The 144,179-nt window shown below is 40.0% G+C and overlaps 3 protein-coding genes across 9 annotated transcripts in view; 1 reads left to right on the forward strand and 2 right to left on the reverse strand.

Moving 5' to 3' along the window:
* Positions 1–5,060: 5,060 nt before the first annotated feature.
* On the forward strand, positions 5,061–105,738 carry PPP4R4 (protein phosphatase 4 regulatory subunit 4). 5 transcript variants are annotated; one of them, XM_043922081.1, is made up of 26 exons: positions 5,061–5,331; positions 6,830–6,903; positions 44,934–45,036; positions 55,045–55,137; positions 58,402–58,549; positions 59,043–59,116; positions 60,195–60,301; positions 61,391–61,498; positions 62,381–62,502; positions 64,994–65,116; positions 66,232–66,401; positions 66,714–66,833; positions 69,598–69,675; positions 70,517–70,600; positions 71,188–71,370; positions 75,744–75,849; positions 77,518–77,665; positions 82,299–82,443; positions 85,334–85,375; positions 85,476–85,550; positions 93,958–94,027; positions 94,600–94,683; positions 94,978–95,074; positions 96,187–96,257; positions 101,468–101,615; positions 104,625–105,738. In XM_043922081.1, exons 1-26 carry the CDS (start codon positions 5,209–5,211, stop codon positions 104,647–104,649), a joined length of 2,721 nt encoding a protein of 906 aa, XP_043778016.1. In that variant the 5' UTR covers positions 5,061–5,208; the 3' UTR covers positions 104,650–105,738. The 5 variants fall into 5 exon arrangements, with proteins under 5 accessions (XP_043778016.1, XP_043778017.1, XP_043778020.1 ...); XM_043922082.1 differs by lacking the exon at positions 55,045–55,137; XM_043922083.1 differs by lacking the exon at positions 5,061–5,331 and having other exon boundaries at positions 6,865–6,903; positions 55,034–55,137.
* A 3,407-nt stretch (positions 105,739–109,145) lies between these two features.
* On the reverse strand, positions 109,146–119,262 carry SERPINA10 (serpin family A member 10). Of its 2 annotated transcripts, none has more exons than XM_043922086.1 (5): positions 119,162–119,262; positions 115,906–116,660; positions 113,826–114,099; positions 111,434–111,584; positions 109,146–109,525 (listed from the first exon to the last, which is right to left on the reverse strand). In XM_043922086.1, exons 2-5 carry the CDS (start codon positions 116,621–116,623, stop codon positions 109,334–109,336), a joined length of 1,335 nt encoding a protein of 444 aa, XP_043778021.1. In that variant the 5' UTR covers positions 116,624–116,660; positions 119,162–119,262; the 3' UTR covers positions 109,146–109,333. The 2 variants fall into 2 exon arrangements, with proteins under 2 accessions (XP_043778021.1, XP_043778022.1); XM_043922087.1 differs by having other exon boundaries at positions 115,906–116,656; positions 119,162–119,215.
* Positions 119,263–127,059: 7,797 nt separating this feature from the next.
* Positions 127,060–144,179, reverse strand: part of SERPINA6 (serpin family A member 6) — a 21,364-nt gene continuing 4,244 nt past the window's right edge. For both annotated transcript variants that reach the window (XM_043921915.1, XM_043921916.1), the window contains exons 2-5: positions 140,081–140,708; positions 133,963–134,233; positions 129,007–129,154; positions 127,060–127,372 (exon numbers count right to left, since the gene is read on the reverse strand). In XM_043921915.1, coding sequence (XP_043777850.1) covers positions 127,187–127,372; positions 129,007–129,154; positions 133,963–134,233; positions 140,081–140,690 — 1,215 coding nt within the window. In that variant the 5' untranslated portion in view covers positions 140,691–140,708 and the 3' untranslated portion in view covers positions 127,060–127,186. The remainder of the gene's footprint in view (positions 127,373–129,006; positions 129,155–133,962; positions 134,234–140,080; positions 140,709–144,179) is intronic.

Consider the following 144,179-nt stretch of genomic DNA (forward strand, 5'->3'; position numbering starts at 1 on the left):
AATCTGCCTGCCAAGCAGGAGACATGGCTTCGATCCCTGGGTCGGGAAGATCCCCTGGAGAAGGAAATGGCGACCCACTCCAGTATTCTTGCCTGGGAAATCCCATGGAGGAGCCTGGCTGGCTACAGTCCATCGGGTCGCAGAGTTGTGCACAATTTAGCAACTAAACAACGGTCACATATTTAAAGTCCCTTTTGTTGTGTAAGGTAACACAGTCACACATTAGAGGATTAGGACATGGATATCTTTGGGACAGCCTTATTCTGCCTCCCACAATAATTGATTCAGCACAATGTATTTAATCTTTTCTGAACCTGGGAACAGAGGAACACTGATCTGGTGGTATAAACAATAATAATAGCAGATACTGAATGCTTGCTGTGTGCCAGAAATTTCTCTAAGGACTGTACGTATATTACCTCATTTAATTCCCACATGACTTTGTGCTAAGGGCCAGTACTATTATTTCTGTCTTTGGTTTCCCTGGTGGCTCAGCTGGTAAAGAATCCGCCTGCAATGTAGGAGACCTGGGTTCGATCCCTGGGTTGGGAAGAGCTCCTGGAGAAGGGAAAGGCTACCCACTCCAGTATTCTGGCCTGGAGAATTCCATGGACTATACAGTCCATGGAGTCTCAAAGAGTCGGTTATGACTGAGTGACTTTCAGTTTCATTATTTCTGTCTTATAGATGAGTGAAGTGAGGGACGAAATGATTAAGTACCTTGCCCACAGCTGGAAGTAGCAGAGCCAGGACTCAAACTCAGGCAGCTGGGATCCAAAGTTCATGCACCCAACCATCATGGTGTTGTTCAAGCAACAGAATTCATAAGTAAATCTAGCTCCCCTTAGCTGCTCAAGCCTGTCACAGAACTTCTCTGAGCCTCAGTTTCTTTATAAAATTGGAAAAGTAGTGCATCTCTTCTGTACCTCACACGGCTACTCTGAGGAAACATTGAGACCAGCTGTAACAAAACAGTTCAGATAAGGAAAAGAGTCATTCCACTGCATGTCACTAACAGATCCAGGACTGGGACTCAGGTTTCCTGGCAAGGTGGGCTATTTCCACCACACAGTGGTAACTATAGCAGGCATAACTCTTCAGCCTGAATGTTTTCACTTCACCAACCTCCTGTCCATGAAAACTGTGTTGGTGTATTCAATTGTTCATTAAGAATGGCCTCAAGTCTCAGAGGATGCTGTTACAAAATTCAAATAGGAGATAACATAACACTTCTTAACTGAAACAGGGTAAAGCTTACAAGTATTGTTTAGTAGCAGCTACAAATCAAGAGGAAAAGGAGAGTTTCAGAAACTCATAGAAGACGGAGGCTGCAAGGTATTAGCTAAGGAAAACCACCTTCATCGTGTCTTTGCTTTTTCTCCATCCTGATTCCATCAAGATCCACCCTTTTTCATTTTCCCTTGAATTCTCCCTAGTGGAGTAGGGATCAGGAAACCTGACTTGCAGCTTCGGGGTAACTCCTGACCATTTTTTGCTTTGACCTTCGAGGCAATATCTAAAAGAAAAAGAAAAGGGGCAAAGAGTGGGGGGATTCACTCTATTGGATATTAGGACATATATTAATAACAAGTCACAGCAATAATATCAGTGCAGCATTGGTATAAGGGCTGAGCTACGTCAATAGAAGAGCAAAGAGAGCCTAGAGACAGAGACAGGTGTCTAAAGGGACTTGGCTTACACCATAGATGCCATCACGTCTTGGTAGGGAAAAGATTGGTGGGTACTGCTGGGAAAGCCAGCTTAGCATGCGCAGAAAGTAATACTGAATTCCTATTTGCAGTACATAGGAGGTGAACTCCAGATGAATGTGTTATGTACAAGCATGAAGCAAAAGAGGGGAAAATGTAGGAGAATATTTTGCAACCATGAGTAGAAGATCCTCGAACAAGACCCCAAAAAGGTTTTCACAAAGCTGAAATGGCATGCATCTGAATACATCAAAATAGGGATTTCCCTACACTGTAAGAAAGCAAAGACCAAGCTAAAAGGATGCAAGAAAGACTGGGAGATACTGGCAATGTCCAAGGCTGACAAGGGGTTAATATTCAGAATATATAAGAAACTTACCTGCCTCCTGAGAAATTTGTATGCAGGTCAGGAAGCAACAGTTAGAACCAGAGATGGAACACTGGACTGGTTCCAAATTGGGAAAGGAGTACATCAAGGCTGTATATTGTCACCCTGCTTATTTAACTTATATGCACAGTACATCATGAGAAATGCCAGGGTGGATGAAGCACAAGCTGGAATGAAGATTGCTAGGGGAAATATCAATAACCTCAGATAAGCAGATGACACCACCCTTATGGCAGAAAACAAAAAGGAAATGAAGAGCCTCTTGATGAAAGTGAAAGAGGAGAGTGAAAACGTTGGCTTAAAACTCAACATTCAGAAAACTAAGGTCATGGCATCTGGTTCCATCAATTCATGGCAAATAGATGGGGAAACAATGGAAGCAGTGACAGACTTTATTTTCTTGGGTTCCCAAATCACTGCAGATGGTGATTGCAGCCATGAAATTAAAAGACACTTGCTCCTTGGAAGAAAGGCTATGACCAACCTAGACAGCATATTAAAAAGCAGAGACATTGCTTTGCAAACAAAGGTCCATCTAGTCAAAGCTACTGTTTTTCCAGTAGTCATGTATGGATGTGAGAGCTGGACCATAAAGAGAGCTGAGCGCTGAAGAATTGATGCTTTTGAACTGTGGTGTTGGAGAAGACTCTTGTGAGTCCCTTGGACTTCAAGGAGATCAAATCTGTCAATCCTAAAGGACATTAGTCCAGAACAGTCATTGGAAGGACTGATGCTAAAGCTGAAGCACCAATACTTTGGCCACCTGAAGCGAAGAACTGACTCCCTGGAAAAGACCCTGATGTTGGGAAAGATTTAAGGCAGGAGGAGAAGGGGATGACAGTGGATGAGATGGTTGGATGGCATCACCAACTCGATGGACATGAGTTTTAGCAAGCTCTGGGAGTTGGTGATGGACAGGGAAGCCTGGCATGCTGCCATGGGGTTGCAAAGAGTCAGATGACTGAGCAACTGAATTGAAGAAACTTTAAAAATTCATTCAGAAAAATAATAGGAAATCTAAGCAGAAAAATAGGCAAAAGATGTAAGCAGGTAGTTCACAGAAGGAAAAACATCTCTATAACTCTTAAATATATGGAAAAATACATATTTCACTAATCGTGAAAACTTGGCTTCCCTAGTGGCTCAGTGGTAAAGAATCTGCCTGCCAAGTAGGAGATGTGGGTTTGATCCCCAGGTCCAGAAGACCCCTTGGAGAAAGAAATGGCAACCCACTCTAGTATTCTTGCCTGGGAAATCCTATGGACAGAGGAGCCTGATGGGCTATAGTCCATGGTGTCTCAAAAGAGTCCAACACCACTTGGTGACTAAACAACAAATCAAGAAAATTAAAATGTGATTCTACTCCTGTAGGACTCTGTGCAACCCCATGGACTGTAGCCTCTGTCCAGAGAATTCTCCCAGCAAAAATACTGGAATGGGTTGCCATTTCCTTCCCCAAGGGATCTTTCCAACCCAAGGATGGATCCTGGGTCTCCTGCATTGCAGGCAGATTCTTTACCATCTGAGCCACCAGGGAAGCCCTTACCAATGCCAGATTAATACAAATTAGGACAGACAGGAACCTTCCTATCTTCATTGGTGGAGTGCAAAGCCATCCTAGAGAGTACCAGGGCAGACTGAAACCAAGCAGTGTAGATTCTATGACCAAGCAACGCCATTTTTTTTCTCTCAAGGTCCATAAGAGACACATGTAATACCCATTCCAGCACTTCTGTGATAACAAGGAACTGCTGGCAATCTAACTGTTTATTATTTAAAGAACTGATAAGTAAAATGTGCTAGACCCCCAATTCAAATACTTTTAAAGGACAGAATTAAGGAACTCCTGATATAATAAGCCCCACCGATAGCTCTCTAAGACATTAGGTTGAGGGGGAAAACGTACAGAATGAGTTCTTATCACAACAGCATTCATGTATATTAGAAATAGATACTTAAACCCCAAGCACTGTCTTCCGAAGATATATACATGTACTGGGACACATCAAGCGAGAAAGAATGCATACAGGAGGCGGGTAGAGAAACAGGACTGTGGAGAGGGAATGAGTGGAAAATAAAAAAAAAAAAGAGAGGTCTTGCTGACTCTCGGGCGCTGAAGAGTATGATCAACAAAACTCTTGTCTCTGAGGTCCCCCAAAATTGCCCCAACTTCTTTCATCGCTTCCTACTCGTAACAGAATCAAAATGCAAGCAACTCAACGTCGCTGCCCAGACCTGGGCTCTTCTCCATTAAGGACCTACCGAGTCTCTACCTTGTCAAGTTTCCCTGCACTCCGAGCTCTACCCTGCACTTCCTACAACCATACACACGTCCAGGCTTCAACCCGAAATCCGCTTACTCTTACTTTTCTTGGAAAAATCCTGTTTTAAGATTCAGTTTTAAGTGTCTTCAGGAGTCTTTTTTCTGACGGCTGCCCTCCCTACGTTAACTCCTTCCGGACTGTATTCCCAGATAACCGTCTCCAACAACCTAGCACACCCCAAGTTCTATCTGCTTATTTTGGGTACACACCCCTCCCCCAAGGAAGAGTTACCCGCTCCAAGGAGAGTTACCCAGCTCGTGCGCTGGGGTGGGCGGTCCCATGAATAACCGCACCACAATTCCGGCAAGTTAACCAAGATCCCAGCCCACCTTCCCCTTTGTTTCCCCCACTTATTGGTTCATCTCCGCCCCGGGTCTACCGACCCCAAAACCGACTCCACCGGCTGCAGTAGGTAGGAGGCTCTGCGCATGCGCTACGGCTAGGGGCGCGCTCTGTCGGGGGCGGGGCGAAGGGGCGAGGAGGGCGGTGAGGGGATGCGCGGCAGTTGCGTCCGGCCCGCCGGCAGCGGGCGCCCGGGAGGGGGCGGGGCCGAGGCGGGCACCTCCCCCGGCCCGGCCCCGCCCCCACAGCCCGCCCGCGCGCTTCGCCCCGCCCACTCGCCTTGGCCGCCCCGCCCCCTCGGCTGCCGCGCTTGTTCTCCCGCCGCCCGCTAGCCTCCCGCCGGCGGAGAGCGGGAGAAAGTGTTGCTGGTGGGCGGCCGCGGGGCTGCGAGCGTCCGGCATCCCAGGGCCGCTCCGGCCCGGGCGGCGAGGGGGCCTGGCGGTCCATGCATCCGCTGTCGCCCGCCGCCGCCGCCGCGATGGATTTCAGTCAGAACAGCCTGTTCGGCTACATGGAGGACCTGCAGGAGCTCACCATCATCGAGAGGCCGGTCCGCCGGAGCCTCAAGGTGCGCCCCGGGGAGGAGGAACTGCCCGCAGGGCGCCCGGCGGCTGGCCCCTGCCCCGACCCCCGCCCGTTCGCTCCACGAGGCTGCCCGGGACTCTCTCGGAGTCCTGCTGCCCGCCCCCGCCCCCCTCAGTCCCCGAGGGCCGTGTTACCCTAACCCGACCCCTCTCGGGCCCCCTTCTTCGACGTGGCTCGGCTTCTACCAGCCTGGACCCCCAGCCCTGAGGGACGGGCGCCCGGGGCTCGCCTGCGACCCCTCAGACGCCCTCGCTTTTCCACTTGCCCGACCCGGCCCGGCCCGCCCCGGGCCCTTTCCCTAACCCGGCCCCCTCAGGAACGGGCCGCCGAGCCCCTTCGGTTCGGGCCAGCCCGGCGTCCTCTCCCGCGCCGTCCCTCTCTCACGGCCCGGGGCCCCTCTGTGGCGGCCCCCCTCCCCCTTGGGCCCTGCGGGAGCTGCCCCTCACAGCCGCAGCCCGCTGCCTCCCGCGTCCTCTCCTTGGGGCTCCCCCTCCCCCCGCCTCAGCTCCCTGGTGCTGCTGCTGCCCGGGGTTGTGGACCTAGTCCCGGTCTTCAGTTAACACGGCCCCGACACTCTCCCCGCTAGCTTTTCCGGAGATACCTCAGATCCCATCCCCGCCCCCCGCCCCCCACCTCCGTCCTCATCAGCAAGCCCAGGGCCCCCACTTCACCTCCCAACCCACCAGCACCCATCCTGGAGTCGTCCTGCTCTCGGTCTTCAAAGCCCTCTCGACCCTTTGTCCCGATCCTGAGTCACCACGTGTCCCTTCCTTCAGCCCCTCCAAGACTCTCAGCAGGGACCCTGCTTCCCAGTCCCCTTAGGAGAGTCAGCCTTCACTAGGCTCCCCCCAACCTTCCACTAGCTCCCCCACCCCGCAGAGTCATCTTGCTTCCCTAGGCTCCAACCCTCACTGCTGCCAAACCTAGCTGACCTACCACCGCCCCCCGCAGTTGCTTCTTTAACTCTTTTCACTCCCACCTGCCGCAATATCTTTGATTTCCTTCCAGCCCCAGAGTTTATTCCCTTCCCTCCCCCAATCCAGATTTCGTCTTTCTCATTCTCCCTCGGCTGGCTGCAGTCTTCATCCACCCCCCCCCCCCCCTTTTAAGCATTTCCTGGGATGGAAATGCTGGCGAAACATTCTTAGATATTAGAGATGAAAACTACGTACATATTTTACATATGCACATACAATTGATTTCAGCAAGGCTTTGAAGCCACAGTGTGTTTCTCAGGCTTCAGTCTAGAACCTAGAAGAATAAACAAAAGAAAACAAAAAACCCCAGAGCCCCCCAAACTCCACCACCTAAACCCGACCATTAGAGATATCTGTGATTTTAGGGTGGCAGACCCCTTAATTAGTTTTCAAGGATAATGTTTAATTGCAAAACTTTTTCATTAGTCTGTACTCATATAGGGTCCCCGGAGGCAAGACTTGAGCTGCTGTTTGTGTGCATAATTTGTATTTTACACTTGACAGACACCAGAAGAAATAGAAAGATTGACAGTTGATGAAGACCTCAGTGATATTGAAAGGGCTGTTTATCTGCTCAGGTATTTCCCAAAGTCTTTTTGTGATAATTCCTTCTCTTTTCCTGTGGCAGCATCCACAAATGATTTCTGAAATGTCATGTTACGGTTATGTTCAGATTGACTTAACCACTTGAACAGAGTACTTTTGCCTGCGCAGCACTTAATTATGTCATAAATTAGATTTAGATGTGTTTATTAATTTCATAACTGAAATCAAGTAAGATACCTAGCTTATAGAATATTGCTTGAAGGAGGAACAGAACAACTCATGGTTTGAGTTAAATCTCTTTAAAAAAAAATCTTGCAGCTTTGGTTGTGTTCACATAAGAGCCGGTAAATTTAGATGAGACTTAAGAATATCCAGTGATTAATTTTAAGTTAATTGTAGAGTTTGAACTTTATATGGTATTTACAGAAAAAAAAATCCGCAAATTTGGTAGTTCCATTTTTTTCCTCAGGATAACCTGTTTATATTGCTTTTGCTATGTGCGCTTTGTAATTTTGCCTAAGAGATTTTTAAAATTTAATTGAGTCTACTCTCACTTAAGTTTCATCTCATAAGCTCTACAGACTTGCTTAAGCCAAATGGTTATGACAAATATATACAAGGTTTCTTTCAGCTATTTTAAAAATTGTGCTGTGGATTTAACTTTAAAAGCTAATGTGAGCATTTAATGAATTTATAAAAATACTTCAGAAATAGGAATTTTCCTAAGGTATTCTGTGTACATTGTTTTAACATTTTTCTTGCACAACATTTCTTTTTCCCCTTTTGGCAACTGAGTTTTTGCTTTTGTTTTTTGGAATCAGATTTTGAAAACTGGTACTATTGACCTCCTTGGAATATTTGTTATCCTTGTTTCCTTAGCTCAGGTCTGCTTTGCCAGTTTCAGGTGCTGGCAAGTTTCTTGTTCTTTTCTTGTTTTATAGATCATGTTTCTAGTCCCATGATATTCTTTGAATGACTGGTTTTGTTTTTTTTTTCCCTTTTAAAAAAAAGCAAACCTCTCCTTGACTTCCATTTTCTTATCCTAACATCTTGGGTTCTGTTTTTATTTAAGTCAGAATTTTAGCATGCTTATAATTTAGATCAATCTCTTCAATAATTCTGTTACTTTAAAATGTTACCGGATCTTAGACTTTATGTCAATGTTGTTTCCTTTCCTCTTTTGGTGATTTATAGTAGCCTGCTCTCATCATTTCTATTTATTTTATTATTTAAAAACATTTTTGTATTGGAGTATGCTGCTGTTGCTATTTTGCTTCAGTTGTGTCCAACTCTTTGTGACCCTGTAGCCTGCCAGGCTCCTCTGTCTGATTCTCTGATTCTTCACCCCAGAATACTAGAATGGGTTGCCGTGCCCTCCTCCAGCGGATCTTCCTGACCCAGGGATCAAACCAACATCTCCTGCATTGGCAGGCAGGTTCTTTACAACTTGTGCCACCTGGGAAGCCACTTATTGGAGTTTAGTTGATTTACAGTGTTGCATTAGTTTCTGGTGTTATCTACCTATTTGTTTTAAAATAAAATGGTTTTATTTATGTATGAATTAGCAGTATGTGTTTTTGATGTTTTATAGAGAATGCTCCATTTAACCTGTTTTGATAATTGTGTAATATTTGAAGTACTTTGTTCCTTAATGATGAACATATCCAATATGGTGAACAGAAGTTGTAAGCATCTGCCTTTTCCCACAATTCTCTTGTTTGGAGTAGGCAGACAATTGGTGAAAATTGGGTAAGCTTCTTTTAGCATACAGCAGTTGATGATGTGAAGTCACTGCCTACTTACTCCTACTGAATCTTCTCCAGATAAACGCTGGCTTACAGTTAGGAAATAGAGAGTCTTGCTCTACTTACTTGTGACAGCGGATACCTCATTCTAGGTATCTGTGACAAGGCTTCTTTTTGAGGATAGCTTATTTTCTGTTTTGCTTTTATTGTTAGCGAACCAGGTCGTCTAAGTTGTTGGTGGCTCTCGGACACAGGACATGAGTTTCACCCAATTCTAGAACTTACAAAGCCCTTACAGAGACAGATGGGGCCTCTCCTTCTTAGGCAAGAGAGTTTGGAAAGAAATCTGATACCTCCTTTAGTTTCTTGTGGCTCATCTACCTTGAAGGAGGTTTGCAAGGTGACTCCAAAGGCAAACACTAGTTTGGTTGTGCATGGGTCCTCCAGCCAAGTTCTTCTTTTGTATTCCTGCCCTCTCACCCGCTCCTGGGAGAAAGTGGAGTTTCACCTTTAGGACAGCTTCTGAAGAGAGAACACAAGGGCTGCCTGAAAGGTTCTTTCTTCCCTGAGATTCAGGGGAAGGGTGTGGGATTGTCTTGTGGACGTGTTCCAAACTTTGCCTCTGTTAAAGCTGTTAAAGCCTCTTGTCTCATGTATTGAGCCTTCTATTTTAAATATAATGTATTCCTTTTTTTCCTATTTGTACTTCCCAATGCTGTAAAATCTAATACTGAGTTCTTTTTTTCCCTATGATTTTCAGGTTTATTTTTGAGTACTTTACCTTTTCCTCTGTTTTAGATATTCTCTATCCAGAATTTTCCTCCTTGCTTTTGAATGTCAGATTTGTTTTTTTAGCTCTCTTATTTTTGTGTATTACATCTATTTTGGAGATTATGCTACCTTAGAATTCAGAGTCAAATGTGTAAATATCAGTAGGAATTGCTTTATATTAGTGGGGGTTCTGATAGCATTTAAACTGAACGTAGTGTCTAAAAAGGCATTATATTGGACTGCTGTCCAATGAAAACCAAATTACACTGTTCATTATCCTACCCTAAAATATGACAGATCAATTATTAACGTTGTTTTCATAATTAAGTTTAGAACATTACACTGTTTGAAGATTTGACACAGATGATTTTGTGGTTTTGCATAAATGGGATGCTGCTGTACCCGTCTGTGGCGTTTAGCTGTGAAGCAAAACAGCTTTCCTAATAGTCACAGCTTGTGGCTTAGTCAAAATCATATCACATCTTCTAATTCTCTCCCTTCTTTGTGAGTTTGGTGTATATTTTAGAAGTGTACTTAAAGCAGCTGAATGGATTTGTTAGAGAAGGGTCCTAAGTTTGCATACTCTATTTTCATTAGGTAAACCTTTACTCACATATGTAATTGCCTGACAGATAAATTTCAGATCCTTAATTTGGCATAAGTGACTCCATCTTAGCTGTGCAATGGGATGTCCCATTAGGCCTTCAGTTTTTCTTTTTAAAAGTTTGATGAGATGTAGTTCATATGCCATTTTTAGTTGAATGGTTTTGTGTTTTCATACAGTTGTGGGTTGGTTACCACAGTCAGTTTTAGAACATTTTCATCATGTCCAAGAGAAAGCCTCTACTTATTAGCAGTCACTTCCCTGTTGTTTTGGTACCTTTGCCCAGTCTTCCCAGCCTTTGGGAACCAGAAGTCTACTTTCTCTATGGATTTGTCTTTTCTGGGCATTTTATGTAAATGAAATTATACAATATGTGGCCTTTTTGACTTTTTTCCCCAAGGTTTTTCCTTATTGTAGCGTGTGTCAGTACTTTTTTTCTTTTTATTGCTGGGTAGTATTCCACCATAGGGGTATATCATGTTTTGTTTGTTCATTCATCAGTTGATGGACACGTGAGTTGTTTCCACTCAGTCTTTCCTTCTTGAAGCAGTCCGGTTGCCCTGTTCACTGTTACTCAAATGCATCACATTCATCCTTCACTGCTCTTCCCTTTCCCTGGAATACCTTTCATTATATTGACACCTCTCCAGCATCTTCCATTGCCAGGATCCAGCTGTAGTCTTGAATCTTCCATGAGACCTTGGTCTGCTGAAACCACATGGATCTCAGGCCTCTCTGAGCTCCCATATCAGTTAGTGGCTGCATACCTTGGTATTCCTTAACGTAAAAGTGTGCATAGATATTCTTCAATAGACTAGGCTCTTGGAGGGCAAGCTGTGTTTTGTTGTTGTTGCTGTTTTGGTTCTTTCTTATTCTTTGCTGTGATATAAATATATACCTCTTAATGGCATAAAGTGTATTTATTTACTTATTTTAAGATGACCAAAGAATTCCTAGTGAATTCAGCAACTTTTGATTTTGTTGTTTTGTAGGCCATAGAATCAGATTTAGGGTGTTTACTATTCTACCATTTACTGCCTGTGACCATGGGCAAGTGACTTATGGTTGTTATGTCCTAGTTTTTTTCATCTGTTAAGTGGAAAATAGTAATTCTTGTTTCAGAGTGTTGTTGTATTCTGTGTAGAGCCCCAGACACCAAACGGGAACCCAATTAATATGAATTTCCTTCTGTTTCCTTTACCATGTCCCTAATTCCTTACTACCTACCTGCTCAAGGTATATTTCAGACTTGTAAAAGAGGATAGCAGTATTAATTTTGCCTTCCAATAATCAGATAAAGTAACAGGCAAGTAAAGTATATTAACAGGTTTGTAATAGATATCTATTAGCTTCCTTTGCTAATAGTATATTTAGATACATTATATTTTTAATAATTAATTAATTTATTTATTTTTGGTTGCCCTGGGTCTTTGTTGCTGCTCATGGGCTGTTTCTAGTTGCGTCAAATGGGACCCACTGTTTGTTGTTGTGCGGGGGCTTCTCGTTGCAGTGCTTCTCTTGTTGCAGAGCACGGGCTCTACCCCACAGGCTTCAGTAGTTACAGCACGCAGGCTCAGTAGTTCTGGCTCACAGGCTCTAGAGTGTGGGCTCAGTACTGGTGCACAGGCTCAGTTGCTCCGCAGCATGTGGGATCTTCTTGGACCAGGGATCGAACCCATGTCCATTGGCAGGTTTACCTCTTTACCAGTGAGTCACCAAGGAAGTCCCCTTTGCTAATAGTATTTACCAGAATCTTCACATATTATAATTGTTTTAAACTGATGATAAGATCAGCCTGTTTAAGCAATATTTGCTATTTGTATTATGCATTAAATGTGTTGATTTGTTAACGTATCTAACTTTTATGTTGCTTTCTTTTACAGTCACTTTAAAACCATCTGTCACTTTGCACTGTGAATTTTAAAACATTTTGCACTTTGCCTTTTAGGGATAGTCACATAAAGTACATCTTTAATTAGGAACTTTTTCCCTTCTGCACTCCCCCCGCCCCCCCACCACTGCCTGCCTTTTAATTAAGAAAATAGTAAGTGCTCCCCCTAGTGAAAGCACAGACTGAGAATTCTGCCAAATCTGAAAATAAAAACCTATAAACTGTGGCTATTCCTAATTACATCCTAGGAACTCTTGCACTCAAGACTTGCCCAAGGCAGCAAATGAGGTCATGAGGAAGAAAGAACTCCAGTAATTAGCTTTGCTACTGGCTTGCTTTTCGTTGTTTTATCTTTAAAAAGTACTTATCCCATTTGCCAGGCAAATGGGAAATGTGTGAAAACCTCCTTTGTATGCTCTTATTTCTAAGATCTTCTATACCTTCACACTTCTTTTGCCTTTACTATTGTCTCGATTTCTTTTCATTTTTGATGCCTTCTGCCATTTAGTACTATTTTGGTGAGGTGGGGTGCTTATGGTGTGTGTATTTGTGGGTGTGTGTGTGAGTGTGATGAGGGTGAAGGTGGGTCTTGAGTAGCCAGGATTGCTTACCAATTTTCTCCACTGTTGTACATGAGAGACACAATACAACTTTTAATACCTCACAATTGAGATGAATAGTTGGTAATTCCTGGAGTTGGTTAATGTGGGGAATCATAAAATTGATAAATACTTAAAGTATTTCATTTTAGTGTAAAAAATACATTTGTTTGCCAGAGATTTGTTGTAGATCCATTGCCTTTTGAGTCAGGATCTGCTTAGCACAGTTCATAATCCTTTTTCTTGCATAAATACTTCCATAATACATTTACAGTGTCAAGGTCTGCTGCTGCTGCTAAGTCGCTTCAGTCGTGTCCAACTCTGTGCGACCCCATAGACGGCAGCCCACCAGGCTCCTCTGTCCCTGGGATTCTCCAGGCAAGAATACTGGAGTGGGTTGCCATTTCCTTCTCCACAGTGTCAAGGTCAGGTCTCTTTAAAGTTGAGAATTTAAAGATACTTTTGAAGCAGTCTGAAAGCCTGTTTTAAATTTTTATGATCTTTTTTGCTCATCTTTTGCAAGTTGTCTTGTTCTTCCTAATTCAATAACAGTTTTATTTGGCAACTTATCTTTGAGTTTTTCTAAAACTTTCAATTTAGTTGTCATAGAAACGACTCTTCACATTCATATGTTTATGTAATATTTAATTAAATTATGTAATTGCAGTATCAAGTAAATTGGGATAAACTGGTCTGAGAACAAACACAGCTGACTCTTGGTTACAGCTCACCTGGCTAAAACAGAAGCGTGTGGGTATTTCAGAGAGCAGAGCCTATTAGCTCTAAGCTCTCAGCTTGCCTTTGCCAGGGAGGTGGAGAGTGTTGCTTAGCTGAGAGTCTTCTAACACCTTATTGGGAGATACACGATCCCTTTTCAGAGCATGTGCTGTGATGGCCTTGCTTTATCCTTGGATACTCATAATATTCCTCTCTTGTCTCTGTATTGAGTTTCATGTATGGTCTGGTCTGTTCTTCTTTAACTGTTCTGTTCTAAAAAACAGAAAATAATGGATTAAGAATCTCAGTTAAAGAGGTACTGTCATACACACATAGTTTTTTAAAACAAACTTTTGGAGCATATGCAGAAATGAGCTCATATCATAAAATACACAGTTTGTTATGTTTTTACAAGTTCAAAAACACCCATATAACCAGCATCCAGGTTAAGAAACAGGACGTAACCTATTGTCTAGTTGTGTTAGCCTAGTAGCCTGTCTTGTACCCTTGCCCAATTTCCCCCATTCCCTGCAAAGGGTATCGACTATCCTAACGTCTAACAGCATAGATTAATTTGCCTGAGTTTGGACTCAATATAGTAAGAACCATGGAATATACAATTTTTTAAAAGTTTTTCTCAACCTTTTAGAAAAGAGATTTGTTCGTATTGTTGCGTGGAGAAATACATTGTTCATCCTCATGGCTGTGTGATATTCTATTATATGAACATACCATATTTATTCTTGGTGGACATTTGTTTTCAGATTTTGGCTGTTATGAATAACGCTGCTACAGACATTCTTGTATAAGTCTTTTGGTGAAGATACACATGCATTTCTTTTAGTTATGTTCATAGACATTGAACTCCTGGTCACAGCATATGCATATGTCCCACTTAGAAGATACTGCTAAACCATCTTCCCAAGTGCTTGCACAGTTTATGCTGCTTCCAGCATTGCATGAGGGGTCTCACCCTGTTTTTTTAGGAAACAAAAGTGACAAACTTTCTAGTACAGAAATTTCTAGTATATCAATAATGAACTATCTACGTAATAGCCCATATAATTTTCTGTTACTCTGTGTCTGATTTACTTATGTCATCCAACTTTTTCTTTCCGTGTAAGAGAGTTTCCATGAATTTTTATAGCTAGTTTTTATTGTGCTAGATGACTTGGCTAGGAGACTCTTGGTTATTAGAAGGTCTTCTTTCAAGGGTGCCACCTCTAGTTGCTGTGCTTTTTAATGATTCCAAGGGTCCTATTTTTTAAAAAATCATCCAAGTTATCCAGTGTGAAAGTGATGCACAGATTTCTTGCCTTTGTGCACAGAAATTGGAGGCATCTTCATTTTCGCATCCTAGGATAAGCAGGATCACTGTTTCACATATTCAGAGGCGTACATAATGGATTCCAGCTGTATGTCTTGCATCATCGCTGAGGCCTTATTACTTAAGTCCTTGGCAAACCCTGAACTCCCTGTTTTGGAAAAGTACTAGGTCTCTGAATCTAAGGGGTTTGGAGATTATTTCCCATCTCTTTTTGCTTATCCTTTGCTATGAGAACAACGATGGGAGGCATCTGTTTCTTTTTTTTTCCTATTTACTGAAGCTTCTGAAGGCTCTCTGTGACATCAGTGGAAAGTCGAATGCTCTCGTGGGATCTGCAAGAAAAGCTTAAAAATAAAGAGTAAACTATTTTCATCAATGTAAAGGTGACCCATATAATGTCATTGGGAAGACCTAGAACTTAATAACAGGATGCAATTGTGAGAGATTTGAGCAGTTTTCATCTTGTTAATACAGGTGTTTTTTATACCCTATTTAAAATACCTACATGTGGGCCTTCCCTGGTGGTCCAGTAGCTGAGACTCTGTGTTCCCAATGGAGGGGGCCTGGGTTCAATCCCTGGTCAGGGAGCTAAATCCCGCATGCCTCAACTAAAGAGTTCAGATGCCAAAATGAAGACCGAAGATCCCATGTGCTGTAAGACCCAGGACAGCCAAATAAATAAATATGAAAAAATAAATATAAATAAATAAATACCTACAGGTTTCTATGAGAAAACATACTATAAAGTAATGCTAAAACAAATGCTTGTATGAAGATTCAAATAAAATGCAGGTTAAGTTCTGTAACTGCAATGTACCTATATTATGGCAATATATGTGTGTATGTTATAAATGTATATATATATTTGTGTGTGTATGTATTTATTTTCACAAACAATTAGTTCATACTGACACTTGAGATGTAGCTAAGTGAGGCACAAGGAGACTGAATTTTGTCCTCAAACTTATCTAATTAGTTCCCAGTAAAAATTTGGGGTTTTATTGTTTGGCTCCCAATTTTGTTGTATAGTGGTTTCTTAGTAGTCACATTATTATTTAAAGTGTTGACTCAAGGTGGTAAAAATCATAACTCTTAGAATTAGGGTCACATGAAGGGAATTAAGGGCTTCCCCAGTGGCTCAGTGGTAATGAGGAGTGCAATGCAGGAGGCCCAGGTTCCATCTCTGGGTCGGGAAGATCCCCTGGGGGAGGGCATGGCAACCCACTCCAGTATTCTTGCCTGGAGAATCCCATGGATGGAGAAGCCTGGTGGGCTACAGTCCGTAGGATCGCAGAGTTGGACACAACTGAAGCAACTGAGCATGCACGCGTGAGTGTTTCAGTGATCTTTAAATTTATACCTCTTTCAACATAGATATTTTGCTTTTTGCAATATCTTCTGCTGACCATTGTTGGCCACCAGGTGTGAGAGGCAGGAAGAAAGTGTTCATTCTTAGTTCTTCACAGTCACTACCTTTTTGACTTTATAATATTGGTATGTAGTAATGATGTCAGAAATAATAGCAAAATCTATTATATCCTTATATGCAGATGGGTCTTAACAGTGTAATTCCCCCTCCAAATCAGAGATGCTAATAATGGAGAAGATTTATAATGCAACTAGCAATTACTTTAGAATGAATTTTATGAATTTAGGTGGTGGTTGTTGTTCAATTCTAAGTTGTGTCCAACTCTGCGACCCCATGGACGACTGCAGCACGCCAAGCTCCCCTGTCCACCACTATCTCCCCGAGTTTGCTCAAATTCATGTCCATTGAGTTGATGATGCTTTATAGCCATCTCATCGTCTGCCTCTCCCATGTCCTTTTACCTTCAGTCTTTCCCGATATCAAGGTCTTTTCCCATGAGTTGGCTTTTTGCTTCAGTCCGCCAAATTATTGGAGTTTCAGCTTCACATCAGTCCTTCCAATGATATTCAGGGTTGACTTCTTTTAGGACTGACTGGTTTGATCTCCTGGCTGTCCTAGGGACTCTCAAGAATCTTCTCTAGCACCACAGTTTGACAGCATCAGTTCTTCAACCCTCAGCCTTCTTTATGGTCCACCTCTCACATCTGTACATGACTTATGGAAAATCCATAGCTTTGACCATACGGAGCTTTGTCAGCAAAGTGATGTCTCTGCTTTTTAATATGCTGTTTAGGTTTGTCATAGCTTTTCTTCCAGGGAGCAACTGTCATTTTTTTTCCCATGACACTCTCAAAAGATTTGTATTTCATTCAAAGAGCACAACAGCAAACTGGGAATTCAAATTAAAATACAAGATATATCATCAGGGTATGGATAGAAATTTTAATATCATGGCTGCACTCAGCATCTGCAGTGATTTTGGAGCCTAAGAAAATAAAATCTTTCATTGCTTCCAGTGATCCCCTATTTGCCATGAAGTGATAGGACCGGATGCCCTAATCTTTTTTTTTTTTTTTAATTAATTTAGCTTAAGACACACAAAATATTTATTGAGTACTTACTTTGTATTAGGCGTCTCCTGGGGAATGAGTGGCATTGTACCAGCAAATACTTGTGTTCAAGGAAGTATTAATACTTGTTTAAGGAAGCAAACACACTTTTCTTAAATTTTAGCAGAATAGAAGTCATCTCTAGTTAATAAGTATGTTGGGTATTGAGAAGGCAGTATGTAGTGTCAGAAATACTTTATATAAAGACAGACCAGATTTATTCTCCGAGGCCGAGACTTGCTCATTTATCTATTGAGAAACCTAGGCTAAGTTTCTTACTTGGGCCCAAGCCTCCTAATCTAAACTGGGAATAATAAAACCTACATTGTAGGATTGTTAAGAAGATTTGGGAATGTATGCAGAGGGCACAATGCTTGGTGTAGAGTCATGTTCAGTAAAGAATAATTGTTCTTGGTCTTTTAAATAAACTGCTGGCAATTCAGAACATCCTTTACTTTGGATGTATAGGAAAATTCCTATCCAGAGAATTCATGTAGTTATAAAATCTTGTCTCCCAGATGGTGCCCCTTTGCAGTTAATTCTTCACCCTGAGCCTGGGCAACAGATGATCTGCTTTTTGTCAGTATACTTCAGTGGCAAATTCTCCTGTTCTAGAACATAGGCATATGTTTTCCTATCTCTTGGCTAATGCCTGAGAATGGAATGCTGGTCATAGGACGAGTATATATTTTTTCATTCAGTTCTATTGAGGTATAATTGATGTCAAATAATCTGCACATACTTAAACCATACAATTCGATGCATTTTGACATACACACACACACACACACGCACACGCACACACACACACAAGGTTTCCCTTGTGGCTCAGCTGGTATAGAGTCTGCCTGCAATGTGGGAGACCTGGGTTCAATCCCTGGGTTGGGAAGATCCCCTGGAGAAGGAAAGGCTACCCACTCCAATATTCTGGCCTGGAGAATTCCATGGACTGTATAGTCCATGGGGTTGCAAAGAGTCGGACATGACTGAGCGACTTTCACTATATAAATATATATGTATGTATATATATATATATAACCCATAAAATCATCATCACCATTAAGATAATGAACACAGCCGTCACTCCTCAGTATAGTTTTGTGCTCCTTTATAATGTTCTTTCCCTTCCTTCTGATTCCTTCCCCCACTCCAGGCAACCACTGATCTGTCTTCTGACACTATTGATAAGTTTTCAATTTATAGAATTTTATAGAAATGAATCATATAGTAGATACTTTTTCATTGGGCTTCTTTTACTCAACATAATTTTTTCAAGTTCATTCATCATGTTGCATGTATCAATGTTTCATTCCTTTTTATTTTTGATAATTCATTTTAAAGATATAGTCCATTTTGTTTATGCATTCATCAGTTGATGGACATTTGGATCATTTCTAGGTTGGGGGTATTACGAACTAAGTGGCTGTAAACATTCATTTATGGATATTTGGGTGGCCATGTGCTTTCTTTCCTCTGGTGAACAGCTGGAGAGTGGAATGGCTGGGTCATATAGTAGGTGTATGCTTCCATTTTTAAGAAACTGCTGAACTGTTTCCAAGTCATTGTACACTTTTACATTTCCACCAGCAGTGTATGAGAGTTTGGACTGCTCCATATTTATACTTACTGACACTTGGTATGAGCAGTCTTTTTGGTTTTAGGCATTCTGGTGGTATTAGTGGTCTAGAGTAGTGGTATTTCATTGTATTTATAATTTGAATTTCCCAAATGACCAGTGGACATTGAGCATCTTTACATGTATTTATGAGTCAGACACATGTATCTTGTTTGGTAAAGGTATATTTAAATCTTTTGCCTATTTGTTGGATACAAGTGCATGCCAATTTGCTTCTGTCATGGACAGAGTCTGTCATGGAAGAGTCTGTCATGGACTCTCTGTCCATGAGAGTCTCCAGGCCAGAACACTGGAGTGGATTGCCATGACCTTCTCCAGGGGATTTTCCCGACCCAGGGATCGAACTTGTATCTGTTAGTTTCCTGCATTGGTAGGTGGGTTCTTTGCCACCAGTGCCACCTGGGAACTCCGTTTAGTTGGGTATGTGCTTTGCAAATATTTTCTGCCAGTCTGTGGCTTATTTTTTAATTTTTCTAAGTGTACCTATCTTTTAGAGAGCAAAGTTTCTTTGCTTTGCTGTGGTCTAATTTTGATGAGGTCTAATTTAGTGATTTTTTTCATTATAGTTAGTGCTTTTTGTATTATATTTAGGAAATCTTTGCCAAATCTGGGTCATTTAAATTTTTTCCTATGCTTTCTTTCAGAAATTTTGTGGTTTTAGCTCTTGATTTTAGGTCTATGATTCATTTCCACTTCAATTTTGTTTGTGGTATAAGGTAAGTGTTGAGGTTAATTATTTTCTCCCCACATAGCTATAGCATGTAGTAGAAAAAGGGCCAGAATCATGGGACCTGGTGTCTCTGCAGTCACATTCAAGTCACTTAAGTTCTTTAAACACTGTTTCCTCTTCTCCAGGTGATATGATGAGTTGTTGTTGTTCAATCGCTAAGTCATGTCCAGCTCTTTGCCACCACATGGACTGCATCATGGTAGGCTTCCCTGTCCTTCACTGTCTCTCTGAGTTTGCTCAAAAGGGTCCATCTTGCTTTAGCAGGTGTCTTCAGTTCTAAGAAGATAAGGAAAAGATGTTGAACCCTGGCTTATTTCCTCCACTAGGCGGTGCTAATGAACATTTATATAAGGGATCTTCACCTTGGATAGGTGAACAGTTTCAGAGCTCTTTTTAAAAGGTCATCTCTGAAGAAGATATTCATAATTCAGGAAAGTGCCTATGTTTCATTAAGGAGTAGACATAGTAGTATTATAATGAAGCTGAAAATACCGTTTTTTACCAAAAACTATCAGAGTAGAACAATATTTTCTTTAAAGAGGTCTGTAGATTTGGTTTGAATATGTTTTGGGTAGAATGAAAGTTATATGGCTAGCATAAAACTATTTACATATTCAGTTTGAAAAATCAGGCTGAGGAGTCTGATGGGTTTAGAATAGTCATGAAAATTCTCTTGGTAACAAGCTTCCAAGCTGCATTTGCTTGGAAATACTTTTCGTAATAAACATATGAACTATATTTCCTTGCGTAATGGACATTCTTGAAGGGGGAAAGGACTCACAAAAGTCCAGCCTGGGAATGTGGAGGAGAAGGCATCTTCCCTTGTATCTCTGATGATGGTGGGGATAGAGAGAGACGATTTACACCTGTGGTTGGTATGGATGCATATCTTGCATAATTTTCCAGTTGTTTGTGGGATTTTTCCACATACCTTCCTGTTTCTAGTCTAATTCTGTAATGGTCACAGACGACACTTTGCTTGATGTCATTTCTTTTAAATATACTGAAGTTTGTTTTTTGACCAGAGCATGGGTCAGTCTTGGTAATTATTCCATGTGTATGAATATGTATTCTCCTGTTGTTGAGTGTAATATTCTATCAATGTCAGTTGGTCAAGTTGGTTGATATTTTTCAGATCTTCTATATCTCTAAGAATATTTTCTATTTGTTCTACTAACTAAAAGAGTAGAATATTGAAGTCTGTAACAGATCTGTCTACTCCTTCTTTCACATATAGCATTTTTACCAGTAGTTCATGTATTTTGCGGAGCAGGCAATGGCAACCCACTCCAGTACTCTTGCCTGGAGAATCCCAGGGACGGGGGAGCCTGGTGGGCTGCTGTCTGTGGGGTCACACAGAGTTGGACACGACTGAAGCGACTTAGCAGCAGCAGCAGCTTGTATTTTTATTTTTGTAATTAGTGTATATACAGCTAAGGTTGTTACGTTTTTCAGTGAAGTAATCTCTCATAGCTATGTAATGTTTGTCTTTATCCCTAGAAATAATCCTTGTTTGTAGTCTATTTTATCTGGTATTAATATACTCATTCTAGCTTTCCGTTGGTTAGTGTTTATACAGTATATCTTTTTCTACCCTTTTACTTTTTTAAAAAGAGTTTTTTAAATTTTGGAATTATTTTAGATTTCCAGAGAAGTTACAAAGATAGAGAGTGACTGTATGCCTAGTAACAGTTTCCCCTAAAACTAACATCTTTACATAGCCATGGTATATTTGTCAAAATTGAGAAATTAACATTGGTACAACACTGCTAGACTTTGTTTGGATTTCACCAGTTTTTTCACTAATGTCCTTTTTTCCCGTTTCAGGATCCAGCCCAGGATATTGCATTTAGTTGTCATAGCTCCTTAGTCTTCTCTTGGCTGTTACATATTCTTAGCTTTTTCCTTGCTTTTCGTGATCTTGATAGTTTTGAAGAGTACTAGTCAGGTATGTTATACAATGCCCTTCAACTTGTGTTTGTCTGATGTTTTTCTCATTGTTAGAATGGAGTTATAGACTTTTAGAGAGAGTATCATAGAGGCATAGACATGCCTCTCTCATCCTGTCATTTCAGGGGTACATGACATCAGTATGACTTATCACTGGTGATGTTAATCCTTATCACTTGGGTTAAAGTTGTATCTGCCAGATTCCTCCACTGTTTCAGTGGTGAGAGAGGACCTTTCAGCCTTGCTCCTGATCTTAGGGTGAAAACATTCAATCTCTCATCACTAGGTAAGATGTTGGCTATAAGTCTCTAATACTTGTGTGCCCTGTCTTGTCCAGCTTTTTTTGATACTATGGACTGTAGCCTACCAGGCTCCTCTTTCCATGGGATTTTTCAGGCAGAAATACTGGAGTGGGTTGCCATTTCCTCCTCCAAGGGATCTTCCCGACCCAGGGACTGAACCCATGTCTCCTGCGTCTCCTGCTTGGCAGGCAGATTCTTTACCACTGAGCAACCTGGAAAGCCTCTAATATCATTAAGTTAAGGAAGTTTTTTCTACTCCTTCCTAATTTGCTGAGAGTTTTTATCATGAATGGGTATTAAATTTTGTTGAATTTTTTTTTCTAAATCTATTGATAACATACATGATTTTTCTTATTGAGTCCCTTAATATGGTGAATTACACTGATCAGTTTTCAAATGATGAACCAGCCTTGCATTCTTGGGATGAAATCTACTTGTTGAATTTTTCTTTTTGTTTCTGGACTCTACTTGCTACAATGTTTTTGAGGATTTTTACATCTATTTTAATGAGAGATAACTGGTTTGCACTTTTCTTATAATATCTTTGCCTAGTTTTTGGTTTTAGAGGAATGCTCATGAAATGACTTGGGAGGTGGTTTTCTGTTTTTCTGGAAGAGTTTATCTAGAATTGGTATTATTTCTTCCTTAAATGTTGAGTAGAATTCACCCATTAAGCCTTCTGGGCCTGGAATTTTATTTTTGAAAGGTTTTAAACTAAAAATTCTATTTATTTAATAGATATAGGGCTGTTGGGCTCATTTCTTCTTGAGTGAGTTTTGATAGTTTTGGATACTTAACTCTATTTCATCTGCATTATTTTTTTAAATTTTTTTATTTTATTTTTTTATCATCTGCATTATTGAATTTATGGGCATCAAATTATGCTATGCTAATATTCCCTTTTAATGTTTGTGGGGCCAGTAGTGATGTCCTACCTATCTTTTATTCTTGATCTTGCTAATTTGTGTCTTCTTGCTTTTCTTCTTGTTTAACATGGCTAGGGGTGTAACATGTGTGTGTGTGGATCTTTTCTAAGAATCAGCTTTTGGTTTCATTATTATTATTATCAATGTTTTCCTGTTTTCCGTTTCATTGATTTTATTCTAATGTTTATTATTTCCTTCATTCTCCTTGCTTTACAGTTAATTTTATCATCTTTCTCTAGTTTCTTAAGAGGAAGCTCAGATTATTGATTTTTAGAATGTTCTTCTATTCTAATGTGTGCATTTTTAATGCTGTAAATTTCCCTTCAGCTGCATCTTACAAATTTTGATATGTTGTATCTTCATTATCATTTAGTTGAAAAAAATTTTAATTTATCTCAAGATTTCTTCTTTGACTCATGAAACTCATGAGTCATTTAGAAGTGCGTTATTTCATTTCCAAATGTTTGGAGATTTTCTGCATACTTTTTTGTTAGTGATTTCCAATTTAGTTCCATTATGGTTTGAGCATGTACTTGGCCTGACTTCTGTGACCTCTGCTATTTCCCCATTACAGCTCTGACTTCATTTCTTACTATTCTCTTCTTTGCTTGCTGTGTATTCCAGCCATCCTTGCTGTTCATTAATATACCAAGTACACATTACCTCAGCGGTTTTGCACTTGCTGTTCCTTCTGCTTTAATGTTTTCTCAGATATCTGCATCGCTAGCTCTATCATTTCCATCAGTTCTTTCCTGATTTGGGTTGCCTACTTATCTCAGATAAGTGGCACCAGCATCAATACTTACTGTCGCAGGTTTAAAAACCTGGGAGTATCCCTGTTCCTCATCTCTGCTATTTAAGCTGATTAAATCTTTCATTTACAAAATAGGAACATTCACACAGCTTATTGTAGTTTACTGATAGACACATTAGTAAGAAAACATTTGTTTAGTCAAAATGGTTTTCACATATTGGATTAGCAGAGACTTGCTGGAGGGTCAAAAATCCCAGCATTTTACTCATTTCTTGTGGTATGCAGGTGTGAAAGTAGATGTGGCTTCCTTTTTTTTTCCTTCAAGAAAAATATTTCTTCATGTTCTAGAATGACATATATTTTATTGTTTGGCTCTATATGTAAATATGGGCTTACTTGGTGGCTCAGACGGTAGAGAATCTGCCTGCAATGTGGGAGACCTGGGTTTGATCCATGGGTTGGGAAGAGTCTCCTGGAGGAGGGCTTGGCAACCCACTCCAGTATTCTTGGCTGGAGAATCCCCATGCACAGAGGAGCCTGGCGGGCTACAGTCCATGGGGTCACAAAGAGTCAGACACGACTGAAGCGACTCAGCACAGCACATACATGTATATAAAATCAGGCTTCCCAGGTGGCACCGTGATAAAGAACTTGCCTGCCAATGCAGGAGACATGGGTTCCATCTCTGGGTCTGGAAGATCCCCTGGAGAAGGAAAGGGCAACCCACTCCAGTATTCTTGCCTGAAAATATCCTGTAGAGAGAGGGACCTGGTGGGCTATAGTTTATCGGGTCACAAAAGAGTCAGACGTGACTTAATGACTCAGCAGCAATGTGTACTAGTCTCTAGACTAATTTTATGTTTCTTTTTATTCGGCAGTGAAAGCTATGTGCAGCAACTTGAGTTTTTCTTTTAATCTCTGTTGCTAAGGAACAGAGCACAGCCACTAACCAGCTGTGTGACCTTAGGAGCATCATTTAACCCCTCTGAACTCTGTCAGTGAAGCGAGGGGGCTGGACTGATGCTGCTGCTGAGACTCCTCCTTGCTCTGTGACTCTATAAACTTAACTCTGTGCTCACCCTGGTTATCAGCTTTCCTCATGTGGTTAGTACATCTATTTCTCTGCTCCTTCAAAAGAAGAAAATATATGTGTGAAATTAGGTTATTATTAAGGAATCCATGAGCGACCTTAGTTTCATTTTTTTATTTGAATTAGATTCTTGCTTTGTAGAGGTAGTATCCTGACTGTGGCAATAACTAGCTGGTTAACCTTGAACTCTAGCTAGCTGGCTGACCTTGTGGTGCTGGCAGAGACCCTTGAGAGTCCCTTGGACAGCAGGGAGATGAAACCAGTCAGTCCTAAAGGAAACCAACCCTGAGTATTCATTGGAAGGACTGGTGCTGAGGCTCCAATACATTGGCTACCTGATGAGAAGAGACTGTTCGTTGGAAAAGACCCTGATGCTGAGAAAGATTGAGGGCAAGAGGAGAAGTGGGCAGCAGAGGATGAGATGGTTAGATAGCATCACTGACTCAGTGGACATGAATTTGAGCAAACTCTGGAAAGATGGTAAAGGACAGGGGAGCCTGGCATGCTGCAGTCTGTGGGATCGCAGAGTCGGAAACGACTTGGTGACTGAGCAACAACAAACCTCGAACTACTTCCATAGTCTCTGTGGATGCTGGTTTATTCATTGTCGCAGTGTGAGGGAGTGAATTAATATGTATAGGCCTTCTTCAGCACCATTCCATCATATTCTATCATTAACGTCATAGAAAAGGATTCACTATTTCACACAGCTTTTGCAGATTGCTTTTGGGTTGACCAATGAGCTTTTACATTTTACAATGATTTGTTTGTATTTCTTCTGATTTGGTGCCCAGTTTACAGTAGCATCAGTCAGCTGAGCAGACAAGATCCATGTATATTGTGTTAGGGAACTCTCCTTCTACTAAGTCTAGAAGTGTCATGTTCTCCATCTCCAGACTTAGTATCTCTCTGACAGAATTTCGAAACTGGTGGCTATAGGTTGGGCTTTTCTCCCTGACATTGGGCCAGCATGTTTGCCAGGTGCCACCACCACCACCATGTCTCTACCAGAATGCCTTGCTGGCTTTTCAGACTCAACATGCCCGAAACAGAATTCTTTACTTTTTACCTAAATATGCCTGTACTTGTCACTGGAGCCTGACCATCCTTTTAAATTGTGCTGGAGCGAGACCTGGGAATAATTTTATACTCTTCCTTTTTCTGTCAGTCATTAGTTTTATATTAAGTCCTATTGATTTTATTTCTGCAAGAAGACGTTTCTTCCTTGCAACTCTAATTCAGATACACAGAATCAGAGTGCTTTGCTTTTATTGTTTTCTATTTCCAGAGCACAGTGACTGGCAAATACTGAGAGTTCAGTAAGCCTTTATGAAATGATTGAACAAATCCCATCAGCCTGGAACCTTGGAACACGCTGTTCCTTCTACTCTCTCAGTTGTCACTGATTCCTGCTCATCATTCAGGGCTTGACTTTTCAGGGAAAGCCTCCTTGACCTCCATACCAAAAGTGTTCTTGATGGTACTGTGGACTGTTCCTTAATGGGTCTTTGTATACTTAGCATGATTTCATTGATTTTTTTTTTAACCTGTTCTTCTCTGACTATGAAGCTCTAACAGGGCAGGGCTTGTGTCTGTCTGACTATTACCATGTTCCTGTCAGGGCTTACCTCGGAGTCCAATATGTAGTAAGCTCTCAGTTCCATATTTGTTGTCTGATACTTTCTCTGGCCCAGCATTTCTCATGATGTACTCTGCATATAAGTTAAATAAGCAGGGTGACAATATATACTCCTGACGTACTCCTTTTCCTATTTGGAACCACCCATTGTTCCATGTCCAGTTATAACTGTTGCTTCCTGACCTACATATAGGTTTCTCAAGAGGCAGGTCAGGTGGTCTGGTATTCCCATCTCTTTCAGAATTTTCCACAGTTTGTTGTGGTCCACACAGTCAAAGGCTTTGGCATAGTCAATAAAGCAGAAATAGGTGTTTTTCTGGAACTCTCTTGCTTTTTCGATGATCCAGTGGATGTTGGCAATTTGATCTCCGGTTCCTCTGCCTTTTCTAAAACCAGCTTGAACATCTGGAAGTTCCCGGTTCACGTATTGCTGAAGCCTGACTTGGAGAATTTTGAGCATTACTTTACTAGCATGTGAGATGAGTGCAATTGTGTGGTAGTTTGAGCATTCTTTGACATTGCCTTTCTTTGGGATTAGAATGAAAACTGACCTTTTCCAGTCCTGTGGCCACTGCTGAGTTTTCCATATTTGCTGGCATAATGAGTGCAGCACTTTCACAGCATCATCTTTCAGGATTTGAAATAGCTCAACTGGAATTCCATCACCTCCACTAGCTTTGTTTGTAGTGATGCTTTCTAAGACCCACTTGACTTCACTTTCCACTACTCCATTTCTTCGAAGAAACGCTGGGCTGGAAGAAGCACAAGCTGGAATAAAGATTCCTGGGAGAAGCATCAATAACCTCAGATATGCAGATGATACCACCCTTATGGCAGAAAGTGAAGAGGAACTAAAAATCCTCTTGATGAAAGTGAAAGAGGAGAGTGAAAAAGTTGGCTTAAAGCTAAACATTCAGAAAACTAAGATCATGGCATCTAGTCCCATCACTTCATGGGAAATAGATGGGGAAACAGTGTCAGACTTTATTTTTTGGGGCTCCAAAATCACTGCAGATGGTGATTGCAGCCATGAAATTAAAAGACGCTTACTCCTTAGAAGGAAAGTTATGACCAACCTAGATAGCATATTAAAGAGCAGAGACATTACTTTGCCAACAAAGGTCCTTCTAGTCAAGGCTATGGTTTTTCCAGTGGTCATGTATGGATGTGAGAGTTGGACTGTGATGAAAGCTGAGCGCCGAAGAATTGATGCTTTTTAACTGTGGTGTTGGAGAAGACTCGAGAGTCCCTTGGACTGCAAGGAGATCCAACCAGTCCATCCTAAGGGAGATCAGTCCTGGGTGTTCATTGGAAGGACTGATGCTGAAGCTGAAACTCCAATACTTTGGCCACCTCATTCGAAGAGTTGACTCATTGAAAAGACCCTGATGCTGGGAGGGATTGGGGGCAGGAGGAGAAGGGGATGACAGAGGATGAGATGGCTGGATGGCATCACCAACTTGATGGACATGAGTTTGGGTGGACTCCGGGAGTTTGTGATGGACAGGGAGGCCTGGTGTGCCACGATTGATGGGGTTGCAAAGTGTCGGACACAGCTGAGTGACTGAACTGAACTGAACTGAGCTGACTTTCTCTGGCTAGATGTAAAGCATCTTTAGATTGTGCTGGAGACTCCAAAATGAGTGCTTGGTCCCCAGCAGCTCTTGAATAAACACTTACTGAATTATTGAACATATCAGCCCACCCATCTTCTATAGGTTAAGTAATCGGGTCTCCTCCCCTCCTTACGATAGCTCTTTGTCATCCTTTCTTTCTGCAGGTGCCAGAGATTTGGCCTTATTTTCTCTCTCTCTCTCTCTTTAAAAATAGCTGTCAGTTACTATTCTGTTTTCCTCCTGGGTTCTTAGCTTCCTGGATTGGCTGATATGTAAACCCAGTTCTCTTAGCTAGTCCCTTTCCATTGCTATGTCATATATCTGTATATTTTTTTAAAGTATTTTAAATGGATTTTTTACTGCTGTTTGTTAATGGGGACATTAAGAAGAATAAAGGGAGATATTACAATGTTTCCAGGAATCTTCCAGGTTTATAAAGTTATTCTTGAACTCGTGTTTTATGTACCTTTCAATATTCCTGTTATAGCTCAATATTTAGGGCAGATGATAATCTTCTCTTTTACTCTTTGCAAAACACTGTAGAACAGTGATTTTCAAAAAAATCTTTTTTACCATGATTCACAAGTAAGGAATACATTTAAAAATTGTAACCTAGTGTATACATATATGTGCTTGTGTGTGGGAATTAGTATATATAATTGAAACTAAATTTTAACAATTATTATCCTTCTATATATATTAAATTAAAAACATATCAAAGTTAACATGCAATATTATCCTGTTAATACTGAAATATAATATGGAAAAAACCCCGAATAAAGAATACATAAACAAAAATAAGGAAAAATTTATTAATGCAGCAGGTGTGTTTGCTCCTTGATAAGTTCATTCTACCCTAGAACACGTGAGGAAAACACTCATCTTGTATACTGTTGTGAGACTTGATGTGGGCTGTCAGGGAGAGAGGAAAGGTTAGAGTAATTCTAAGACATGTCCACGGAGAAGCAGAGGGCAGTTTATACCTCCGTAGGTAAAAAGAGGAAGGGGAGTCATGAGCTCAGGTTTTCATATGTGAAATTGAAGAACCATTCAAAATGAAATGCTCTCTTTATAAGTTGTGGTACTTCTGTAGTCAGAAGATTGTCTCCTCTTCACAATGCGTGATACTTTCTGCTTACTATATTGACATGGCTTTGGGATAGTAAAAGATGGATAGTGGAAATAATCAGTAAAAGAATTAATTATAATGTGAATATTGCTAAATAATTTGTGTGCACATTTTTCTCTTGCAAAAAAAAAAAAAACAAACCATGAGGTTGCCCAAGTTCATGTCCATTGGACTGCAAAGAGATCAAACCAGTCCATCCTAAAGGAAATCAATCCTGAATATTCATTAGAAGGACTGATGCTGAAGCTCCAATACTATGGCCACCTGATAAGAATAGCCAACTCGTTAGAAAAGACCCAGATGCTGAGAAAGATTGAAGGCAGGAGGAGAAGGGAACTATAGAGGACGAGACCGTTGGATGGCATCGCTGACTCAATGGGCATGAGTTTGAGCAAGCTCCGGGACATGGTGAAGGACAGGGAAGCCTGGCGTGCTGCAGTCCGTGGAGTCGCAAAGAGTTGGACACGACTGAGAGACTAAACAACAAATGTTCATGGCATCGGTGATGCCGTCCAGCCATCTCATCCTCTGATGCTCTCTTCTCCTTCTGCCCTCAATCTTTCCCAGCATCAGGGACTTTTCCAATGAGTTGTCTGTTCACATCGGATGACCAGAATCCTGGAGCTTCAGCATCAGTCCTTCCAGTGAATATTCAGGGCTTATATTCCTTAAGATTGACTGGTTTGATTTCCTTGCTGTCCAAGGGACTTTCAGGAGTCTTCTCTAGCTCCGCAGTTCTAAGGCATTAATTCTCTGGCGCTCTGCCTTCTTTGTGGTCCAGCTCTCACAACCATACGTGACCTCTGGGAAGACTACAGCCTTGACTATACCAACCTTTGTCGGCAGAGTAGTGTCTCTGCTTTTCAACACACTGTCTAGGTTTGTCATCACTTTCCTGCCAAGAAGCAGTTGTCTTCTGACTTCATGGCTGCAGTCACCATCTGCAGTGATTTTGGAGCCCAAGAAGAGGAAATCTGTCACTGCTTCTACCTTTCCCCCTTCTGTTAGCCATGCAGTAATGGAGCCGGATGCCATGATCTTAGTTTTTTTAATATGTGGTCTTAAGCCGACTCTTTTACTTGCCTCCTTTACCTGCATCAAGGGCTCTTTAGTGATTATTTAGTGATTAATATCACTAAATTTAGTGATTATTTAGTGATTAATATCACTAAATAGTTTGTGTGCACATTTTTCTCTTGCAAAATTACCAACTTGAAGACATTTTTAGGCTGCCAGTCCAACCACTTATACTGGATGAACGATGATCATAAGTGGTATAATAGCTTGAGAGTATGGTGGAAGTCTTTCTCTAATCTTTAGTAGGATGAATTTGGGGAAGTCACATTTTTTTTCCCTTGGGACTCGGTTTCCTCAACTTTCAAGTAAAAAGGGAACCTTCTTGCACTGTTGGTGGGAATGTAAATTGTTATAAATACTGTGGAAAACAGTATGCAGATTCCTTAAAAAACTAAAATTAAAATCTACCATATGGCCCAGAAATCCCACTGCTGGGCATATACCCCTGAGAAAATCATAATTAAAAAAGACACATGCACCCCCAATAGTCATTGCAGCTTATTTACAATAGCCAGGAGATGAAAGCAACCTGGCTGTCCATTGTCAGGTGAAAGAATATAGAAGATGTGGTAGATATATTTAATATACAAAGGAATATTACTCAGTCATGAAAAAGAATGACATTGGGTGATTCGCAGTGATGTTTATAAACCTAGAATCTGTCATACAGAGTGAAGTCAGTCAGAAAGAGGAAAACAAATATTGTATATTAAGGCATATATATGGAAGCTAGAAAAAATGGTATGGATGAACCTATTTGCAGGGCAAAAATAGAAATGCCGTTGGAGAGAATGGACTTGTGGACACAGTGGGGAAAGGAGAGGGTGGGACAAGTTGAGGGTACAGTTGACATATGTACAGTACCATGTGTAAAATAGTTAGTGGGAAGCTGCTGTTTGCCATTGGGAGCTCAGCTTAGCGCTCTGTGATGACCTCTAGGGGTGGGATGGAGGGTAGGAGGGAGGCTTACGAGGGAGGGAAGATATGTATACATATAGCTGATTCACGTGTTGTACAGTAGAACTACTACAACGTTGTAAAGCATTTTTACTCCAATTAAAAAATCATACTAAATAAATATATTGTATATATAGTATCAAGAATAGCATGATAGTATATATAAAGCGTCTTGCCTGACACATAGACCCTCAAATGTTTTCTTTTGCCTTCCTCTGGTGCTATTAAAAATATAATTCGTTTCTCTGTGATTCTAAGTATGATGACTGTAAACAGAGTTGAATGGTTCTCTAACTTTGCAAGCTCTTTTACCTGATGTTTTGAAGATGTAACATTATTAAGGATTCAGTTTTATAGTACAACATGAAAATACACATTTGAAAAATTCTTGATGTTGTGGATTGATACTTGATATCTTCTGCTTTAGATTCAGTCATCTTTGTCTTCAAGGGAAGTTTTGTCTTTCTTGGATGTTCTCTAAGCTAATCATTTTAAAAATTTTGTTCTTTGCATTGAAACAAACTTTAATTATTTTGGGTAAGGAAATGAATATCGACTATGTCCAGTTTAGTTTTCTTTGGGAACTCAAAACATGGCCTGGGTGACATCTGTTTCATTGTTACAAATCCAAACACAGTAGTAGCTGCTTATATTTTGTATTTGGGGTTTTGAAATGAGAACTGCAGTGAACCTAATCTAGATGGCGAGCTCTGTATGTACAAATCATCTAGGATCCTACACATAGTCAAACAGTTACCAGAGTTACAGTTCTCAGGTTAATTTAGTAGAGACTGTGTCATGTGGTCACCTTTGGATAGCATCTGCTCCCTCCCCTTCTTCGTTTTCACATTGGTTTAGGATTCGGTAAACAGTGCAGGTTGTCTAGCTCATTCTTGCCATATGATTAGAATTTTTAGCATGTGAATCTGTATTCCTCTTTAGATTTTGAGCTTTGACAAGGTTGAAACAAGGAATAAGAATAGAGAAAGACAATATTGTCAGTATCTAGGTCTGTTCTAACATGCAGCTTATTCTTTGTGGGCAAGGGCATGGGTTTCATGAACTAGCACAGACAAGCCTCATTTTTGGAGACCTAAAATAATGTTTCTGAAAGTGCTTTAGGCAAATATGATATACTAAGAATTTCTGGTCCTTTTCTTGATCTCCCACAAATTGGTTAGCATTTTGTTTGCTTCTCACATCATTGAGGACTGGCCTTTTTTTTTTTTTTTCCGAAATCGTATGTTTTTTAAAAGTACCATTGTGCAGTTTTATCTTTTAGTGCTACATAGCTTGTGAGCAGGAGTGGGATAGAAGAAAACAGATGGATGCGTTTGGTATTAACTGAGTGCACAGATTGGAAGAGAGGCAGTGTGTGTGATGATCAGTGCATTGCTTTTGGAGTTGTACAGTCTGGGTAATGTTGGGCAAGTACTTTCATCATTCTAAGCCCTGATTTCCTCATCTCTGGGATGGAGCTAGTGAAAGGGAAAGTGAAAGTCGCTCAGTCGTGTCTGACTCTTTGCGACCCCATGGACTATATAGTCCATGGAATTCTCTAGGCCAGAATACTAGAGTGGGTAGCTGTTCCTTTCTCTAGGGCATCTTCCCAACCCAGGGATCAAACCCAGGTCTCCCGCATTGCAGGTGGCTTCTTTACCAGCTGAACCACCAGGGAAGCCCAAGAATACTGAAGTGGGTAGCCTATCCCTTCTCCAGTGGACCTTCCCAACCTAGGAACTGAACTGGGGTTTCCTGCATTGCAGGCGGATTCTTTACCAGCTGAGCTGTGAGGGAAGCCCATATACTTCTAATAATACATCTCAAGTAAGATGTTTATTAGCATAATGCCTAGCATATAATATATTAGATACTATTTTTATTGTTGTAATTAGGAGAAGAATTGAAGAAGTAAGATTATTGGTGAGAGTGTAATTGAAGTAATAGGGAGGATCAGACTGCCAAGGAAGAAAGTGACACTAGGAGGAATGTTAGAAACTGGAGAATAAGTAGGAAGTGAAGGGATTAGAAATGTGATGAGGGTAAAAGATGGATTTAGTAATAGAAAATTAGATAAGAGGTTATGGGCAACAAAGGAGATCACGGAATTTGAGATTGTAGAGATGGAGCATTTCTGGGTAATGCTGTGATCCAGCCTTTGACAATGGTTGCTGATGTGGAGACAAATTCACTTTAAATCAACAGGTATTTTTGGAGCCCTTACTGTGTGCTAGATACTGTGCTAAGCATTGGGGAAATGTAAAATCTGAGCCAAATCTCATTGTATTAGGGGGGGCCAAAACTAGCTGTTTCTCATTCAGCTGAATGAAGTTGCCCATGACAGTGGCAGGACTGGGATGACAACGAAGACTGAGAAACCTTCTATTTTACCGAAAAATGCTTGAGTGGATTGACTTATTTTTCATTGGTTTAACATATTACTATAAAAGGCTCTCTGAAATAGGTGCATTCCCTCAATGGGAATAAAATAATTAGTAGCATTAATTTAAAAGATAACTGTCCTAAATTTATTTATTTCACTAGGTCTTTTTTTCCCCTCCCTATCTTTCCTTTATAGCCACTAGTGTACAGCTTAGATGATTGACCCAGTTCTTTTTAGTTTTAGAGGAGTGGTTTGCAGAGTGAGTGGGATTGTGTCCTTCTTGTTTCTGAATAGGTATCCTAGAAAAGGAACATGCCCCAAAGAATAACACAGTTAGCACAGAAAAGAGGAGCTCATGTTGTAGCCAGGAGGATTGTTCCCTGTGCCTTTCAGTTGGAAGTTGTAGGCTTTGAAGTGTAGGAAGCTTATTTTATAAAAAAAAACAAAAGTCTAGTATTAATCAGCATTTATTTTAAAATTACATATCCCATATCACATAGCAATAAACTGAATTTTATATTGTTGACTTAAACTTATGCTGGTTATTTCTGGGTTCCTTCCATTTGGTGATGGTAGCATGCATGCATGCTTAGTCATGTCCGACTCCTTGCAACTGCATGGACTGTAGTCTGCCAGGCTCCTCTGTCCATGGGATTTCCCAGGCAAGAATACTGGAGTGGGTTGCCATTTCCTCCTCCAGGTGATCTTCCCCACCCAGGGGTCGAACCGATATCTCCTACATTGGCAGGCAGATACTTTACCACTGATCCGTCTGGAAATCCTGATGGTAGCATAGATCCATATGTGTTTGATAGAGATTATGATAATTATAATTTAAGTGTGCTTTTTCTATTTTTTCATGTTCTATTTATAGTAAGCAGTGTCACTACAGGTTATCATGTGCTTTTCTAATATCTTACAGCTGTCAAAGCTGAATGACAGACTGTGTGTTCTTTCTATTACTGAGTAACATGCTCAATTTCCTTGGAAGCCCAAAGGGTTTTTTTTTTAAGTTCTGTAACATGTCTCAGTGTTGGTTATGCTGGTTTTTCTCAGGTATATGGTGTGCTCTTTTGAATCTTTTTTTCAAGTAATTTTTTTTTGTTTTTGATCGTTTCCTTGCTTTGCTTCTTTAGGGACTCCTATTAAAAGTATGTTGGATCTCTTATATGTTGAGTTGGCCAAAAAGTTCTTTTGGGTATTCCATATGCTATTATGGAAAAACCAGACTGAACCCAATATATGACTTTCTCTCAAGTCTTTTAAATCTTTTTTAATTTAAAATTTTTATTCTTTTTTAAAAAAGTAATTTATGTATTTCCAAAAAATTTGGAAAACTCAGCAGTGGCCACAGGACTGGAAAAGGTCAGTTTTCATTCCAGTCCCAAAGAAAGGCAATGCCAAAGAATGTTCAAACTACCGCACGATTGCACTTAGCTCACACACTAGTAAAGTAATGCTCAAAATTCTCCAAGCCAGGATTCAACAGTACATGAACCATGAACTTCCAGATGTTCAAGCTGGATTTAGAAAAGGCAGAGGAACCAGAGATCAAATTGCCGGCATCTGTTGGATCATAGACAAAGCAAGAGAGTTCCAGAAAAACATCTACTTCTGCTTTATTGACTATGTTAACGCCTTTGACTGTGTGAATCACAACGATCCGTGGAAAATTCTGAAGGAGATGGGAATACCAGACCATCTTTCCTGCCTACTGAGAAATCTGTATGCAGGTCAAGAAGCAACAATTAGATTGGACATGGAACTACAGACTGGTTCCAAATTGGCATAGGAGTATGTCAAGACTATATATTGTCACCCTGCTTATTTAACTTATATGTAGAGTATATCGTGTGAAATGCTGGGCTGGAATCAAGACTGCAGGGATTAGAAATATCAATAACCTCAGATATGCAGATAACACCACCGTTATGTCAGAAAGCGAAGAACTGAAGAGCCTTTTGAGGAAAGTGAAAGAGGAGAGTGAAAAAGCTGGCTTAAAACTCAGCAATCAAAAAATGTGATCCCATCACTTCATGGCAAATAGATGAGGAAACAATGGAAACAGTGACAGACTTTATTTTCTTGGGCTCCCAAATCTTTGCAGATGGTGACTGCAGCCATGAAATTAAAAGATACTTGCTCCTTGGAAGAAAAGCTATGACCAAGCTAGATAGCATATTAAAAAGCAGAGATGTTACTTTGCTGACAGAGGTCTGTCTAGTCAAAGCTTTGGTTTTTCCTGTAGTCATGTATGGTTGTGAGAGTGGACTATAAAGACAGCTCAGTGCCAAAGAATTGATGCTTTTGAACTGGGTGTTGGAGAATACTCTTGAGAGTCCCTTGAACAGCAAGGAGATCAAATCAGTCAATCCTAAAGGAAATCAATCCTGAATATTCATTGGAAGGACTGATGCTGAACCTGAAACTCCAATACTTTTGCTACCTGATGCGAAGAACTGACTCTGGAAAAGACCCTGGTGCTGGGAAAGACTGAAGGCAAGAGGAGAAGGGGATGACAGAGGATGAGATGGTTGGATGGCATCACCGACTCAATGGACATGAGTTTGAGTAAGCTCCAGGAGTTGATGATGGACAGGGAAGCCTGGTGTACTGCAGTCCATGGGGTTGAAAGAGTCGCACTGAGCCTCTGAACTGAACTGATCAATAGTGTATATGTGTCATCCCAATCTCCCAATTCCCCCTCCTGTTTATGATTTTTCTTTTCTTTTTTTTTTTCATTTATTTAAGTTGCAGGATATAAAATTAACACACAGAAATCACTTGCATTCCTATACACTAACAATGAGAAAACAGAAAGAGAAATTAAGGAAACAATACCATTCACCATTGCAACAAAAAGAATAAAATACTTAGGAGTATATCTACCTAAAGAAACAAAAGACCTATACAAAGAAAACTGTAAAACACTGATGAAAGAAATCAAAGAGGACACAAACAGATGGAGAAATATACCGTGTTCATGGATTGGAAGAATCAATATTGTCAAAATGGCTATACTACCCAAAGCAATCTATAGATTCAATGCAATCCCTATCAAGCTACCAACGGTATTTTTCACAGAACTAGAACAAATAATTTCACAATTTGTATGGAAATACAAAAAACCTTGAATAGCCAAAGTAATCTTGAGAAAGAAGAACGGAACTGGAGGAATCAAGCTGCCTGACTTCAGGCTCTATTACAAAGCCACAGTCATCAAGACAGTATGGTACTGGCACAAAGACAGAAATATAGATCAATGGAACAGAATAGAAAGCCCAGAGATAAATCCACGTACCTATGGATACCTTATCTCCGACAAAGGAGGCAAGGATATACAATGGAAAAAAGACAACCTCTTTAACAAGTGGTTCTGGGAAAACTGGTCAACCACTTGTAAAAGAATGAAACTAGAACACTTTCTAACACCATACACAAAAATAAACTCAAAATGGATTAAAGATCTAAATGTAAGACCAAAAACTATAAAACTCCTAGAGGGGAACATAGGCAAAACACTCTCCGACATGAATCACAGCAGGATCCTCTATGACCCACCTCCCAGAATATTGGAAATAAAAGCAAAAATAAACAAATGATTTTTCTTTTCTAGTATATGGAAATATAGTTGACTTGTATATTGACCTTGTATCCTGCCACACTGCTAGACTCATTATTAGTTCTACTAGCTATTTTGTACATTACAGTTTCACCTCTTCCTTTCCAATCTATAAGCTTTTTGTTTCTTTTTATTGCCTATTGTGCTGACTCAAACCTTTAACACAATGTTGAACTTTAGAAGCAGTAGATTTGAACATTCTTACCTTGTTCATGATTAGTGAGAAAACATACATTCTTACATGGTTAAGTATGATGTTAGCGATAAGTTTTTCGTTGATACCCTTTATCTGGTTAAAGAAGTTCCCTTCTATTTCTAATTTGTTGGTAGTATTTTTTCTTAATTGGAGTATAGTTGCTTTACAATGTTGTGTTGATTTCTGCTGTACAACAAAGTGGATCACTTATACATTCATACATATCCACTCTTTTTTAGATTTCCTTCCTGTTTAGGTCACCACAGATCACTGAGTTCCCTGTGTTACACAGTAGTTCTAATTAGATATCTGTTTTATATATGGTAGTGTATATATGTCAATCCCAATCTCCCAATTCATCCCACCTGTGATAGTTTTAAATCATGAATGAATGTTGTATTTGTCAGATTTCTACATCTGTTGAGGTGTTCATATGTGTTTTTAAAAAAGCGTTGTCACATTGACCTTTAAAACATTTGCTTTTTATTTTGAGATAATTATAGATTCAGAGACAGTTGTAAGAAATAATAGAGTTAGCCAGGTCTGCTTCATCCATATGGCTGTTCTCTTGTTCTTTGTACATCCCCTGCCCTACCAGTCCCTGCTTCACCTATACCCTGCTCTCCCGACTGTGCTTCCGCCTGCTGCAGCCAGTGATTGTTCTAATCCATAAGCCAAAATGGCTCCACGCCCTAGTTTTATTCAAGGGAGACATCTGCCCTTGTGATGGTGGTTAACTGAGGGGCTGTGAGGGAAATGCCCCAGCTGCTGCTTTCCCTGGTAACTGAGGAGCCAGTCTGCTGTCAGTTCCCCCTCTTACTGGTAGCCCCTTTCCAGGAAAAAGCAAAAATTGCTACCATGCCCTGCCTGCCATCTGCTGTAAATGGTGGAGTATTGCTCCAGGACCCTTGGTTTCAGCCGTGAAAGATCCCCTATCCAGTAAATGTCTCTGCCCCTGTCTCTGGGCTTTTTCTTCTGTCTTGAGGCTGGGCAACTTCAAGGTTTGTTGGTCTGTGGGGTGCTGCCCAACACTTCTGTGTTAGTATTTGAAAAGCTGTAGTATGGTACACAACCAGGATATTGACATCAATACAATCAAGACAGGTAGGCTTTCCACCACCCAGAATCCCGCATGTTACACTTTAGTAGTCACGTCTTTTTCCTCCTGCCCCCGCCGCAACTCTGGAAATCACCTAATCTTTTCTCCATTTGTATAATTTTGCTGTTTCAAGAATGTTGTATAAATAGGATTATGCAGTATGTAACTTTCTGGGGTTGACTAGTGTTTCATTTGCATAATTTTCCGGAGATTCATCAGGTTGTTGCATCTGTCAATATTTTTTGTTCCTTTTTATTTCTGGGTAGCATTGTGTAGGTATGGATGGACTACAGTGTGTTTAACCACTCACTCATTTAAGGATATATAGGTTGTTGACATTTTTTTGGAGCCGCTCAAAACATTCATCCACAAGTTTTTGTATGAACGTAAGTTTTCATTTCTTTGGGATAAATGTTGAAGAGTACAATTGCTGGTTGCATGTTTCATTTTCTAAGAACCTGCCAGTTTTTTCCTAGAGTGGCTGTACCAGTTTGTGTTTCCACCATCAATGAATGAGTGAATTAGTGTAGTGATATTTCATTATGGGTTTACTTTACCTTATAGTTAACAATATTGAACTTTTTCATGTGCTTATTTACAGTCTGTATATCATCTTCATTAAAAAGTCTCTTCATTCTTTTTTCCCATTGTCTAACTGGATTGTGTGCTTTTTTTTTTTTTTTTACTGTTGAGTTTGAGAGTTCTTTTTATATTCTAGATATTATTCTTTTGTCAGACATGTAGTTTACAAATATTTCTCCTCCTCTATGGCATGTCTTTTAACTCTTAACAAAGTCTTTCACAGTGCAAAAGTTTTCAATTGCAATAAAGTCCAATTTATCAATTTTTCCTTTTATAGATTCTGCTTTCGATGTCAAATTTAAGAGCTCTTTGCCTAATCCTAGATTTAGAGGATTTTCTCCTGGGTTTTTAAAAAGTTCTTATAGCTTTACATTTTATAGATTCATTTTACTGTGGTCAAGGCATTTTGGTTTTATTTTTATTGGAGTTTGGGGTTTTTTTTGTTTGTTTTCTGGCTTACGGGTGTCTTCTTGCTGCTCTAGCATGATTTGTTGAAAAGGCTGTATATCCTTCTTTCCTTCACTGAATTGCCTTTGCACCTCTGTCAAAAATCAGCTGTGCATGTTTGTGGAGTGTGTATATATATGGAGGTTGTTTCTGGGTTTTCTCTTCTGTTTCATTGATTTATATGTCTATTCCCCTGCCAATACCATGCCATCTTGGTTACTGTAGCAATATAATGTCTTAAAATTGAGTAGACAGATTCTTCCCACATTATTCTTTTTCAAAATTGTTTTAGCTATTCTAGTTTTGTTGCCTTTCCATATACATTTTAGAAAAATATTGTTTACATCCCAAAAATCTTGTTGGGATTTTGATGGTAACTGTATTAACCCTATACAGCAATTTGGGAGAATTGACATCTTATTTTGCTGAATTTCTCAATCTATGAACATAGATTGTTTTTCTAATTACTTAGGTCTGCTTTGATTTTTTTTAACATTGTGTTTTCAGCATACAAGTCCTGTGATTTTGTTAGTGTTTCATTTTTGAGGGATTGTAAATGGTATTTTGTTTGTAATTTCAGTGTTCTTGTGTTGAATTTTGTCAAATATTCCTTCTGCATTGATACTTTTGATATTTTTCTCCTTTAACCTGTTAATATGATGGGTTACACTGATTTTGAATATTGAACTAGCCTTGCATTCTTGCAGTAGATCCCATTTGATCATGGTGTATAATTCTTCTTTTAATGTATTACTATGTTTTATTTCTTAATATTCCGTTAAGGATTTTTGCATCTATATTCATGAAGGATATTGTTCTCTCTGTATTGGTATTTTAATCTTCCTAGGTTTTGTTATCAGTATAGTAAGAGCTTCTTAAAGTGCTTTCAGAAAGTGTTCTTTCCCCTTCTGTTTTCTGGAAGAGAATGTGTAGAATGGTATTAACTCTTTGTTAAATGTTTGGTAGAATTCTCTAGTGAAACTATGCGAACCTTGAGATTTTTTCTAGGAGTTTTAAAATATGAATTCAACTTCCTTAATAGTTGTAGAACTATTCAAATAATGTATTTTGTATTGGATAAATTGTGGAAGTTTGAGTTTTTTGACGGATTGGTCTATTTTGTCTAAGTTTTAGGTTTTATGTGTGTAGAATCACTTATAGCATTCTCATATTATCCTTTTTGATATGTACAGGGACTATGGCAATATCTCCTGTTTTAATTGTGACATTGGTAATTTGTGTCTTCTCTCATTTTTACTTTGACAGTCTTGCTAAAAGTTAATCAGCATTATTGATCCTTTAAAAGAACCAAGTCTTTGTTTCATTTATTTTTTCTATTGTTTTCTGTTTTTATTCCTTTGCTTGCATTGTGACTATTTTGTACTCAAGATGAAAAATTAGATTACTAATTTGAGATTTTTCCCTCTTTTCCTCTTTCCTTTCATAAATGTATACATTTATTATTATAAATATCTCTCTCTGTAGTGCTTCAACTGTGTCCCATAAAATTTTATATCTTGTATTTCATTTTCACTCAATTCAGTGTATTTTTAAAAATTGTCCTCTTGGACACAGTTATGTAGAAGTGTGTTGTTTCATTTCCAAGAATTTGGAGAGCTTTCTGTTACCTGTTTATTGTTGATTTCTAGTTTGATTCCATTGTGGTCAGAGAGAACTCTTTGTATGAGTTCAGTTTTTAGAAGTTCTCTTTTATGGCCCAGGATGTGGTTTTTCATGGTGTATGTTCTTTGAGCACTTGAAAAGAATGTGTATTCTACTGTTGTTGGCTGGAGAGTGTTCTATAAATGTTAATTAGATCTTGTTGGTTGTTGTTGAGTTCTATGTCCTTGATGATTTTCAAGTTCCATCAGTTGTTAGGAGAGGAGTATGAAAGTCTCCATCTAGCTGTGTATTTGTCTAGACAACTTCTCCTTTTAGTGTAGTTTTTGTTTCAGATTATTTTGCAATTATGTTTGATGTATACACATTTAGAATTGCTATGTCTTCTTGGTAGATTTCCTCTTTTATCATTTTATCATCAAGGTCCCTGTCTATCTTTGGTGATTTTCTTTACAAGGGCGTTGACTTTATCTGACCTTAATTTGGCCACCACCGCTTTACTTTGGTCTATATTTCTGTGTTATATCATTTTCTGTCCTTTACTTTCAACTTGCTGATATTGTTATATTTGAAATTAGTTTCTTATGGCTGCATTTAGTTGAGTCAGGTCCTTTAATCCATTCTGCCAAACCCTGTCTTTTAACTGGTATAGTTAAATCATTTACCTTTAATGTAACTATTTAGGGTCTTAAATCTATCATTTAATTTTTTTTCTCTGCTTTTATTTCCATGAAATATTTTGTCTTCCTATCTGTGAGATATTAGTGATCATATATTTTCCTAATTGCAAAGTAAGTAAATAAAATTTACTGAATGTTCGCATTAAATATTTGTGACATCAGTTCATGCAATGAGTTATCCATTCATCCATCCTTTTAAGAGATTTTTGCTAAGCCTCTACTTTGGGCCAGGCATTGTCAGATGAAACATTACTTTTTCAGATATTTCTCTTCTCTTTTAGTTCTTTAGTGGTCTATTTGTTTCTTATCATGCTGTGGTAAATCATCACAAACTGGATGGCTTAAAACAACAGAAATGTATTCTCTCACAGTTCTGGAGGCTAAAAGTAGCAAGTACTTTTGTAGCAACTAGTAGTTGCTAAAAATAGCAACTGAGTCTGAAATCAGTAGCCACTGAATCAAAAATCAAGGTGTCAGGCAGGGCTGTGGGGAAGAATCTGTGTCTTGTCTGTCCCAGCTTCTGGTGGTTGTCAGCACTCTCTGGCTTGTGGCAACATCACTCCAGTCTCTGCTTTGTGGTCAGATTGCCTCCTATTCTGTCTTCTCTGAATATCTCTTTTAAGGACACTTGTTATTTGGTTTATAGTCTACTGGATAATCCATGACCAGCTCTTTATCTCAAGATCCCTTTTCAAATTAAGATAACATCACAGTTTCCAGGATTATGGTATAGATATATTTTATGGGGGTGGGGGGCACCATTCAACCTGGGCTTCCTAGGTGGCTCAGTGGTAAATAATCTGCCTACCAGTTCAAGGCTGTATATTGTCACCCTGATTACTTAATTTATATGCAGAAGTACATCATGAGAAACTCTGGGCTGGAAGAAGCACAAGCTGGAATCAAGATTGCCAGGAGAAATATCAATAACCTCAGATAGGCAGATGACACCACTCTTATGGCAGAAAGTGAAGAAGAACTAAAGAGCCTCTTGATGAAAGTGAAAGAGGAGAGTGAAAAAGTTGGCTTAAAGCTCAACATTCAGAAAACTAAGATCATGGCATCTGGTCCTATCACTTCATGGCAAATAGATGGGGAAACGGTGGAAATAGTGGCTGACTTTATTTTCTTGGGCTCCAAAATCACTGCAGATGGTGATTGCAGCCATGAAATTAAAAGACGCTTACTCCTTGGAAGGAAAGTTATGACCAACCTAGACAGCACATTAAAAAGCAGAGACATTACTTTTCCAGCAAAGGTCTGTCTAGTCAAGGCTATGGTTTTTCCAGTAGTCATGTATGGATGTGAGAGTTGGACTATAAAGAAAACTGAGCACCAGAGAATTGATGCTTTTGAACTGTGGGGTTGGAGAAGACTCTTCAGAGTCCCTTGGGCTGCAAGGAGATCCAACCAGTCCATCCTAAAGGAGATCAGTCCTGGATGTTCATTGGAAGGACTGATGTTGAAGGTGAAACTCCAGTCCTTTCACCACCTGATGTGAAGAGCTGACTCTTTTGAAAAGACCCTGATGCTGGGAAAGATTGAGGGCAGGAGGAGAAGGAGACGACAGAGGATGAGATGGTTGGATAGCATCACCAACTCAATGGACATGGGTTTGGGTAAACTCCAGGAGTTGATGGTAGACAGGGAGGCCTGGTGTGCTGCAGTTCATGGGGTCACAAAGAGTCAGACACGACTGAGCGACTGAACTGAACTGAACTGAACCAGTTAAGGATACACTGGAGACTAGAGTTCGATCCCTGGGTTGGGAAGATCCCCTGGAGTAGGAAATGGCAACCCACCCCAGTATTCTTGCTTGCAAAATTCCATGGACTGAGGAGTCTGACAGGCTACAGTCCACGGGGTTGCAAAGCGTCAGACATGACTGAGTGACTGAGCACACACACGCATGCATGACATTCAACCAGCTGCAAGCAGTACTTTTATATGCAATTTTATTTTCCCTTTTTTGATCTTCTCCTCACCTTGGCATGGCTCTCCTTTTCCCCTCCCTTCTCTTTCCTTCTTGAATTTTGTCTCTTAAGGTATTCACTTAGAGAGTGATGAGAATAGTGGAAAGATTGTACTGGCCTACATTTTGCAGCCTACCATACTGCAACAGTGGCCCAGTGGAAAAGCATCTGCCCACAATGCATGAGACATCAGAGATGCGGGTTCAATCCCTAAATTGGGAAGATCCCCTGGAGGAGGAAATGGCAACCCACTCCAGTATTCTTGCCTGAAAAATCCCATGGACAGAGGAGCCTGGTGGGCTACCGTCTATGCGGGTCGCAAAGAGTCAGACATGACTGAGTGACTAAACAGAGATACTGCAACAGGGAAAAGACTTTTTTCCACAGCAGGGCAGCTCCATTTAGTCAGAATATGCTGCTTATTAGCAGAATTTACAAAGCACTGAAGGAAATAAATATAATACTTGAAAACACTCTTTAAAAAATCCATATTAAGGTCTTTTTTTCGGCTGTGCCATGCGGTACATGAGATCTTTGTTCCCCAACCAGGGACTGAGCTCATGAGCTCTGCGGCTGAAGCATGGAGTCTTGACCTTTGGACCACCAGGGAAGTCCCCTTGTTAAGGCCTTACATACGTGTACTAACAAATAATTCCATTTGGAGGGTTAATTAAAATCATTTTTACTTAAATAAATATTATGGTATCAGTAATTAACATTCAAATTGGCATCAGTTAAGGATAGGTGGAATTTCTTTCTGAGGTGGCACCACATTTAATGACATCTGTTATAGCTATGTTTCAAGTACTTGCACAACTTATGTTGCTTAGCTTATATTTTAAAAACAAGTAAGTTTTTGCATGAAAATGGTTTTTCAGAAGAATTTGAAGTATTTAGGCCGCTAGAGTATCACAGATTGTTTTGGTAACGCCTTAGTGACCTAATGAATGCTGTATCAAAAAGGTACCATGTAAATACACCCTACTGACTTTTAAGAATATAGAATATATATATTAAGTTTCTGGCAATTCGGAGTCAGTGGAGTGCAACAGATAGTTTCATTGTACTAGAAGAAAGTTGTATGATTCTGCTGTAGCTAATTTTGTTGCTGTCCCTGCTATTGTTATGATTATTAGTATTTTACCAAAATGAAATTTACCAAATCTGTTTTTATAAAGTATAGCAAACTGGCAGGTCACAGGGAAAAATGAGGTTGAATTTTAAAGTAAGTATTTAATAATGGTCTCAATATTTTTTCAGTAAGACGTGTGTAGATAGAGAATCATGTTTTAGCATAAACATAATTAATATCTCCATGTATTTGTTGTAAGATTTACCTAATGAAATTTCAGCTCTGGCTTAATTTTTATATCTAATTGATGCATTTAAAGTTTAAAATTGTCAGAAGTTTGGTGTTCATGATTAAAAGCAGTTGTTTTCAAGTTAATCCCTGCTTTTTACAATGTAAATTATAATCACAAATTTATAGTTACAAATCTTAAATTTGTGTTTTCTTTGTAAGTGCTGGTCAGGATATCCAGGGAACAAGCGTGATTGCAAATCTTCCACTTCTGATGCGACAGAACCCTGCTGAGACACTTCGGAGAGTCTTGCCAAAAGTTCGAGTAAGTTGCTGTGAAATAAGATTTGAATTCATCATGTTTTCCCGGTAGTACGTTGTCATTGCCAGGAGAACATTTCAGAGCTTTGGATGGCTGATCTTTTGTATCTAGCCACTGAGTGGAGGAAGTATTATAAATATTTTGAATTATTTTGAAAATATTTAGGGAACTTAGCTGATGGAAATGGAGAAATCTAGATCTTAAACTACAAAGTTTTCTCTAATCATTTTCTCAGTAGAAACATTATGTTTTCAGCAGCTAAAAAAAAAAACTTAGTCTTATAAAATCATAGCAATCTTATTTGGTATTCTGTTGACATAAATATATTATTAATAATATTTCTAGAACATTGATAATACGATTTAACTGATAGTCTTAATAGTCACCTTTTGGTGACTGCTCAAGAATCATCAACTAGAGATTCGATTATGGCCACTGCAGTTTTAGTTTTATATTTAATTGCTTTTTAAATTCCTTCAGATTAGTTTTCCTGTTACTAATAAAATGTTTGATCTACTAGAACTTTCTTTCCTTTATTTAATATTGATTATTAATATACAATATTAAATATTTGATGCATGCTATTTATTATTTATTTCTACCATATGCAAAGTGTTCTGTAACAGAACTTGAATGAACACAACAGATAATGCCTTTTGGATCCTTAGGGAGCTTACCTACTAATGAGGTCAAGGAGGTTACATAGTACTAGGGATTCTGTTTGCGGATAGTGAGTTTTATAGACTTTGCTTTGGCTTTCTGTTTGGATTAACTTTTTAAAAAAATAATTTTAAATTAACTTATATGTTGTTTAAAATACTGTTATGTGCCCTTGGGTTTTATTTTTAGGCATATACAGCATTCTTCCAGTGATGAAGATCAGGGATATGACATGTTATTTTTATAAGTTGCCCACATTGCAGGCAGTATGGATATATTGTGTATATATATATATATATTTTAACTTAGAGATGTGAATGGAGAAAATGCTTTTTTTAGTAGTGCGTGTGATTCAAAAGCACATGAAGCTTTTTCATGTCTGTTTTTCCCAGATCATTCTGTAATTTCAGTGGAATTAAGTCTACACAGTCTAGGTTTAATTTCTCATTCAACTGAAGTGATATTAACTGACCTAAGTGTGTTAGTGTCACCTGGGAATACCAGTTAAACACTTGTAGAAGGGAACAGGTATAGATCCTCTTGACCAAGGAGTTATTATGCATAAGCAAATTAGATTTATAGCTCAAAATATTGAGCACACTACACTTTGCGTTGAGCAGGCTGAATCGGGCCAAGAGAGCATGTTGCAAGTTATAAGTTTCGTAAAGCAAGAATGAAAGGTGAAGGATAGACAGTGGTGAGCTTTAGAGGTCTCTGAATTATTTTGAAAAAAAATTGTTTGCCGAAGAGTTCACACTAAAGTTAATTAGATACTAATGTCTAAAAAAAATTTAATTTCATAGAAGTGTATAAAGAATATTATATAAAGCATATTTATACAAAGAATCAAATGTTTCTGATGAAACTATATAACTGAGTTATAGAGGATAAGATTTTAGTAAGTTTCTAAAGATATTCAGTTTAATTTATAATACAGAAGATTAACTGAATAAATGCATATAAGGAAAATGTAAACTAATGACTGTATTATACTAAGAAAATCTTTATTGCTGAATGATTTCATTCATTTCTTTAATCAACAAGCAGCCATTTATTTAGGACGCTCATCTATCTTACCCTTTACTATAAAAGGTAGAAAACAGTCCCTGATTAGATTCTGTATCAGGAAGACATAGAAACTATGGAAAACAATGAAAGAATAAGCGTAGGGGATTATTTAATGTGTGATTCTGACTTTACGTAAAAATGCTGATGAATTAAGCAAATGGGAAAGACTTTTTAATGGGGGCAATAATACTGACTTTAATAGAGGGTTTAATGTAAAATGTAGGCAGCTGAACATTTAAGCAACTGCAACTCAAATAATAAAACCTATGTTTATGAGCAAATCATTTAAAATCATAATGTTCAGATATTAAGATTTATTGGTACTCATAACACCTTCTTTAATTTTGTCTTGCTTCTGTGAGTGGTGACTTCCAGGTGATACAAGTATGACAAAAATCACACAGAGCTGCTTTATTCACTTTTGCATGGCCATACTCTCTTAGATAATTTTATAAAAAAGCAATCTTGTGTCTCAAAGTGAGCATTTAATAATAATGACTTCGTAAATATTTACTGAGTACCTCCCACTGTTCTAAGCTCTGAGAAGACAGAGGTAAACAGAACAAGAACTTACCCTCAAGGAAGTTTTTTAGGGGGCAGGAAACAGACATTAAAATAGTGGGTGAGCAGAAAAGACAGAGTAAAGTTGGGGGGATGTGGGGGAGTTGGGAGTGTGAGGGCACTAACTGAGCATTGGGAGGTCAAAGAAGCATCTCTGAGGAACTGAAAGCTGAAGGGATGGGATAGGAGGGATAGCCATTTGAGGAGGTGAGAACAAGTGGTCCAGGCAGAGAGAGCAGAAGAGGAGTTGGGGGAATTCAAAGTGGTCTTAAGTGTGGTGGAGTCCACTGGGTAAGGGTAGGTCGTGACTTGAAGAGGTTAGAGAGATGGTCAGTGACAGAGCATGCAAGAGTCATTCTTTCTTTGAACAGTGGAAGGCCTTGAAGACTTGAAGCTGGGCAGGACTTTGAGAAGGACGTATCCTGTTGACATTTTGCAGTGATCATTTTGCTAACTGTGTGGAGAGTGGATTGGAGTGGGAGGAAGTTGCAGTTCTAGTCCTTGTAGTATGTGAAGCTGGCTTGGCGCAGGAGAGCAAATTAGGACAACAGAGAACGGTGGATATATCTGAGATGTATTTATTGAGATAGAATGAACTTAATGATGGACCTAATGTGGGAAAAAGAGGAATGACTTCCAGATTTCTGGGTTGTTTCTGCTGGTTTTGAGTGTCTTGATTGATAGTTTATTACATCAACAGGGAAAAATAATTTGAATACTTACTAATGGTAATCTTCTTTGATTGATTTACTTTTAGAGAATTTAAAGACATGAATAATAAGTATTTTGTGTAAGAAGTTAATCATTCTCTAGATTCTTTTCACATTTATAACAGTAGTATAAGCAGCTTTTTAGAACTCACGCTGTACCTTATCTTTACCTTGAAGAACATCAGATAAAGTGATGCAGATTTTTCTGGCTTTATGTATTATAAAATTTCACCAAACAAAATATTTTTAATTCTGTTTTTGTTTTGTTGTATAGCATTTGCATTTCATCTTTATAATAATGTATTAACTTAAAAATGGCTTTTAAAACAGGTTGCTATTTTCACTGTTTTAGAGATGAAGGAATTTGAGGTTAAAAATAAAATGGCAGAAAGAGAGGCAGGATTAGAATTGAACTAAGCGTAGTATTCTGCAATTTGCTTTCTAAATTCTATCCAAAGTGGATGATGAATGATAGTGCAATTAGATCACTCATCTCAAGGTTAATTTAAATAAGAATCCAGAAAGGAAACATTTTGACCTCCAATTTAAATTCTCTGTCTAATTCTAGATATGAGGCACTTCTGAATGTACAGTTGACCTTTAAACAGCATGGGTTTGAACTGCTTGGGCCCATCTTTACTTGAACTTTTTCAGTAAATGTGTACCACAGTCCTTCACGATCAGATTTTGGTTGAATATGTGGTTACCGAATCTGGGAAACAGTGAGGGTCCACTGTAAAGTTTTATTTGGATTTCCCACCAAGTGAAAGGTTGGCACCCCTAAACCATGTTATTCAAGGGTCTACTGTAATTACTTGTATCTATTTTTAATCCTAGGATATCTTTTAAAAAAGAAAACAGGTTTTTTTCCCCTGTGGTCTTTGTTGATTAAGTTTGAATTCTCCCAGTGACATATTAAGTTGAGTTAATTTTGGATATTTGGATATTTGACTTGAACTTCTGGTTGTCTGAAAATGAAAGAATTTGTTTTACCAGCATACATTTCTAAAATACTGTGGTCCTTTATAAAATTTAAAACAGTGATATCATTAACCATGTGATATCAGTGCCTTCTTTATAAATCAAGTGCAAAAAAAAGTCTCTGCTTGTTGAGTTATTGGATCCTGTTATTGTTTTTTCACTTATTTTGGGAACCAAAAGATATGGTGTAAAACCAATGTGCAATGTCAGGAAAAGATAAAATAAAGATAGCTAGCATTTGTTGAGGTCTTAAGATGTGTCAAGCACTTTGTCAAACATTTTACAACTCTTTGTTGAATCTTTATCTCCTTGAATGCCCATGGCAGTTCTATACGGGTCATAACTTAGGTCAGTTAACTTTCCCAAAGTCACAAAACTGGCAAGTGGTGTGATGGGGTTTGAATAAGGAGTCTGACACCCAGGTTCTTCCTCTTAACTGCTATACCACTGTCTCATTACCCGATCATGATGTCAACAAATATGTAATATGTCATTTTAGTTCCTAAGCCTTAGTCATCTCTCCTTTGATTACTGTAGTAGCCTCTTCACTGGACCTGTTGCTCCCTTTGCTCTCTGGAGCCCATTCGGCCAGAGGGATCTTTCATTTATTTATTTGTTTAGGAACAAATAAACTTTGACAAAGAAAACTGTGTATATTCAAAGTGTACAAAGTGATGATTTAATATATATTATACATTGTGAAATGCTCACCCCTATCAAATGAATTAATACATTCATCATCTCACATAGTTAATTTTTATCTTCAGAGAGATCTTTTAAAGATCTTTCAGAGAGATCAATCATCTTTTCTTCTTTAATGAAAACTACAGAAGTGGCGTGGTAGTCAGAACAGTTCCTATCACATCCCAGAACTGTACATGTCACTTTCTTTAGAAAAAGAGCTTTTATAAATGTGGGTACGGATCTTGACTGAGGGAGATTACCCTGGATTATCGGGGTGGGCCCTAAATGCCAGCACATGCGTCCTTAGAAGAGGAACGCAGAGGGAGGTTGGACCCAGACCTGGAGGAGGAGGCAGCATGAAGACAGAGGCAGGGCCTGCAGTGATGTGGCCGCCAGCCGAAGAAGGCCAACGACTACGTTGGTTGCCTCTACCAGAAGCTGGAAGAGGCAAGTACCTGATCCTGCCTAGGAGGGAGTGTGGCCTTGCCAACAATTTGATTTTGGCTGAGTGATACTGATTAGGACTGATGGCCTCCAGAACAGAGGGAATACATTTCTGTTGTTCTAAACCTTTCAGTTTGTGCTAATTTATCATACCAACCACAGAAAAGTGGCTCCGTGGTAAAGAATCCACCTACCGATTGTAGGAGATGCAGAAGGCATGGATTTGATCCCTGGGTCAGGACAGTTCCTTGGAGTACGAGATGGCAGCCCAGTATTCTTGCCTGAACAATCCCATGGACAGAGGAACCTGGCAGCCTATAGTCCATGGGGTTGCAAGGAGTTGAACACAACTGAGCAATTGAGCATGCACACAGAGGAAAGTAATACAAGTAACTTCTCATTTCAGGTAGAATAAGACTCCTTACCATGCTCTAAAATGACCCTACTAGCTTTCTACCTCACCTACCATTCTTTTCTGTTTCTTCCATCAGGACAGAAGTCTTGTCAATCTGATTTATCACTCTGTCCCCTGAATCTAGAACAGTACTTGGCAAAAATAGGAACTCAAAAATAATTTTAAAATGAGCATTGATTGAGCTTAATATTCTAAGACAGTAAGCGTCTACCTGAAAGATCAATGACACATTGGCCTGAACCACTAATGGCATTCTTGGATGAGAAGTAAAAACAGTCTATCAGTGGAGTGATACGGTGCTGACTTAGTTTCTAGGGAGACCTTTTTTGCAGGGAGGAGTGGGAGAAAGATACATATTAGGGAAGAGATAAAGGAGACTTAATCATATGAAACTTGATTATTTAAGATCAGTATATGTGGTCCCCGCATCTTTTGATTCTGAAAAGATTTATCAGTTCTCCTTTCTTATAAGTTTCTCCCAATGTGATTATTTGAGTATATCTACTGAATAAAAGTAGATTTAAAAGATTTTATTAAAAAATTTTTATAGACAGCCTTTACTATGTAAATAAATACAGAAAATGTGGATAACCAAGATAATAAAGTGAAGAACCCACCCTGTGGGCCAAGCTTTGTGCTCAGTGGTTTAGACACATCCTCTTAAACTTCTTAATTCCATGCCATATATTTATTCTCATTTGACAGTTGAGAAAATATAGGCTGAAAAAATTCCATTTGACTATAATATTTTGTTTAAGCATGCAATGATATAATTTATTCTTACAATACACCAAGAAAAAAAAGAAATAGTCTTAACTAAAGGAGTTAAAGAGCACAAAGAGATGATACAAATTGCCTTTTCCTTTGGTTTGTACTTCAAAAATAAAAGTACCTGTCTTCCTCACTGCAGGTGATGTTTTCTGAGATAAGTTAAAAGTTAAGTTCTTGAAAAAAGAAGGGTTTTGTAAAGGCAACACAGTTCTACATAATAAGCAGAGCATGATGTTCCAGACTCCCTGCAGGTCATAAAAAGCCCGCAATAGAGTAGGTCTCTACTGACAGGCTAAGCATTTAAGGACACTCTGATGTGAAGTAAGGTGAAGAAGAAAGTGAAGTTATTCCTGTAATGTCAGATTGATGGAGAAAAATCATCAGGGTCAGAATTGATCTTATGAGGAGTTTTTACAGGAAAGGAAGCATAAAATTGTGTAACTTATTCTTCCAGTTCACTAAGAAAAAAAAAGAAGTAGCATTAACCAAAGGATTTAGAGAACATAGACAGATGGTATAAAATGACTCTTCTCTGGTTTAGCTCAAAAATAAAAGTACACTGACCACAAAGCATTCTGAAAATAATATCTGTGTTGTTTCTTTTTATGTATATCCATAAAGACAAAGTAGAGTAACATCATTAATTCTCTGATGATAGTAGTAAATTCAATGAAAACATTGACTGTAAATATAGTTGTTTTATGGGCATATATAAAAATTACACAAGCTAGTATTCTTAATAGATCTAAAAATACTGCCTTTCAGTATGATAAATTCTAGTGGAGACCAGTGTTCTTACTTGAATTTCTTAGTCATTCAATCATTTGTTATTTTTATCCTGCCTACAGTAAAAATGAGCTGGAACTTCAGAATCTCTTAATTAGAAAATCTTTTATTTTTGTGATAATGGGACCACCATTATTACTTGAATATGGTTTCTGACTTTAGGCATTTAGATGATACACAGGGTAATTTATGGATATGTTTATCTACAATCCTTGCAAAATTATAAAACTAAGAAGATATTCACATATTGCACCGTAATAAAGGTCTGTGTTTGATTTAAAACTGTATGGATTTACTAGCCTTTTGGCAGTGTGTTGAGGCAGATATCCTAGAAAATGTTCCCATATCAGAACATCTTGACTCTCTAGATGAGGTCTCACAAGCATTTTTTTTAAACGTACGGTTAAACTTGTAAGAGAGTATGGAATATTCAGTCCTCAGAAACAAAACAGTCCCATCCACTTCTACTTAGGTATGTGCAGAAAAGCATCATTCCTATTCTAACAATGATGGCTTGTGTTCACAAAATTCACATGATCGTAACTTTTCTTGAGCTCATCGAAAGTGGTCACAAAGAAATGAACTCTATTCAGAAGAGCTCTCTGAAGAGCAATGGGACATAAGGATGCTGACTTTTGACAAGAGTTTCAGAGGAAGAAGTGGCCACCAGATAAAATTGTTAGGAAAAATCAGCTAAACTGTTAGGAAGTTTTTAAAGATTGCTATCCATTTGGAATAGCTCAGAGCTCCAGACACAAGGGAACTTGGTACTCACTTGTGGGCTTTTTGCCACATGCTCCCTTAGGCAGGGTAGGAGGCTGGAGAGAACCTCCTTTGGTGATGCAGGTGTGATTGTTTGTTGATTCTTACTGGGGAACAGGGAACCACCCACTTCTCCACAGTGATGTGCATGGACATACAGGGAATTTCAGCAGAAAGAATCGAAGAGAATGTGTACTTACAGGATGACCAGATACATTGCTAGCCCTGCTCTGTGCTATATCTTTAGCTCCTTGGCTGTAACTAGATGGATATTTTTCAATATTGGAATGTGTATCATCAATAGAAGTCCCTCAAAGGTAGGGAACCATGTCTTTGACTTTTCTCCAGTTTCTCAGAATACTTAGTATGATGTTGGTATTTAATAAATAGGAGTCCCCTGGTAGCTTAGTGGTGAAGAATCCTCCTGCTTAGCAGGAAATGCAGGTTCGATCCCTGGGTGGGGAAGATCCCCTGGAAAAGGAAATGGCAACCTGCTCCAGTATTCTTGCCTGGAGAATCCCATAGACAGAGGAGCCTGGTGCACTGCCATCATGGGGTCGCAAAGAATCGGACACCACTGAGCAACTAAATAGCAACAGCAGCTTAATAAATAGCTATGACTGAAATTAAAATTATGTTATCAAAATTAGACTTTCATTGGCTTAGAGAGAGATTAGAATAGAAGGGGAAAGTGACTGACTAGAGAGAAAAGAAGGCATTACTTGTTTATAGAAATGTGTCACACTTTCCAGTGCCATCTCCCCCTGTAAACAGTTTGTAATTTGTTTTTTCAAAAAAATGTTTAATAAACTGGAACATTTGATATGGTTATTTATAGCTCTTGTGTCCGTTAGTTATTTCTTTGAAATGGGCACATCCTTTTTTTGCAGTGTTTTAAATTTTTATTTACAGTTCAAGTGTAAATCATGAAATTACTGATGAATCTGATTTATTATGTGTGAAAAATGACAGAGTCGTTCCAGCTCAAAGTTCAGTTTCAGAACCATGGTCTTCAAATGTACTGATCTTTTTGGGTGTCCTGGTGATTATGCATGGCTGGATACTTCATTCCATGTTTGCAGTCATCAAGTGATAGTTTCCATTGGTACTGGTGTTTCCTTTTTAGGAAAGATATCTTCCAATATTTTTATGTGTACCTCCTCATGAACCTTGCTGATCACTGAAACAGATTAAAAGAAGGGTAAAACACACCCTTTTTATTCCTGTCTGCCTCCTCCTCTTTATTTTCCCCTCTCAGAATTTTTCTTTTTATGCTCTCAGCTAGTTCTCCCCATCCTTCATGTACGTGTGGAACATGGCAGTCAGTGATCAGGGAATGAATGAGATACTGTAGTTAAATTGCTAAAGATATTTCAGGATTGGTGTTCCCATTATTCATATTTAAATCAGTTGTAAAGTCTTTTATAAATAGCATAATTATATAGTAAAAAGAGTTGTTCACTATTACTGTTAAATACTAAAAATTCCCACACTGTGACTCTCAGAACTCCAGACATTTTATATGTTGTAGGTTTATATTTTAATATAAAATATAAATATAGGTTAGTATTTTAATATCTGCCCCAGGTTAGTATTTTCATTTTTAACTCATATTATTTAATTTCTAAATAGTCAGTGATGTTATCTCTAAAAATATACAAAGATACTTCGTAATTTTAGGATTCCTTTAACAGCAGTCTTTATAGTAGTTATGTTTATCAGTTTTATTTTAAAAGTTTAGTTTCCAAATATGTGGACCCAAAATATTTGCTCTTTCGGAATAAGCCAATTATTTATGCTTCTCTGTGTTGTGTATTGTAAAGAGAAAGGTCTTCTGGATGCATATGATGTGGGTTTATTGGAAGCAGCAGTTTCCTTCTCTGCAAGGACTGTATTACGTTGTCTACAAAATGCTTTCTTGCAGCATTCATGCTAACTAAAGACTGAATTTAAACACAGAAGTGTCTAGTACATTTTCCTTCCTTGAGTGGGACTCGTTTTTTTTAAATTTGGAAGTGTACCATTCACTCATTTATAAAATGTCTTATTTCATTTTTGAGGAATTTGAGTTGGAATGCCAGCCACATGATAGTATGTAAGAGGAACAGTAACTGGCATTAAGGCATGCACTTAAGCAATAGAGGAATTTACTTTTCAGTGTCTTCCAAGGTCCATGAGGATGCACACTTATTTACCCAGAGAGTATGGATCTCACTATGTTTGTCCAGAGGGTGTGACTCTGTGGAGGAGAAACAGGAACTGGTAAGTATCATGTTCTTATTGTATTATGTTTCAGAAAAATATGTTTAGAAATCAGTTGAATTTTAGCAGTGATGAAGTCTCTTAGTCTGTGCTGGTTTCTTAACAGTGGACAGTCCCAGATGTTGAAGTCAGCACAACAAGAGAAAAACCCAAATCCTGATAAGACTTGAGGATTTTTCGAAAATTAAATGCAAAATAGTTGGGGCATATGTTGCTGCGGGAGTCAAGACTAAGTAATACAGTAAGAAGATGCGAAGCTGGAGAACTCCTCCTGTTCCTCCTTTGCATAAAGTTTGCACACGTCCAAAAACCCAGGACCTTAATGACTTTAAGAGAGGCAGAATCACATCTCTTGGAACGTAAAACAGCAGACTCATGTGAACTGGAATGCACACTGTGGCCCTCACAATTTATTTAAATATTTCTTTGCAAAATGCTGTCTGTTTCTAAATAAAAACTGTGCCTTCTGAAACCTGTAAGTGATGTATCCTGGCCACATCAGATCTTCTATAAGTGTTTTCCAAATCCAAAATTCTTAGTTTGGAGCAAATGGTTTTTTTTGGAAACAGTATGGGAGGGGGATGTAGGAGGGTTATTTCGGAGACCAGTTGCTACTCTGCTTTACGCCTTATCATTGCTTCTCTTTTTCTTTTCAGCCTGGACCTCTTAAGATACATAATTGAAAAAAATTTGTTAAATGACGTGTGTGTGTATGTGTGTGTGTGTGTGGTACAAAAGTTTAAAACAAAATGCAACAGAAATCAGCCACCCTAATATGTGATCAGATTTCTGGGAATGAACCCCACCATGTAAGCATCTGCCAAGTCTCTGACACTACCACCTACAGACTCAGGGTTGATGTAAGCCATTCCTTAGTAAATGGTGACGAGGAGTACAGAGTCTGCGAGCAAGAATTCAATCCTTGGCTTTGGCATTACGCCAACAAATCTTAAGTCTTAGAGTTGCCGATGACAAGCATGCTGGCCTTGAGCCAGACGCTTAACAGCTCTGCGTCTTTCCCTGCTGCTGCAGAATGACATATGTTATCTCCTAGTCTGATGACTGGCAGTGGTCCCGCCATGCTGAATGAAGGACTCTGGGTATATGGTCTAAATCACAGTTACAGAGACATTGGGGTAGGAGAAATGGCAGGAACATCTCCATACTGACATGATAGAGAATTGAGAATGCATTTCTATATGATCCATTTTTGCTTTGCCTTATATCTAATTCTCCCAATCCCTAATCTTTAGGACTCACTTCAAAATCTCTTGAAGCCATCTTTTAGGAGATGTGGACAAAGTGTGTGAAGGGAGAGAGCCACAAGAGCAGGAAGTTTAGGTGAAAGGGTAAGAGATATTCAGTCATCCAGCAATTACTCACTGAATGCCTGCTGTGTGCTGTAGGAGTTGGGGATACAGTAGTGAATCAGACAAAATCAGACCAAAAATTCTGCAGTCATGATGCTTGTATTCTAGATGTGGGAGATAGACTGTAAACAAATGACTGTGTTGTATGTTGGATAATGGTGATGATCAACCCAGTTGGGTCATGGTGAGGGCTGGGGCAGAGGGGTGGCTTTCAGTTTAAAATAGGATCATCAAATAAATAAATAAATAAAAATAAAAAATAAATTAGGATCATCAGGGAATGGCTCACTGAAAAGGTGATGAGAGTAGAGGCTTGAGGGAGTTCAGAGAGCCAACCATGTGGAAATCTGGGAAAAGAGGAAATTGGGAGCAGATCTCTGTAAGTCATTGAAAAGGTTTTGACTTTTCCTCTGAGTGGATGGAAAACCACTGGAGAGTTTTGAATGGAAAAGTGACATGATTTGACTTTAGAAGACTCTGGCTGCTGTATAGAATGGATAATAGAGAGGCAGTGATAGAATCAGACACTGATTAGCAGGTTACTGGAGTCATTCAGGCTGGAGATGATGGTGGCTTGGACCAGCATGGTAGTGATAAAGGTGATTGATGGTCAGATTTGGGGCAGGATTGACTGCTCATTTGATTATGGGAAGTAAGCAACTGAGAGGAGTTAAGGATAACTCCAGAGTTTTAGGGGTGAAAGTTGGAAGGACAGAGTTACCATGTATTGTTTACTGAGTTGGAGAAGATAGGGGGAGGAACAGGTTTTGGGGAGAGATGGGTTCAGGTGATGAGACTCCTACCAGATAGCCAAGGATGGTGTAGAAGAGACAGTTGGATATACAGAGGTCATTATGTAAATGCTCAGTTTGTACAAGGTGGCAAGTCATAAAACTTCTGTGTAAATGATGTAAATCAAATCTCTAAGAAAATGAAGCCATATCTATGTTTTATATATTAGGAAATATACAGAAAGACTACTTTTCCTAAGATCACAGATATGAAACTTTGTTTTATGGATGCGAGTTCCACATTGTTCTACCAAGTTTGTTAGTTATAGAAATAGGCATACAGGGGAAGTTCCAGTAGTTACTGTAATTGATTAAACAAAGTAATGCTTTTAGCTATATATATGTTATGCACACCTACATAGTCTTCTAGAGAAATACAGGTGAGACCTTGGTGAGGTTTATATGAAAGGTAGGTTTTCTTTTGTTTTATTCTTCGATGTGTTAAACTATTCTAATGTAGACTTTGACTTTAAAAGGTGAGTGGAGATGGTTATGAATATAACTTGAATTTTTTTAAAACTATGAATTTTTAAAAACATTCTTATATTAAGCAAAATTCCTTTTTTAAAAGTTTACTTCATAGTAATTTGTGTTCTTGTCACTTGTTTAAAGGGGAAAATACATTTTCACAATCATAAATGTATTCCTTTTTTATAGTAAAATGCATAATATTTATTTTTTGAAGCAGAAATATAAGTAATAAAAACACATACAATTGTCTTAAGTTTTGGCATGATTGTTTTCGGTGGGGTGGCAAACTGTACAATACAAATAGGAAAACAGAAACTGAGATCTGTTAAAAATGCCAATTCTATTATCTAAAGGTATATGTACTTTTTATGATTTTTATGCAGTAAAGCAATGGAGTGTTATAAATTATCTAAGACATTTAAAACTTTATGTGGTCTAATGAGTTAAACAATCAGGAGCAGATTAATGTAGTTTTCTTAAATAAAGTATTAAGAAGAAATATCTATCCTTAAAGGTCACATATAGTTATTTTGTAGACTATGACTGTTTGGTTTCTATGACCTTGGATTTTTAAAAAATTATAACTTCTGATATCTCATCTATGTAATAGCAAACTCTTTCTGATTGTACAGGATGCCCTGCATGTTGCAGGGGTGGAGATGCAGTTAACGGCTGCAGTATCGTTTTTGACCATCCTGCAGGACGAGTCGGTGTCGGTTCATACGTATGCCCACTCCTTCCTCCAAGTCATCCTGCTGCACCTGGAGCACAGGGACGCAGGTCAGGGGCCTGGCGTGCTTCATCCTACATGTACTCACTGTTTCTCGTATGTGGCTGTGATGTTTGAGTCATGGTCGTCTGATGCCCGTAATTGAGTGAGGCTGTTCTCCCTGAGAGTTAGTTGGTCAGTGGTGTGACTAAAATTCATGATGTCTCTTTTTGGACAAACCTACACAATTAAGTGACATTTAGAGCCTGAAGACCCATCTGTTCATCTTATAATTTATACTTTCTTCTTAGATTTGCTTCTTACACAACACATAGTATTATAGTATAAGAAAAAAGTACACTTTGGGTTACCCCTTGATATTATTTTTAAAAATATCAATGTTTTCCAGATATTGGCTAAGACAAGAAAAACAGAGAAACTTCTTACAGAAGCAATAAAGATAATTATTGCTATTTTACAATTAAAGTCAGTTGTAAATATTAATGGCTAAGTTGGAACTGAATTTGTGAGATAGTTAACTTATGTTTTGTCTTTGTCATTCAGGTGTCAGCAATGCATGGCTGGAAACTCTTCTGTCTGTGATAGAAGTATTGCCCAAAGATACCCTAAGGCATGAGGTAAAACTTTTTTTATGTAAATTTTAATATTTAAGTTACTCTAAGTTTTTTGTTTTTTGATAAAAATGGTATTTCAAAAAGAATAGAGTTATTTCCTACTCTGAAAGCAGCACATATTCATTATAGAAATCTTTAGTAGAGAATATAGAAGGAAGAAAAATGATTCTGTACTTTGCTACTTTTAGCATTCTGATATATTTTCATTTCAGAATTTTTTCCCTGTATATGGTGCTATTTGGCATGTTAGTGATCATATTGAATTTATACATGTTTTTCATTTAGCATTATTTTCTTTATTATTTCCTTATATCACTCATTTGATAGTAGCTACAAATATTTTACCTATTTATGAAATGCTTAAGCCTGTTTTCAGTGTTTTATTATCAAAGTAAGGCAATAGTGAACGTCTCCCTAGAGCTTTTCCTGTTTTTCGGACAATTTCCTTAACTGTAACTTCCATAACATGGAATTATTGGGTTAGAAGGCATTAATATTCTTAAAACTTTTGACTAGTAATATAAGAAAATGCATGTTTGTCTGGACTTTGATCAGCAATAGCATTTCAGTTAAGTTTATTTATTTATTTGGCTGTGCTGGGTTTTGGTTGTGGCACGTGGGATCTAATTCCCCCCTTGCATTAGGAGCACAGAGTCTTAACCTCTGGGCCACCAGGGAAGTCCCTGAAGTTAGTGTTTCGTTTACCTTAGGACAAATATAAAAATTAACCTGTATGGAACAAAAACAAATTTCACAGTATCTGACAATTAACTTGCTTTTTTCTTTTGAAAAATGAATGTTTTGCACCTGTATGTACATACAGATCATTAGAGAATTCACCATAAGCTTTAATTCAATTTTTTGTTTGCCTGATTATTTTTGATTGCATGATTTATCATCATTCTTAATAATCAGAAAGTGTAGTGATCCAGGTGATGAACAACTATGGACCTCAAAACGTAACTGAGGTTCTGTAAAAAATATTTAGGATATTAAAATGTTCTTTGAAGTAAACAGCTGACATTAATGTCAAGAATATATAAAGTTTTGTAAATTTGTTCTCTAAATCTTTTCTCTTTAGATTTTGAATCCACTCGTTTCCAAGGCACAACTTTCCCAAACAGTGCAGTCTCGTTTAGTTAGTTGTAAAATTTTAGGAAAATTGACCAACAAATTTGATGCCCTTGCGTGAGTATTTGTACATAATTTTTTGTCTACTTTATTAAATTGATTTAAAATGTTTAATGACTATATGTTTAGTAATTATATTTATACTACTCCATACTGTGTACAGTTTAACTGATTCAAATTTATAGAATATAGAAATCTCTGAAGTCTACTATTCAGATGTATTTCTTCTTGATTTGGCTTTTCAAAATCAGCAAGGGTAACTTTTTTCTTATTTCCTGTATTAGTCATTTCCATCATGTACATAGTGTAGTTTTGAGGATAGCATGATATTATCTTATAGTCTTTAAAAATTGATAAACATGACGTAAAGATAGATTTCTGCTCTTTTCCATTATTGCTATGAATTCATTATGTTGAATAATTTATCTTTCTTTGAGGTTTTATGGAGATTGTTTATAATTTATTCGCTACTCTCTGCATAGATGATAAATACCAAGTGGAAAGAATGGAATGTTATGTAATTATGACGCAAGAGTGAGATATAAAATTGAAGAATATTTTGGTTGATGGTTGCTAGAATCAGATAATCCACTTGCCCATAGCCTTTTATCTAGCTAAGATGTTTTAGCTGCCAATTCCAAATTAACCCTTATTTTTAAAAGATTCTGTAATCATTAAAAGTAGCTGTTAACATGCAAATGTAATTACATATATAAATATACATTATAAACTGTTGTTGTTCAGTTGATCACTCATGTCCGACTCTGTGAGCCCATACACTGTAGCCCGCCAGGCTTCCCTGTCCTTCAGTTTCTCCTGGAGTTTGCTTAAACTCATGTCCATTGAGTCAATGATGCCATCCAACCATCTCGTCCTCTGTTGCCCTCTTTTCCTCTTGTTCTCAATCTTTCCTAGCATCAGGGTCTTTCGCTCTTGGCATCAGGTGGCCAAAGTACTGAAGCTTTAGCTTTAGTATCGGTCCTTCCAGTGAATATTCAGAGTTGATTTCCTTTAGGATTGACTGGTTTGTAAACTATAAAGCTCTATATTAAAGTATGTTGTTTTTAAGCTAAGATTTTCAGGATAATTTTTTGAAAATATTACTCTAAAATACTTATTTGCATGTTTCTTTCTTCCCTCTCTTAGCATTAAAAGAGAAATACTTCCCTTGGTAAAATCACTCTGTCAAGATGTAGAATATGAAGTTCGATCTTGTATGTGTCGGCAATTAGAAAATATAGCTCAGGGCATTGGGTAAGTATACTTTCAATTTCTTGTTACATTTTTGTTCCTGGATTGTCAGCCATGCATAGTCTGTTCTATATTCCATGAAAACAGGCACTTATTTGAAGAACTAAACTTTTTATGATCTTTAAAAATGATAAGTACCTTCTGATGTGTTTGTATTAAGAGAGATAAAAGTGAAGCTTGCTTATTTCATTTACCTTTTTGTTCCTATATTTTACCCCCTTTGGACATCATGACAGGGTTAGATTGTAATTACCAGCATCTAGACTGGTAAATATGGACTCCTACAAAGGTAATAGGATCAGGCTGTCCTTAGACTTCTATTCCGTATACTTCTGGCTGTGAGACAAGAGAATGATAGTCTCATAAATTGACTAGTTTGGGCAGTATACACCTTGCATCTACTTCCTGAAAAAATTCCTCACCTATAATCCAGTATGCTGAGAAGAACTAATGAAGAGGGAAAATGTTTTCATCATACACGTAGGTCCACAATGATGCCTTATTTCCATTGAACTTTTATGGAACAGCAAATGAGCAAACAAAATGAATATTATGCTTCATAAAGAAGAAATACAAGTGGTTAATACACATATATTCAGCCTCATTGTTCAACCATGTTAGTTGTCACAGAAATATATTCACTTAGTGAGTATATATTGAGCAGCTACTATAAGCTGTATAAGTAATGATGCTATTACCATGGATATTTCTTATATTTAAACCGTCATTCTTTTCTAGTCAGATTGCAAGGTTCCAGAGAGCAGGAGCCATATCCTCATGATTTTTCCTATTTTATGCAGCATGCAGCTCAGCAACTGATCCTAATCACATTCTTACCAAGAATTTATTGATTTGATTTGTTTTCTTCTGTTGCTTATTGTGCAGGACAGAACTTACCAAAAGTGTGGTGCTCCCTGAATTAATAGAACTTTCTAGGGATGAAGGCAGCAGTGTGCGGCTGGCAGCCTTTGAAACTTTGGTTAATCTGCTCGACATATTTGATACAGGTGAGTCTCCATAGCTTTGCTTCTGATAGCATTTTGTCTTCCTGTTCCGTGTCACTAGTAGAGGAGGAAGCTGGCTGCAGTGTAGTCAGTCTTCCTGATGAGAGTGAGGTGTCCCTTTCCTTCTCTCTCACTGTAGTCCTTCCTCTCTGAGGGCTTTCTCCGCTGCCGCTTTCCCCCTCCTGGCACGAGGTGGTGGTGTATATTCCCTACCCCTCTCTCTCCTCTCATCAGCATGTAACTGACTAGTGTGGAGAGCTAATGAGAATTTGGGTTGGTGGATTAGCTTTTAACTTGCTCAACTGACCCTAAGACAGATCTTGACTGAAGCAATATCAATATTAGTTTCCTCTATTTTATATTTTAATACTAGAAATCTCCTGGTTGCAAGAAGAGAAGCCTGAGCGGGCTATTTGGGTGGGAATCGGTAAGGAGGTGTTTCTTTGTGTTACGCAGATCAAATCAGTGAGATGATTAGTTGCTCTTGTGAGTGTGACTAGATTTTTAATGAATGTTGGACATTAGTTTTATCCATGCAAATTGGCTATTTTGGTAGGGTGTAATTTGAAAGAATAGATGTCAAGTACTCAGGTGCAAAACACTTGTGTAATTGTAGGATTAACAATGTTTTAACTGAGCTAGGAGAATCTCTTAAAAATTATTGCAATGTGGACAAACTATGTTGTGTGGATGTTACAGAATAATAATTTAGGCCATGTGGTGCACCAGAGGACTAAAAACAGCAGTACCTGAGAAGTGAATGAGTGACTGTCCGTGTCCTAATAATGGGGGGCCCCTAGGCATCCAAGCTAGAGCCAGAGATCATCTCTGATCTGGGACCTTTCCTGCCACACACTCGGCTGTCACAGATCTGTCTTAACATGTGTTCTGGCTGTATTTCCTGCCATTCTTTCCTGCTTCCCTTGGCTCTGGTGCTCCAGCCCCACTTGCTGTTTTCTTGGCATACCAGATTCTTTCCACCTCTAGGCTTTCCATGTTCTCTTTTGTCACTCTTCCCTCTATTTTTCTCCTAGCCAGTCGCTTCTCCTTTAGTGCCCAGTTCAGATCCAGACAACTTCTAAATCCCTTTATACCAGGGGTTGGCAAACTATGGCCTGTGGGTCAAATCCCATTGCCACCTGTTTTGTAAATAGAGCTTACTGGAATGCAGCCACGCTCATTTGTTTACATACTGTCTCTAGCTATTTTGTGCCAAAGTGACTGAGTTGAGTACTTGTGACAGATAAACTACAAAACCTAGAATATTTGCAAAAATAGTTGCAGACTTCTGCCTTATACTAACTATTTAAACAATGATCACATTGTCTTATGATATTTTGGGGGCTTGATTTCTTCGCTGGTCTGAAGTTCAGAAACCATTTATCATTCACTTTTCTATTTCTGTTAATGTTTGTTCTCTAAGAAATTCAGTATGTGTTGGATGAGTGTTATTTAGTAAAAACAATAGATATGGTGCTGAAATGTGATGATAATAATAGCAATAGCAATAGTAATAATACTGATAATCCTGTTACAAAATTTTACTTAGTGTTGTCAGACCCTTAATTTTGTTGTTGTTCAGTCGCTAAGTCATGTCTGACTCTTTGCCATGCCATGGACTGCAGCATACCAGTCTCTTCTGTCCTTCACTATCTTCCGAAGTTTGTTCAAATTCATGTTCTTTGAGTCGGTGATGCTATCTAACCATCTCATCTTCTGCTGGCACCTTCTTCTCTTGCTTTTGATCTTTCCCAGCATCAGGGTCTTTTCCTTTGAGTCAGCTGTTCACATAAGGTGGCCAAAGTATTGGAGCTTCAGCATCAGTCCTTCCAATGAATATTCAGGGTTGATTTCCTTTAGGATTGACTGGTTTGACCCTAATAAAGTAGTGATTCTTTTCTGAAATTTTAAGAGAACTGTGGGAAATACAGGGAGTATTTGAAATCAAAACTGAAATATTGTTAATATCAGAAACTTACGAGTAAGCAAACACTCAAAGAATCAAATCAGTTTTTTAAAAAGAGTCACATAAGAAGTAAAAGTGAAGACATTCATTATACAGAATGTAATATGAACTAACTTTTAAAATATATCAAAAATAAAATGATAAAATGCAGCGTGGTATGAGTCTACATGACTATAAGAATGCTAACACTAGGCAAGAATACTGGAGTGGGTTGCCATTACCTTCTCCAGGGGATCTTTCCAACCCGGGGATCAAACCCGCAACTCCCACATTGACAGGCAGGTTCTTTACCCTGAACCACAAGGGGAGCCCACAAACCCTTTAGCCTGTCTAAAGTTCTTGATGATTTCCACTCACTTCTCACTTCCTCTTTATATCATACCTCCATCGTCATTGTTGTCAGATATTTTCTGTTACTCTGAGACTAACATAGTAATTTTTCTTTCTGAAATTTGTATGTATACAGTAATTTGCACATTTGCAGTGTGGGCAACTGGATCTAAACTGTGTTTTATTCTTGTCTTTCAGATGACAGAAGTCAAACTATACTTCCCGTAGTGAAATCATTTTGTGAAAAATCTTTCAAAGCAGATGAATCAATTCTTATTTCTTTATCTTTCCATTTAGGAAAACTATGCCATGGATTATATGGTATGATATGTGCTAAGAATGTCAAGATTGCAGAGAATTTTTCCTTTTTCTTTTACCTTAGCCCCTAAACTGCAGTTCTTCAGTTGCAAAGCCTACCCTATAAGTGTGTAACATCTTAATGACTTTTTCACTGATAGAACCTATGTGAAAGAACAATGGCAGTGAAATAGGCACAGCCCTTTAAATTTCTGAATATCTTATCTTTTATATTAGTTGGCATTTGATCATAGAAGTTTAGGTATATTAACTATTGGTACATAGTAAGTATACCCTTATTAATTTTTTTTGAATGATTAATATATCACACAAGCAGTTCAAATTAGAATGTAGAATAATACCTGTAACTCTTGGCATTTTAAATGTATTACTCAGTTCTCTCTTATTAAAATAATGTAAGCATTAATTGTAACAATCTAGCATAGCAAAAATATTTTTATGTGGCTTATAGGCTTTCAATAGACTGTTGAAAAAAGTATTGCAATATTTGTTGAGTTACTAGCTCTTTAAGATAGTATATGAATATGGAACCAATCATTCATCAAAGTATTTTGGGTTTATTTTGCTGTCTTTCATATTTGGGGTTTTTTTTTTTTTTTTGCTATGCCACACAGCTCCTGGGATCTTAGTTCCCCACAAAGGATCAAACTCAGGTCCCTGGCAGTCAAAGTGCCAAGTCTTAACCACTTGACCACCAGAGAATTCCCTCAGATCCCATTTTTAAGTTCCTTCTCTGCAGGCATATGTGCATGTCTTTTCTGTAGGCAACTTTAAAATATTTACCAGAAATAAATAGCAATAATGGCTGCTATATTATTATTCTAACTATTTGTTAGTGGTATATACTGTGGTACATGCTGCAGAAATTAATGCAGGTATAATTCCTGCACCGCATAGTTTATACTATCAAAATTAAAATAAAAATATTATTAAAATTAACATAAGGTAAAGACCCACTAGATTTCTTCACAGTAGTTACTCTTTTCTCATTATTACTTTTACTCATGATTTCCAACCATTTGTTTAAATATGTGATTCTAATTACTGCACTTTGCTTTTCTCTCTTTAATTTTTGTTTTCAATTAAAATGTTGATCAAAGGTTTTACATGTGTTTTAGGAATTTTTACTCCAGATCAACACTTGAGATTTTTGGAGTTTTATAAGAAACTTTGTACATTGGGTTTGCAACAGGAAAATGGGCACAATGAAAACCAGATACCACCCCAAATTTTAGAGCAGGAGAAGAAATATATTTCAGTACGGAAGAACTGTGCTTATAACTTTCCGGTAATACATTATACATTTGTAGTGGCTACACATTTTAATTATAACTTAAAATATGTGAATAGATGATACTGAAAACTATTGCCATATTTGACACTTATTAGTTAGCATTATGTCTGGTATATATTGGTGTAATTTATACTTGTCTCTATGTATATATGTTAGAATTGTATGCGTGTATTTGGATCTTCCAAATATGATTTCTAACTAAATTGTGATTCAGAGAACATGATTTCAATTTAAGTGAAATGATTATGATATTGTTATTGATGCATGTTTTTCTCTTCAAAACTCATCTTCTTCCACCTCCACCAGGCCATGATTGTTTTTGTTGATCCCAAAAACTTCCACATGGAACTCTATTCTACATTCTTCTGCCTTTGTCATGACCCCGAAGTACCAGTCAGATACACTATTGCTATTTGCTTTTATGAAGTAAGTCTGAAAAAGTGATAACCACTTTATATTTGTTGTTTTTTACTTACATGTACTAGGTGATTTTCTGATGTGTTGTACACTTTTGTTTTCAGATTTAAGATATTGGCTCCATATCTCTTTCATATTCTAATCCTAAATTTGGAAAAATTCTCATAATTCTGTTTAGAGAGTTTACATAATTCATTTACATATAGATTTACATTCATTTATCATGTATTAATCCATTCATTCAGTATATCTTGTCTTAAATTATACTGTCTCTTACTTTAAGCCAGACATTGTGGTATGAATATGGCTGTAGATCTGGAAGTAAAATCAGTTTTATAATGCTTTATAATGTTTGTATTTAGCATTAAACTCAAGAACTTGAGAACAAATGGCAAATTGAGAGAGTATTTGTTTAAATTTGTGGCTTTTACCATACATGGTTCATATTTTGTGAGCACAGTTTATATATTCAGCTGTTATGACAACTCTTCATAGTGTCAGAGCAAAAGTGAATTTTTTTTTACCTTGCCGAGGGACATGTGGGAATCTTAGTTCCCCAACCAGGGAATGAACTCATGCCCCCTGAAGTGGAAGTAGAGTCTTAACCACTGGATCACCAGGGAAGTCCCACAAAAGTGAATTTAAATTTTATGTTAAATGTAATGAACCCTTGAGGCTGAAATCTAGGGCATGTTTCTTGAGTGACTGTAGGAAGTACATGCATGCCATCATTGCCATAAACATGTATAAGTTATCATTTGTCGACTTCAAGACTGTCACATAAAAACATCTGAGTGGCTTGGGACTTCCTTAGTGATCCAGTGGGTAAGACTTCATGCTGCTGATGCAGGGGGCATGGGTTCGTTTCCCAGTTGGGGAGCTAAGATCTCACATGCCTTGAGGTGCAGCAAAAAAATAAAATTTTAAAAAAGAAATTAAAAAAATCTGAGTGGCTGAATAAAATATTTATTGCCTTTATAGTAATATTCTTATTCTCAGTGAGAATATTGTATTTCCTTCCTTGAACTGTGTTCAAAGCATTGTTAGGTTAGCTAAAACTATGTAGGATATCCATAGCAGCATTAGAAATGTTCCTTTAGACTCTTGACTGTTGAATGATAGTCATTGCTTGTTTTTTTCTGGTGTGAGTTAAATGAATGTTCTATGTGCAAAGTCCAAGAAAGATTCCTTTTAAATGGTATAATTAATTAAAATAATTCATTGTTGAACAGTTAAGTCATCTTTATAAATACACATATAGGAATATTCTTGGAGGAGGAGAAATGGCAGAGGGCTCTAGCTGGCTGAATTAACTACTTATCTCCTATGTGTATTAAGGCATTTATGCTTGGTTGCTGCCCTGCATACTTGTATTTGTCTAGATCAGTTCATGAGATGGTTGCATGAGATTAGAGTCTGAGAAAGCAGCGTTTATGCAATGTGAGAGTTTCTACTTAAGTTTATTTTTATCTCATGCCTTTACTATTTTATTGTTATTTATGTTTTATAGTGGACATAATGTGTTTGCACCATAGAAATAGGAATATTGAAATATATATACAAGAATATTTCACTGATACAAGTGAGTTTGGAAATCATTGGTTTAGCTATTTGCTGGGGGGCTAGTTTCTGTATTCACCCAGTCATACCATGGTGGTGGGTTAAGATGATACTTGACTCCATAAATGAATGTTTAGTGTAGGTTTGTCCTTTTAAATAATGAAAATCCACTGGTGGATTTAAATTTTCCTGACAATGTTATTACCGGATTCTGATTATTACTCTAGTATGGTCCAAGTTTATTCTTGTTTTTGAGAAAGATAGGATTTTCAAAATACTTTGAAATCAAAAACAACCTTGTAGAGCAAAGATTTTTGAAATACCTTCTTTATCAGGAGCTCCCTTTTCAATTAAAACTTACTCAAACCTAGTATGTTAAAAAAGTACTTAAAGGTAAAGTTAGAATCTGGTGAATCTACCATTGTAGATTTTTACCATTGCTTGTCTGGAGGGGGGAAAAAGTGGTTCATAAAGGAGCTGGATTAGTTTAGACTTAAGATTATGTTTTCCCAGCATCAGGGAAAGATTGGGGGCAGGAGAAGGGGGCAAAAGGATGAGATGGTTGGATGATATCACCGACTCAGTGGACATGAGTTTGAGCAAACTCTGGGAGACCGCGAAGGACAGAGGAACCTGGCCTGCTGCATGCAGTCCATGGGGTCGCAAAGAGTTGGACACAAGTTAGAGACTGAACAGCAACTCCCAACTCCTCTCTTGCTGATTGAAGTCTTTGATTGGAAAAGTCTTTGAAGATTTTCTGGCTTAGGAATTTGCTCTGTCCCTTGTGTGACTGCTGGCTTTCAGCAGAACTTGTGCCCTCTGGGAGCCCTAAACCAGGATAAGTTCTCCCCTGGCTTCACTCTCTTGAAAGACCCTGTTGTCTGCTCTAAGACTAGAATATGGACTGCAGGCATCCATGGGCTCATTACTGCTTGTGATAGGAGAATTACAATTGATAAATCCATTCTTCTACACCTCCCACCCCTAACTGTGCACTTCCGTACCCTCATGTGTCCATACACTCCAGCATGTTAGGATGCAGACTGAAAAGCTTATTAGGTGTGCAAGTAATTTTTTCTAGAAAGCTAATATTTATGTTGTAACCAGGTCTCATTTTGGAAGTAAATCTGACAGGGATTATTTTTTTTTAATTGTTATAACCTTTATATATCTAGTAATCTCAAATCTGAGAGACTTTATTGCTACATTTTAGGTGTCTAAACTTCTGAATTCTGGAGTATATTTAATACATAAAGAACTAATAACATTGTTGCAAGATGAATCATTGGAGGTAATATCTTCTTACTGTTTGTTTTTTACTTTTATATCAGGTTTGAGTATATCAATGCCCTTTTTATTTTCCTGCTTCTTGGAAATTCATGAATTCTAATAACTGACTAGTCCTGGAAGCTTGTAATTGATGAGAGACTATGTCATAGACTAGAGATTGGAAAGGTCTTTTATAAAAAAATATTAAGTTTTAAAATATATATATGTATATTTATTTGTTATGTTATGGAAAACTTTGGAAATGTCAAAAAGTAGACAGACAAAAGAGTACTTTTAGTTCTAATCACTATTTCTATTTAATATTTTCTTGTATGTTTTCATTTTCTGTTTTTTCTGTATAAAGGTTTTTTAAGTTTTATACAATTGTGATCATATGCTGTATCAGTCACATTTTATATCTTTTTATTTCCCTTAGCACTGTGGAGCCTATGAAACACTTAATTTTGATACTTTATCTAGAGTTTCCTATTCACCCAAACAGCTGCTGGCTTGCCAAAGCTCAGCTACTCAACGTGAGACATCTCTGAGGGTGTCATCCAACTTAAACTTTTTTAAAAGTTGGGAGGCAGTTTTAAGGATGTTGTTAGGCTGCCTTGCATCGAGACTGTTTGAATAATATCAAGAGGCAGACATACTAACCTCTTTTCAACATAGTTTGACCAAGGTAGTTGATTATGTTTCTAAGACTTTGTAGCAAAAAGATGACAGCAGGAGACTAGAAACCCCCCAAATGCTGTTTGGTAATTTCCCACTATTTCTGTGTAGAAGTTGGCATGTTAATTAATCTAAGATTAGAAAAACACAGCCATCACAAGAAGGGTAATCAGTATCTCTGTTAACAGGTACTAGATGCTCTCATAGATCATCTTCCAGAGATTCTGGAACTGATGTCTACTGGTGGGGAGAGCAGTGTTCAAGAAAATAAGGTGAATCCCATGGATCAAAAGAGCTTCTGAATCTTGTATGGGTGACCTTACTCTGCAGAGATGTTGAGAGGAATCAATGAAAGAATATATGAAAAACACTTAACCTAGTGCTGGCCACCTAGAAGCGCTCAGTAAACGTCTTTTGGAGTTACGACAGCTTGAATTTCCTCTACCTTTCTTACCACAATCTTTATTTACAGTCCTTGGGGTTTACTTTCATATTTTCAGTTTTTATTAGCATTAATTATTAGTGCAAGAATAAGAACTAGGGGACAAAGGGTAGGATTTAGCATATCAAAGTTTGCTGATGGTGAAATAGAATACATTTTACTTTAACTGGATGAGCTATGAATCTGTCTCTTTCCAAATTTTGTTGCCAGGAATCGTAAATTTTACGTATAGATTTTTAAAAAATATTTTATTTTACTGAATAATTACCTCCCTGTGACAACTGCAATGCCTCCTAGTTTGGAGATGATTAAGAGTATTCCCTTCCCCGGTGTATTGTGAGACTGAATAATTTGGCTGAATGCTGCAGCTGATGTATTTAATTATCTTTGATTCTCTTGATGTGTTTTCTTCTTCAGTTATCATCTCTGCCTGACTTGGTTCCAGCTCTCACAGCTGCTGAGCAGCGAGCTGCAGCCTCTTTAAAGTGGAGAACTCATGAGAAGCTGCTCCAGAAATACGCCTGTCTGCCACAAGTCATATCAAGTGATCAGATCTATTACCGTTTCTTACAAAGAATGTTCACAATCATGATGACAAATGTGAGCCCAATGCCTCTAATCTGATTTTTTCTTGAACTGGCGCACATTTTGGAATTAACCAAATTCTCCACATTCTTGAAATCAACAGCAGGCTCCGTTCACGCCCTTCTGCCTGGAGGGGTGTTGTTCCCTTTGCTTCCTCACTGGGTTCTCCTTTTGAACCCAGCTGAAGAGAGGGCTGCACAGGGGAGGGTGTCCACACGCTGGCTTCAAGCCTGACCCAGTGCTCCAGGGAGAGGCTGGCAGGGGTCTCACTGCACAGTGACTTCTGCTCTGATGGGCACCTTCCGTGTGTCATGGCCTCAGCTGTGCTCTCTCAGGCCTTAAACCCCTGAATATTAGTTTGCTTTTTCTCTCTTTTACCTTGTAACAGATACAGTTTATAGAAAAAACATGGATGCCCTGCTATGGATAACCTCAAAATGAGAGTCAAAAGCAGGGGGAAAGAAAGGCTTGTACTCAAATTTCCACATAGAGTACATTGTCTGCCTTTTTTCCTTAAAATTCCCAGAGGATCATTTAAGTTTGATTACATGTTGACTATGACATCCTACTATCATTCTTTTCAAGTATACAAAAGTTCCACATAATGTGTATGTGTTAGAAACTATTTTTTTAAAGAGTACTTTGAATTCTCATTGTTCTCAAAAAAAAAGGGGGGGGGGGGATAATGAAATTTAGTAGCCATCTCGAAAACCCCAAATCAGTTTTAGCTTCAAAGATTAAAAAGAGGGAAAAAATGACATTACTGATGTCATTTTATAACTTAACTAAAAAATGATAGGCGTGTATCTTATGCTAACACCTCTGCTTAAAGTTTGTTCCGTGTATCGCCTAGCGGTTGAAGGTGGTTTTATAGGTGTGGTCATCTTAAAAAGTGATACTGGCAAAAATAACTTCTTATCAGAGGATAATGCATGAATGCACCACATAGAAAATCTCACATAAAGTCAAGCAGAATTTATTGATGACTTTATTCAGCAATCAGCTTCTGTTTGCTGTGTTTCACGCACTGTTTTGAAGCTGGGGATCTGGGTGTGAACAAGACAGATTCCTGCTCTAATGGACCTTGAGTTCTAAAGAGGTGATGGTATGGGAAGTGATAAATAGTAAAATAAAATGTATTAACAGGAGGTGATAAGTCCTATGAAGCTTGATCTTAACTGTTTGTCTCAACCTAATTACTAAGTAGTCATCTTTGTGTTTATAAAGCTAATAAGTATAGAAAATTATTTCATATTTTTAGCCTCTCATATCAGGAAAGAGAAATAATTTACACCATAGTGTGAACAAAATACTTTCAAGTCTGAGGAGTTTGCTTTGTTTTCTTTTGCAAGGAGGTAATTCTACACTTAAAAGAGATATCTGATTTACTATAGCACATTTTCCATGATCAAATAAAGACACTTATATTTCGTTTCAGTGTCTTCTGGAAAAGAAGGTTTATATTTTTAGTTCCATATCTAATGGTCATAATATTCATTCATTCACTTAATAAAATTTATTGAGCACTTACAATGTGCCGTGTACTGTTAGTGACTGAAAAGATAAAGGATCTGTTCTCACAGAACTTTTAAGTTCTATTGGAGACAGACAACACACACATATTGGGTTGGCAAAAATTTCATTCAGGTTTCTGTTTAAGATGTTGCAAAAAAACCCGAATAAATGTTTTGGCCAACCCAGTGCGTTGGACACCAGGGATGAAAAGTACAAGGAAGAACTAAAACGCAGGGTAGAGGGGAAGAAAGTGATGGAGGGTGTTGTGGATGTAGTGGTCAGGAAAAAGCCCTCTCTGATCAGGAGGTGTGGACCAAGAACGGGAGTGGCCATGTGGAGGTCTGAAGCACAGGTGGTCCCGACAGAGGGAAGAGTAAATGCAAAGATGTGATTCAGGGTGTGCGTGGTTTTATGAGAGTCAGCAAGGAAGCCAGTGTGGCGGTTTAGAGATGAGCGTGGAGAGGTCTTTGGGCCCACAGCACACAGGCGCTCGAAAGCCGTGATATAGAACAGAGATTATATTCTGTTATGCAGGGGAAGGCTTTGGAAGGTTTTGGAGTAAAGGAATGACATCAACTAACTTTTTTTCCTACTTCTGTGATGGAAAAAATTTAAAGATGCATGAAGGCAGAGGAAATACTACAATGAACTCTCACATACCCATCACCCTGATTTAACAGTTGTTAACATTTTGCCATATTTGCCTTTTCCATTTCATTGTGCTAAAAAGTTTAAATTATAGATGTCATATTTTCTCTCTAAACATTTCAGTATTCATCTCTAGAAAAGGACATTGTCCTATATAATCATGTTACCATTATTACATTTGACAAAATGAACAAATATCTTTAATATCATTTAAAATTCATATCAAAGTTTACCAATTATCCCCCAAATGGGTGTGATAGTTGTTTTATTCCATATAGGATCCAAGTAAGATCTATACATAGCCTCAGGTGGTTACATTTCTAAATTTGCTTTTAATCCAGAACAGATTCCCTCTTTTCCCTCCCCCCACTTTTTCATGACATTGAATTGTGGAAGAGACTTAGTCAGTTGTCCTGTAGAAGTCTTCATGGATTTACTTGTTTATCTCTTCTCCATATTTGTTTTAAGCTGGAGGTTTGATAAGGGCTGAGGCTTAGATCAAATGTTTTTGGCAAGAATCCTTCATCAGCGCTGATGTGTGTTTTACGCTGTGTCGCGTCTGGACGTCTGTCCCTTTGTAAATGAGCTCGGAGTGCTTGTGCAAGCAGGGACTCCCTTGTGATCTGTGTCATAATCTAAAGCTGACACTTCAACACTTAATACCCAGTTTCCCAGTAACCTTTTACCCTTCAGTTTTAGCAGCCACTGATGATCCTTGCCTGAATCAGTTATTTCATTAGAACTTACAAAAGAGTGGCTTTTAAAATTCTCTTTTCTTCTACATTGTTGATGGCATTCTTCTTAGGATTAATGCTTTTTTTATTTTCCCTAAAATATATTTCCTAATGTAAAGAGAGGATAAATGCTTATTTATTTCCCTCTACCAATTTTCAGAGTTAACCCAGTGATAATGAATGAATTTTGTTTTTGTTTTTATCCTTTCATTTAGACTCATCTTTTATACTGAACAATGTGTTAATCGATTTCAGTCATTATTCACATGCTCAGGTGGTCGCAGTTTCTTTAAACTGACTTTTGTTTGTTTCGATATAATTACCTTTGTCTTCGATTTCTTGCCCCAAAGATATTACCTTATACTGTGAGGTATAAAATATACATATTTTATATTATTTCTGTTTCAAATAATTAGTGTTTATGCATTTGGAATTCTATTAGTATATACAAAATGAAAGAAAAGAGTAACATCCTTTTATTTAAGTTCATTTAGCTAACATTCATTTTCCTTAATTCCACTGATGTTTCTGTTTTGTACATTTCTTAAATTTTCTGTTCTAATTTATGGTGAATATTCCTTTTTACCTCCAACAGGTTAAAAACGCTGCACGAAATGGTACTAGATAGAATGGTAATAGCTTGTATAAAATATGAGAGGAGGTAATAGGCCATATTCTCTGAGCAATGTATATTTTTTTTACTTGAATTTCAAGCATCCCTATCATGATAGTCTGAATCTTCAAGAACTGAATGTTATAATATATAAATATATGTAAGTCAAGATAGTGAATGTGAATTTATACTGGATACAGTATACCTGCTTGAGAGATTTTTCTTTAATGCATAGTTTGAAGCCATAGTAAAGATGGATGGTTGAATTTACTTAGAATTAAGGTTCTGCCCAGTTGATGTGACACAAATCCAAAGGATCAAAGAGTTTAAAACACTAGTAAGAATAATTGGCATGTGTCCCTTGGATTCTAAACTTTATCTGTGTCATGGACCAGGGATCTTAAGGAATAGTATTGAGGTGGAGAGGAGGCAGATCTAAGAGAGAGGAATCTGATGTATACCTGGTCATAGGATCTCTGGATTTGAGAAGTGGCACATTTTTGGCGAGGTACTTGACACAGAGTGTGTACTAGCAAATGTTTGTTGAATAAATGAGTAACATGGTCTAGAAATGGCTGAGGTGTATTTGGGGAGAATATCACTTAAGATGAGGTGGCAAGGAGATGTGAGTCAAATATAAATCAAATCTGGATGATTTGGAAGTGAGTCTGCCAAATTACTTGAACTTTTGCAGTGTGATAGATGAGTTGATTTGCCTGACTGATAACATTAAATTATGAAGACACTTCCACACTGATTTCAGAGGCAGACAGCACTGCTTTTACTTTTAGTCGATAACTTAAAATTGATGTGTAGGGTCAAATTATTTAGAGTGTATACCATTAGACTTGTTTAATTGTCTTTCTTATTTCTTTAAGAACGTCTTACCTGTCCAAAAGGCGGCTTCACGAACTCTATGCATTTTTCTACGTTATAATCGTAAACAGGAACAGAGACATGAGGTCATTCAAAAATTAATCGAACGTAAGTAATCACTCTCTCTCATTCGGAGAACAGAAAGTAAATAAACTGGTTGGCCTTAGTTAGATCTGGCTTATATTATCATATTGCTATGAATAATTAGGCCAATATTGCTAAATATTTCTATTTGAGCTTTATAGGCTAATTTCTTTTTGTTTATTTTAGAAATTTTTTATAGGATCAGATCTTTGATGAATGAAAAATTCAGCTACTCCAGGCTACCTTTAATGAATTTTTACACTTGAGAAGTTAAAATACGTATACTTATCATTGAAAGCTCAGTTTCTATTCCGATGAATACAATTTGAAAATAAAATACAAGTAGGCTATCCATGAATCTACTAATTTGTTTTGTGTTCCTATATTAAATATTACAGAATGTGGGTTTTGTTCTCTTGAATAGACTTGATAGTACACTCAAATGTGAATCTAATGAGCCGAGGAGGTTTATAATGTCTTTAAAAATTGTCAGTTAACAAAGGCAAATTTATTTTAATTTGCTGTGGGCTAAAATCAAGACAAAACCTTTTGTTAAAGAATTAATTCTTGAAGTAGTGATAGACACCTATATATACTCAGTGAATTTGTTAATTATTGTGTACTTACTTTGACCATAGTGCCTTAATGCTTTTATTAAACTATTTATTATCCAGCATAGTCAGGTAATGGGATTTTCTGGTTATTATAGTTTACCATTTTAAGTATGGATCACCACTTTAAAAAAAAAAAATTAGAGCACATAAAATTCTGTTTAAGAAAAATTTTGCTCAATATATTTTAATGTTTCTTTCTTTCTTTTTTTTTTTTTTACTGTATTTTAATTCAATTTTCAGTTTTTAGTGGTAGGACCTGACCTTCAGAATGTTTTATTTTGAATGGAGATTATATTTGTTTTTAAACATTAAGAATTTTGCTTTTGAACATATGTGTAATGAGGGAGAAAAGAATTATCCTTTAAATATTGACCTGAATTATTTTTAGTGATAATTCCGTTTATGTATGATTTTATTTCAAAGCATTTTAAGAAAACAAGAGGAAGACAGCAGTTAACTTCGTTGGTCAAAAGATTTTGAAGTTATACAGACCTGCATTTGAATCCTAGCTCTGTTCCTTTAACCTCTATGACTCTCGGCACCCTTATTGTTTAGGAGGAAGAAATATATGCCCATCCTGTTGGGCTTTCAGGATTTAATGTGATAATATGTATCAGTACTTGGCACACAGAGGGTAATCAAAAAATAGTAGATATGTTCCTTTAATATTTAATAAATGCTTATGGCTCAGACGGTAAAACGTCTGCCTACAATGCGAGAGACCCAGGTTCGATTCCTGGGTCGGGAATATCCTCTGGAGAAGGAAATGGCGACCCACTCCAGTACTCTTGCCTGGAAAATCCCGTGGATGGAGGAGCCTGGTAGGCTACAGTCCATGGGGTTGCAAAGAGTCGGACATGACTGAGCAACTTGACTTTCACTTATGGAATTGAATGTAATATTTAATAAACTTGTTTCTGTTTTTTATGCTTTCATTAATTCAGGGGTATATAATATGATTTTTTCCCCTTATCTCTTGTTTTTGCTAAGCAAACTGTCATGGGCTTTGTCATTTTTTTCCACAGGAAATTTTATGTAGGAAAAATTAAAACGCAAAACTTTTTGTTGTTGTTTCTAGAACTGGGCCAAGGAAAAAGTTATTGGAACAGACTCCGATTTTTGGATACCTGTGAATTTATTATAGAGATCTTTTCCAAATCATTTTTCTGTAAATATTTCTTTCTACCTGCTATTGAACTGACACATGATCCAGTAGCAAATGTAAGGTATGGTACTAATCCAAGAATATATTTGAAAAAATTGTGTTTTTTTAATGTATCTACTGTAATGAATATTCAGAAGTGTTTTCTTGGTCTTGAAAATAATCAAGAACTTGTACTCGTTTTGAGATTCTTGGTAGTCTTAACTGAGCCTCAGTAGGACTTGAAAGTGTGATCTTTTAACACTGTCTCAGGCCTTTAGTTTATAGGGTTGACAGCTGTAATCACAGCCAGACTGGCAGGCTTCTCCAGCCACATGAATACACACACTGACATCAGGAGAAGATTGAGTAGATATGATTAACTTATCTATCTTTTAAGCCTAGAGAAAAAAATGGTTCAAAGTTGGCTTGGAGAAGATCTGTCCATTTTCATAAGCCCATTTATTCAGCGAAGCAGGGCTGTTTCCAAGTCTTTTTCTTTTCTTTTTCCTTTGTTCAGCTCTCTCACAGTTTTGAAATCCCGTAAATGGTAAGTGGATTTGATTAATTAACTGTGAAGTTAAATGAAACAGGCCTTAAAATGGCTTGCTTGGAAATTGAAAAAAATGAATAAATTGTATTTTGCTTTTTTTCCTCCCCAAATAAGCATATTACTTTTTTAAAGTAGTGGTAAAACATACATAGCATAAAATTTACCATTTTAACCATTTTGTACAATTCAGTGGCATTAAACACACACACTCAGTGTTTTGAGTTATTTGTACATTGCATACTGATTTAAAGAGACTTTTAAACTGTCAGCCTTGAGGTTTCTGTGTTTGTGCTCTATGTCGGTGTTCTGTGTTTGAGGAACTCACATTCGTAGGAGACACAGTCAGAGTCAAGACTTCCTGAACAGGACTACAAAGCTCCCTGCTGAGTATTCACATGCCAGCCACGCTTCATGCTCGTTTCATGCTGTGTGACATATGTGCATCTTTTATAAACAACTGATGTGCATTGTAGGCAACATGTAATCATTTAATATTTTTTAACAGGAAGAATTGGCCAGGCAGTAAGCACAGTCTAATAGCATGGATGTTGAGAAAGAAATATACCAAGAAGATTTGTCAAAAAATGTTGAAGAGTTCAGCCTGAGAATGTTATGAGCATTATTTAGGAGGAACAAATCTAGATATTGGTTTTGTTTTGTAGAGAAAATACAGAAAACATACAATATTGGCTTTAGTATTTTGTGCATCTTCCCTGTGCTGTATAAACGAGAGCTAAGGTTTTCTTGACTTGAGATTTAAATTAAAGTGATTTTAAGTAGATTGAAAGACCCTGGTGACAGTTCTTTAGAATTTCAGTTCAGTCGCTCAGTCGTGTCCGACTCTTTGCAACCCCATGAATCGCAGCCCGCCAGGCCTCCCTGTCCATCACCAACTCCCGGAGTTTACTCAAACTCATGTCCATCAAGTTGGTGATGCCATCCAGCCATCTCATCCTCTGTCGTCCCCTTCTCCTCCTGCCCCCAATCCCTCCAAGCATCAGGGTCTTTTCCAATGAGTCAACTCTTCGCATGAGGTGGCCAAAGTATTGGAGTTTCAGCTTCAGCATCAGTCCTTCCAATGAACACCCAGGACTGATCTCCTTCAGGATGGACTGGTTGGATCTCCTTGCAGTTCAAGTGACTCTCAGGAGTCTTCTCCAGCACCACAGTTCAAAAGCATCAATTTTTCAATGCTCAGCTTTAGAATTTATCTCTTGGTAAATAGCTAATGGATCCAACCACATTGTAAACCTTTTGCAAATTGAAGGTGTGATTCTAGAAAAGCAGCTTCCAATGTGATGAATTATCCCTTATCAGACAAAATTTCTTGAAAGGAAATTTCAAAAATTATTTGAAAGGGAATGAAATCATCTCTACTCAAGTCAGTGTGACTAGCAAAATTTTTTGAAAGGGAATTTCAAAAATTATTTGAAAGGGAATGAAATCATCTCTACTCAAGTCAGTGTGACTAGCAGCATAGCATTGACTCTAAGAGAAAGCAACCTATCAATTCAAAAACCAAATGAAGATGAATATTGCTCTGTGAGTCCTGGTGGTTTTGTTGAGTAAGAGATCATCATATAGCCATGTGTCTTGGTTCTGACTCTCCTGCCTGGGCAGCTGTCAGCCAAGAAAATGGGTCCAGTAACACCACGTACTCTTGGATGCAAAAGCCTTCACCCAGCTCTGTAGAGATGGGCGGATAGAATGGGAGCCGCCACAGGCAAGAGTGGCAGGGTCGTGCAGGTTAGGAGGAGAGTGGCTGGAGCCACACTCCCTGACCTCTACACCAGCTGCGTGTCTGGGCAACTTACAGAACCTCTCTGTGCCTCAGCTTCCTTGGTGCTTAATTTGTGTGGGTGTTCTGAGGAATAAATACCTGAGATAGTGTACATGCATAATTTAGCTTACCTTAAAAGTGTGGTCCTTAATTTTGAAATCTTCATAATCTCCTGGGCTCAGGATTCTCATCGAGATAAATAATTGCTAAGGCTTGGGAAGCTTCTGTTGAATGTAGGTTTTCTAGATGTGCCTTGGGTTATAAAGAATGAAGTGTGCGTGGACTGCTGATTGTTTCTGTTTTTCCTTAAGTGAATGTTTAAAATTTAAATTCACTGAGTCTGGACAATATCAAGGCTAGAAAAAGACTATTGGTATTCAGAGGAGCCTTCTCTTCAGCTGCCAGAAATGAAAACAATTCTCTTTGGGGTAATTGGGACCTCTTAACTGAAGAAAGCATCACCACCATGCTTAGCAGTATCTGTGGTGAGTCCTGAATAAGTTTGAGACTATTATTGCTATGTACAGAGATGAAAATTCTGGAGAAGAAACGTCTTTTGCCTTTTTGGTTAAATAAAAAGCAAACTTTCTTGTATATGAGGAGTCCTCGACTGAAGCTCAGCTGAGAAAGGGTCCTGAGAACTCCAGGAGTGGGATTTAGTTGTCTCAAGCTTTGGCATAGAAATAAAAAAACCAGTATCTGGAGAGTGCTGAGACAAATGAATGAATGAATACAGCAGCCACAAATTAGACAACAGCCCTGGCAAATAGAATCTTAGCTTAGTAAATAGAACATTTCCTGTACCACCTTTTCCTAGGAAGTTTTTCTGTTTGTTTGGTTGGTAGGTGTTTTTTTTGTTTGTTTGTTTTTTTTTTTTGGTACTCTCCTGGATTTCTTCTTACCTCTCTGGAGTTCTTCAGTTTGCTTACTGGTTCCTTATCAGCCCATCTGGACCATGGTGGTGCCATAGAAACTCTCCTTTTATCTCTCCTTCTCAACCTGCACTTGCTGCCTGGGTAATTCTCCGGGCTCCTGGGTCATGTAGCATCTATGTTCTGAAGATTCCTGATGGCACATCTCCAGCATGGGCATCCACCCTGGACAGAAGACTCATCAAGCCAACTGCTCACTGTATTTCCATCAACTATCTAACAGGCTTCTCAGAGTTAATCTGTCCAGTTAAGCCCCACCTTCCTCATCCACACTTGCTCTTTCTGCCGTCTTCTCAATCTCAGTAAATAACCATTTTGTTTTGCCACTTGCTCGGGTCAGAGCCTTGACCTCCTTTCTGTCATTCCACCTCCAGGCCCTCAGCACATCCTGCTGCTTGTATAAAATATTCAGAAGCAAGCCACTTCCCACTTCTCACTGCTGCTTCTCTGGTTCAAGAACCAGTGTGATGGTGGGGCCACCATCACCTTACTGGATTACTGAATTACTGGATTCTGGCCTGGATTACTGAAAGAGCCTCCCCTATCCTATCCCTTCTGTCCTTGTCCACCTACAGTCTAATCTCAACACAGTAACCAGATGATACTTCCCAAATGTTAAGTTGAATCTTTTTACCCCACTGTGCAGAACCCTCCATGGCTTCTCATTTCTTTCAAAATAAAACCAGTTTCCAATCTGTAGTCGCAAGGCCCTGGGTGATCTGACCTCCTGTTTCCTCACCGAGGCCTCTAGCTAAATTTGTTTTTGCTCTGTTCTCACCACTCTAGCCAGTTTGGGCCAATTTGTTAATTTGGGGCAACTCCTAAGGCAAGCTCCCCTGATAGGGCATTTGCTCTTACTAAAACATTCTCCTCTAGGTATTCACATGGGTTAGTCCCCAATTTATTGTAAGTCTTTGCTTAAATGTCATTTTTTTCAGTGAAAGCTTGACAGAAACCCTCTCTGACCACCTGTTTGAAACTTGTAAACCCCCCTCTGGTACTCCTTCACCTTCTTTCCTTGCTTTATTTTTTTTCTGCAGCACTTACCACTGTTTGATGGACATTTTACTCATTCATTGGAGAAGGAAATGACAACCCACTTCATTATTCTTGCCTGGAAAATCCCATGGGTAGAGGAGCCTGACAGGCTACAGTCGGTGGGGTCTCAGAGAGTCAACCACGACTGAGTGACTAACACTTATTCATTTGTTTATCCTCACTCCCTACCTGTGGACTAGAATGAAAGCTCTGTGAGAGAGCAGAGAATTGTGTTGATTTTATTCACTGCCATATCTCAGCACCCAGAATAATGAATGCTTGACTCATCATGGGCCCTCCATATATATTTAAACTCTCAAGCTAGCTAAAGCTTGAATTTTCTTTCAAATTCATGTTACTATTATTCCAGGTTATTAAATTCACTCACAGGCTAATGCTTTTTAATTTTTTATAGAATGAAACTTTGCTACTTGTTGCCCAAAGTGAAATCTACTCTGAAGATTCCTGCAGATAAGCATCTACTTCAGCAGTTGGAAATGTGTGTGAGAAAACTCCTCTGTCAAGAAAAAGATAAAGATGTTCTGGCTATTGTAAAAAGAGTAAGTATCCCTCTTGCCATGGCACTTGTCTTTCTTGGGTTAAGATGGTCTTAATCATAGCTTCACTATTCTTGATGGGAACTTGATGGGCTAACAGTAGTATGTTAAAATATTTAAATCATTGCTAGAGTAGTAGGATTTGGTGGATGTGTGCTCTAACTGGAGAGGGAAGTTCCTTCTAGAAAGCACTTATCTGGTGACTCAGCTGATAAAGAATCCGCCTGCAATGTGGGAGACCTGGGTTCGATCCTTGGCTTGGGAAGATCCCCTGGAGAAGGGCATGTCAACCCATTCCAGTATTCTTGCCTGGAGAATCCCCATGGACAGAGGAGCCTGGTGGGCTGTAGTCCATGGGATCGGAAAGAGTCAGACAGGACTGAGTGACTAAGCACAGCGGGCCCTGAAGCATGAAGCTTTTATTATTGGTAATACAAGCTCTATGAGAGAGCTTGCATTATAGGTACTCTATAAATACTTTAAAGCTAGTCATGGATGTTTCACTCACCAGACTACTTATAAGTGATTATAATTGGTAAGACTTTGTTGGTAAAGTCACGTTTGATAGAAACTTAGCCCTGGGACTTCCCTGGTGGTCCAGTGGCCAAGAACCCACGCTCCCAATGCAGGGGCCTGGGTTCATTCCCTGTCAGGGAAATACCCACAGGCCACAACTGAGACCCAGCATAGCCAGCTAGCTAGAAACTTAGCCATGAAAGGGTTCGAAGGGCCTTCAGTGATCTGTTTGACTTTGCAGAACCTCTGGACCTGGAAATGTTAGGTATCACCTTAGGATCTTATTAGTAAGTGGCAGCTCTAGGGCTGGAATAGAGACCCCTTACCCCTTTTCAATTATGTAACATTGTGTTTTATGGCTTTTTTGTTAGTTTTTTTTAAGCCTATGATCTTATATGGATTGTTTGGCAGGGTTTAACACTGAAACAGTAAACATTTGGGTTAGTGAAGTCAAACTTGAAAATGCTTTAGTCTTCAAAACCTCTTTCGCCAAACATTTAACTAATGTTTTTATGAGATTAAGTCAAGTCGTTATTTCTATGAATCTGAATGTGAAATTCACGATACATAGTTTTTGAGCCTTTATCTGTAGTTGAGAGGAATGAATTTATTAATGTCATAAACAACTTGGTGTCAATGATGAGGGGAGAAAAAAGAGAATACTTTGATTTTTTTTTTTCTTTTTTCTAGGGATCCTTGCGATGTTGCATAAGAAGCTTTTTAAAAAAGTGATTTGATAACTTAGTATTAATGAGTATAATTTTATTTTACTGAAATGTAAATTTTCCTTTCATTAACTGAAATAATCAGAAATACTCAGAATTTGGACTTGCATCTAAATCTAAAAACATAGATATACATACTTTTGTTTCTACCAGATATTTCTGTCTTTACCATTTAATTACAGAAGTATAGGAGATGGTGTTAACTTTCAAAATAGTAAACATGAAACAGTTACTTTTTAAAATAGTTAATTTGGCTGCATCGGTCTTAGTTGCCCCATGTAAGATCTCCCTTGTGGAGTGTGGGCTTAGTTGCCCAGCAGCATGTGGGATCTTAGTTTCCTGACCAGAGATTGAACTTGTGTCCTCTGCATCCAAAGGTGGATTTTTAACCCCTACCCTACCAGGGAAGTTCCAGTTAGTTACTTTTTTGAGAGTATTTATAAACTGAAGAGATAACTCAAGCTGACCCCGTTAAATAGGGCAAAATGCTATAATTAAATAGATAGATTACTGAATGGATTATTCAGGAGTACAGTTCTTATTTTAAGAACATTGCACATGAGGAAGTCATTCTATCTCATAAAAATTCTGTACTGTAATGTTTATCAAACTGACGTATTGGTGTGGGAAGCCCTCAAGAAGCTATTTAAAGCCTTGCGATAAAAATGAAATAGCTTAGTTTATTAAGATGAAAAGTAATTTCATTTAAAAGGGATATTTCATGGCATGAATTATAACATTTTCTTAAATTTCAGCATAAAAATAAAACCAAATAAATACTATCTTTGCAATCGATAACTTTGGGCATATGAATAAATGTACTTGTACTTGACCATCAGAGTTATTCCTGTAAAGAAGTACTGTCTTCTGTCAGAGATAGAACCCTGGATTAGATGGGCCAGTGTTTGATTGAAATAATTTATTTCAGACAGTGTATTCTGAAAGACATAAATTAAGAGAATGCTTTTAGAGCAAAATTTTTTCTATTCATTAAAATGCCATAAGGATCAAAAGTTTCTGTGGAAAGGAACCAAGAATATTAAACCAAATGATAGCCAGCTTCTTATGTATTTAGCTAAAAGATTTTTTTAATTTCAAAAATTATATTTCTGAACATTCAGGAAAGAGTGGCACAGGGAGTTATTAGAAATTAGTTAAATTGCATGTATTTAGTATTTAAAAGAATCCTCTAGATCTGCTTTTCTTAAGGTTAAAAACTTTTAAAGTTCAAATTGATCCTGGTATTACTGTATGAAGTGAAGTGAATCGCTCAGTCGTGTCTGACTCTGCGGCCCCATGGACTGTAGCCTACCAGGCTCCTCCATCCATGAGATTTTCCAGGCAAGAGTACTGGAGTGGGTTGCCATTTCCTTCTCCAGGGGATCTTCCCAACCCAGGGATTGAAGCCGGGTCTCTTGCATTGTAGGCAGACGCTTTACCATCTGAGCCACCAGGGAAGTCTTGGTATTAATGTATAGTGGCTGATTAAAAATCAGCACAGAGTTAGGAAGAACTTTAGAGGTTTTTTACTTTAGCCTTTCACATAGTGGAGGAATCTCTTCTTTGAACCTCTCTCTAGAAAAGGAGTCTTTTTGAGAAATGAATAGTTGATTTAATTGCTATTGAATTATTTTAAAACATTTTCTTTACAGACCGTGTTAGAGTTGGACAGAATGGAAATGTCCATGGATGCTGTAAGTATACTCCCTTTACCTTATGTGGAAAGGAATCTTTAAAAATTGGCAGAGACTCATCATTACTGTTTCACAATTTCATTTTAAACTTTAAACTTAGTTTCAGAAAAAGTTTTATGAGAAAGATTTGTTGGATCAAGAGAAAGAAAGAGAAGAACTACTTCTTTTGGAAATGGTATGTTTTCACATGCATACACACCTACTCTTTTCTCACCAGTATTAACTGTGCTATGTTATTAAACTAAATAAATTATTTCGGTATCACACTATTTTTACTTTCTCTATAAATGACTGAAGAAGAGTCCTGATCTTTTGAAATATGTTCTTTTATGAACTGGAAGGAGAATTATATTTGAGAACCTTTAAAATACTACCTTATTGAGGTATATTGACTTAACGATTAATTGCAGATGCTTAAAGTGTACAATTTGGTGAATTTTGACATATGGACATATCCGTGAAACCAGAATATAAAACACCAAACATTGTTATTCCTTTAGAAATTTTGTTGTGCCCCTTTGTGATCCACAACTAATGAATTGAATCATTCATTAGTACTTTTTGGGTCATACTTCTCTCCATCAGTATAATTATTTTGAGATTGTTCTATGTAGTTGTGTATATCAAGAGGTCACTCCTTTTTATTTATAAATAGTAGCCCAAACTATCGGAGAAGGCGATGGCACTTCACTCCAGTACTCTTGCCTGGAAAATCCCATGGATGGAGGAGCCTGGTAGGCTGTGGTCCATGGCGTTGATAAGAGTCAGACACGACTGAGCGACTTCACTTTCACTTTTCACTTTCACACATTGGAGAAGGAAATGGCAACCCACTCCAGTGTTCTTACCTGGAGAATCCCAGGGACAGGGGAGCCTGGTGGGCTGCCGTCTATGGGATCACACAGAGTCGGACACAACTGAAGTGACTTAGCAGCAGCAGCAGCAGCCCAAACTATGGATATACCACTGTGTTTTTGTATGCACGCGAAGTCGCCTCAGTAGTATCCGACTCTATGACCCCATAGACTATAGCCCACTAGGCTTCTCTGTCCGTGGGATTCTCCAGGCAAGAGTACTGGAGTGGATTGCCACTCTCTTCTCCAGGAGATCTTCCTGACCCAGGGATCAAACCCACGTCTCTTACATCTCCTGCATTGGCAGGCGGGTTCTTTACCACTAGCGCCACCTGGGAAGTCGCTTACTTTGTGTTTCAGTTCAGTTCAGTTCAGTCGCTCAGTCATGTCCAACTCTTTGCAACGCCATGAACCACAACACGCCAGGCTTCCCTGTCCACCACCAACTCCCAGAGTTTACCCAAACTCATGTCCATCGAGTCGGTGATGCCATCCAGCCATCTCATCCTCTGTCATCCCCTTCTCCTCCTGCCCCCAATCCCTCCCAGCATCAGGGTCTTTTCCAATGAGTCAACTCTTCTCATAAGGTGACCAAAGTATTGGAGTTTCAGCTTCAGCATCAGTCCTTCCAATGAACACCCAGGACTGATTTCTTTTAGGATGGACTGGTTGGATCCCCTTGCAATCCAAGGGACTCTCTAGTCTTTTCCAACACCACAGTACAAAAGCATCAATTCTTCTGCTCTTAGCTTTCTTCACAGTCCAACTCTCACATCCATACATGACCACTGGAAAAACCATAGCCTTGACTAGACAAACTTTTGTTGACAAAGTAATGTCTCTGCTTTTTAATATTCTATCTAGGTTGGTCATAACTTTCCTTCCAAGGAGTAAGCATCTTTTAATTTCATGGCTGCAGTCACCATCTGCAGTGATTTTGGAGCCCAAAAAAATAAAGTCTGACACTGTTTCCACTGTTTCCCCATCTATTTGCCATGAAGTGATGGGACCAGATGCCATGATCTTCGTTTTCTGAATGTTGAGCTTTAAGCCAACTTTTTTACTCTCCTCTTTCACTTTCATCAAGAGGCTTTTTAGTTCCTCTTCACTTTCTACCATAAGGGTGGTGTCACCTGCTATCTGAGGTTATTGATATTTCTCCCAGCAATCTTGATTCCAGCTTGTGCTTCCTCCAGCCCAGTGTTCCTCAAGTTAAATAAGCAGGGTGACAATATACAGTCTTGATATACTCCTTTTCCTATTTGGAACCAGTCTGTTGTTCCATGTCCAGTTCTAACTGTTGCTTCCTGACCTGCATACAGGTTTCTCAAGAGGCAGGTCAGGTGTTCTGGTATTCCCATCTCTTTCAGAATTTTCCACAGTTTATTGTGATCCACACAGTCAAAGGTTTTGGCATAGTCAATAAAGCAGAAATAGATGTTTTTCTGGAACTCTCTTGCTTTTTTGATTATCCAGCAGATGTTGGCAATTTGATCTCTGGTTCCTCTGCCTTTTCTAAAACCAGCTTGAACATCTGGAAGTTCATGGTTCACCTATTGGAGAATTTTGAGCATTACTTTACTAGCGTGTGAGATGAGTGCAATTGTGCGATAGTTTGAGCATTCTTTGACATTGCCTTTCTTTGGGATTGGAATGAAAACTGACCTTTTCCAGTCCTGTGGCCACTGCTGAGTTTTCCATATTTGCTGGCATATTGAGTGCAGCACTTTCACAGCATCATCTTTCAGGATTTGAAATAGCTCAGCTGGAATTCCATCACCTCCACTAGCTTTGTTCGTAGTGATGCTTCCTAAGACCCACTTGAGTTCACATTCCAGGATGTCTGGCTCTAGGTGAGTGATCACACCATCGTGATTATCTGGGTCGTGAAGATCTTTTCTGTACAGTTCTTCTGTGTATTCTTGCCACCTCTTCTTAATGTCTTCTGCTTCTGTTAGGTCCATACCATTCATTTCTGTCCTTTATCGAGCCCATCTTTGCATGAAATGTTCCCTTGGTATCTCTAATTTTCTTGAAGAGATCTCTAGTCTTTCCCATTTTGTTGTTTTCCTCTATTTCTTTGCATTGACCACTAAGGAAGGCTTTCTTATCTCTCCTTGATATTCTTTGGAACTCTGCATTCAAATGGGAATATCTTTCCTTTTCTCCTTTGCTTTTCTCTTCTCTTCTTTTCACAGCTATTTGTAAGGCCTCCTCAGACAGCCATTTTGCTTTTTTGCATTTCTTTTGCATGGGGATGGTCTTGATCCCTGTCTCCTGTACAATGTCATGAACCTCTGTCCTTAGTTCATCAGGCACTCTGTCTATCAGATCTAGTCCCTTAAATCTGTTTCTCACTTCCACTGTATAATCATCAGGGATTTGATTTAGGTCATACCTGAATGGTCTAGTGGTTTTCCCTACTTTCTTCAGTTAAAGTCTGACTTTGGCAATAAGGAGTTCATTATCTGAGCCACAGTCAGCTCCTGGTCTTGTTTTTGCTGACTGTTTAGAGCCTCTCCATCTTTGTCTGCAAAGAATATAATCAATCTGATTTCATTGTTGACCATCTGGTGATGTCCATGTGTAGAGTCTTCTCTTGTGTTGTTGAAAGAGGCTGTTTGCTATGACCAGTGCATTCTTTTGGCAAGACTCTATTAGCCTTTGCCCTGCTTCATTCCGTACTCCAAGGCCAAGTTGCCTGTTACTCCAGGTGTTTCTTGACTTCCTACTTTTGCATTCCAGTCCCCTATAATGAAAAGGACATCTTTTTTGGGTGTTAGTTCTAAAAGGTTTCCCTGCCTTAATGGACATTTGGGTTACTTCTAGCTTGGGAATATTAGTGAAGAAATCTTTGAGTGGATGTATACTTGGATTTCTTTGGGAAAATAACCTAGCAGTGGAATGGATGGATCATATGTTAAAGTATGCTTAACTTTAAAACCAAGACTGTTTTGCAAAGTAACTTATACCCCTACTGACTGTGGTGGAGAACTTCAGTTACCTCGTATCCTCTGTAATGCTTGTTAGAGTGAGGGTGTAATGGTATCTCATTGCAATTTTAGATTGCATATCCCTGATGCCTAATGAGACTGAGCATCTTTACCTTTGTCTATTGGCCATACTTATATCTTAGTTGATGAAGTCTATTTTCAGATTTTAAAGTGGGTTGTTTCTCTTCTTATTATCAAGTTGTAAGAGTTCTTCATAAACTCTGAATATAATTCCTTTGTCAGATACACATTTTATGAATATTTTCTTGGAGTCTGTGCTTTTTTTTTTTTCATTTACTTAATGGTGTCTTTGAAGAGCAGAAATTTTTAATATTGATCAAGTGCAACTTATATCCGTGTGTTCTCTTAGCATAGTTCATGCTTTTTTGTACCCAAGAATCCTTTGAAAATAAAAGTGAAGTCATTCAGTCATGTCCAACTGTTTGTGACCTCATGGACTGTAGCCTACCAGGCTCCTCCGTCCATGGGAATTTCCAGGCAAGAATACTGGAGTGGGTTGTCATTTCCTTCTCTAGGGGATCTTCCCAACCCAGGGATTGAACCCAGATATCCTGCATTGCAGGCAGACACTTTTACCTTTTGAGCCACCAGAAGAAGCCCTTAGTCTATCCCCAAATTATAAATTATAAAGACTTTTTCCTGTTTTCTTCTAGGAATTTTAGTTTTAGGTTTTACACTTAGGTCTATGAATCATTTCAAGTTAATTTTTATGTTTATTTTTTCTATCTGAATAAGCAATTATTCTAGCACCATTTGTGGAAAACTTGCTTTTCCCCAGTGAGTTGCTTTAGCACCTTTTTTTTTCTTTAATCAGTTGTTCATATGTATGTATGTGTGTGTGTGTGTCTGCTTAGGGACTCACTATTTCATTCCACTGATTTATATGTTTGTCTTTCTGGCCATTCTAAACCACCTTGAACACTGTGTAGTAATTCTTAAAATCAGGTAAGGTCAGTTCTCAGACTTACTATTTTAAGTTGCTTTGGCCAGTTGAGGCCCTCTGCAGTTTGATATACAGTTTAGAATCAGTTTGTCAATTTCTAAAAAAGCATGAAAGTTTAGTTAGAATTGTGTTAATTATCATTCATCTGTAGATCAATTTGGAAAATTGCCATCTAAACTTATGAGTCTTCTCTTGATTGGTTTATTTAGTCTTTACTTTTCTTCTCAGTTTTGGTAGTCTCAAGTATAGAGTTCAAGGAAGTCTTTTTGTTAGATTTATTTCTAGTATATTATGTTTCTTGGCATTGTGGATGGAATTCTAAGTTTAAATTTTGCTTTCTAGTTTTTTGTTGCTGGAGCTTAAGAATACTGTTGATTTTTGTATATTAGCCTTGTATTTTGCAGACACACTGTTTTCTTATTTGTTCTAGAAGTTGGTTTTTAGATTTAATCAGACATTCTACCTGAGCCATTATGTCATCTTGAGGAAAGCTTTCTTATCTCTCCTTGCTGTTCTTTGGAACTCTACATTCAAATGAGTATATCTTTCCTTTTCTCCTTTGCCTTTCGCTTCTCTTCTTTTCTCAGCTATTTATAAGGTCTCCTCAGACAACCATGTTGCCTTTTTGCTTTTGCTTTTCTTGAGAATGGTCTTGATCACTGCCTCCTGTACAGTGTTACAAACCTACATCCATAGTTCTTCAGGCACTCTGTCCATCAGATCTAATCCCTTGAATTTATTTGTCACTTCCACTGTATAATTGTAAGGGATTTGGTTTGATCTAGGTCATACTTGAGTGATCTAGTGGTTTTCCCTGCTTTCTTTAAAGTCTGAATTTTGCAATAAGGAGTTCATAATCTGAGCCACAGTCATCTCCTGGTCTTATTTTTGCTGACTGTATAGAACTTCTCCATCTTCAGCTGCAAAGAGTATAATCTGATTTCGGTGTTGACCATCTGGCGATGTCCATGTAAGAGGGTGTTTGCTATGACCAGTGCGTTCTCTTGGCAAAACTCTGTTAGCCTTTGCCCTTTCATTTTGTACTCCAAGGCCAAACTTGCTTGTTACTCCAGGTATCTCTTAACTTCCTACTTTTGCATTCCAGTTGCCTATGATGAAAAGAACATCTTTTTTTGGTGTTAGTTCTAGAAGGTCTTATAGGTTATTATAGAACCATCATTCACTACTTAGGACCCAAATTTCCCTCTTGTTTTTTTTCCCCTTCAGCCTGAAGAATGAAGTGCAAGTATTTTTAGACAGATTATCTTAGTTTTCCTTTATCTAAAATGTCTTATTTTTGCCTTCCTCTTTAAGGGATATTTTTATTGAATACAAATTCTGTTTGCAAGCCTTTTTTCATACTGTACTGAAAAGAATTATTTCTCTGTGTTCTGGTCTCTCTAGTATCTGATAAAATATCTGCTCTCATTTGAATTATTGTTCTTCTGTGTATAATGTTGTTTGTCTCTGACTACTTCCAAGGTATTTTCTTGTTTTTAGCAGTTTGATTTTGATGTTTTTAGGCATGATTTGCTTCATATTTATCCTGTTTTGGACTTGTTGAGCTTCCTGAATCTGTAAACATGTGTCATTTCCCAAATTTGGGAAGGTTTGACCTGTTATTTGTTTAAATATATATTCTGTCCCCTGTTGCTCACTCTTATATTTCTGGGTCAATAATTACACACGTGTTAGATCTTTTGATATCATCCCACATCTGTGAGGCTTTGTTCTTTCTCTTTTTCCCCTTAAACTCTGCTTCTCAGAGTGAATAATCCCTGCTGACCCATCTTCAGTGTCACCGTTTCTTTCCCTGCTTCTCCATTTGGCTGTTGAGCCCATCCAATGGTTTTAAAGTTTCCAGTGTGTGTTGTCCCATTCATTTTTATATTATCTATTTCTCTACAGAAAATTGTGCTATGAGTTTAAAAACTTAAGTGGAAATCCTCTGAAAAGCAACTTGTATTATTCAGCAGTCTGTAAAACAAAGATTAGAACTCAGGATTGCCAGTGGTAGACATAAAGAATAAACAGAATAAACAGGCTCTAAAAAGTTTAGGACTTAATAACCTAAACCCAAGATAAAAATCAGAGAATAGAAAAAGATTCACAGATGATCCTATTATTAGAGTTACCCAACAAGGACTTCAAGATAACTATCATTAATATGATCAAATAGTAGAGGAAAAGATAAAATAGATGGCACTACTTCTTAAGCTCACTTAACAATATTTTTCAGCTTTGCATGTTTTATTTTCAGTTTTAGAATTTTTATTTAATAGTTTTTTATGCAGTCCAAGTCTATGTGGAAATTTTTTGTTTTGTCTGTTTTTTCTTTTTCTTCATTTTACACTTGTTCTTGAAAAGAATGTGTATTCTCCATTGTTGACTATAGTGTTCCGTACATGCTGGTTATGTCATGTTTGTTCAGAACTTGATATGAGTTATTTTGGTTATTCTGTTGGGATAAAGAAGACTTTGAGCTTGGGAATATTTTGTTTCTTGGTGTGGGAGCTGATTATATGGGTGTGTTCATTTTGGGAAAATTTACTGAGCTGTATACTTACAGTTTGTGTACTTTCTCTATGTGTATTATACTTCAATCAAAATTTAATATCTACAGAATTTTTTTTCTCTTAGGCTTTTAAAAGAAGGATATTGTTTTTTCACTTATCAGTTAGAAGTGGAAAGGGCCAATAGTACCAATATTTTGCTGATGAGAATTAGTAAATGAAAGTGAAGTGAAAGTGTTAGTCACTCAGTTGTGTCCAACTCTTTGCTACCCCATGGACTGGGACTATAAACCCCAGGCTCCTCTGTCTATGGAATTCTCTAGGCAAGAGTACTGGAGTGGTTTGCTATTCCCTTCTCCAGGGAGTCTTCCTGACCCAGGAATGAAACCTGGGTCTCCTGCATTGCAGGCAGATTCTTTACCATCTGAAAGGCTCACTGCAACAGTAATATCAAATTCATTGTTTTATCTTGACAACCCTCCCAGGGCACAATTCTGTAGATGTTAAAAAAAAAAAATCTGAAAGAACCGTGACTTCTTTAGATACCAATTTTGAGAAAAAAGTACTTCTGTTAGGTATTTTTGTGAACTGTATTTTTATATCTCTAAAGCTTAGAGTAATTTCTGATTAGAACAGTTTTTCTAAATCTACTTATGCTTGTTAAATAATTAATTCAATGGAAGCATACCTCCTTGCTATACTTTAATAGTTTAGATCAGGTAATGAATCCTCCTAGAAGCATTACACTTTGCGTACTCTGTTGCTTTATGTCTCACTTTTAATTGGACATTAAGGGAATGTAGTATTTTAATCATAGCTCTGCCAGTATCTTTATCTAGAGTTCTGCTGCCATTTTTGTCTTCTCTGAAATTTTTGTCATCACAAAAGGCAAGATTACATTTTTTTCCTTCCAGATTGAGTTGGTATAGTGTATTCTTGGTTATTAAAATATTCATAGCTTTGGGACTTTGAAATGATAAATATCATGATGTGTGAAACAACATGATACATAACTGTATGATCTTAATTACATAAAAATGGATGCCTAGTTATGAAAATACACAAATGAGACTTGGGAGGACACGTCAAACGGTAAACTGCTTGTGATTATGAATGACTTTGTTTTTTGCTTCTTGTGTTTTTTTGGTTGCCTATTATGCACATGTTAACTTTTAATAAATAAATGTTATTTTAGAAACCTTAAAAAGTAAATCTACTTATGTTTACCTTTAATGCTAAGGTGCTGTTTTATTAATAGGAGCAATTAGAAAAAGAGAAGCAACAAAATGATGGAAGGCCTATGAGTGATAAAACCTTTGAAAAGAAACGTAAGTAGTTTTCCCACATCCTTGCCACCAAGGTACACGATTGATGTTACATCCCAGCATTCTGAAAGACCACGCTGAGTTTTTTTTTTTTAACTTTTAAAATATGTGCTTGTTTATTTATTTTTTAATTGAAGGATAATTGCTTTACAGAATTTTGTTGGTTTCTGCCAAATATCAACATGAATCAGCCATAGGTATACATATGTCCTCTCCCTCTTGAACCTCCCTATGCTAAGTTTTTAATTTTATATGGAAAATCACTTTCTTTGATTTATCAAAAGTTGTTCTCATAAATGGATGCTAACTGATACAGATCCTCACCAATAAGTAAATGGTGAGGATCAGTGCAGAGGTTCAGATCCTTCGAAGGAAAGTTTGAAGTTTGATAACAGCAGTAAGATTGTCAAATTGATCACTGAGTAACTAAGAATGAAATATTTAAATATATAAAGAATAAGATTTGGAAAAGAGTGCTGCTTAGTGAGAGAAAGTGGTCCATAGTCCCTGTGTTGTCGTGTGTGTATGGAGATTAATCGGAGAAAGTATAACGCTTAAAACAGAGTTTGTTTTAGGTAGAGACTCCAAGACACCAACAAGTCTGCCCAAGAGCCTCCCCATTCCTGTTCCTGGATCCTCTTCTGCCACCCCATCCACAAGTAAGAAACTGGTTTTTGTGTCTGCTTTGTTCCTTTTATAAGTGATAATTACAAGGCAGTCACTCTGTGAGATGAGATATTGTTCGAAAAGCTCTTCTTACTTTTTCCTTTGGTGCTTCTTACTCGGCAGTGACGCATAAGAAATACTCCAGTCAGGTCAAACCAAGGCAGGGAAGCCACCCCCCTCCGTGTGTTTCTCACAGTGGTGGGAGCTGGAGAGGGAATGGGGTTGGGGCAGCTGAGGATGCACTGATGAGCTAACCAATTGCATTTGCCTTCTGCTTGTTACTCTAGGTAAAGAAATCAAGAAATCCAAATTGATTCGAAGCCAGTCTTTTAATAATCAAGCTTTTCATGCAAAATATGGCAACTTAGACAAATGTACTACTAGGTATGATCTGTCAGCCCTTCACATTCTGACTTAATTTTTATTTTAACACATCTTTATGTGAGATGTTTACATTATTATATAAAATTGGGATTAATTTTGAGGTTTTTCATAGGTGAATAATAAGTTACCTTCTATAAAGATTTCATATTAAGAAAAATAGTAGTCTTACCAGTTTGCGTTAAGAACAGTTATCCTGGAATTCTAGGAAGACTACTTCCCTGATCCTGTGTAACAACATCATGGAATCTGTATATCATTTTATGAGGAGAGTGGTGCTATATCACATGTGCCACACAGCTTCTAAACGGGTGTGGACATGCCCCATTCACTGAATAGAGGTGATATCCATTTGCTGTTTGTGTTGTTTCTGTCCATGAAGAAACCACTGGCCTCTTTCTGTGGTAAAATGGTCACAACAGAGTTCTCCTGACTGTGGTTGTATGTCTAGTCTCCCTTTTGGCCCAGCAGACAAAATTATAAACAGTTAAGACTAAGGGAGAATCAGAATAAATTAAATGACCATGACTCTTATAATATATTGTATACATATAATAAATATGTAACAGCTGCCTATCAATCAGCAAGCAAAGTAATTTTAAGGAACCGTAAATGTCTTTAAAACTATTTATCAAGAAAAAGACTATGTTATGGAAAAAATGTTTTTATTTTTTTTAAAACTTTTTGTAAAAAATTGAAAAAAAAAAAAAGCTTAATCTAGATGTGTTTCAGCTATGTTTTTGGACATTATTGGTAGAATTATTTAGAGTTCCTAGCCAATAGGGTGATCTCAAGATGGGCAAAAGAGAATAGAACTAGAGATGCATTATTCCTAGGAAAATTTTATCTCTATTACCTGTTTTGGCTGCGTATCAAAAGAAAAACCATTATGCTGATGTAGCAGAAGTTTAAGGAAATGTTTTTAACTTAAAGTAATTGTTGTGAGGGGTGGAATGTAAAAAATAAATAAGAAATAAAAGTAGTAAGCATGTTTCGTAACAAGCAGAGGAAGCACTAAGGAAAGGTTAGGAAAGACCGAGTGGTGTTTTCTCATCAATGACTGAGACTGAAAGACGCATTTTCTTGTATTTTAACTAAATCATGTTCTTTTCTAGTAAAAGCTCTACAGCAGCATATACACCTTCTGTCTCAGGTTTATCAAAGACTTCTATGATTTCACTAACTGGTAAGTAGAAATCTGAGCTCGTCAAATACTTATTAAATTCAATAAAATACAGTTTTCTTTAAATGACTCATTTCTTTATTTCTAGATACAGTTTCCCCAAATTTATGTCTTTATCAAATAGCAAAGAAACTTTCCCCAGCAATTAAAATGCCTGACAATACTATTTTGTTTTCACTCTGTCAAGCATCAGAGATCAATACTTTTAAAAGAGGAGAAGTACAAAATGATAGGATAGGTTTTACTGCACTCTGAAGACCTGCTCAGGCATAGACTAAAAGTTTTTGCAGTAATTTTTAAGGAAGTTAAAAACACTAAGGCTTCACTGTGGATCATATGCAGCTAAACCGTTACAGTATTACATACTTGAAAGTTTATACCAGGGATAAGCAAACTTCTCTGTAAAGGACCACATGGTAAATATTTTGGATTCTCTTGGCCAAACTGGTTTCTGTCACAATTACTCAACTAGAGTATAGCAGAGTAAAAGCAGCCACAGACAAGAGATAACAAGTAGATGTGGCTTTTATTGGACACAGTATTGTTGTATCTCAGGGAACAAGGAGGCCTGTAGAGGGACAGTGATCAGGGAATGGCCAGAAAGTGAAGCGGTCAGAACACAGGCAGCATTCATCAGTTAGGTTTGCCATCTTACATGGATGTGGTTCATGGTGCCCAAAGACAGTTTCAATAGTAACATCAAACATTACTGATCACAGACACCACCGTAAATATAATAACAAGGAAACAGTTGGAAATATTGCAGGAATTACCAAAATATGACGCAAAGACAAGAAGTGAGCAAATACTATTGGAAAAATGGTTCTGGTAGACTTTCTAGATGCAGTGTTGTCACAAACCTTTCAATTTGTAAAAAAAAAAAAAAAAAAAAAGAAAAAATGCATTATCTGTTTTATCTGCAATAAAGTGAAGAGCAATAAATTGAGGTAGGCCTGTGTATGATCTGCAGATTCTAAAGTTTAACATCCATGCCCTAAAAAGCGTATCTCTCATAGGATAAATCATTTATTAAAATATTTGAAAAATATTGTCTTAAAGTTTCAATATTATTTTTGGGAGAGGAAATAAATTGAATGAAGTATTTCCTAGGTGTCTTAGTTAGAAAAATGTGCTTATTATTTATTACTTAATGAATTACAGACTGAGGAAAACATCACTATAAATTATATATCTGCTCTATAATGAGAAAATGGGAGCAAAATATTTCTAAACAAATATATTAGCTGTTCACATAGAGATTTTACTTACTTTGGGAGTGTGGGAGTGAAGATGAGCTTCAGAGTGATTGTCATTTGAGATGAACCTTAAGGTGCTCTAGAACTTTGACAGGCAGAGGTGGGTATGGAATACCATCCCATTCAGAGGACCTGTCAGAAGTAAAAGCTGACTGTTTTGTCTTCAGAGAACAGCAGCAGCCTGTCAGGCTGGAGTGTGGAGAGAGTGTGGGCGGCGGGGGGTGGATAGTGTTAAATTAATAAATGGAAAGGTCAAAGACACAGTGTGGAAACTCAAATTAATACTTTTTACTTAACATGTACCGTCAGTCATCAATTGCAGCATTCCAAAGCTCTGTATGCACCACAGGCTGGAGGAAATGTAAAGGGAATTCTAGTAAGGATTCATGGAAACAAATTGCAATGTATCCATTGCAGGTGGGTATGAAAATCTGTGGAAGCTTTTGGGAGCAATTTGGTTAAGTTCATCAGGAATCCTAGTTTTTTTAAAACATTTCCTCAAAAAATCCCATTTCTAGTGATCTGTCATGAAGTATAAAATAAAAAAACAGAAAACAGAAAAAAGATTTGTCAGTGTGCACCCTTGATATGATGTGATGAAAATACTACGTTAACTCTGTCATCCTACCTCAAACCTATAACCTTAGTCTAATTGTGAGAAAAGCATCAGACAGATTCCAGTAGAGGCACATCCTACAAAATATTTGACCAGTACCCCTCACAACTGTTAAGGTCATCAAAAGCAAGGGAAGGCTAAGAAATTATCCCAGCAAAGGAGACCTGACAAGTAAGTGTACTGTGGTGTCCTGGATGGGATCCTTAGATAGAAACAGACATTGGGTGATACTGAGGAAATCTGAACATGCTGTGGATTTTGTCAGTAATATCATGTTACCATTGGCTCATTGATTGTACCAAGTATAGTATATAAATGTAAGGCATTAATAAAAAGGACCCTAATTTTGGGAAAGATTGAAGGTGGGAGGAGAAGGGGACAACAGAGGACAAGATGGTTGGATGACATCACTGACCCGGTGGACATGAGTTTGAGCAAGCTCCGGGAGTTGGTGATGGACAGGGAAGCCTGGCGTGCTGCAGTCCATGGGGTCACAAAGAGTCAGACATGACTGAGCGACTGAACTAAACTGACTGAACTATGGGGGTAGGTGGGAATTCTTCATATTTGTCTCAATTTTTCTATAAACCATATACTTTAAAAAATTATGTCTGTTTGAAGATAACATTTAAAATAACCTCAAAAATATTAAATGCTCAGGGATCAAATTTAGCAAAATGTTTGCTAGATACACACTAACATTGCTGGAAGAAATTAGACATAAATAAATAGAAAGCATATCTTGTTCATGGATTGGAAAACTTAATATTGTTATGATGTCAATTGTTTTTTATTTGAGCCAGAGATTCAATGCAATCCTGATAAAAATGTTTTTGAAAGTTACTGTGTATATACACAGAACTGAGTATTTTGAAAAAGAAAAAATAACAATTACCTGATAGCATTATACTCCTAAAGCTTCAGTACTCAAGACTGTATGACCTACACTGACAAACATAGTTAGCTGAGTTTTAAGAAAGGTTCCTTGATAAATCAGTGGTGATAGAATTGTATTTTTTTTTTTACTAAAAGTTTTTGATGCTAAAACAATTGAATGTCCATAATAAACCCAAAAAACTGAACCTCAATTCTTATCTCACACTATACACAAAATTAACTCAAAATGTTTTGTAAACTTAAAAGTTAAAAATGTGATATTTCTGAAGAAAATATAGAAATAAGTCTTTGTGATTTTAGAATTGACAAAAATTTCTCCAAACCGTAAAAAATTAACTTACCGTACTTCATTAAAATTTAAAAGTTTAACACTTTGAAATAGAGTGTTAAAAAAATAAAAGGCAGGACAGAGATTGGGAGAAAATATTCATGTTACATATACCCGACAGAGGACTTGTATCTAGAATATACAAGTTTGTTAAGTTTGTTTTTTTTTTTTAAGTTGAAGTATAGTTGATTTACAATATTCTTAGTTTCGGGTGTACAAGCACAGTGATTCGGTTATATATATATTCTTCAGATTCTCTTCCCTTATAGATTATTACAAAATATTGAGTCGAGCTCCTTGTGCTGGCTTCTCCGGTGGCTCAACTAGTAAAGAATCTGCCTACCAATGCAGGAGGCTCGAGAGACACAGGTTCAGTCCCTGGGTCGGGAAGATCCCCTGGAGAAGGAAATGGCAAACCACTCCAGTATTCTTGCCTGGAAAATTCCATGGACAGAGGAGCCTGGCTGGCTACAGTCCATGGGGTCACAAAGAGTCAGACACGACTGAGTACACATGCCTTTTGCCATTCAATAGATCCTTGTTGGCTATCTGTTTTATATATAGCAGTGTGTATATGGTATTCCCACCCTCCTAATTTATCCCTCCTGCCACCCTCTTTATGTTTTCTATGTCTGTGAGTCTCTTTCTGTTTTGGAAATAAGTTCATTTATATCTTTTTTCTTTATTTAGATTCCACATATAAGTGATATATGATATTTATTGTTCCCAGGCTTACTTGACATAGTATGACAATCTACTATCATAGGTCCATTCAAATGCTGCTAATGGCATTACTTTATTTTTATGGTTGAGTAATATTCCATATTCCACCAAATCATCTTAATCCATTCATTTGTTGATGGACATTTAGTTTGCTTCTAATGCCTTGCCTATTACAAATAGTGCTGCAATGAACACTGGGGTGCATTTATCTTTTCATATTATGGTTTTCTCCGGGTATATGCCCAGGAGTGGATTGCAGGATCATATAGTAGCTCTATTTCTAGTTTTTAGAATATACAACAATCTTTAAAACAAATCAGGCAACTGATTTAAAATGAGAAAAAGATTTGAACAGGCATTTCACAGGAGAAGATACACAAGTAAGTAAAAAGATGCTTAAGATCAGTAACATTAGAGAAATGAAAGTTAATGCAATGAGAAAGAAGTCACACACGCACAAGGAGATACCACATCACATCCACTAGTGTTTAAAAACGCTCACAATGTCAAGTGTGTGAGGATATGGAGTATCCATATCCAGGACTCTCATATATTGCTGCTGGAAATGCAAAGTGGTATAACCACTTTCAGACAGCAATTTGGCAGTTTCTTAGGAAATTAAATATACACCGACTACATGATTCAGCAGTTCCATTCAAGACTTAACGAAAGAGAAAACACATGTCCACATACAAACTTGCACACTATCATTCACAGCAGCTTTATTTGTAATAGATTATAATGGGGGGGATCATGATGTCTATCAATAGGAGAATGGATAGACAAATTTCGACATGTCCGTGCAATAGGAATGTGCTCAGTCGGTCAGTCGTGTCCTACTCTGCAACCCAATGACTGGAGCCCTCCAGGCTCCTCTGTCCATGGGATTCTCCAGGTGGAAATACTGGAGTGTGATGCCATTTCCTTCTACGGGAATACTGGTCAATAGGAGTGCTGGTCAGCAATAAAAAGCATAAAGTATTGATGTATAAAATGGGGATAAGTTGCAACATAATTATGCTGAATGAGAGAAGTCAGACAAAAGAAGAGTGTATACTGTTTGAGTCCATTTATATGAAATTTCATGAAATGCAGACTAATCCGTAGTGAGCAGCAGCAGGCAGGTCCGTGGTTGCCTGGCATCAGAGAAGGAACGGGGAGGTGATGAGGCAGGAGCAAATGTGACGGGTCTGTTCTCTCTTGATTGTGGTGATGGCTTCATAGTATATGCAAGTTTCAGGACCTTAAATCTGTGCAGTCTATTGTATACAATTTACACCTTAGTAAAATTGGCTTTAAAAGAAGGGGAAAAGGCAGCTCTCATGAACCTTCTTGAAGGTTCACATCTCTCTAGTGGACTCCATCTGGCTGACTGTACGTGTGTTCCTTTCAGATGACTCATTCCGGACTCGTAACACCAATAGTGCTCCCAGTTCCTTTTCTTCTAATACCTCCCTGCCCAGCACCTCCCGAGGGACAGGTAACTCAGTTGATCCCAAGAGCAGTGGAAGTAAAGATACACAACCACGGAAGGCTACCTTGTAAGTAATCCAGTGGTGGACTGCTAAGTGTTTTATTCTGTTCTTTTTCTTAGTGTACTTTCCTTCCCTCTTAAATAGTTTCCAAAGAATAGGAAGGGTCTGTAATGAGGAAATGCTATCAGTTAAAACGGATTGTTATCACATGCCTCTGGTTATGTTACATATCTTATATAAGATAATTTATATATGGCAAAGACGTTGTAACCTTAGGGAATTGACAAGAAACTTTAAATGGCTTCCATTAATAACTGAGCTGAGATCTGTGTATTTTTCTGCAAAATGTTTGCATTCCTTTAAACAACTAGCTTGGGCTTCCCTGGTGGCTCAGCAGTAAAGATCTGCCTGCAATGCAGGACACGTGAGTTCGATTCCTGTGTCAGGAAGATCCCCTGGAGAAGGAAATGGCAACCCACTCCAGTATTCTTGCCTGGAAAATCCCATGGACAGAGGAGTCTGGCTGGCTACAGTCTATGGGATTGCAAAGAGTCAGATATGACTTAAGAGACTAAAACAATGGCAATAACAGACAACTAGCTTAAGGTCATGGTATTTAATCACCCAGTGCTCAGAAGGATGGGTGTAATGATGCCAGTTAAAAAATACTACTGCAGCATATAATCTAGAGTTGTGGGTCCAATAAGCTAGAGATTTCTACAGACATTTGTTCCTTAAAGTTATAAGGAACCCCTTCACGGTTCCTTTTTATGCACCAGTTGTATCTTATTTGAATTGTTGAAACCTTTGTTTCTCTTAGGTTAGACATGTAAGAGGGTAGTGGGGAAAAAAAATCAACGTTGGTAGAGGTCATATCCACGTAGAAGCGATTCATCCAAGATGCCCAAACTATAGTTACCGGTTTCCTCTTCCATATGGGACACCTGGCTCTTCTGATTAGAAGAGAATTTAAACAGGATTCAGATTTTCTTTTAAACATAGTTCACTTAATTCATGAATGAAGTGAAAATTAAAGTCAGTCATGTCCAACTCTTTGCAACCCTATGGACTATACAGTTCACAGAATTCTCCAGGCCAGAATACTGGAGTGGATAGCCTTTCCCTTCTCCAGGGGATCTTCCCAACCCAGGAATTGAACTGGGGTCTCCTGCCTGCACTGCAGGTGGATTCTTTACCAACTGAGCTATCAGGGTAATTCATGAATATTTTGATTAATATTTTCTAATAAAGCTTCCATCGTACATCTTTTTGCACATCAGAAGCTCCATACTGGAGTCCCATTTAGACTGAACTGTATTATAATTTGTTCTAAATTTTTAATTGGCCATTGGTATATACAAATATAGATGTATTCCAAATTCATTTAAAACTTAGAAGCACATTTATTGAATAGAGCTCAAGGAAAGAGTGGGACTATATAATAGAAAAAAATTGATAGTAAACAGAAAAAATAATATTGATGGTACAGGTTAGTAGTGTTACTACAGAGAATCTGTTAGCCATACAATATTGCTCTAATGACTGTACGGTGGAAGTTCCAGTTAAAGTCTTGAAATAGAGGCAGGACAGCGTAATGATCTATGGAGAGCACAGAGCTGGAGCCGCGTGCTCTGGTTCCCATGTGCAGTTCATGTCAGCACTCTGGTCCTCGCTGTGCCCCTCTGTGAAATGACAGGACAGACTCAGTTCATCCTCTGAGGCACCTAACCTTTTGACATCCTGAAATCCTTCCTCTTGATCACTCTTGATCCTCTTCCTCTCAAAAGACTGTTCTGGAATTCTTCTATTGAAGAACACATTTAATAATATCAGAATGCAATTCATTCTCTTCTCATCTTTCTAAATGCGACAGTCATTTATTGTTAAAAGTAAAGACCATTGCAGCCTAATCTACTTATACCAGCTCTCCATTATTGGCACCAGTTGTAAATAATCCACCTACCAATGCAGAAGACACAAACAGTGGGTAAATTCGATCCCTGGGTCAGGAAGATCCCTTGGAGGAGGAAATGGCAACCCACTCCAGTACTCTTGCCTCAGAATTCCCATGGACAGAGGCATCTGGTGGGCTACAGTCCATGCAGCCGTAACAAGTCGGACACAACTGAGCAACTGATCATTACTTCAGATGACTTCTTTATGTGTTCTTTCATTGTTGAGCATGCTTTTCCTTTTTATGGACTAAATTTTATTTTGCTCAATATTTATAATATATAATTATAGAAATGATCATATAATCAGTTGCATATATAATTGTTTAAAAAATGAATCTAAAAACAAACACTGCTAACCAGTCACGTGAAGTTTGTTGTTTTTCTGAATATTCGGAAGTAGGAGGTGTATTGGTATCACGGCTGCTTGGTTAATGTGTAACTGAATCTCCAGGTCCACAACTCTCTCCATGTTACGTGGTTCTAATTTAGACTTTCTCATGAATGCACACTGCCACATAACTGCAATAAGTGATCAGTATCTGTAGATATTAGTCATGTTCCTGTGGACTCTTATCCACCACCATTCAGCACTATGGCATATCCAAATGAAAATCTGTCCTTTTTGCTTAAAATAAGTCTGTGAAGTGATTTCAGAAAGTATTAATTATCTCAGTTTTGCTGCTTAAAAAAATTCTATGCAATATATTCTCCAACCTTCGATTGTCATAAAGATGGATACATCTGGCATTTATAAAGGAAGTTTAGGAATGCATCGTATCTTACGTTTTACAAGGCCAGATGATTGATAATTTTAGGTTGTGTTAATTTCCACTATGGTTATAGAAATGAAAAACAGGAAAAGTATGAATTGAATTGAACGCTGTGTTAGATGCACATAAGATTGAGTAATTAAATGTTATTCCAAGTAAACTTTAACGTGTCATTCACTTGTCTACTTAATTGCAGTTCTCATATATTAGGTTTTTTCAAACTGGATTGTATCAGTTTCTTTACTTTGTAAGTATTATATGGATAAACTTTTTCATGTTTTGTTTTCTTTTTTCTTCTCCCCCCCCCTTCTTCCTTCTCTTCTTTCTTTCTTGCTTCTTTTCTGACAAAGGAAATCCAGAAAATCCAATCCTTAGTCCATCTCCTTGATGAAGGAGGCAAAACAAAGACAGCTGGAGATAATGTGATTGACGAACAAAAGCTAAAGCAATGGCTGGTGACTGGAAAAGAGAGAGATACATAATGGCAGCTGATGTTGTTAAATGTTCCATATTTGAAATTATATTCCCTAGGAGGTATAATATATATTTCTTGAACAATAATGTGGTTACAGAATTCCAATGTTATAGTGAAGTGTAATAAAAACAGCATTAGGTATGTGCTTTAACTACTGCTACAAAAGAGATGTCTGCATTTATTTGTGCAGGAAACCATCTATTTAACTGTGCTAGAGTTTAGCATTTAAAAATTGTATGAAAGGCCCAAATCAACTGAAATCACCCTGCCTAGCTAATCACTTGAAGGGGGACTTGGGAGTAAAAAAGACACTGCATTTTCTCACAAATCTCCAAGCCCAATAGGAAAGTCACACTGAAACGGTACAAACAGCTGTCCTAAATTGTATCAGTCCTGCGATTGTGGTGACAGGATGTTGTACCTGGACATTCTGAAATTAAAATTTGGCAATGAAAATTCTACAAAGATTTCTGATAACTTTTAGCTACAACTACCTTAAAAATAATAGATTGATGATTTCCTTTGTTACCTAGAAGAATTTATTTTATAAATACTTTGTTTACATTTTAGATTGTATTTGTCCTTACTGAATTAGAAATGATGAATCTAGTTTGAATCAGCTGTTATTCCAAGCTATCATGCTTAAGCTATGTCAACAGCATTTATTTGTACTAATGCTATTATTTCCATCAAAATTTGCCTGAGGAACCTATCCAGTTCTTAATTTTAAAAATGTCAGTTCTTGAGATATACTGTATGAAGCTATTGTCAGCTTCTCTATTTCAAAATGCAATCAGCATATAATTATATTGATATTGAAAATATTTGTTTTTTTAAAAAAATATATTGATGTATGATAAAGATGATCTAATTTGTGAATGCATATGCGTGTGTGGTTACTTTTTATAATGTGAAATAATGAATAATGAATTTACTCAAAATAAAACATAGGTTAATGAGATACCTGTGTTTGTGAAAACAGTTTTAAATATTTTCTGTAGTTTTTATTCTGTAATTAAAGACAGTTTATTTTTAAGTAATGAACAAGAAAAGGGCACAGACATCAACTAAAATCACCCAAGGGGACAGCTACTCAGTATGAGGCTTTCATGGTGTTTGTTTTCCCCTTTCCTTACCTATGGCCTCTTTTTTGGCTATTTTTAGTGATGCTTAATATCTTTCATTGAAGGACCATCAGGTAAATGGAATTGTTCAACCATTCATTTTGTCAGTAGTTAAAAATTGATTAGGTATGAGAAGCTTGACAATACTGGTTAGTTCATACATTCTTTGTGGATTTCACTTAACCATGTTAGTGATGTCTCCTACTAACATCACTAACGTGGAACTGAATACATTATGATCTAGGAGAGAGCATCTGGGGTACACAATGGATGTCAGAGCAGCATCAGTTTTTCTAGCACTTTAGTTCATAGTCAGCATTGACTGTTGCTTTAAATAAAATGCAGAATTTTATTTGCTCAATAATAAGTTTAACAGAGTTAGGACTTTTTCTTTACCATGCATGCAGGAGAAGAAGAAAATGATTTGACAGAAAAGTCACTAATGTTTATAAAGCTCAGAAATCTACAGAAGTCAGCTGCAGTCTTATCTTAGGCACTAAATTAATCTATTAAGACAGTCAATCAAAGTTATATTTAGAGGTTTTCTTTTTTTCCAAGAGAACACGATAATTACTAAAATTGTTGAAATATTTGTTAAAATTATACTTCCAAGGACAGATACACAGAGCAAAAAACAAGTAGTGACATTTATGAATATCTGTATGTATCTCAATTTCCACCAGAAACAATGATTGATACTCTTGAAAAAGTTCTCAGTCTAACAGGTTATCAAATAGTTCCTTTCAACCAGTTGTATGACAAAGACACATCTCTCTCTAACTGTCGCTGCAGAGAAATAGAAACATCTTTGTTAATTATGGAAACTTGCAGTTTTAAGGATAGGTTCTAGAACGTCACTAATCAGCATTATAAGCAAAAAAACAGACCTGTAGAATCAATCTTACTGGCAGAAATAGAGCTAAAATGGTTTTACTTAATAGAGAAGAGCATATAGAGCTTTGCTCCCATAACCTTGTTACATTTAAAAATCATTTCTGTTACTTGACTTCCTGGGCTTTATAAAGATGCCTTATTCTGGAAGAGTGAGTCCATTTTACCTACAGTCAGTGGCATATGTGAAATAATTTGAATTGAAATAGAACAGTATCTTCAGCTTGACTGGGGTTTATACCATGAAGATAAAATGAATTCAGTTAATTCAATAATCTGATCTCAGTTGTGGCATGAGTGTTAGGAAGTGAGTATGAGTGTGTATGTGTCTGTGCAGGAACAGTTTTTAAAATCTGACCCTTAAATATAGTGAAGTGTTGTTAGAATATTCAGAATTTTCCTCTTCGGTTGAAACAGATTTTTTTGTAAGATCAGTTACATTTTTCCTTAATCTGCCTTTTTCACCATGCATACATATTTAGAAAATCTAGTATCCTTGGAGCTTCTTAAGCATATGTGGGGAAATACTAATTTTTTTTTATAGAGAACAGGGCCATTTTCTGCCTTAAAGAGTAACGCGTCAGATATCATTGTCCCATGTCATCATCGTTCTGTGCAAATATGTGCAGAGAAGGCAAGAGTTTGAGTGTATGCTCTATGAATGCTTTGATAATCATGAACCTTCTATCACTGGGTTTGGCCAATTTATTTCAGAGGGTATTGTGGCTTTCTTCTTTAGATTTCATTTCTAAAGACATGAGTAATTTGACTGAGCCCTCTTTTATTTCTCTTTCTGCTGTTTTTCTACAAACGAAGCTCATTAATTGAATAGTAACAAGTCACTTAAGGATGTCAACTGAAGTTAGTCCTCTATTTTTGTTTCTTTCTAGGCCCTAGAGTTGCCTGGCTTACTGATATCAGTCAGTGCATGTGGAGGGCATACAGGAATGAACTAATATCCAGGTTTTAGAATGATAAAGAGTCAGTCTCTAGACTGCAGTTTATTATTATTATCTATTCACATTAGGTACTATTCACATATATCTGTCAGTTGTAATAAGAGGAATAACTATACAGTAAATTTAAGTATATTTAAATTGGCTAGCAAACAGATAAAAATCCAATTAGGTGGTTAGTCAACCTAGTTGACATTCCAAAAATAGTTAACTGTACTCCTGAGTCTCTGAATTTACTCCTAAAATATTTTCTTATCTCTATAAAAGATGATGACGGGCTCAGAAACTGTTTTGTTATCTTTCTTTGAACCTTGGGACAAAGTCCATGCTTACATTCTGTTTAATCACAACGGGTAACTGAGACGTGAGCACATGCCTCCTGTTGAACTGCACCCCATGAGATGCTTTAGACAGGAAGAAGGAAGAGTGGAATGGGCTTGGGGCCTGGAGTCGGGAGTGGCAGGGCCCTGACTCTGCCATTGCTGCACTGGTTTTCCTTCCTCTGAGATGCCCTGCCTGATTTCTCCATTCGATGCTGTAGGCATAGGACGTCAGGCCCACAATACTTTCAGGGACCCATGAAGATGTCTTACTGCTTGCTATAAACAAGTTTCATGCTTTGCATTAGTATAAAGACAGATATAACTGAGAATATATTCACCTTTATACAAATACAGTCATAAATATTTTTATTATACACACATATATGTTTGTGTGTGTATATATGTATATACACATATATGTGTGTGTGTGTGTGTGTGTGTGTATAAAATGGAAGAAGGAATCCACAGAGGCAAAAGGGCCTGGGGCCCATGAAAGCCTTGCCTGCATCCATGTGTGCTCAGTTACTCAGTTGTGTCCGACTCTTTGTGACCCTATGGACTGTGGCCCACCAGGCTCCTCTGGAGATTCTCTAGGCAAGAATACTGGAGTGGGTTTCCATGCCTTCCTCCAGGGGATCTTCCCAACCCAGGGATTGAACTCGAGTCTCTCAATGTCTCTTGCATTGGCAGGCGGGTTCTTTACCACTAGCGCCACCTGGAAAGCCCCATGAAACCCTTACTGTGGCCCTTTCTCTGGTTTCCCGTTTCTTGGCTTTGTATAAAAAAATTAAGAGATTGAACTGGAAGATCTGTAGCTCAGTTAATGGCTCCATGGCATAGGAAAAACCACATGGCGGCAGATGCTGTGATCAGGCCTGACTACAGCTCTCTTTTTTCTAATTTTAGTCGCCAAGAAATTATTCTCTAGTAGGTTAAAATAGAACACTGATTTGTACCAGGGAGCAGTAAAGAGAGCGAAGCACATGACCCATGGAGAATGTGTACTTGTCTTCTTCCCAAAGACTTCATCTTGAAATAGAGTTCTGCTAAGTCCAGATACCAAGATGGTTTCAGTTAATAACATAGGCTCTTACAAACAGGCTTAAAATACCAGCCAGCTCGTACAAACATCTCCTTAAAATAAGCTTGAATTTCATATGCAGACCTATCTAAGAATGGCTCAACTAGCACTTGAGGACAAGAGGGGACGCCCAGTGCCAATGTCCTTGTGGATTCAGACACCTTGGATCCAGCATCGCTGTAGATCCAAGGACTCACGCATGTTGTAAATCACAGGAGAGTTGGATTCACCACCCGGCCCAGAAATAGCACGGTTCTGGAGGTTTCTTCATAGACGATGAAGAGAAATGGCCGGTCCACTCTGATGATGGGAGGCATGTAATAAGCAGTGATTTCTGATAGGGTTCCTGCCATTGCCTCTGTACCTTCTTCATCCACCTCAATCATCGCTCTTTGTAAAACCTAGGAAAGGAAATATGTGGAAGAACATTTGTGTGCTCATGGAGACGAGGGGATTCACTGAGCCCCCAAACACTTTTTGTTATGGTCCTTACCCACGGGGCTGTGCTCTTGGGATGTACTGGTACAGGGCTCATCTGCAGAGGGGAATGGTCTGCGATTGCCCGAGCAGCTGCCTCAGAAGCCCCTCAAGCTCCAGGGGACACCAGGAACCCGATTGTGAAATTCATTCTGGCCAGGGACCAGGGGACTCTGTGGCTGGCCAGTTCACACACACACGGATCAATTTTAGTATATGTGCTGCCGAAGCGAGCACAACACACACACATGGATCAAATCAACAAATACTTACTGAGCATGCACTTTGTGCTACTTATTTTTAAAAATATTCATTTGGCTGTACCGGGTCTGAGCTGTGGCATGCAAACCCTTCGTTGCAGCATTTGGAATCTAGTTCCCTGAGCAGGGTTTGAACCCAGGCCCCCTGCATTGGGAGTGTGGAGTCTTAACCAGTGGACCACCAGGGAAGTCCCTGTGTTACTGATTTTCGAACTGAGCTGATATACCTCCTGGAAGGTTTTCAAGCTGTCTGGAACCCCTGAGAACTTTGACCTTTCTGGCAGGCAGGGGGTGGGAGGGAGGTGGGGCAGGAATGTGGTTATTCTGTAGCAGTCTCCTCGAACCTGGTACCACTCTAAGGTGTCCCCTGGAGCAAGCCTCTGGGTCCCTGAAGTCTTTCTGAACTCAGGTGGCCTGGATATAGACTACCCGTCCTGTTCGCAAGACCCTTTTGTCCAAGAACCTCATGTGATGAGAGTAATGGACCTGTATAATTATTCTAAAAAGAGATAATGAAAACAGTGTATTAATAATAATACCTAGACATTCTCTTAAGTTCCTGGAGTGAAAATTCCCTTCCTGGAGTAAACAAAGGGAAAACATCAATAATTTAGAGTTTAAGCTCTAAAACCAAAACACATTTCTTCAGTCTTTCATGTGTTTGTAGCAGAAATGCATATGTTGGATGCTACAGAGGCAGAACTAAGGACAAAGAATGTAATTTGGGGGAATTACAGGTCAAAATATATATATGAATAAAACGCAAAAAACAGTTTTAGCCATTTGTAGATTGAGCTGCTTTTCAAATAAGTTCTGTGTCACTGCAAACATTAAAAAACAAAGCTGGAAGATTGTTTTGTAGGGATCTATCAGAGGGGGTTTTCAGAAGAGGCGGGAAGTTAGCCAGATGACCCCGGGGGTTTTCTTCCCTCTCCAAAGCAGTGGGCGTCACTGGCAGTCAGGTGGTTAAGAAGAAGATTCCACTGCAGGGAGTGTGGGCTCAATTCATGGTCGGGAAACTAAGATCCCACAAGCTGCAGGGTGCAGCCCCTCCCCCCACCCAAATCAGTGAATAAAACGGTCAGGTGGTGCAGTTTATGGGCTTCTAAGTGAATCTGTGAACCAAGTCCCTTTTGGGGTAAATTTCTCCTTGAGCACTGAGAGAAGAGAGGGAGGGAGCGCTACATAAATTAGTTAAACAGATGTTTTAATAAAGTAGCTCCAAATTCTTCAGACATCCAGCTTGGGCGCTGTTTCAAGTCTTTGGGAATTTTAATCTAGTTTTCTACTACAAGGCTTCTCTTGTGGCTCAGCTGGTAAAGAATCCACCTACAATGCGGGAGACCTGGGTTCCATCCCTGGGTTGGGAAGATTCCCTGGAGAAGGGAAAGGCTACCCACTCCAGTATTCTGGCCTGGAGAATCCCATGGACTGGACAGTCCGTGGGGTCGCAAAGAGTCAGACACGACTGAGAGACTTTCACTTTTCTACTACAACTCAGCCTTTTATCGACGTTCAGTGGGATGGAAAAACATCTGTTCTCTTGGACCCCCCTGAAAGAGCCTGACTTACCTTGGAAACTTTCAGGTTTCTTTCAGTAGCCGCGAGATTACTCAGGTCAGCCCAGGGTGAGAAGATTTTTCGGACTCCCATCTGTTTAAGCAGCTCATGCATCTTATACTTTTGGTCTAACTTGAACTTTGGAAAGAAAACTTCCATTTTTCTGTGGTACAAGTACATATAATGGTGAACCGTAGACAAAAACTGTAGATTCTGAACACTAAAAAGGTCACACCTTCTTTTTACCTTCCTCCAAGTTTACTCCTAGTAACAAGTCTCCTTCAGTTGACTGTAGCTCATTCTGCTCTTTTGTAATGGTCTGACTCAGAGAAGAGAGTTCTGACTTATCAAATATGTATTACTTCTGCTTCAGGAAACCAGTTTTATTTCCCAATGACTCACATTCTCTTTAGGGAAAGATGCCGTCCTTTGTATCCATTTCCCTGTGTGTTAAAAACAACCCAACCAAATACCTCCTGCCATGGATCCTGCAGACTCCTGGAGGCGGGCTGTTTTCAGTCCCTATTCTGTGGACTCCCAGGATTCCAGGAGAAACTTGGGAGTCTGGGAATGGTCAGGGGGAGAGGAGCAAGGGAAATTTTCAACCCCCTATTTATTTTTAGCCAGAGAAACTCTGATATTTATCTGTCTTATCTATCTCTCTGCCTATCTATCTAGCTATGTTGGGTTGGCCAAAAAGCTCATTCAGGTCTTTCTATGCCACCTATAAAAATATACATTGGAGTTCTTACCCTTGTTTAGAAAGATGGGTTCTGTGGCTCAAAAATAAAAGAATGTAAACTACTAACTGGTACTAAATAGTCTTAAAGAAGTCCCAGTGTCTTCATCTGTGAAGTACAGCCAAAATACCAATACCGATTTCACCGTGTTCTTCAGAGGAGTCAATGACATAACATATGTGAAGCACCCAGAACAATGTCTGGTGTAGAGTAGAGGCCCAATGAATATTCATTTCCTTTTGCCCCCTCAACCCTTCTTTCTTCCTCTCTTGTAGAGTTGGGCAGGGCTCACACTGTAGTGTAACTGAGGACATGGCAGGTCTTGAAGACTGATTTATAAATTGATTCACCTAAACATTTGTTGAGGGCTTACTACGTTGAAGTCCTTTGCCAGGCTCTAAGGATTTAAAGAAGAGGAATGAAGATAAAATGAACACTGGGACCTTTAGCTGGACTCCCCTCTGTGTCAGATTCTAGAGTGACGGATTCAGGAGGCATCGCCTTGGCCTCCTTACTGGTGCTGACTTCCTTGTACCCTGATGGGTGGATTAATTTATTCCACAAGCATTTGCGAGCCTGCCCGGTGCTCCCACCCCTGCTCTCTGTGCTCAGCCTCCTCCCCAGGTCATCGCATCTGGTCTCATGGTTCCATTTTTGTGCTGCTGACTCCCCAGCCTGGACCTCACCCCCCACACACCAGATCCAGCCGTTGATACCCAGCTGTTGCCTTTTTGATATGCCCACCCGGCTGCCTAATAGCTATTTCTAATCCAGCTCATTCCAACTGAACTTTTGCACATACCCCTTGGCATGTTCGTCCCACAGTCTCCCTTTTCAGTATGTGGCAAATCCTTCCAGTTGCTAAGGCCAAAACCTTCATCTTTGTCTCCCCCCTTTCTCTCTCGCCCACATCCCGTCCATGGGCCAATCCCGTGACTTCCAGGTTCACAGATCCAGGACCCGCTGCTCCTCCTTACCTCCGCTGCCACGACCTGCCACTGTCCTGATCTGGGCGGTTATGCTGACCACGTGACTGGTCCCCTTGCTCCTACCACATGGCCCCAGCATCTCTTCTCAACAAGCACAGACCATGTTGCTGCTCAGCTTGGCTCCAGTGGCTTCCCATCTCTTTTGGAAAAAGCCCAAGTCTTTCCCAGGGCCTGTAATGTACAGTCCTGGGTGACGGCTGCTGGTTCCCCTGCAACCTCACCTCCAAACTGCGGCAGCCTCACCGGCCACCTCACTGTGCCTCGAACCCCCACCAAGCAGGCTCCCAAAGCAGAACTTTCACACTTCCACCTGTAACTCTTCTCTCCCTCAGGGCACCCTCACAGCCCTCCTTCATCTTAGGTGTTTGCCTACGTCTACCTTCTTGGCCTGGCCTCCCCTGGTGCCCACCTGCACCTCACTAGAATGTGAGCTCCCTGAGGAGGGCTAGCATCATGCATACATCACGCCTGACAAGTGGGAGAGCCTTGATGAGGACTGGCCAAGTGAACAAGGAGGCACGCACTGTGACAGATGCTGACAGAGTGGAAAACAGGACAAGTGTAGCCCCTGCCATCAGGGAGCCCGCCATGGGGCAGGAGAGGCGCAGAATGAAATTGCGAGTGCCCACAGGGAAGGGGAGGCTGAGCTGGGGCAGGGCGACAGGAGAGCTGTACCTGGCTTTCATGTTCCTAAGCCACACGTCCACCAGGTCTGTGGTCAAGTAGTCTTCAAGGGTGAGGTGGTCACCTATCCTCCCCATGAGGACCACCAGCATGGAGGCGTTTCCTCGGTAGGGCAGCTTGAGGACATGGCAACGAAAATTCTTATCAAAAGTGGAGGCAAACTTGCCTGACTTGTACATCATGGGCACCTTGACCGTCTTGTACTTGTCCAGGTAGAAAGTGTCCATTTCAGTAAGAGCAGGGTCAAAAGGGATCAGCCATTTCCCTGAACAGGTAAGAAAGGAACTCATTGTAGAAACGATCCTCCCCTAAAGCATCATTTTTGCCAAAGTAATAAAAGGCCAGGGTTCTGTCCCCCTTTTTGCCCAACTAGGAAAGGTATCTTTATTGGATTTGTTTTGCCCAAAGCTCAGGCAGTCAGGAGGAAGGCATGGCAACCCACTCCAGTATTCTTGTCTGGAGAACCTCCATGGACAGAAGGGCCTAGGGACTAGGGCCTAGTCCTTGTGGTCGCACAAAGCCGGACATGACTAAAGTGACTTAGCATGTATGCATGCAGGCAGCCAGAATAAATTTCCCAAAGATCAGCCTTTCCCAGGCTCCTTTCCCAACTGACAAAACATGAATCCAGGGACTTCCCTCATTGTCTAGTGGTCCAGAATCTGCCTTCCAATGCAGGGAACACAGGTTTGATCCCTGGTCCAATGCAGGGCACACAGGAACATCCCACATACTGTGAGGCAACTAAGGCCGCGTGCCACCACTATGGAGCGTGACGAAACAAGAGCCCTGACACAGCCACAAATAAAGTGGTGAAAGCCACTCAGTCGCGTCCAACTCTTTGCAACCCCATGGACTAAGCAATCCATGGAATTCTCCAGGCCAGAATACTGGAGTGGGTAGCCTTTTCCTTCTCCAGGGGATCTTCCCAAGCCAGGATTGAATCCAGGTCTTCTGCATTGCAGGCGGATTCTTTACCAACTGAGCCACAAGGGAAGCCTGTAAAATACACACACACACACACACACACACACACACGAATCTACCCAAAGACCTGCTGGAATCACACACTGAAGCAAGGAGATATCCCCTAACCACCTGTGGCTCCCTCACTGTTCTGGACAAAACACAGGGTGAACAAAAGTCACTCATTCCAGACGATGCCCGAAGGACACACTTCCGTCTATACTCGCTTCCTTGTGGTTGGTTAGCTCCAACCTAGAGAAGACTTTGGGCCTGGCTGCAGCCCTGTCTGCAGGAAGGGCTCTCTGACCGCTCCTTTGGTGCATACAATGTGCAGACAGAGGCCCCCGGCAGACGCGGTGACGTTCCCACCTGTCCTGGGCTCAGTGAGGCTCTGAGCAGGGGGCACCTTGGCCGCCGGCATGCAGGCGCGTGACTCCGCACACAGACATCGGTCTGGCCTGGCTCAATGAAAGTCCCCCTCCCGGACATTGCAAGTCCCCTAGTGTCTCCTTCCTGCTACAACGGTGGCCATGCAAGGCCACTGCTCCACGAGAAAGGCAGGATGGAAAGGACCTGAGATGAACCCCTCCTCTGAGTTCAGCTTCTGCCGTTTACCTTGTGACCTTGACCTAGCCAACCTCTCTGAGCCTCACTTCTCTATAGTAGGTGGGAGAGTTTGCATTTTCTATACTGAGAATCTGAGGACAAGCGACTTTGTCACTTGCCCCAGTTCACAAAAGTAGAGGGTGAAGGAGCAAAGATGTAACCCTAAATATCTCAGATGATCTAGTTTAAAAAAAAAAATAACCCAAAAGGTTCCCCATGTCAGAATGTCAGAGGAGAGCTAGGTAGACATGTCTGGAAAATTATCAGTAAGGCCTGCAGGCACGCGGGGCCCCCAGGGCAGGGGCATCAAATGGACACATTGTCTGGCACTGTGCCCGGTACATCCTACCTGTTCAATGCATGTTTCAATCTGTTTGCGAAACCTGAGAACATGTTCCTAGGAAATCCTTTGGCATCAACTGGACACAGGCCCAGAAGGAAAGGAAGAGACAGGCAAAGAGACTCACGGCTTTGGAAGAGCAGAATGTTATCCAAGTACCTTTGAACAAGATGTAATCCACGAGAATTAATTCAGTGTCAGGATTAATCTCATCGAAGAGCTTGGGAAGTTTCCCCTGCGTCTGTTGGTTCATGTAATGATTCATGAGACTTTTGGCCTGGGAAGTGTTACGAAAATTCACAGTCACACACTCCATATCGAAATACCTCTTGGAGAGATTGAGGAAGGTCTCTCTGATGTCAAAGTCCTTGTGGATGAAGGCGAAACTCCCCTGGGCCAGGCCCAGCTCTGGGTTATGGGAGAGGCTCTCTCGCAGCTGCTTGAAGAGGGCAGGCAGGCGTGGTGGTAGGGTCTGGTTCAAGGTCTGCAAGAGGAGTTCCTCCAGCTGGGCTCTACTGTGCCCCCCGGCCCCCAGAGTCAAGGCAGCCATGGCCCAGGCCAGGCCGAGTGGGGAGAAGACCACGTTGCCATCATGCTTCAGGGAGATCTTACGTAGCAGGCTGAACCCCAAGTTGGAGGCCTCCCTGGAGAGCTTCTGCCCCTCGGTCGAAAGCCAAGGGGAGTCTTCCTCCCCCTCCTCCTCCTCTGGAGCCCACAGTCTCTCACTGGTCTGGTTGGTCTTGTTTTGGGCCCTGGCAGTTAGCAGAGTCTCCAGCCCTGCCTGGACCTCCGGCGAGCGGGAAGCAAGGGTGGAACCTGGCGCCAGCCATGCCTGGGCCAGGAGGCAGGCCAGCAGAAGGCTCAGCACCGCCCACATCAGGGCAGCGTGGAGGCCCGGTCAGCAGCAAGGCTTCCTTGGGAGAAAAGAAGGCAGAGATCGTCCTTAATGTCTGATGCCCACCTCCTCCCTGGGTCCTCCTCCGGTGACCTCACTTCCTTCCTAGGGGTCGAGGCTTATCTCCCCAAGGCAGGGCGGGGGAGACCCTGAGCAAATAGGGTCATGGTTGTCACCTGAATTGGTGGGTGGGGAGGTGTCTTATTTCACGGAGAAAAACCTCCACCAGTTTCCACTGGGGACTAGGCCACAGACCTCACAGAGTTTCCATCAGCAGAGACCCTCTGAGCCAGGCCACCCGAAGCAAAATGTGCTGCCAGGGTGTGGTTCCCAGGCCTCTTGTTGATGCAGAGGCCTGTGTCCTCGCTATGCCGGCTACAAGATGACCCCCTGGCTCTGGGACTTAGCACATTGCTTTTGGCTTTTGATAAACAGGGTCACAGCCTCTGGGGCCTCATTCTTTCTGTGGCTTGAGTGGCATAACCTTATTCGGTGAAATGCTCGGCTGTTTTCTGCGAGTGTTTAGGAAGCTCTGCCCAATTCTATGGAGAAGGCAATGGCACCCCACTCCAGTACTCTTGCCTGGAAAATCTCATGGATGGAGGAGCCTGGTAGGCTGCAGTCCATGGAGTCGCACAGAGTCGGACACGACTGAAGTGACTTAGCAGCAGCAGCCCAATTCTAAGTGGCAAGCCTGCATTCCATAGGTCACTCCAGCATTAAGTGTGCTGGGTAAAGACCTGCTGGAGTGTACCAAATGTACCCAGGTTCATGCCTTCATTATATCACAGGCTTTAGCAACCCTTTGTAAATTAATCCCACAGCAAGATACTCTTAAATTCAGAGTCACTTCTGTCTGTGATGGTTTCCATGTGGTGCTAGTAGTAAAGAATCTGTCTGCCACTGTAGGAGATGCTGGTTTGATCCCTGGTTTGGGAAGATCCCCCTGAAGAAGGAGATGGTAGGGTGGGTTGTCACACATTCCCATTCATCTCAGTATTCATGATCAGCAGGAAGAAAGAAGGTTTCCACATACCCACTCCAGTATCTTGCCTAGAAAATCCCATGGACGGAGGAGCCTGGTAGGTTTGCAGTCCATGGGGTTGCTAAGAGTCGGACACGAGTAAGCGACTTCACTTTCACTTTTCACTTTCTTGCACTGGAGAACGAAATGGTAACCCATTCCAGTGTTCTTGCCTGGAGAATCCCAGGGACGGGGGAGCCTTGTGGGCTGCTGTCTATGGGGTCGCACAGAGCCGGACACAACTGAAGCGACTTAGCAGCAGCCACATACCTTAGTAACAGCAAACTGCCCATCACTTGGTGCCAACAAGAAATTGCCATAACTCTGAACTCTCATTCTCCTCCAATGAGCTTTTATTCAAAACAACGCTCCCCAGCTTCCTCCTAGAACCTAATAAAAGCCAGCCTGGCCTTTGTCTCTTTGGGAACTGCCTATGATTGGCCAGTTTGTCCTGAATTGCAATTCCTCTGATATTCCTGAACCTATTCATCTTTACTTCATTATAATTGCCATTAATTTTGTTTAAGGGGCTTCCCTGGTGGCTCAGATGGTAAAGAATCTGCCTGCAATGCAGGAGACCCAGATTCAATCCCTGGGTCAGGAAGATCCCCTGGAGAAGAAAATGGCTACTCACTCCAGTATTCTTGCCTGGAGAATCTCATGAACAGAGGAGCCTGGCAGGCTATAGTCCATGGGGATGCAAAGAGTTGGACATGACTTTCATTTTCTAAGGGGCTTCCCAGGTGGCTCATTGGTGAAGAATCTGCCTGCCAATGCAGGAGACACAGGTTCAATCCCTGCTCCGGGAAGATCCCATATGCCATGGAGCAAAGCCCATGAGCCACAACTACTGAAGCCTGCCCGCCTAGAGCCCGTACTCCACAACGAGAAGCCACTGCAGTGAGAAGTCCATGGACTGCAACTAGAGAGTAGCCCCGGGTTGCCACAACTGAAGAAAAGTCCATGCAGCATGAAGACCCAGCACAGACAAAAATAAGTACATAAATAAAATTTAAAAACCAATTTTTTTTGTTTGTTTAAGGATGACACAGAGATGTGGCACCCTAAATAGAACCTGAGCAGTAAGAAATCAACCTCTCACTCACCACTTCTCAGCCCTTAATATACCTGGGGCTGCAAACCCACCCCCAGATCTGGAAGCTGCAGGGACTCACTTGCTTGGGCAGACAGGTCTCTGGGAAGAAGGCCAGAGAGCTATGTGGGGCTTGCAAGTGACTGTTGTGGGCATGACATCTCAAGCCTTCAAAGCCTCTTCCGCTGGCCTCCTCTCTGCGGAGGAAGCCCCTGTGTCTACAACAAGCCTCTTACCTCCCCCACCTCCTCGCTGCCCCATCCAGTCCAGGCATGAGGGCTCAGCGCTGCCCAGGTTGCCACCCCCTCCCCTGGGAACCCACCCAGAGGAGACAGAAGGTCTTCTCTCCCCATCCCTCATTAGGCAGACACTGTGAAGTCTCCCTTTGATTTACTGCTCTTACCAGTGAGTGGCCACCTGGTGCCTGGGAAGGTCCTTCATTTAGGGCAAAGACAGAAGGTTAGGGCTTGTAGCCGAAAGCCTGCAGCAAATATTTGCTATTCCAAAGTGTGATCCCCCCGTGGGGCTGTTACTGATTAACATCCTGCTTGGAGATGGTGGCGTTTCTGGTAAAGTCAAGAGGGAGAGAGAGGCTTCCCATAATCCCCTGCAATCCTGCACCCCTGACCCTTGGGCAATTCCTCCATGAAGTCATCTGCTTCTCAAGCCAGGCAGCACCCCAGTGAGACCCAGCTCCTCGTGGGACGTAGCTGCTGCCGGCGCTGAACACCTCGCAGGAAGGAAGGGCTGGAACCCACGGAGGCCTCCTGGGTCCCCCAACTCAAAGCTGGGCCCCGTGTGAGGAGGGAAGGCAGAAATGAATAAGACCTGCTCCCAACACCTCCCAAGGAACTTTTCAGTCCACTGGGAGAGCTGTCATTGTTATTTAGTCGCTAAGTCATATCCAGCTCTTTGCGACCCCACAGATTGTAGCCCGCCAGGCTCCTCCATCCATGGGGATTCTCCAGACAAGAATACTGGAGTGGGTGGCCATTTCCTTCTCCAAGGGATCTTCCCCACCCAGAGATTGAACCCACGTCTCTCCCATCTCCTGCATTGGCAGGCAGATTATCTACCACTCTGCCACCTGGGAAGCCCCCTCAGTGGGAGAGACAGACCCTTTAATCACCACCAGCCATATAGAGTCTATTTCAAGGTCAGCTCTCTGCTTCACCGGGTCGATGGACTCGTAAGACTAAAATCCTCAAACACCCAAAGTCAAGGCTGATGTAGACCCTTTAAGACAAAAACTCTCAGACTGTTAGACTCTTTTTTATAATATAAATATTTTATGCACCCTTTACCATTCTGAAGTGAAATTTGTAGTTAATGGAATCTACCCACAGAATTTAAAAAATAATAATAATGCTTTATAATATGGAGGGGAAAAGGAAACCATAAGAACATAATGCTTCTTTTAGTATGTAAATGCTCTGCCATGACTACACTAGAAGCGGCAGTGATACTGTCAGATGTGGGGCCAGGTGAGAGAGCTCTCTGCTGCACACCTCTTGCATTGGCCCTTCCACACCACAGCCACGATCACTACCAGTGATGCGGTTTTCTGCAATGGTGAGTCACGTTCAGTTCCCCAAAAACAAAAATATACATCTTCCTCTGATTTATTTTCATAGAAAATTCCATGGGAACTAAAAATTGATGGTGGGGGGGGATGGCGTTTTTAGCTGAGTTGAAATACCTGTGGCCCTGTGAGAGTCTAGGTTCAGATCATTTATAAGTGGGTTTTTCCAATGGTCCACCCACATGGACTTGCAGTGGGACATTGCAGTCACGTGACACCACTTCATCGTGGAGGACAGGCCTGTGTGTTTCCAGTGTATCTGGCATGTCTGGCCCGCACTCACGGAAACTCAATAGCACTGCTCCAGATGGTTGTGGAAGTCAGAAGTGCCCCAGCAAGTTTCCAGAGTGTTCCTCTGGGGAAGTACCTGCTCTGTGGAGAGTGGCGGCCTGAAGAGGTCGAAGTGAAGGGTGCGGGCAGATGAGGCTGGGCCAGGGTTCTGGGCTCAGCCAGGAGCCAGCCTCTCCTTCCGGCCCCTGGAGTTCTGCAGCTGAGGGGCAGCTGGAGACCAGGAGGCAGGGGCTGCTTCCTGCTGGGAGTGAGGGGGTTTCTGCTTGGGGCAAATGCCTGGGAGGAACTCGTGAGCATGGCGGGTGTGGAGGGTGTGGAGCACAGCGCTCACAGGGGATTCAGAGGTGCCATAAAAGTCATCATGGAGCATTTGACCATTTGGGAGTCTCTTAAAACTTCTGCGGGAATTTCAGAAGCAGATCTTTATAAGGAAGACAGCAGAATGTATTGAGAAGAGTGTAAAGGCCTCTGTCAGACACCCTGGGCTTGAATCTCAAGTCTTCTCAATTCCTGACTGCTGGACCTTAGAAACGTAACCTAACTTCTGTGAACTTGCTTTTCCTTCTCCATAAAGTAGCCAAAACTGTGCCCCTGACCCACGAATATCTCAGCAGTACCCAGGAACCAGGAAGTCTGTAGGCAACATTGCTTCTAAGGTGGTGGGTCCCGACCCCCAGGAAGGGTGGCCCGGAAGTTCTCCAACTTCAGCAAGGATGAGCCCTGCACTGCTCCCAGCAGGTCAAGGTCAACACTTGCCCCTGTAACTGTGAGCTCTTTCACCAGCTGTGTGGCCCTGAACAAGCTCCTTAACCTCTTCTTGCCTCAGTTTCCTGATCTGTAAAGTGGGACTCCCAGGGTTGAGCTGTTAGGATTGTGGTGAGGCTTAAATGAAGCAGTGCCTGTAAAGAGCTTGCTACTTGGTAGGAAGAGCTAATGAATGGTATTTGTTGTATAATTTCAGAGCCAGAAAGAACCTCAGCAGTAAGCCCAGATCCTGGATTTGGACTTACTTGACAGAGGAGAAGATGCTGGGGGGCGGGGGGGCGGTGGGGAGGTCAATATTAGTCACTCAGTGGTGTCTGACTTTGTGACCCCATGGACTGTAGCCCACAGGTTCCTCAGTCTATAGGATTCTGCAGGTAAAAATATTGGGGTGGGTAGCCATTCCCTTCTCCACCCAGGGATTGCACCTGGGTCTCTTGCATTGCAGGTAGATTCTTTCCTGTCTGGTAGAGACACCAGGGGAGACCAGAAAATGCATTACAATACTCATTAAGGCTCTTCCTGCCTGTGGTGGTGCCGGAATACAGCCAGGCCATCTGACTTCCCATCTGCATTTCATTTCAGCTCGTCACCAGCCTTTGCAGAGAGAGATTGGGAAACATCTGATGGGAAGGTGTGTGGTGATCAGAATCAACTCAGAGGAGACAGTACAATCCTTCACGGAACAGCTCGGTAGGCAGGCAGCACACTGCTTCCAGGAGCCACCATGAAGGGTGAGATCCAGGGGCTTCTAAAGCAAACTTGTCCTAGGACCCAAGGGGCTGAATGTCTGAAAAGCAACCAGAGCCAGGTATTGGCAGAATCAGGCTTCAGGAACCAGAGAACCGCAGTTAGTCTGCTCAGCGTGGATCAGATCAAGAGGAAAGCTTGGGCGAGTGTGGGGTGCAGAGACAGAAAACAAAAAGCTTCAGAAATCCTTGCGACACACACGTGTGGGGCAAATGGTTCTCTGTTTGCCAGGCGGCCTCTCTCCCTCCGCACTGGCCTTCTGACTCCCTGCTCCTGCTCCAGGCTGCCTCTACCCTAGCTTCCCTGGCTCCAGTGACACCTAACAAGATGGCAGATTCATCCTCTGTCCCCCATGCTAGAAAGCTGATGGTCCAGGCAAGTGCGCTACTGTGATCAGCATGGTGGGGATAACTTCCGGGTAAATAGGGGCTTGACTGGATAGCACCTGCATCTGCCTAGCATGACAAGTTAACTAACCTAGCTTTCTTCCCTTGAGATGGGCTTTCTCTTTGGTTCAGAAAAAAGGACATCTGAGTCAGAGGGACACGGTAGTAAGTTTTCCTTAGTATAAAGAAACAGATGATCAGAGAGGTCAGTAAACTTGTTCAAGAACACAGAGCTTGAATTTGAACCCAGACCTCTGGATTCCAAGGCAGCTAACCAGTACAGCCACCTAATGTGACAACAGGTTTTCACTAAGACGGTCCTTCTACCTGGGAGGTCATGTCTTTTTCCTTTTTGTTTTGTGCTGGGGTTCATTATTCATTTGTTTCAGTTTTTAATTTAAAAAATTATCTTTAAATAATTTCAAACTTTAAAATTACAAGAGTAGTTGCAAAGAACTTCTGTAACCCTTTACCCAGGTTCACTAATTTTAAAACATTTTCTACATGTTTTACTATTCTCTTCTCTTTATATATAGTAGCTTCAGGTATTGTAGTCATATTAAATGTCTTGGATTTGAGAATTTGATACTATTTGCAGAAGAGAACACTCTTGTTCTTGGGATTACCTTATCATCTCCAATGGTTCATCATAAGGCAGTCCGTGTGTGCACAGACATGAGTATACACAACTTGCACCTGCTAGTACGTGATGAAGCATATTGTCCAACTATTATGTTGAAAAGTTCCTTGGACTGATTCTTTTTCTCCCCTTTAATGTAGTTATATTATCTGTTTGAAATATGTTTGAATTCACTTGTTTTCTTTTCACTTAGTTTTAGGGCTTTCCTCGTTTGTTCATTTAATTTTATTTTTGAATATACAGAATATTAACATTATTCTAAAAGTCTAAACCATATAAAAAGGTCAATGAAGAGAAGTGCTATTCCTTACCCTCCAATTTCTTCCACTCTGTCCTTCTCCCTCCCTTGCAGGTAACCATTTAATTAGTTTCTAGTTTATCCTTTTTTTTAACAAGGACCCACTGGCATTTACACTAGCAACGTATAAAAATGACTGTTTCCGTACAACCGGCAGAGTGTCCTGTAAAGCTCTCAGATTTTTGCCAATCTGATGAATAGGAAATGGCATCTCAATGTAGTTTTAATTTTCATCTTTCTTATCAATGAGGCTGAATTTATTTTCATATGTTGAAACACCACATATTAAGGATATTAGCTCTTTATCAGTGACATATCTTGTAAATATCTTCTCAGATTTTCACTTCTGTTGACTTTGCTTATGAAGTTTTTGACCAAGCAATTAGAAATATTTTATATGGTCAAATTTCTCAATCCTTTAAAAAATTTCATCCAGACTTTGAGTCATGGTAGGGAAGGCCTTTTGTTATACCTAAATTACAGAGAAATTTACCCATGTTTTCTTCTTGTACTTATATATTGTTCTTTTTTATTTTTCATTTAGGTCTCTGATTCTCAGTTTATTCTTATGTGTGAAGAATGAGTCTAATTGTATCTTTTTCATTTTTCAAATGGCTATTCAGTTGTCCCAATACTATTTACTTAAAAGTCTTTATTTATCAAATATTAAATTTCCATTTGCATTTGTATTGCTAGACTATTTAACCTATTTCATTGGTCTGCCTATTTATTCATATTCCAGTACCATAGATTTAATTACAGTGTCTGTGCAGTCTGAGTTAACATCTGATTGGGCCAGTCCCCTATCCTCCACCCCCTGCCCCCCACATCTTTTCTCTTTTCTGTGTTTTCCTGACTACTCTAGAAGGTTTATTCTTCTCTATGGACTTTGGCATCATTTTGTCTGTCTCCAGAAAAAACATCTGCTAGTAGTCTTACTGGAGTACAATTAAATTGATAACTGAGGGAAAACTAACATCTAGATGAGGTTGAACATCTTATTCAATGAGGAATATCTTTGCATTTGCTCAAGTCTAATTTTGCATCTTTAAGGAATATTTTATAATTTTCTCTATATCAATTCTGCACATTTCTTGTTTATTTCTAAGTGCTATATCTTCTTGATTGTTTTTGGGTTTTCTCTTCCATTTTGTGTTTTAATTCGTTGTTGTTTGTGTATATTAAGGCATTGCTTTTGCGTGTTAACTCTGTATTCTGGTATCTTGCTGAAATATTGAGTTTGTTTTACCATTGATTTGCTAAGGTTATGCAAGTACACGGCATGTCATCTGCAAATAGAGTTTACAATTCTATGTCTCTGCTCTCTCTTGTCTAACTGCATAGTCTAACACCCCCAGGACAATGTGAAATGGTAATGAATATAAGGAGTAGCCTTGTCTTACTCTCAATCTTAGTGGAAATGCATTTGGTGTTTTCTTATTAAGGTGCTGACTTTACACATATATATGGAATTTAGAAAAATAGTACAGATGAGCCTAATTGCAGGGCAAGTACCGAGACACAGGCATAGAGAACAGACATGTGGGCGCAGAGCTGGGGGAAGGGGAGGGTGGGAGGAACTGAGAGAATAGACTGGCATTTTCACCCTGTGAAAAATAGAGAGCTAGTGGGAAGCTGCTAAATAGCACAAGGAGCTCAGCTCGGTGCTCTGTGACGACCTTGAGGGGTGGGATGGGGGGCGGTGGGGGTGGGTGGAAGGGTCAAGAGAAAGGGCATATATGTATGCATATAGTTGATTTGCTTGGGGCTCAGCTGGCAAAGAATCCGCCTGTAATGCAGGAGATCTGGATTCAATCCCTGGGTTGGGAAGATCTGTTGGAGAAGGGAAAGGTTACCCACACCAGTATTCTGGCCTGGAGAAGTCCATGGACTGTAGAGTCCATGGGGTCGCAAAGAGTCGGACACGCCTGAGCGAACTTTCATAGTTAGTTGATTCACTTGGTTGTATAGCAGAAACTAACACAACATTCTAAGGCAATTATACTCCAAGAAAAAGATACTGATTCAGAAAGGCGTTCAAATATGTATATTTAAAGAAAATGAAAGTCACTCAGTCATGTCCAACTCTCTATGACTCCATGAACTGTAGCCTGCCAGGCTCCTCTGTTCATGGAATTTTCCAGGCAAGAATAATGGAGTGGGTACCATTCCCCTTTCCAGGGGATTTTCCCAACTCAGGGAACCAACCCAGTGTCTCCTGTATTACAGGCAGATTCTTTACCTTCTGAGTCACCAAAGTATCCCTCAATTCTTTTCTTTCAAGGTATATGGTGTCAGTCGCTCAGTGGTGTCCGACTCTTTGCAACCCCAGAGACTTCCCTGTCCTTCACCATCTCCTTGAGCTTGCTCAATCTCATGTCCATTGAGTTGTTGATGCCATCCAACCATCTCGTCCTCCTCTTCTCCTTCTGCCTTCAATCTTTCCCAGCATCCTGTATCTATCATCTAATTATCTATGTATCATCTATTATTTATCTATCTATCATCTATATAATTTATGTATCTATCCATTTGATTCTCCTTTATCTCATTTGCTGTTTTCTGCCCTGAACTGTGAGAGTAAGGTCTCTTCCTCTTGCAATCTTTCTCTAGTGACCTCTACTAACAAAGCTTAATATGATGCCTAGGGCTGAATAGGAGAAGGCAATGGCACCCCACTCAAGTACTCTTGCCTGGAAAATCCCATGGACGGAGGAGCCTGGTAGGCTGCAGTCCATGGGGTCACTAAGAGTCAGACACGACTGAGCGACTTCACTTTCACTTTTCACTTTCATGCATGCACTGGAGAAGGAAATGGCAACCCACTCCAGTGTTCTTGCCTGGAGAATCCCTGGGACAGGGGAGCCTGGTGGGCTGCCGTCTATGGGGTCACACAGAGTCGGATAGGACTGAAGCGACTTAGCAGCAGCAGCAGCAGCAGGGCTGAATAAAAGGTCCCAACCCTGATCTAAAAGGTCCAGATCAGTTTTTGCAGAGCAGCAATGAAGGGAGAATTTGGAGTTGAAAAGCAGTAAATCGATAACTCTTTTTGTTTTAAACAGTTAGTTATCCTTTAAATGTTTTTTAAAATATTTTTTCTTTGTCCACATGTACTCTTTCCAGTGCTCTTCCTTCTTTTGTGTCCGTCCTAGTTTCCATCTAGAAGCATCTTATTTCTCTGTAAAGAACTACTTAAAATTTTTCTTTAGTGAAGGTGCTAAGTTTCCTCAGCTCTTATTTCTCTGAAAAATCCCTTTATTTTGTCTTAAATTTTGAAGGATGTTTTTTTTTGTTCATTTTTTTGCTTTTTGAGAGATATGACATCCCCCAACCCCAGCACTTTAAATACATCTTTCTGTTGTGTTTTGACTTGGAAGATTCCTTCTTTTTAAAGTTTTTACTTAGAAATAATTTCAAACTGACAAAAGTTTACAAAAATAATGATGTTTCCATAGACCTTTCATGGTGCTTCCACATATCACATAACCCCAGGACAAGGATTGAAACCAGAAAATTACATCGGCACAGTATTATATTGATATTACTCAATGTATCAGTCGTCCCCCTCTTCCCCTTCAACCACACTTGTCACCAGTAGCAATGACAGTGATTTATTACAAGAGGGGAACCTGGGGAGGATTAGGGGGGACCCTCCCACCCCTTTCTGTGGGGTCTGGGTGCCTGAGTCAGACGCAGCTGTGGCTCCTGGGAGTGCACCCTTAGGTCGGATTCACAACCTTGCCCAGGAAGAGGCTGCTCCACGTGAAGTCGTCGAAGATCATGATGATGAAGGGCCGGTTGAAGCGGAGGGCGAGCGGCTCGGGCGCTGCGCTCAGGCTGAGCCGGGTCGGGGCGGCGGCCTCTAAGCCCTTCTCATCGACCTGCAGCGCGGCCTTATGGACCACCTGGTGGGAACAGACCCGGCGAGGAGGATGAGCCCCTGCTGCGTGGGCGGAGCTTTCCGAGCTCTATCGCTTCAGCTCCTCCCACCCTCGGTTTTCTGGACTGTGAAACCGAGGCTCAGAGAAGGGCACTTACTGATTCCTCATCTATGTGGCAGCCCCCGGACTGGCGCTGGAATCTGTCCACCTCCCGGACCCAGGTCACACCTAGACTGCCTCCCTAGAAAACCAGCCGGTGGAGCCCACCAACGGAGATAAAAGGACTTGGGGCTGAAACTGGACTTCAGCATCCATAACTGGGTGTCCCTTACTGGATCCTGGCCTGGTGGATGGAGACCTGAATCCCTCTTCACTCTGCCAGTAGATAGAAGGGTTCGATTTATGCAAAAGGCTAGTACCCACTCTGTAGGAGAAAGGGTCATCTGTGACTTCTCTAACATCCCTAGTTATAATCAAAATTAGAAGATATTCTCAAGCCAGTAAAACTCTTGAGTGGCTTGTATCAAAATCCTTGGACAGATCAGAACTGCCTGATTAAATAACACCACCTAAGAGATAGGATGGTTTCCCTGGTGGCTCAGTGGTAAAGAATCTGCCTGCCAATGCAGGAGATGCAGGTTTGATCCCTGGGTGGGGAAGAGCCCCTGGAGAAGAAAATCGCAACCCACTCCAGTATTTTTGCTGGGGAAATCCCATGGACAGAGGAGCCTAGAGGGCTCCATGGGGTTGCAAGGAGTCAGACATAACTTAGCAACTAAACAACCACCACAAAGGGACAGGACTCTCATGGATGGAGCAGCTGGGAATCCGAGGCTCAGAGCACTCTGTAATTAGGCCTGCGTAGCTAGGGAGAACCTGAGCTGGGCTAGGAACCCCTGCAGGGTTCCTAGAAATATGTCCTGGAAATATGAGGTTTTGAGTCATATATTAGCCTATTTATTGCCTCTATGACCTTGATGAGTTATTTACTCTCCCAGAGCCAGAGTCCTCCTCTGAGAAACTGGGGTAGCAGCCACCTTGTAAGGAGGGAACAGTTTGATCCCGCCCTTCACACACAGCCACTGTTGAGCACATACTGTGTGCCAGGCATCACAGTGGTCAGAGTCTGTGTGCCTGAGGGCGGGGCTGCTGTCACTCTCCTGTTCCCCCCACCCTCTTTTTTTTCGGTCATTCACAGGACGGTAAGATCCTGCAAGGGCAGGGCCAACGCCTGAGGCATCCCTAGTGTCTAGCACAGGTGGGGCCACATAGAACACGTTCAGTAATATTTTCTGGGTGAATGAGTGTCAGAACCTAAAGCTGAAGGATGGAGATTCGGTGTGATCTCACGCAGACCCTTCCTTTTGCTAGCAGTCCTGCCGTGACGCCTTTGTCTTCCGCAGAGCCCCCTCTGTGTGGCCTGGCAGAACAGGTGGATGTTGGACTGTGCTCCTGGTTTGTCCCCAGCTTCCTGGGTGACCTTAGGGAGCTCATGTTCTTGCTGATTCTCCGTTTAGCCTGTTGTAAACTGGAGGCTTGGAGAAGACCTCTCAGCCTGGGCTCTAGTGACCTGTTCATGGATGGGCTCCGTGTTGCTTATTATTGTTTGTACTGTGAATTTTGGTAGAGAGGGATGGAGGGGCTGTAAAGACACCTACCTTTGACACCTTTGGCAGGGCCTCTTGGGTGATGCCTGAGAAATGTGTCCGGTTTCTGAGCAAGTCTGCAATGCCCATGTCCCCCATGATGCCACCAAGGTCGTAGGCTCCAGAGATGGAGATCTTTGGGATGTACAGGTCCACCTGGCTGCTCGGGTAAGCAGATGGGGTTAGACTTTCCTGGGCTGGGTCTGGCCAACCAGACTCCCGTTTCCCCTAGGATGCCCCTGCCTCCCTGCTGGACCTGCTCTTTGGGGAGAGGGGAGGGGACAGGGCAGGAGGCAGGACCTGCCTCTCCCTCCAGCACACGGGCAGCTTCTTCTTTGGGCCTCTGAATTGCAAGTTCTTTCTTCTCAGCTCTTTCTTGGAGCTGATTCCATTCAATCCAGCTAAACTCCTGGACTCTGAAGGAAAGAATCCCTAAAGAAGTCTTTGTGGACAAGAGAAATAAAAGCAAAAATAAAAAAATGGGATCAAATAAAACAAAAGTTTTTGCACAGCAATGGAAACGGTAAGCAAAATGAAAAGACAACCTATGGGGTGCGAGTAAATATTTGCAAATCATGCTACCAACAAGGGTAGCATGATATACAAATAGCTCATACAACTCAATATCAAAAAAACCAAATAACCCAATCAAAAAGATGGGCAGAAGACCTATATAGACATTTTTCCAAAAAGACATACAGATGGCTAACAGGCACATGAAAAGATGCTCAACATTGCTAATTATTAGAGATATGCAAATCAAAACCACACTGAGACATCACCTCACACTAGTCAGAATGGCCATCATTTAAAAAGTCTATGAATAATAAGTCTATAAATGCTAGAGAGGACGTGGAGAAAAGGGAACCTTCCTACAGTGTTGGTGGGAATGTAAATTGGTCCAGCCACTATGGAAAACAGTATGGAGTTTCCTTAAAAAACTAAAAAGTTACCATATGATCCAGCAATCCCACTCCTGGGCATATATCCAGAGGAAATGCTTAATTTGGAAGGATAGATGTACCCCTATGTTCACTGCAGCACTCTTTACAATAGACGGCACAACCTAAGTGTCCTTCAACAGATGAATGGAAAAGAAGATGTGGTGTATATATACAACAGAATATTAGGCAGCCACGAAAAAGAAAGAAATAATGCCATTTGCAGCAGCATGGATGGACCTAGAGAATATCATACTAAGTGAAGTCAGTCAGACAGCAAAAGGCAAATATTATATGATATAATTTATATGTGGAATCTAAAAAATAATACAAATGAGTTTGTTTATAAGGCAGAAAGAGTCTCACAGACATAGAAAACATCGTTACCAAAAGGGAAGGGGTGGGAGGGATAAATTAAGAGCATGGTATTAACAGGTACACACTGCCATATATAAATTAGATAAACAACAAGGATTTACTGAATAGCACAGGTGACTATATTCATTATCTTGTAATAAACTATAGTGGAAAAGAATGATAAAGGATATATATAACTGAATCACTTTGCTGTACATCTGAAACTAATACAATATTGCATATCAACTGTTCAGTTCAGTTCAGTTCAGTTGCTCAGTCGTATCCGACTCTTTGTGACCCCATGAACTGCAGCACGCCAGGCCTCCCTGTCAATCACCAACTCCTGGAGTCCACCCAAACCCATGCCCATCAAGTCGATGATGCCATCCAACCATCTCATCCTGTACTTTAATTTTAAAAAGAAAAAAAAAAATGTCCTGTGGTCCCCAAGCAGCCCCTGGGAGAAACAGAGGAGGGGAGGGAACAGGCAGCTGGGAGCAGCGGTCCGGGCCCCAGCCATGCTGTATGGTTTTAGCCAAGTCCCATCCCTGTCCGTGCTTGTCCTCGTCTACACCACACGGGGGAGAGAAGATGCCTGAAACCCTGAAGTCAGTGATAGGGCACGCGCTGTCCAGTGGGGAAGGGAAGGCTGGAGAGCTTCTCTACACTGAGCACAAGCCACCCGGGGGAGGCCTGGAGGCTGGCAACCCGGGGAACTGAGGAGGAATCCAAGGCCAACGAGATGTGGGACTTAATCTAGATGAGAAAGAGCAACAGAAGGTAAGGGAGGCAGACCCATACCAGGCAGCTCCTGGCTCACCTTCCTGACCTCCTTTACCTCGCCTAATCTGTGCAGCCTTACAACGTGGAGTCAACATCTTCAATTTCCAGATTGAGAGACTAAAACTTAAAGAGAGGCGGAGGAATTTCTCCAAAGTCACACCCCTGGGAAGCAGCAGGACTGTGAAGAAACCAGGACTCATCGCTTCGGAGCCCCATCGCCCCACCCCGAGAGCTGTCCCCATGACCTGCTGGCAGCAGGCAGGTGACAGCTGAGCAAGGGGACCCCGGGGAAGGCTCTCGCGAGAGCACCTCGTGAGTAGGGCCCAGGGGCTTCCAGTGGGAGGTGCGGTATCAGCTGGGCTCTGAAGGCTGCTGAGCTCGGATGCATTGGAGAGCATGGTGGGGAAGGGGCAGTGACGCTGGGAGTGGGGAGGAGTGAGGAGTGGCCACGTGAGTGTGCAGGTGAGGAGCCGTGGGCGACATCATTGGGATAAAGTAGATGCCCAATCACATATGATGTCTAAAGGTGCAAAGTTTTACCTTGAATGTTTATTTTTTAAAAATCTAGAAGAAGAAGGCACGAGTTACTGATGAATGCTGATTTAAGTATTTTAGTTTAGAGATTATTTTTGGAATAAAGAGAAAGTGTATCCTTTGTCTTATTTTCAACACATCAGGGTTTTGAATTTGAATCACAGAGCATTATCACCACCTGGTGGGGCTGTACCTGAATTACAGAGTCCCTTCAAGGGGTGAGGGTGAGGTAGGGATGGGACAGTTGACCAGAATAACTGGCAAATGGGTCCCTACTATTGACCAAACATATGGGGCTTTCCCAGTGGCTCAAGCAGTAAAGAATCCACTTGCAATGCAGGAGACACGAGTTTGATCCTTGTGTTAGGAAGATCTCCTGGAGGAGGAAATGGCAACCCACTCCAGTGTTCTTGGCTGGAAAATCCCATGGACAGAGGAACTTGGCATTCACAGGGTTGCAAAGAGTAGGACATGACTGAGCACATGATGGATGGATGGATAAATGAACCAAACACGGGCTCACATGCACACACCCCGGAGGCAGGGATGGTTGGTCCAAGGACACTAAGAATGCCTTCCATGGCCCCCATGTGGCTCTGGGGATCTCTCTGGAACACAGAACTGACCATACCACTCTTACCTGCAGGAGAAATGCCCTAGGACTTTCCGCCCACTCGTGGAACTGGATTAACCTCTTCAGAAGCACCAGCACTCAGCAGCTCTCCAAGAGGATCATTTATAATAAAAAGAACCCCAAACCATGGAACACAAAGCCTATGTCTATAACAAAGTAGAAGAGCTTCTTTCTAGATTTTTCTGCCTGCAAAATTATTGGATTACCAGGTTCATCTGAGAGGGATTTGGCTTATCCTCTGCTGCTGACGGTGCTCGGGTCCTGACCTCCCTGACTTGGCTGGTGGTGTTACCTCTTCCACCTGTGATCCTGGGGTGCTTCATGCTGGCTGAATTTCTACTCAGGCTTAAAACTCAGTTCAAAGTGAAAGCCTTCTGCTCTGCAGCCCCTTCCCCAGTTGCCTAGGGCAGAGTCCAGTTTCCCACCCTTCCCCAAGTTTTATACATTATGGCTCTCCTTCCCTCTCTTGCTCTGACAGAGCTTACGGCACTGTACCACTAATAATTCCACTAGAATCTGCTTTCTTGTCTAGAGTACATCCCTTCTGCTTAGCCTTGTGCATCATACATAGCAGTTGCTTCCCTATGTGGATACTGAATGAATGGATGGATGAATGAATGACATGGTGCCTGGCCCACGAGCCTTCTTGAGAGACTCTAGATCCAAGGGCAGCTTCCTTCTACAGCCCCTCTCCCCTTTGAGTCTGCATCCTCTCCCCCACCAGCTCTCATGTTGATTGGTTCATGCACAGACAAAAACTCCAATCTCCCAAGAGTGAGGACCGTCTTCTCGAGAACATCTGCTCCCTCCTTCAAGGTGAGGATCAGGGCTGGACACAAGCTTGACTATAATTTTGATTTCCCTCTAGCTTAGGGGCTCCTGGGAAAAATGAGTTTATTATGTACTTATGTCCTTACTTTCTTACTTGTTTACTGATTGGTTGATTGGTGGAAGAAGCGTTAGATCCCTCAAGTGATTTAACCATTCATAGGTTTTGTGTGTTTCTCTGATAGCTCAGTTGGTAAAGAATCCACCTGCAATGCAGGAGACCCTGGTTCGATTCCTGGGCTGGGAAGATCTGCTGGAGAAGGGATAGGCTACCCACTCTAGTATTCTTGGGCTTCCCTTTTGGCTCAGCTGGTAAAGAATCCACCTGCAGTGTGGGAGGACTGGGTTCAATCCCTGGTTGGGAAGATCCCCTAGAGAAGGGAAAGGCTGCCCACTCCAGTATTCTGGCCTGGGGAATTCCATGGACTGTACAGTCCATGGGGTCACAAAGAGTTGGACACAACTGAGGGACTTTCACTTTCAGGCTTTGCATTGGTTCCAGGGTGGGTACCGTGGTCAGTTTCATTATGTGTTTTTATGGTCTCTCAGGAATCTTTAGCAGTGTTGGTGGCAGGTAAGCAAGATAATAGAATGGATCAGTGTGGGCTGGTAAACTCAGTTTAAGAAAAAGATCAAAGATGTGGTAACACAGGGGGTGGCTATCAACTTCCTGGTTAAGAAGGACCTCCCTTTGTGGAATGCCCCAGAGCATCCCCGTGTCAATCAACAGGTGGATAAACAAGTGTGACTTCTAGGTCAGAGAACCCAGCACACAGGGAAACAATAAGCCCTGGAGGGCAAGTCTAGGGGTAGAAGGATAGCTAGATGGATCCTTTTTCTACTCACCCCACTTTCTGGGAACTGCAGAAACTCAGTTGGCTAAGGGCTTACCTGATGGTTAGGGACTTAGACCACCTCTGAATGGTGTCCCGGCTCAGTGCGGTGATGACCGAGTCCATCTTCCCCTTGACTGGGAGCACGAAGAAGACAGTCTCGTTGCCCGTATAGTCCAGCTGTACCAGCTGGCAGGGGAGCACCGAGTCATTCAGGTACTTGACGGTGTTTGACTGGAACATCATGGGCACCTTCACTGTGGTCATCTCGTTCACATAGAAGTTCTCTTCTCTGGTGCTTTCCAGGTCGAAGGAGTGTGCCCACATGCCTGGGGAGAGGGGCAAAGGGGAGGGGAGAAAACAGGCCTGTGAGAGCAAGAGGAAAACACAGCTTGGGTGGCATCAGAGCACCATGTTTGACCAAGCAGGTTACACAGTGGCCTCCTCAACCTGGAAGGTCCTCACCAGGGCTGCTGGAGTTTTGTGCTAGGATGTGAAATTCCGCAAAGTGTAAAGCCTGCTCCATCCTCCTCTGGGATCACTGAGGATTAGTATGCTTTCTGAGACTGACTTCTAAAAATGGAAGGAGAGAGAAAACAGAGGATGCCAGTCCTGGAATTTGGGAATAGGATTCAGTACACTAGACTTTGGATCGAGTGGATCTTGGATTGGAGGGCTCTGGAAGTAGTGCTGGGGGAACTGATGAACCATTCCATCCTCAGCCCCTGATGTCCTGGCCACAGAAGCACAGCAGGCAGCCTGGTCACCCACTTTCCTGCAGGAGGCCCCTCCCCTCCTGAGTGGCCCCAAGGGCCACAGCACATTTCCTAGAGACAGGATCAGGGTGAGATGAATCCTTCAAGGTCTCAGACTCCCATCCCCACCTGGACTCATATCCCCTTCACCACATTCCACAATAGCATCATGCAATCTGTTTGTTCCTCTTGTGACGGGGAACTGACTACTGAAATTGATGGGACTTTCCACTCTGGTCAATACTGATGGGAAGGAAGTTGCTCCTTGTGAAAATCACTCAGTCATGTCCAACTCTTTGCAACCCCATGGACTGTAGCCCACCAGGCTGCTCTGTTCATGGAATTCCCCAGGCAAGAATACAGGAGAGGGTAATCGTTCCCTTTTCCAGAGGATCTTCCTGACCCAGGGATTGAACCCAGGTCTCCCACATTGCAGGTGGATTCTTTACATCTGAGCCACCGGAATTGCTCCTTAGATGAAGCCAAAGCCTGCCTGATGGTAATGCCTGCCTGCTGAGCCTGTTCAGCCCTTGAGTTTATTCCAAGCAACTCAAGTCCTCTTGGAGATGACAGATTTTTGGATATTTAGACATGGGTTGAGTCTCACCAGGGCCTCTTTGGCTCTAGGCTGTCTCCCCAGGTCTGGAGATGAATGAGGACCCTGAGACCAGCAGACCCCAAGTGTTCTGGCTGCCCTGACCTCCAACCCAGAAACCCTTGTGAGGTCACTGTTTGCCAACTGAGGCTGCCTGAAGGTGGCCAGAGCATATCTCCAAGCAGACCATTCTCCACCCGTCCACCTGTGGGATCTCTGGACCGTGAGGCCAAAACTCTTGGTTCTGAGCCAGCCTCAACACCCTGGAAGGACTTCTAAGGGAGATGACAGGTAGAAGCCAGAGGATGCAGGGTAAAGAGCAATGGATGCAGATCCTGGAGACTCAGGGACTGTGCCTGGTCCGTCTCTCACGACTGAGGCTGTCTCGCAGCACGTGAGATAGTTTATGGGCTCTCAAGTCATCCTCTGGGCTTCCCTGGTGACTCAGTGGTAAAGAATCTGCCTGCCAGTGCAGGAGACATGGGTTTGATCTCTGGGTCCAGAAGATCCCCTGGAGAAAGAAATGGCAACCCACTCCAGTATTCTTGCCTGGGAAATCCCATGGACAGAGCAGCCTGGTGGGCTACAGTCCATAGGCTCACAAGAGTCAGATATGACTTAGTGACTAAACAAAAACAAAGGAAGTCTGGACTCCTCAGAATTAAAGGGGTGTGTGTTGTGGCCAAGGGCTCCAATTCATAGCCAAAAAAATGTGGATGAAGTATTTTTTGGTGCTAGGTTTTTCATCCTTAAAAGTTTGCTGTGTGCTTTTTCCTGAGTATTTCTTTTCTAGAGGCAAGTGTATCATGTATCCAGCTTGGTGGAAAACCAAATACAGAATGCCATATAACCTCTACTTTAAGGGATTTTTTTTCTTGAAAATTTGTAAGAATTTATGAAGGGAAATTGGAGATAGCAAGGATGAGTCCCTGGAAGATCTTTCAACAATATTTCTAATGTTCTCCAAAAAAGAGCTGTTAAGACAGTTTACTAAGTAAGGAAAACAGCAGGGACACTGTCCATGTCCTAAGTTTAGTGATGAGAGCCACACCATTCTTCATTTCTGTGATTATCCTGGCTTGCTGGAAACAGTTCAGAGTATCTCACAGCTTAAATAGGGGCTTGTTAATTAGCTTTGCTTTATCATAGCAAATCTGTGTACAATCAAGCAGCCCACACCCCTGCCAATGTCTGCTCTTCTTTCAGATGTTCAAACTCTTTCTGATTTTATTACCAGGAACTATTATTTCCTATCAACTCAGCCTCATTTTGTTCATGAGAATGCTTAGAAATCGTGAGAGCAAAGCCCTGTGTCAAATGATACCCTGTCAGCCCCTGTCCTGCCAGCCGTTCCTCAGTCTCCCCTTAGGGTCAAGAGGGTCCTCTCTCTACTGGTGTTGCAGAACCTCTATGCAACCACTACTGAGATTCTTCCACGTGCCAAGCACTATGCAAAGGCACTAGGGTGCCCAAAGAGGTGAGGATGCCGTGCACGAGAATGCATAGTCTAGTGGGAGACATGGCCTGGAGAATTCATGGGATCATCCAGAAACATTTCCAGGCAAACATTCTGAGACTCTTTGGTCCTCCCAAGGTCAGGTGTAAAGAACACCATCTTTTGATTGGGACTGCAAAAGATCCTGAATGGCCAAAGCCATATTGAGAAAAGAGGAAGTTGGAAGCATCATACCTCCTGATTTCAAACTGTGTTATAAAGCTACAGTAATCAGAACTGTATAGTAAAGGCATAAAAACAGTCACATTGACCAATGGAACAGAACTGAAAGCCTAAAATAACCCCTCACATATATAGTCAGCTAATACATGACAAGGGAACCAAGAATACTCAAGGGGAAAAAAAATAATCTCTTAAATAAATGGATCTGAGAAAAGGATATTCACATACAAAAGAATGAAATTGAACACCTATCTTACATCATTCGTAAAAATTAACTTGAAATGTGTTAAAGACTTAAACAGAAGACCTGAAACCATAAAACTCTTAGAAGAAAATTTAGGGGAAAAGAAGATTTTTGACATTAATCTTAGCTATGATTTTTTTTTTTTTGGATAAGATAGCAAAAGCACAAGCAACAGAGGGAAAAATAAACCAATGGGATCACATCAAACCAAAAAGCTTCTGCATAGCAAAGGATATAGTCGACAAAGTAAAAAGGCAACCTACAGAATGAAATTAAATATTTGCAAAACATATATTAGATAATGGGAGTAATATCCAAAAAAATGTAAGAAACACATCCAACTCAGTATCAAAAGAAGCCTCAAATAATCAAATTTAAAATTGAACAGAGGACTTGAGTTGATATTTTTTCCCCAAAGAAGATAAAATACAAATGGCCCATGGAAGAAACCTAGATGTCCATCAGCAGATGAATGGATAAGAAAGCTGTGGTACATATACACAATGGAATATCACTCAGTCATTAAAAAGAATGCATTTGAATCCGTTCTAATGAGGTGGATGAAACTGGAGCCTATTCTACAGAGTGAAGTAAGTCAGAAAGAAAAACACTAACACAGTATGCTTAGTCACTTCAGTCGTGTCCGACTCTGCGTGAACCCTGGCTCCTCTGTCCATGGGCTTCTCCAGGCAAGAATACTGGAGTGGGTTGCCATTTCCTCCTCCCCAGTAGAGTATACTAACACATATATATGGAATTTAGAAAAGATGGTAATGATGACCCTATACGTGAGACAGCAAAGGAGACACAGATGTAAAGGACAGTCTTTTGGACTCTGTGGGAGAAGGTGAGGGTGGGGTGATTTGAGAGAATAGCACTGAAACATGTATATTACCATATGTGAAACAGATCACCAGTCCAGGTTTGATGCATGAGACAGGGTGCTCAGGGCTGGTGCACTGGGATGACCCTGAGGGGTGGGATGGGGAGGAAAGTGGGAGGGGGGTTCAGGATGGGGAACACATGTACACCCATGACTGATTCATGTCAATGTATGGCAAAACCACTACAATATTGTAAAGTAATTAGCCTCCAATTAAAATAAATAAATTAATAATAAAAAATACAAATGGCCCATAAATACAAGGAAATGTGCTTAACACCACTAATCACCAGGGAAATGCAAATCAAAATCACAATGAGATAACTGCATCACATCTGTCAGAATGACTATTATTAAAAAGAAAACAAGTGCTGGTGAGGATGTGGGGAAAAGGATGCGGGGAACCCTCACGCCTTGTTGGTGGGAATGTAAATTGGTGCAGCCGTTATGGAAAACAGTATGGAGGTTCCTCAAAAAATTAAAACTAGAACTACTGCATGATCCAGAAACTCCATTTCTAGGAATTATCAGAAGGAAATGAACCCACTATATTGAAGAGATACCTGCACTCCCATGTTCAATGAAGCATTATTCACATTAGCCATGTTTCCAAGATATGGAAACAATTCAAGTGTCCATTGATAAATGAACGAATAAAGAAAAGTGCATTTATATTCACACACACACACACACACGTTGATTGGAATATTACTCAGCCCTAAAAAGAAGGAAATGTTGCCATTTGTGACAGCATGGATGAATCTTGAAGGCATTATGCTAAGTGAAATAAACCAGACAGACAAAGACAAATACTGTATGCTGTCACTTATATGTGGAATCTAAAAACATAGAACTTATAGAAACAGGGAATAGAATGATGGGAGAAATGGGTGAAGGTGGTCAAATGTACAAACTTCCAGTTACAAAATGAGTAAGTTTCAGGAATCTAATGGACAGCATGGTAACTATAGTTAAAACACTGTAGGGGCTTCCCTGGTGGTTCAGATGGTAAAGAATCTGCCTGCGATGCGGGAGACCTAGGTTTGATCCCTGGGTTGGGAAGATCCCCTGGAGAAGGGAATGGCTACCCACTCCAGTATTCTTGCCTGGAGAATCCCATGGGCAGAGGTGCCTGACGGGCTACAGTTCACGGGGTTAGAGTCATACATGACTGAGTGACGAACACACTAACACTAACATAAACTTAAAAGTTGCTAAGAGAGCAGATGTTAAAATTCTCAAAACACACGCACAAGTAACTAGCCTAAAATTTGTGCTGTTTAAGCTACCAAAGTTTAGTATATCCCCAAGCTGCCTGTTCATAAAAATGATTGGGGGGGGTTTGTTAAAAATACAAATTCTAGAACATTCTTGCTGCAGTTTTGCTCTAGTAGATCTGGCATGGACACTGGGATCTGTCATTTTAACAGGCCTCCATGGTGATTTTTATGGACAGGCACTTTGGAAAATCTTGCTCCAAGTTGGTGAGGAGGGGCTGTGGTTTGACTGAGAGGGGTCTTGGTTAGAGCTGGCTTGGGAAGCGTTTAAAAGGCTGGCCGGAAGTTCTTGAGAGTGTGGGCTATCTGTCTGATTCTTTTTTTTTTCCATTTATTTTTATTAGTTGGAGGCTAATTACTTTACAACATTGTAGTGGGTTTTGTCATACATTGACATGAATCAGCCATGGAGTTGTCTGTCTGGTTCTGGGCTGGATTTCCAGCCCCTGACCACATGCCTGACTGTCAGTCAGAACTTGGCCAATATCTGTAGACCATGAGGCACTCAGAAGGTTCATGGTTACATGTGTGGGCCTTGAACCAACCTGCAAGAGCGTGGGCAAACTGTTCTTCTGAGTGTCATTTTGATCCTTGGTGAGGATGATATAATTCACTTTTCTAATAGGATCATGGTGAAGATGGAGACTCTTCAGACATGCATGGGCTTTGTAAGATGAAAGACTTTGCCTAAGAGTACACTCTGGGTTTTGATGGCTTTAAGTGAATGGGATGGGTGAGGGGTACCTTTAAAAAAGATGTAGTTGACCAGGATGAGCATGGCTGAGCTATCTGACTCCGAGAACAAGTCCACAATTTTCCCTTGCGTCTTATTCTTGATATACTCGTTGATTTGTCTGCTGGCTCCTGCCCAGTCCTGAAAATCTGTGGTCAAGGACTCCAGCTCATAGTAGTGCTTGGTGTCTGCTGAGAATGATTCCAGAAGCTCCAGGCTGTGGTCAAGGAACAAGGCATTGCCCATGGCCATTTCCAAGGTGGTGTTTGACTCCCGGAGGAGGTGGTGGAGATGCCGGAAGGCCCGGTGGATCTCAGTTTCGGACATCTCAGTGAGGTTGAAGCCCAGGCCTTGGAGAAGCTGCTCCCGTGTGTAGCCTCTAGCGCCCAGGGACAGCATTGCTAAGGCTGTGGAGATGCTCACAGGGGAGATGAAGACATTCTTGCCTGGAGCTGAGGCCACTAAGTGCTTATACAGGGTAAAGGCAAAGTCAACATTGTTTGGAGCCAAGTCCCGGTGAGGGTTCCTTGTGCTCACGTCAGTGCCAGAGCCCTTAGCCTGGACGGTCCAGAGCCCACTGGTAGACAGCCAGAGGAGACAGGTGCACAGGGTGGGCAGCATTGTCAAGGATGCCAGGTCCTGCAAAATCAGAAATGCTCATTAGTCCATCCCTCCGAGGCAGTGGGGCATGGTGAGCAGTAGGCAGAAGCCCCAGTGAAGACCCCACTCAAGTTCCAATTTCTTCTTCTACATTGGCTGTGTGACCTGGGGCAAGTCAGAACTCTGAGCCTCGATTTCCTCACCTGAGAGTATGAATTGCACCTGCTATGATGTTAAAATACCAAAACAGGTGCCCAAAATATTGCTTCACCAACAACAAAGTATAAAGGATTATTCTGATTTTAGGTAGGCAGAACAGATGCTCAGAAAGGTTAAATACCCACTCAGTTAATACATTCAAAGTACCGAAGGAAAAAAAAAAAAACTATCAACCAAGAATACTCTATCAGTCAAAACTGTCCTTCAAAAGTGAGGAAGAACTAAGACATTTCCAGATAAACAAAAGCTGAGGGAGCTTATTATCACTAGACCTCTCCAATGAAATGCTAGAGGGTGTACTTCTGGTTAAAATGAAAGAACACCAGAAAGTGAGTAGATTCTGTAAGAAGAAGTAAAGATCTCTGCAAAAGGTAAATATATGAGCAAGAAAAACTAGTATCATTTTGACTTGTAATTTCACTTGTTTATATTTTCCATATGATTTAAAAGAGTGACGCATAAAATATAATTATTCATGTATCTTTTTGGACACACAATGAATAAAGGTGTAATATGTGACTTATATAACTGAAAGGATATGGGAATGGAACTATATAAGAGCAGTTTTGTATGTTATTGAAGATGATCTGGCATAAAGTCAAATGAGAGTGTTATAACTTTACTATATTAAATATAACTTCCATTAAAACCTGAAAAGAAATAGTTTTAGAGTGTGCACAGAGAGGGGCTTCCCTGGTTGCTCAGCTGGTAAAGAATATGCCTACAATGCAGGAGACCCCAGTTCAAATCCTGGGTCAGGAAGATCTGCTGGAGAAGGGATATGCTACCCATTTGAGTATTCTTGGGCTTCCCTGGTAGCTCAGATGGTAAAGAATCTGTCTGCAATGCAGGAGACCTGGGTTCAATCTCTGGGTTGGGAAGATCCCCTGGAGGAGGGCATGGCAACCCACACTAGTATTCTTGCCTGAAGGATCCCATGGACGGAAGAACCTGGCAGGCTACAGTCCATGGGGTTGCAAGGAGTCAGACATGACTCAGCACAGCACACGCATGCACAGAGGGAAGTGAGAAGGGAATTAAAATCCTTCCTTTGTATTAAGGAATATATATCTTCCTATGTAATCCAGAAAATCAACTAAACACACGCACACAAATATTAGTAATGCAGGAAATAAAGAACAAAACAGCTATAAGGCATATAGAAAACAAGTAGGAAAATGACTGAGTAGTTCCTCCATATGAGTAATTAATATAAATGGATACAATTCTCCAGTCAAAAGGCAGAGATAGACAGAATGGATTAAAAAAAAAAAGAAACAGCTATATGCTCACTTCAAAAGATTCACTTGAGATCCAAAGGCACATATATGAAAATGAAAGAATGGAAAAAGATATTCCATGTAAATAGGCATCAAAAGAGAGTACAGCTAGCAGAAGAAAGGAAACAATAAAAATTAGAGCACAGATAAATAGAAGTTAAAGAAAATCATTGAAGCCAAAATATATTATATAGTATTATAACAATATATTAGGATATAATTACAATAAAATCTAATCTTCAAAAATATTAACAAAATTGATAAGCCTTTAACTAGACTAAGTAAGACAAAAAGAGAGAAGTCTCAGATTACCAAAAGCAGAAATGAAAGTAGGGGCATTATTACTTATCAGTTCAGTTCGGTTCAGTTGCTCAGTTGTATCTGACTCTTTGTGACCCCATGGATTGCAGCACGCCAGGCTTCCCTGCCCATCACCAGCTCCTGGAGTTTACTCAAACTCATATCTATTGAGTCAGTGATGTCATCCAATCATCTCATCCTCTGTCCCCTTCTCCTCCTGCCTTCAATCTTTCCCAGCATCAGGGTCTTTTCAAATGAGTCAGTTCTTCGCATCAGGTGGCCAAAGTATTAGAGTTTCAGCTTCAGCATCAGTTCTTCCAGTGAATTTTCAGGACTGATTTCCTTTAGGATGGACTGGTTGGATCTCCTTGCTGTCCAAGGGACTCTCAAGAGTCTTCTCCAACATCACAGTTCAAAAGCATCAATTCTACGGTGCTCAGCTTTCTTTAAAGTCCGACTTTCACATCCATACATGACTGCTGGAAAAACCGTAGCTTTGACTAGATGGACCTTGGTTGGCAAAGTAATGTCTCTGCTTTTTATTATGCTGTCTAGGTTGATCATAGCTTTTCTTCCAAGGAGCAAGCGTCTTTTAATTTCATGGCTGCAGTCACCATCTGCAGTGATTTTGGAGCCCAAGAAAATAAAGTCTGTCACTGTTTCCACTGTTTCCCCACCTGTTTGCCATGAAGTGATGGGACCGGATGCCATGATCTTAGTTTTCTGAATGTTGAGTTTTAAGCCAACTTTTCCACTCGTTTCCTCTTTCACTTTCATCAAGAGGCTCTTAGTCCTTCTTCACTTTCTGCCATAAGTGTGGTGTCATCTGCATATCTGAGGCTTTTGATATTTCTCCTGGCAATCTTGATTCCAGCTTGTGCCTTATCCAGCCTGGCATTTCTCTTGATGTTCTCTGCATATAAGTTAAATAAGCAGGGTGACAACATACAGCCTTGATGGACTCCTTTCCCGATTTGGAGCCAGTCTGCTGCTCCATGTCCAGTTTTAACTGTTGCTTCTTGACCTGCATACAGATTTCTCAAGAGGCAGGTCAGGTGGTCTGGTATTCCTATCTCTTAAAGACTTTTCCAGAGTTTGTTTTGATCCACACAGTCAAAGACTTTGTCTCCAACCCTGCAGCAGGCCACTGCCGACCCACACCTCTGCCAGAGACTCCTGGACACTCACAGGCAAGTCTGGGTCAGTCTCTTCGGGGGTCACTGCTCCTTTCTCCTGGGCCCTGATGTGCACAAGGTTTTGTGTGTGCCCTCCAAGAGTATTTCCCCAGTCCTGTGTATGTTTTGGCGGCTCTATGGCAGGGTTAATGGCGACCTCCTCCAAGAGGACTTATGCCTTACCCAGGGCTACTGCACCCAGAGCCCCTGCCCCTGCAGCAGGCCACTGCCGACCCGTGCCTCCGCAGGAGACACTCAGACACAGTTCTGTCTCAGTCCCTGCGGGGTCCCTGGGTCCTGGTGGGCACAAGGCTTGTTACTACCTATACCATGGAAATTTTTTTTTAAATTATGAGAATACTGTGAAAAAATTGGAAGTTACACACCAAAAAATTCAATAACCTAGATGGAATGGAAAATTTATAGAAACACAAAACATGCCAAAGTTAAACCACAAAGAAACAGAAAATCTGAATAGACCTATAAGAAGTCAGGAAATTGAATAATTATTTGAACATCTCTCAACAAAGAAAAAC

The sequence above is a fragment of the Cervus elaphus genome, chromosome 13 (assembly GCF_910594005.1).
Source record: "Cervus elaphus chromosome 13, mCerEla1.1, whole genome shotgun sequence".
In the NCBI taxonomy this organism is placed as follows: Eukaryota; Metazoa; Chordata; class Mammalia; order Artiodactyla; family Cervidae; genus Cervus; species Cervus elaphus.

Bases quoted from the DNA above. Each gene is read 5' to 3' on its own strand.
- PPP4R4 (XM_043922081.1), top strand. From the start codon at position 5,209: ATGCATCCGCTGTCGCCCGCCGCCGCCGCCGCGATGGATTTCAGTCAG. The intron at 65,117-66,231 runs GTATGATATGTG...CATGTGTTTTAG, and splicing joins ACTATGCCATGGATTATATG to GAATTTTTACTCCAGATCAA. The intron at 75,850-77,517 runs GTAAGTAATCAC...TGTTGTTTCTAG, and splicing joins CATTCAAAAATTAATCGAAC to AACTGGGCCAAGGAAAAAGT.
- SERPINA10 (XM_043922086.1), bottom strand. From the start codon at position 116,623: ATGTGGGCGGTGCTGAGCCTTCTGCTGGCCTGCCTCCTGGCCCAGGCA. The intron at 111,585-113,825 runs GTACAGCTCTCC...CTTGTACCACAG, and splicing joins CTTAGGAACATGAAAGCCAG to AAAAATGGAAGTTTTCTTTC. The intron at 109,526-111,433 runs GTAAGTCAGGCT...TTCCTTTCCTAG, and splicing joins GAAACCTGAAAGTTTCCAAG to GTTTTACAAAGAGCGATGAT.